General features: G+C 50.8%; 3 protein-coding genes and 2 non-coding genes across 24 annotated transcripts; 2 read left to right on the forward strand and 3 right to left on the reverse strand.

The window, feature by feature from the left end:
- Positions 1 to 858: 858 nt before the first annotated feature.
- On the reverse strand, positions 859 to 39931 carry Nipal3 (NIPA-like domain containing 3). Of its 6 annotated transcripts, XM_039111291.2 has the most exons (13): positions 38668 to 38819; positions 34908 to 35270; positions 27373 to 27441; positions 24213 to 24384; positions 22177 to 22236; positions 18995 to 19140; positions 15773 to 15869; positions 14766 to 14901; positions 13200 to 13288; positions 11848 to 11911; positions 10047 to 10141; positions 8452 to 8483; positions 4629 to 4766 (listed from the first exon to the last, which is right to left on the reverse strand). In XM_039111291.2, the coding sequence occupies exons 2-12, from the start codon at positions 35010 to 35012 to the stop codon at positions 8467 to 8469; spliced, it is 1050 nt and encodes a 349-aa protein (XP_038967219.1). In that variant the 5' UTR covers positions 35013 to 35270; positions 38668 to 38819; the 3' UTR covers positions 4629 to 4766; positions 8452 to 8466. The 6 variants fall into 6 exon arrangements, with proteins under 6 accessions (XP_038967217.1, XP_006239339.1, XP_038967218.1 ...); XM_039111289.2 differs by lacking the exons at positions 8452 to 8483; positions 38668 to 38819 and adding an exon at positions 39036 to 39931 and having other exon boundaries at positions 859 to 4766; XM_006239277.5 differs by lacking the exons at positions 8452 to 8483; positions 38668 to 38819 and adding an exon at positions 38964 to 39931 and having other exon boundaries at positions 859 to 4766.
- Stpg1 (sperm-tail PG-rich repeat containing 1) lies at positions 30588 to 83316 on the forward strand. Of its 14 annotated transcripts, XM_017593586.3 has the most exons (10): positions 30588 to 30819; positions 30909 to 31029; positions 50782 to 50916; positions 52537 to 52655; positions 59065 to 59166; positions 63345 to 63515; positions 68113 to 68224; positions 72419 to 72584; positions 79148 to 79338; positions 82157 to 83311. In XM_017593586.3, exons 3-10 carry the CDS (start codon positions 50829 to 50831, stop codon positions 82231 to 82233), a joined length of 1026 nt encoding a protein of 341 aa, XP_017449075.1. In that variant the 5' UTR covers positions 30588 to 30819; positions 30909 to 31029; positions 50782 to 50828; the 3' UTR covers positions 82234 to 83311. The 14 variants fall into 14 exon arrangements, with proteins under 14 accessions (XP_017449075.1, XP_063144345.1, XP_017449076.1 ...); XM_017593587.3 differs by lacking the exons at positions 30588 to 30819; positions 30909 to 31029 and adding an exon at positions 38926 to 39052; NM_001025772.1 differs by lacking the exons at positions 30588 to 30819; positions 30909 to 31029 and adding an exon at positions 40184 to 40296 and having other exon boundaries at positions 82157 to 83316.
- Mir6333 (microRNA 6333) lies at positions 38991 to 39101 on the forward strand. The gene has a single exon (NR_106707.1). It is a non-coding gene; the product is annotated as a microRNA 6333 (primary transcript).
- Positions 83317 to 87684: 4368 nt separating the features above from the next.
- On the reverse strand, positions 87685 to 119815 carry Grhl3 (grainyhead-like transcription factor 3). Of its 2 annotated transcripts, none has more exons than NM_001415834.1 (16): positions 119592 to 119815; positions 107200 to 107386; positions 105202 to 105263; positions 103199 to 103544; positions 102866 to 102939; positions 101995 to 102148; positions 101714 to 101825; positions 100555 to 100649; positions 98590 to 98748; positions 98031 to 98109; positions 97780 to 97913; positions 96153 to 96187; positions 95101 to 95189; positions 94261 to 94346; positions 92110 to 92174; positions 87685 to 88552 (listed from the first exon to the last, which is right to left on the reverse strand). In NM_001415834.1, the coding sequence occupies exons 1-16, from the start codon at positions 119606 to 119608 to the stop codon at positions 88438 to 88440; spliced, it is 1809 nt and encodes a 602-aa protein (NP_001402763.1). In that variant the 5' UTR covers positions 119609 to 119815; the 3' UTR covers positions 87685 to 88437. The 2 variants fall into 2 exon arrangements, with proteins under 2 accessions (NP_001402763.1, NP_001402762.1); NM_001415833.1 differs by having other exon boundaries at positions 97780 to 97916.
- LOC120103267 (small nucleolar RNA SNORD104) lies at positions 103803 to 103872 on the reverse strand. The gene has a single exon (XR_005505347.1). It is a non-coding gene; the product is annotated as a small nucleolar RNA SNORD104 (small nucleolar RNA).
- Positions 119816 to 141108: the final 21293 nt, after the last annotated feature.

Raw genomic sequence — 141108 nt, forward strand, 5'->3', positions numbered from 1 at the left:
GGAGGAGGAAGAGGAGAAGGAAGAGGAGGAGAAAGAGGAGAAGGAAGAGGAGAGGAGGAAGAGGAGGAGGAGGAAGAGGAGGAAGAGAAGGAGGAAGAGGAAGAGGAGGAGGAAGAGGAGGAGGAAGAGGAGGAAGAAGAGGAGGAGGAGGAAGAGGAGAAGGAAGAGGAGGAAGAGGAGGAGGAAGAGGAGAGGAGGAAGAGGAGAGGAGGAAGAGGAGAGGAGGAAGAGGAGGAGGAGGTGGAGACTTAGGAGTTGTAGTAATTTGACAGAAATATTTGATATTTGAACTCCTGGTCCCCAGTTGGGTGCTCTTTGGAGAGGTTCTGGAACCTTGCTAGAAGAAAGGCTTTATATCTTTGCCCCACCTCCTGTTTGCTCTCTCTGCTTCCTGTGTACAGACTCAGCTTCCTGTTCCTACTGCCATTGCCTCCCCACCATGATGGACTCTCACCCCTCTAGAGCCATAAGCCAAAATAAACAGACTTGCATACGTTGCTTTGCCCCTGGTGCTTTAGTGCAGTAACAGAGAGGAACCAGACGGGGGTATGGCTCAGTGGCAGAACATTTTGGAGCCAGTGAGATGGCTCAGCAGGTAAGGATACTCACTGCCAAGCCCAATGACCCGAGCTTGATGCCAGATGGGGGAAAGACAACTGAATTCCACTCGTGGGCATGCATGTGGGCATGCATGTGTTCACGTGTGCGCACACGCACACACACAGTACACAATTAGTTTCTCAGGCACACTAGCCATGTTTAGAATGGGCAACCACGTGTAGATGACTAGGTAGAAATGACATCGACCATTCTACCAGACAGCTGCTGAAGTATTTGCAGAACACAGGACTCGAACTCTACAAGTACCACTTGGATTTTTAATTAAATACCGCTTCGCAATGTTATCTGCACACAGTATACACACTTTTGCAAAATAACACATGCTCTATTAGTTGTGACGTTAACAAAATATAAGCGTCTACATAGACTATGCTCTAGAGTGACTTCATTTACATGGTGGTTTCAGTGTCAGTTAGAGTTGGGTCACATTTGAAATCAGTGAGACTGCAGGGTGTGCAGGGCCCAGTCCTTCTTCGATGGCCACCTCAAGCTGGCTAGGCCCACTGGAAAGGCAAAGGGGAGGGGTCCCAAGTTCCCCTCCCCACTGGTACTCAGGTCCACGCTGAACTCCAAACCCTAGTGCTGAAAGTGAAGGTGCCATCTGGCCACCGTGTGGGGTCAGGCCTCCCCCTCTGAAAGCAGCAGTTCACAAGAACATCTGTTCTAATGTCTGATCTGGAACCTGGAACCCAACCCACGGAACAGAGATTCGGAGTGTGGGGGTCGGGAGGAAGACAAGCGAATAAATGAAGTTTAACTCATGGTTGATGACCCTGTTGGAGGTGCCTTGTGGCTGGGAGAGAGGCCGTGTGGCATTTAGTGTGGCCAGGGGAGTTCAGATGGGAGCCGGACACAGTAGTCCACACCCATAATCCCAGCATTCCAGAGGCTGAGGCAGGAGGATTGAGATTTCAAGACCAGCCTGGGCTACAGACTGAATGCCTGTCTTCAGGGTGTGGGTGGGAAGGATGGGGGTGGGTGGGTGATGTCAGAGCCACGAGGGGAAACGGGGTTGTGGGTAGACAGTTGGTCTCTCCCTTCCTCATTCTAACAACAGGGCAGCCCTGCTGTGAGCGGACAATCCAGTGACACCCGGGGCAAAGCAGGGCGTCTAGGACAGACTGGGAACTCTGGTCTCCCACTGCCCCATCTCCACTCAGGAGCTCAAAGGCCTTTCTGCTCACCCCTCATGGCTCTGCTTGTATGATGGTGGCTACTCCCCAGCCTGAAAGCCATCGAGCTTCCCAGGCCCCAGGAAGCTGTTCCTGGGTGGCGCTCCCATGCCTTCTGCATCACATGCAGTTACAGTGCACCTGTCTCTCAGGCTGGCCAGGGCTAAACAGCCCATGGGAGGAAGAGGGAAAGGGGGAATGAGGCTGGGCATACATACCATGCTAAAACGATGGCTGCCCACCCGGGTTGCCACACGGAAACAACCTCCCTGCTCACTTCTTTGCATACACGGCCCGCTTCCCAATTCCTTCCAGCTACCAGAACAGAAGCTTTAAGTCTTTGTTTTCAGGGGCCTGGAGCCTGACCCTGAAAGGTGACGCGTTGCTCCATTTTCTCTCCTGCCACAGATGGGGTCTCCTTTCCAATAGGCGCTGACCTGGTTTCGCTCTTCCTCATGTCTCTTCAGTAGCTCCCACGCCCTCCCATGCCTCTGCCAGCTAATCTTGCCTCTTTCATGATTATCTTCGCTGCTAATCTTGTTTTGAGATGGGGTCTCGCTTGGTGGTCTGGGTTAGCCTAGAATTTGTCGCAATCCTCCTGAAGAAAAGAATGTCACCTGGGAAGGGGTGGGTGGGTGGGTGAACACCCTCATAGAAGGGGGAAGGAGATGGGATAGGGGGCTTATGGACAGGAGACGGGGAAAGGGGATAACATTTGAAATGTAAAGAAAAAAATAAAAGAAAAAACATGTCACCCAAGAGCAGGGGTCACGGTGCGAGCCACTGTGCTTGACGTCCATTGCTTGTCTTTCAATGCTCATTTCTTATCACTCTCCTGGGCTCTTTGGCAATCCTGGCTCCAAGCTCTGACTTTTCCAGAGCTGCCCATTTCCTTGCGGTGGCAGCGGGGGGAGGGGGGAGTTGGTGGTGGTGGTGGTGCGATCACCCCCTCTTTAATCTTAGCTCTATTTCCAGCATGAAGCACAGAAATTGTCTCTAACCTGAACACCTATGGCCTTATCTGGCAAGCCTCTGTGACTCTGCCTCTCGGCCACACAGCCTGCCCTGCCCACCGTTCCTGGCATGGGTGTGTCCCCTTGCAGTCCTGGAGGGCAGAACTATGTGTAATGCTTATAGCTTTCTGGGGCGAGATATAGGATAAAATGGCTCCCAGAACCTAAGAAAATTACCAGGGCCTACTGCTGTTGGAGGGAGTTGAAGAGCCCTTCCTCTGTCCATTTCAACCTCAGGCATGAGAGCTACAATACAGACATGGTCAAGACGAAATACAGAAGTGGTGGTAGGCTCTGTAGCAGATGGCAGAGTTCTGAAGTCAGAGCACTGTTTGGGCGTGAAGAACCGTGCCGAGGACGGCATATCAACACTGACCTATTAACACTGCCACTTTTGAGTGGTGTTCACTGTGGAAGGACTGCCACAGTCCGACGGGGCCATCAAGCTTGTCTACAGGGCCCTGAGAGGGCCAGGAACTGGAGGTTTAAACCTTCTGGCAGGGCTGTGTGGTCCTTTGGGAGTTAGTGGCCCATAAGAGAAGGCTTCTGAGGGGGTAAGCTCTCTGGGGCTCAGATCTCCTGTGAGGATGCAGGCTGTTGGGTCCCCTTCCAGGCCCACGGATCCAGGTCACTACAGTTGGAGCTAGGAACTTACATTTTAAACAAACTCCTCTGGAATTCTAATGCCTGTCAAAGCCTGCAAGCCTTTGTACATTGGCTGGGAAGTCGGGGAGGAAGAGGGGGAGGCTACCCAGGAAGGAAGCTGCAGACCTGTGTGTGAAAATGCCTGCTCTGCTCTGCCTGAACTGGGCTGTGAACCGGCAGTTGAGGCTTAGCTAGTGGAAGGTTAGGAGAGGAGGAGGAGGAGGGGGGAAGGGGAGGGGGAGGGAGAAGAGGAGGAGGGAGAGGGGGAGGGGGAGGCTGAAGTGGACCTGCAGGAGGCTCTGGACTCTTCTCAGGAGCCGGATGTGCAGGAGCCAGAGTAGCTTGTCCTACAGAGAGTTTCCACACATCCTCTAGGGCTGGACAAGAGAGTCACAGGAACTTTTCTTACCAGTTGGAAACAGAGAGGGCTGAAGTTAGCTCTCCCCCACGTCCCCCGCCCTTGTGCCTGTCCTCCTCCACCTCTGTCCTCTTGATTTCTTTAGAGGGAGGAAGCAATGGAAAAAAAAATCTCCAAGGATTGGAATGGAGCCAGCAGACGCTGCCGGGTCTTCACAGAAGGGCTCAGGTGATGGAAGGCCCATGTACCCCAGCCAGGTGCAAACGACAGTTTGTTCCACGCAGGGTTGGCCCTGCTGAGCCTGGCAGAGGGACAGCAATATTCTCAGAGCTATAGAATTGTGAGTGAACGGGTCGAGCTGAGACATGCGTGCCGGGTAGGGGAAGACCGACTGTGGAAGTCCTCCAGCCTTTTGCTCGGTTTGCAAAGAGGGAGCAGTGTCTTGCTTTCACTTCAAGGAGTGTGTGGAAGCTTGTGACCATTACCTGATAACCCACTGACTGCCCAAGCAGGTAAAATGGCTCCAAATCCCACTGCCTTAGCCGGCCACACAGCCCACCTGGGATACTTCCGCCACTATTTGAAATTTCCAAGGCCAAGATCATTGAATGGCTTCTCTGCCAGAAACGGGGGTCTCCCAAGGTCATCTTGCACAGAGTTCTCCGTTTCAAACCAGGATACTTGAAAGGCAGTTTGAACAACGAAGAGTGGAAGGATGGGTGGTCTATGGGCAGTTACACCCCCCGAGGGAGGCAGATCATTCCTTCTTGGTGTGCTCCAGGACGCGGTAGGGAACCCCAGGGGTGCTTCTGGAGCTGTGCTCCTCCTGCATGACGGGCAGTGTGGCCGGGGTGTAGATCTCGGAAATGCTGTCATTGTTTTCCAAGGCTCCGTAGGAAAAAGAAGCTTTGAGGTCAGGCTGGACGGTCATCCCTTTCGCGTGCATGTCCTGCATACCTGAAATGACACCCGTGTCCCCGGTCATCGTGTAGGAAGGGACGCTGCACTTCCCTCTCTCCCACAGACCAACCAGAACTCAGGGGCTGAACAAGCGCATCCCTGATCCCCAGATGCTTCAGATGGAGAAGAAGTACTCAGGTTTACACCGGAAGGAGGAGTGTGTGTGTCCAGGGTGGCAGGTGGACAGGACAGAACAGTGCCCTGGGTGTGATAGATGCCACTACTTTGCTGTTGAATTAACCCGGGAGCCATCTTCTTTACCATTGAGGAAATAAATAGGGGGACTTCTGCATCCTGGACCCAACATTGTGATGGACGGAGGGAGTGTTTGATCTTTGACCTTAACATTCCAGATCTTTCTGCAGGGGGAGGTGGGATTCCCACGATCTAGGACACACTGATGTTGGTTTTAAATCCACGTTTAGGGGAAGCAAAGCGCCTACTTTAGTTTTTGTTGCTGCTGTTACTGCTGTGTTACTGTTTAGAGACAGGGTCTCGCTATGTCACCCTGGCTGCCCTGGAACTTTCTATGGCTGTCAGGCTGGCCTCCTTTGGCCTCCCACATCTGTGGTATAGGCATGCATCTCCATGCCTGGCGTAAAGAATTCAATCTTCCGGTTCCGTAACTGTCTTCTACAGTCCTCCCAGGCAGGGGCACCTGATCACTTGGGGCCAACACCCTTCCTAACTAAATGCCAAGTGTCTCCGGTGAAGGATGATGACAGTTGTCCTCTCACTTCCTGACACGCCTCTGCCCTCCCTGGGCTAACACACCAACGGAGACCAACACTGGCAGTCATGGCGGAGGTGTGTGGGGGATTTGGACGGCAACATATCCTGTTTTAGACATTCACCCGGTTTTGTTTCATCTGATCCTTAGGGCCATGGAGAAGGACTAGATACAGCTGGAGGTAACTTCTCAGAGCCCTGAGAGCTGCTGAGAGGCAGGGACAGTGTTTAGCACAAGGGAGTTTTAAACTCTAAAGCCCACGATCTTAACTGCAGTGGTATACTGTCTCCCTGCAGATTGGACTTAATCATTAAACAATGCCAGGGCAGAGAAAAACTACTACTCTCATTTCCTGGGTAATAAAGCAGGCTTCAAGAGGCAGAGTAGCCCGCCTACTACACAGGGTTAAAGAGCGGCCCGGACTTAGTACCAGAGCCTGCAGCCTGAAGCAGGAGGTTCAGATGTTCAAGGCCATCCTCAGTCATATAGAGAGTCCAGCCTGGGCTACAGAAGACCCCATCTCAAAAATAGAAGAAGTCTATGTTTTTGGGCTCAGGGGTGTGGTGGGGCAGGTAAAGATGTCTGCAGCTCAGGGGAGAGTTAGCCTCCAGGTCTACAGAGTTCTGCGTAGCTTTGAACTGTGTGAGTACCTCCAGCCTTATCCCGCCAGTCCACAAGAGTCTGAGGAGTGCGGATTCACCCTGTAGGACGTTGGATGTTAGGAGGACTTATCGGGGGTCTCAGGTTTGCGTTGGAGGACCTGAGGAGGGTTCAGGAAGGCCAGCCTTTGCTTTGTATTTGACGGTTAGGAAGCAGGTGAACCTCTGTGCCTGAGAGCCTTGCTGAATCTGTGCTAGAAGACTGGACACACTCGGGTGTGGCAAGTTAGCACTGACCGGTGCTCAAGCTAGGCTGGGCTCGGCCCCTCTGCTCTGCCGTGGTCAAGACCGTGTTCATTCTGGGCCTGTGTTCAGACATGGTATGTGGTCTATGTAGCATGAGTGTGGCCCTACTGTGATGCTCTGAGAAATGGTTTCTGTTGAGCCAGGGACACCAGAGTCAGTGGAGGCTCTATTGATCCTGATGCCTGGGGCTGCTTTCTGTTTTTTATCCATTTAGGAAGGTTCTGGGGCCTTGGCATATCGAGTCCCTCCAACTGTGACGTATCCTGAAGACCCCTTGAACAGAAGCCAGTGGTCTGTCATGACACCAAACTAGACAGTCAAAAGTCAGACCACAAGACCAGAGAAAGCAAGGGACCGGAGCAGTGGGTCTATTGGTGACTAAGGCAGCCAACTGCTGAAATACTGAGTGTGTGTGTGTGTGTGTGTGTGTGTGTGTGTGTGTGTGTGTGTGTATACTGACCCTGCCAGTGCAAGTGTTACAGATGCTAGGCTGGGCTTTGTGTGTGTGTGTGTGTGTGTGTGTGTGTGTGTGTGTATACTGACCCTGCCAGTGCAAGTGTTACAGATGCTAGGCTGGGCTTTGTGTGTGTGTGTGTGTGTGTGTGTGTATGTGTGTATGGGTGTGAGTGTATGTATGTGTGTATGTTTGTGTGTGTGTGTGTGTGTATACTGACCCTGCCAGTGCAAGTGTTACAGATGCTAGGCTGGGCTGTGTGTGTGTGTGTGTGTGTGTGTGTGTGTATGTGTGTATATGTGTGAGTGTATATATGTGTGTATGTTTGTGTGTGTGTGTGTGTGTATACTGACCCTGCCAGTGCAAGTGTTACAGATGCTAGGCTGGGCTTTGTGTGTGTGTGTGTGTGTGTGTGTGTGTATGTGTGTATGGGTGTGAGTGTATGTATGTGTGTATGTTTGTGTGTGTGTGTGTGTGTATACTGACCCTGCCAGTGCAAGTGTTACAGATGCTAGGCTGGGCTGTGTGTGTGTGTGTGTGTGTGTGTGTATGTGTGTATATGTGTGAGTGTATGTATGTGTGTATGTTTGTGTGTGTGTGTGTGTGTATACTGACCCTGCCAGTGCAAGTGTTACAGATGCTAGGCTGGGCTGTGTGTGTGTGTATGTGTGTGTGTGTGTATACTGACCCTGCCAGTGCAAGTGTTACAGATGCTAGGCTGGGCTTTGTGTGTGTGTGTGTGTGTGCGTATACTGACCCTGCCAGTGCAAGTGTTACAAATGCTAGGCTGGGCTGTGTGTGTGTGTGTGTGTGTGTGTGTATGTGTATATGTGTGTATATGTGTGAGTGTATGTATGTGTGTATGTTTGTGTGCGTGTATGTGTGTGTGTGTATACTGACCCTGCCAGTGCAAGTGTTACAGATGCTAGGCTGGATTTTGTGTGTGTATGTTTGTGTGTGTGTCTATGTGATTGTGTACTGCTCCTGCAAGTGCTACAGATGCTGCTACATTCTGTGTGTGTGTGTGTGTGTGTGTGTATGTGTGTGTGTGTTTGTCCTCATAGTACATAGCAAGTATTTTACGTACCTTGCCATCTACCTAGCCCCAAAACTTTAACATTTTTTAACGCAAAAATGGAAACAAAGGCAAAGTTAATCAGGCATCTACCATATTCCAGGCACTGTGCTAGAATCCTTGACACATGCGGCCCATGACCCACCAATAAGGAGTTCCCCATTTATGCTTGAGGATGAGTGGCCTCAACACACTGAACAGTGGGAAGGTGGCAGAGTTTGAATCTGAGCCAGGCTATGTGAACTCTGTGTCCAGTAGGACTGTCTCAACAGCCAACAGGACAGGGTCTCCATTCTTCAACGCCTCATTTCCTAATGGTCATGAGGTACCAGAGCCATACCTCCAAACTGGCCACAATCCTGGTGTCTAGATCAGCTGATATCGCCCCCTACTTCCCATAGAAAAATACATCTACACGTATGTACACAGGAACATGTGTATGGACAGATGCACGGTTTGTAAACACACGGACACACGGGGACATACACATACTCGCACACACGGAGTTGACACCTCACCTATCTGGGATTCAGCTATCCAGCGCCCTCATCTATCCGGAACACAGCAGAGAAACAAGGAAATAAGCAGAAAAGGCGTCTGAGCAGCCAGGTTCGACGTTAACACAGTCCACGCACTCACAGCCCGAGCCCTCAACTGCCAGGAGAAACCTCAGGGTCCCACTCAGCCACTCTGCGCTTATCCACGCGTGGCTGAGTTGGGTCAAATGCAAATGCTGACTTGGGGTTCTCTAGTCCTGCTCAGGCAGGCTGGCCACAGCAAGCAGGACAGATGGCAGCAGCTTTAGTGGAGCAAGATAAAACAAACAAACAAACCAGTAAGCGAATGCGGCTGGGGCCACTCGGCATGGGAGCACGTCAATCAGTCCTGAGAACACACTTGGGTCGTGGCATCAAAGCCTCAAACCTGGGTCCTGCTGCTACGGTGCCCAGGCTGGTCTCGAACTCATGATCCTCCTGCCTCGGCCTCCCAAAAGCCGGGATGACAGGTGCGTGGCACTGGGAACGTTTAAACACTGCTCTTGGCTAGGCAGTACTTTATGTGTCTGATGTTTGTGTTCATGCTTTCCCCACAGATTACGTGACTGAGGAATGCGTGATTGTGTTGTAGAGCAACGTAGGAGAAAATGCACGCATGGCCTGGCGGGCAGCCTACGTGGCACACTGTGCGCCTGAAGTCAGAACACTGAGTTCTGAAGTAGCCTGAGTAGCTGGGAGCTGGTCCACAGAGGAGCCTGAATTCTCCATGTGATTTTTTTTTTTAAATGTGATTCTTCCGCATACAGACCCTGGTGGTATGAGCTCCCACTATCCAATCGGAGGTAGGGTGCTAACCAACCGCAGCCAATAGGCTTCCACGATATATGTTGCTCAATGCACTAAGGCAGACCGTGTTCCCTGAAACCCTCTGTGGGGTGGTTCAGCTCCTCACCCTTTACCAAGCACCACTGTCTTGTCTGGGGTTGCCCTGGAAATAATTGCAGAGAGGCCCATCTTAATACATTGATAATAAAGACTATTTTGGGTTCGAGGAGTAATGTTAGTGGGCAGAAGTTACATCCGCCAACCTAATCCAGGCTGGTCCAGTCTTAACTGTCCGACTCTGATTTTTCTATCTCACTACAAGCCCTGCTCCTCCCTATCGCCTTGCATTTGGGTGACTGGTATTTTTTCTCGCTAGTGTTGAACTTCTTTGAGGCTGCGTTCTCAGTGTGAGCCCTCAGTTCCCTGGGAAAGTGGTCCGGGAGCGAGGTCATGGTGTTGGAATTCATTCATGTGTCTTCCCCTCTATGAGCACTCTGTCTCCGTAGGCTCAAAGCTGGTTAGAAACGCACCCAGTGTGAATCGGGGCTTTCTTTAGAAGAGCCTGGGTCAGACTGGGGAACTGGCAAGGGGTTCTCAAGGCCGACTGAGATGCCTCGGCCATCACCTCCTCTTGATTAGAAGAGATACAAACCGACAAAGGACAGGGCTAGAACTCACACCACAGCACACCCTTTCTGCGCCTTGCCCAGCGCTGACTGTCTAGTTTCCAACACTAAGCAGTAGTCATTGTACAGGGGCGGCCGGCGGGACACAGGGGAGTTTGTTGTTACCTGGCATGGCGTCCATGGAAATATAAGGCTCAAAGGGAATGGCCTTCTTCCTGTTCCGAGTGATTAGGAACACGCCCAGGAAGGCGATGAGGCACCTGAAGACAGGACACAGGAGAGGAAGAGAAGTGAGGCCAGGGGCAACCACGAGGAGGGGACTCAAGGGAGAGTGGCAAAGGACAGGCCGAGAAGAGGGCTGAGATGGCGGGGCCTGCCACTAGCAAGGGACAGACGCCCTGAGTAATAACAGATGACTTGGAGGTGAGTGTGTGTGTGTGGGTTACACATCTAGTCCCCACGAGCTGGATTCAGGGTAGACTAGAGTCACCAGGAGAAACGATTCGAAGCGTGTGGCTCATGCACTGCCCCCCAGCCAGCATTCTCAGAAGCTTGCCTTTTAGAAAGTTGTATTTCTTTTCTTTTTTTTAAAAAAAGATTTATTTATTTATTCCATGTATGTGAGTACACTGTCCCTGTCTTCAGACACACCAGAAGAGGGCATCAGATCCCATTACAGATGGTTGTGAGCCACCATGTGGTTGCTGGGAATTGAACTCAGGACCTCTGGAAGAACTGTCAGTGCTCATAACCACTGAGCCATCTCTCCAGCCTGAAAGTTGGGTTTTTTTTTTTAAACTAAAACAATTCTTTATGACTTGAATGCAGACAGTATACAAGTCCAGCGAAATCAATGAACACTGTGAAATCCTGTATCTCTTAGTCCAACTCCCCCAGGAGCTGGATTGTCTTCAAGTGTTCTCCCCGCCCCCCACTCCACCCCAACCTCTGTGACTGTGTGTGTGTGTGTGTGTGTGTGAGAGAGAGAGAGAGAGAGAGAGAGAGAAAGAGAGAGAGAGAGAGAGAGAGAGAGAGAGAGAGAGAGAGAGAGAGAGAACGTGTGTGTCAGTCTCACCGTGTTGCTCTGGCCGGCCTGGACTCTGCTGTCTCATAGCCCAGGCTGACTGGAATGCACAGTTACCTGCTTTGCTCCACCTGCCACCCCCAGTGCTGGGATTGAAGGTGTGCACTACCCCACTTGGTTTTTCCCTTCTTTCTGTGTCTGTAGACAAGCCATTTCTCAAAACCAAGGTGAGATGTACATGCAGGAATGTATGAATCCAAGAAGAAAGATCAATGTTTATATTAACTGTGTATGATCCCCTCCCAGGTCAAGATCAAAAGATTTCTATCTAAGACAGTGGTTCGCAAGCTTCCTGACACTGTGACCCTTTAGTAACCCCCAACCATAAAATTATTTCATTGCTGCTTCGTAGCTGTGATTTTGCTGCTGCTGTGAAGCATGATGTAATATCTGATATGGGGGATGACTGATATGTGACGCCCTTTGAACTCCAAAGGGGTTGTGATCCACAGGTAGAGAATCACTGATCTACGAGGTTCTATGCAGCTGAGGGTGACCTTGAATTTCTCATCCTCCTGCCTCCACCTTCTGAGTGTTGGCAAATGTGTGCCACAAGGCTGGGGATGGCACGCAGGGTTTGAGCATGCCAGGCAAACCTCTATCAAATGAGCCCCAGCCCCGTCTTCCCTCTTCCCTTATGCTCCGCCATCCCAAGTCTCTACCATCTGGCTTCTCGCCCTGTGAGTTAGATTTACCTGATTTTAGAAATGACAAGGGGAGAGAAGGATGCAAGGCTTTGAGGGAGCAAGCTGCTCACTGTGGGGGTCAGCATCCTCCAGCTTGATGCTCCCCCAACTCCAGGACCAGGGCTGAGGCAATGTGCCAGGGGCAAGGCCTGGAGGGAGGCTCCCACGAGTCCTGGCTAGACGGGGTGTGACTCACCCCAGTGCAAACATGCAGATGTGCAGAGCCTCCTCCCCGAGGAAGTCCAGGTAGAAGATCGAACCTGCACAGCAGCAAATGAGAGAAAAGACGGTAACCATTTCCAGATCTGTCCTGTGCCCAGCTGGCTACACTCTGGCTATATGCTCTCCCCTACAGGGCACTGAAGCGACCAGAAACATTAGGCTTAAAACATTTGGAGGCAGACAGTCTTCTCTGCCAGCTCTCTCAGGCTTATCTATCTCCATATTAAAACAAACAAACCAACAAGCAGTCTTTTGGGATGATATTAAAACTGTTTCAGCTGTGCAGTGATGGCGCAAGCCTTTAATTCCAGCATTCGGGAGGCAGAGACAGGCGGATCAGAGTTCGAGACTAGCCTGGTCTACAGAGCGAGTTCCAGGACAGCCAAGGATACACAGAGAAACCCTCTGTCAAAAAAAACCTTACGGGGCTGGGGATTTAGCTCAGTGGTAGAGCGCTTACCTAGGAAGCGCAAGGCCCTGGGTTCGGTTCCCAGCTCCGGGGAAAAAAAAAAAAAAAGAACAAAAAAGAAAAACCACACACACACACACACACACACACACACACACAAAACCCAAAACTGTTCCAAATAGCAAAGTTCTCATATGTGCTTCCAATCACATCTCCCACCATTAGCCACAGTTCATAATGATTTTCCTGCCTTAGCTTCCCAACTGCTGGGATTGCAGGCTCCAGCCGCCATCCCTGTGGTTGGCTTCTTCCTTTGTCTTCCCTGCACTGCTTTCTTGACAGTCTCATGTGGCCTAGGCTGGCCTCAGACTCCTTATTAGATGACCCTGGACCTCTCTTTTTTTTTTTTTTTTTTTTTTTTTTTTTTTGGAGCTGGGGACCGAACCCAGGGCCTTGAGCTAAATCCCCAACCCCAACCCTGGACTTCTCATTCTCCTGCTTCTGCTTCCCAAGTGCTGGATGACAGACACGCACAGCCAGAAGCTGGTTAATACGGCACGGAGACTGGATCCCAGAGTTTCGTGTGTGCTAAGCCAGCACTCTACCAACGGAATCCAGCCCCAGCCAAAACTGTTGAGGGAGGAGGAAGCCCAGCCACGGACCCACAGGCAGGTGGACCAGGGGCTGATTGGACATGTTGCAACTCTAGAAGGGAAGGGTTGTTTGAGTGTAAGACTGAGCCTCGGAGAAATTCCCTGAGCCCTACAGTTGGCATAAGTCTACTGGATGGCAAGCCTCCATGTCTAAATTCCACACCCTCCACAGAAGCTCAGGGCGGAACCAGACAGAATCACCTGAGCGGTAGGCCCCCAACCCCTCAGGCAGGAGACAGAAACCCAATAAAGGGCTACTCTTACCTGCTGTGATGGCCACCGTGGTGGATAGGATGTAGCCTACACTGGCGATCAAGGAGGAGTCGTAGATCTGAGAGGCTTGACTCAGAAACCTGCAACACACAGGCATTGGGGTCAGTGGGCTGAGGGGGAGAAGAGCGGAACTTGGGGTTGTAAGGTAAGGCACAGGGGAGGGTTTCTAGGTCTGTAAGAATGGCCTCTCCCTCTTACAGGGTACCCTGTATCTCAAGGTCTGGGGCCTGTACCTGGCCCACAGACAGGTAGTGTGCCTCTCTCTGCCTGTGTGCCTCTGGCCACTGCCATCCTTGATCCCCACCTCACAGAACAGAGCTGCACCTGGGTCCACACATCCCAGGGCTCTCTCCCAACGCCTGTCATACCCAGCCCAACATTGTAATGTTGTTAATATTAGAACACATACTTTAGTGGTTACTGCAATGAACAGGAGAAGGGAGAGGTCAGCATTGTTCCTAGTCTCTAAGTCCGTGACAGACACCACCTTCGTGTGGGAACCTCTCTCTGTTGACATTCTAGTTGGCGCCACTGCATAGCTGCCCACGTGAACACTAACCACTCAGCTAACCACCTGTGCATGGGCTAAGTCCCCGAGAGCTGTGAGAAGGACAGTGGCTCTGGGTGCTGGGGGGCTGTCCTGACTGGGAGACCAGAGGTGGCAGGAGCCCCTGGTTGCCTACGTGATCCTGACCTCACAGCACGGAGCTGTGGACTGAGCAGGGATTCCCTGTGGGAGGGCAATAATGGTACTGAAGGGCTAAAAGTCATAATCAGGACGACAGTAGTGACCAAGCTGACGCTGTGTGTGGACACCACGTGTGGGCCACTTCAGGCAGACCTGTGGGTCTCAGAGAATGAAGCTGAGCCCCAGAAAAGCTGGGTAGGACCGGAGGAGCAGAGGGGCCCAGCCTGGGACAGACAATACCATTTCTGTGTCCCCCCAAGAAGGTGCTGTGAGCATAGGTGACGGGAAGGTAGGTGTCACCACCAGCAGCAGCAGGAGCGGCTGCTATGGCCTCTAGGTCAAGTGGCTGGTGGATGCTGAACCCAGGAATAGAGCCAGGAACCTGACTTTCAGGCCGGCTCAGCCTTATTCGCCACCTGGAGACCGTCAGGGTGACTCAGGTTGTCACCTACCATCATGGAGTGCCGCTGGCAGGACTCAGAGGGGACAGGACAGAAGCCTCAGGATTACAGAGCTTCACATCACCTGGGCTCAGAGGGAGAAAAGAGTGTGCACACTTCTCCCTGTGAGGATCAGGGAGAGGTCTCAAGGACAAATGACAAGAACGTGCCTCTTAGGTGACTACAAGGATTCTCCTCAAGTCCCCATAGGGCATATGACAGGGAGTGTGAGGCTGTTCCTCATACTGTGAGGCTGTTCCTCATACTGTGAGGCAGAAGCGCATTCAGGGCAAGGAGGTGGGGGAGGGGCAGCTCCCCCCCTCAGCTCATCTCCCCCCAGATGCTAAACTGGCTGTCTGTGTGTTCTGGCCCCCCTATAACTTCGGAACCCATCGGAATTAGGCCGAGAGTGGAGGAAACATGACGCACGTGGCCTGATAGATGGCGGTGGCCACCATGCACACGAACATCACGTAGAAGATGGGGTAGTCCAGCTGCAGGTTGCCTTGGATAGACAGCACCAGCATCCCCGCCACAGCCTTGACTGTCACCACCGTCATGGAACCTGTGAAGAGTAAGCAAGGGGTGGGGGAGGCCTCAAGAGAACGTGAGGAGTCAGATCCTGAACGGATGGGGACAGAGGTGGAGGGAAGAAGTGGTAAGAAGACACCACTGAATAGGTCTTCCTTGCCCAGGACTCCCGTGTCTGGGCAGACAAGTCAAAGGAAGGAAAGTGAGCTATTTCCCAACGTCACCTGCCTGTATCTTAATGGGCAGCAAGTTCAGGGCTCTGTCCCCAGACTGTGTGGCAGGGAGTGGGGACACACGAATTTCCCCTGAGCATCAACTTGATGATACTCTCAGGAAAATAGGTCGGGAAAGAACTCAGGAATTGGGGCTTCGTAATCCTCAGTCACAAGTACTTTTTTGTTTGTTCGTTTTTTTGAGACACGGTTTCTTTGAGTAGCCCTGGCTGTCCCAGAACTCACTTTGTAGACCAGGTTGTCCCTGAACTCAGGTCGAGATCATCCTGTTTCTGCCTCCTGAGTGCTGGGATTAAAAGCATACACTGCTGTCATCCTCTCACCCCCTTTTAAAAAATATTCTTTAAATGGGTTTAGGGGCTAGAGGGATGCCTCAGAGGTGAAGAGCGCTTGCTGCTCTTCTAGAGGTCTTGAGCAGCTGCTGGATGGCTCGGGGGGTGCTCTGAGGTGACCTCTGACCTCACCTATCTCACTCACCCTGTGTCCTTTCTGTGCCTGTTGGGTCACTGCCCACATTCATGTGGCTCTTGACCCTGTGTCTGCTCAGCTTTATGTTGCCGCAGACAGCACTCTTTGAGGTCCCCCCACCCCCACGTTTGGACTTCAATTCTGGACGCTTGCTGTAGCCAGAGCCTACAGCCACATGAGCACCATGATCCAGACACCGCTTACCAAGCAGGGCCACCAGGAGGAGAATCACCACGATGCTGTTGGCATTCTTCTCCTTGTAGAAGTACAGCAGCAGGCAGAACAGGACGATGGCCACCAGCTGCGGAGGACACCAGTGATCACAAAGCGTTTAGTCGGGAACTCAGTGTGTGTCCCCTGGCCCAACCGAGCCCTGAGTGTGTGTGGCTGAGTAGAGAAAGAGGAAGGCGGGGTTGGGGATTTAGCTCAGTGGTAGAGCGCTTGCCTAGGAAGCACAAGGCCCTGGGTTCGGTCCTCAGCTCCGAAAAAAAGAAAAAAAGAAAAAAGAAAGAGGAAGGCACCTGTTGGGCCCACTGGCACACTTAAAACGGAGGCTGTGGTAGGGAGGTTGAGAGCTCAAGACCGGCCTGGGCTGCATGGTGACTTCAAGGCCAGCCTGGGTAACTTAGATCTCAGGAGAAGAAAGTAAAAAGTGTTTTTTTTTTTTTTTAAGGGACTTTTTAGGACAAGCCCTGGGCTCTATATCTAGCACTCTCCCCAAAATCAAACCAAACCAACAAAAAAGCAAGAGGCCACCCCAGAATGAGACACTCACTCCAGGAGCCATTTGGCCTCAGCTGGGCACAGCTCCCAGAGCAGAAAGAGGAAGGCAATGGCTGGGTGTGGCGGTCCATGCCTGAAATCCTGGGGCTGGGGAGAATTTGGAGTTGTAGGCTAGCCTGGGCTATGTGGGGAGACTGAGTGAGCTTGGGAGATTCAGGCTGTCATTGCATCTGTCTCTAAATTGCTTATGTGACATGGAGAGGTCCAACCATTCCCAAACCTCTGCTGTGACCTCTGCACGATAGAGATGACTCCATTTACAGAGCAACAGCTAGTGCTCAGCATGGCCACCATGTACACAACACACACACACACACACACACACACACACACTCACACATGCTCACACTCACATTCACACACTCACACACTCTCACACACTCTCATACATACTCTCACACACACACCCCATACATACACACACCATACACACACACACACACCATACACACTCTCACACACACTCACATACACTCACACTCACACTAACACACACCACACACACTCACCACACATACACACACTCAAACACACACACACCACACATACACTCACATACACACACATACACTCACATACACACATACATTCACATACACACACTCACACACTCATACACACACTCACACACATACACACACTCACACTCACACACACCACACATACACTCACATACACACATACATTCACATACACACACTCACACACTCATACACACACTCACACACATACACACTCACACTCACACACACACCACACACACACACACACACACACACAGCCTCAGGAGTGTTACTGTGTTAATCTGAGTATACCTGATTGGGTAACCATGTGGAATCCTGTAGGACTCCTCCCTAACACAAGGCTGGCTCACTTACAGACTGACCACAGCCTGTGACAGCTAGGTAAGACACACCCACTGAGACCGAGAGCAGAACCATGCAGTCCTCACACCAACATAGCATTGTGAGCTGGGGACCATTACAACCCACCCAGCCACATGAGCGACCTGACTCCGGGCCCATATTCTTTCCCAGTAGAGCACGCTGTCTGGGCTGGAAGCCTAAAGCCCTGCACAGCAAAGCTGCTTCAGTAACAGCAACCCCCCAGCAGCGAGTTCTAAGCTTGCACTTTGAGAAGGCTGACCTGCCTACCAGCAACCAGTGCCCCTTCTCCCCTCAAAGGCCTAGACGCCTGGCAGCATGTCCGCTAAGGGGGTCAGACCCAGCACCCAGCAACACTGACGCAGGAAATCATAATAATGGCGAGGCTCCCTTTCCAGCCCCAAACCCACACTAAAGTCCACTCATTCCCAAAACCAACAGGAGAGCAATAATGAGTATTCCAGGGTGAGAAAGATTTTAACCGGAGACCATTAACTCCAGGTCTTCCTTGTCTGCTGAGTCCTGCTCTCCGTCCCAGTGGGTGTCTTACCTACCTGTCACAGGCTGTGATCAGTCTGAAGGTGAGCCTTGTGTTAGGGAGGAGTCCTACAGGATTCCACATGGTTACCCAATCAGGTATACTCAGATTAACACAGTAACACTCCTGAGGCTGTGTGTGTGTGTGGTGTGGTGTGTTGGTGTGTGTCTATGTGTGTGGTGTATGGTATGTGTATGTGTGTGTGGTGTGTATGTGTGGTGTGTGTGTGTGGTGTTGTATATGTGTTGTGTGTATGTGGTGTGTTGGTGTGTGTATGTGATGTGTGTCTGTGTGTGTGGTGTTGGTGTGTGTGTGTGTGCTGTGTGTGTGGTATGTGTGTGTTGTATGTGTGTGGTGTGTGTGTGGTATGTGATGTGTTGGTGTGTGGTGTGTGTGGTGTATGTGTGTGAGATGTGTGATGTGTGGTGTGTGAGTGTGTGTGTGGTGTGTGTGTGAGATGTGGAGTGTGTGTGTGTGTGTGAGATGTGGTGTGTGTGTGTGGTGTGTGTGTATGTGAGATGTGGTGTGTGTGGTGTGTGTGTGGTGTGTGTGTGTGTGGTGTGTGTGGTGTGTGTGTGTGGTGTGTGGTGTGTGTGTGTGAGATGTGGTGTGTGTGTGTGTGGTGTGTGTGTGTGGTGTGTGTGTGTGGTGTGTGGTGTGTGTGTGTGTGTGTGTGTGTGTGTGTGTGTGAGATGTGGTGTGTGTGTGGTGTGTGTGTGTGTGTAACTCCTCAGTTTTCAGCTGTTACCTGAAATAATGACTCTTCGTGTCTCACCAGTGAGGCAGGTGGAGCAAGACCTTAAGGCCAGCCTGGGTTACACAACAAGTTTAAGAGTAGCCTGGGCAACTTAGTAAGTTCAATTTTAAGAGTGGACCAGGGGTGTAGCTCATCAGGAAAACCTGCCTAGCATATGTGGATTCCTAGGTTTCATCTCTAGGAAATGAAACCAAAAAAATGAAGATAAAATTAGGTGCATGTTGGCGAAATTTTGGCTATAGAAAGACAGAGCAGAAATAAAACGCATATCCTGATCTTACCTCCCAGAGATAGCTAACCAGAATTTCTGTTTTGCTCCCCGCCCTTCATAGACACAGGTTGTACACACACCTTCACAGCCCTCTCAAGACCCAAGGCTGGCAGATGGGGCACCAGCATGTCATGTGACCCAAGCATGTCCCTGTAAGCTCATGTCCAAGCAGAAGGATGGTACCTTCACTCACCATGTACAGGAGAAAAGGCCAGCTCACAAGGTGCCTGGCGATGTTCTCGCCCGTCATCTTCTCATGACTATTGGGTGCAAACGTCACTAGCAGGTAGGTGCCCACGATCGCCAGACCACAGCCAACAAAGGATAAGACGTAGCGCCCTGTGGAGAAGCATGGGGGACAGTCAGAGGCTCAGGCATGGGCTAGGTGCATAGGAGAGGTCTTAGCAAGTCAGGCCTGTGTGCCTGTGTGCTGGCTACTTTTAGGTCAACTTGACACAAGCTAGAGTCATCTGAAGTGGGGGAACCTCGATTGAGAAAATGCAGCAGTTTGATCAGTCTGTAGGCAAGCTTGTAGGCAATCTCTTCATTGGAGATTGATGGGGAGGGCCCAGCCCATTGTGGGTGGGGCTCGAGGTTCTATAAGAAAGCAGGCTGAACAAGCCACACACGGAGCAGGGCAGTAAGCAGCAGTGAGAGTCCTGGTACCTTTGGAGGTCAGAGGGCATCAGATCCCCTGGAACTAGAGTTATAGACAGTTGTGAGCCACATGTCAGTGCTGGGGATTGAACCCAGGTCCTCTACAAGAACACTAAATACTCTTAACCACTGAGCCATCTGTCCAGGTCCCCTTTAGGTATGTGTGTTTAATATACTGTTAGCTTACTTGATTTGATTAATTTTATAAGAATTTTTTAAAATCTATTTTATGTGGGTGTTACACGGAGTTTCAGATGGTTGTGAGCTCAGGTCCTCTGCAAGAGCAGCCAGTGCTCTTGACCACTGAGTCGTCTCTCCAGCCCATTGTTTTAAGATTTATTTTTATTTCTGTGTATGAGTGTGTATTTGCACGTCACCTGTATGAAGTCGCAGGTGTGTGACATCATGCCCGGAGTATTTTTATCATGTTATTGTAGGTGGTGCATGAGGGCCTCTTCACACATGTGTATCATGAACTTTGCACACATCCATTCCCTTAAATGCTGTTCTAAAAATCTTAACAAAACCGGCTGTGGTGGCACACGCCTTTAACCCCTGCACTTGGGAGGCAGAGGAAGGAGGGCTTCTGAGTTTGAGGCCAGCCTTATCTACGGAGTGAGTTCCAAGATAGTCAGGGCTACATAGAGAAACCCTGTCTTGGAAAACCAACCAACCAAACAAACCCAAAACAAAAAACAAAAACAAAACTTAACAAAACTGCTAACTCAGGAAGTGCTAGCAGGATTCTCAAAGTGAGCAGAGGCACCACCTCCATGTACCTAGCACCCAACTCAGAAAAGGAGGCCTCAGGAGCACTCCAATTCCCACAGCCCACAACAGGGTAGCATGGCCCCGCTTTGAGCAGCGCTGAGGGTGTCCACTGCTTTGGCTTTTTGTAGACTTGGACCTGTGGGCTCTCACTGGGTCACTCAGCAGGTGTTTGTGAGGTCCGGCTGTGTCCTGTGCCATCTGGGCCCATTCACTCTTACCCACGTAGCAGTGGCCCATGTGACAGTGACCCAAGTGTCCACTGTATTACTGCTGGACACTGTCTGCAGCCTTGGGTTGTGGCCTTGGTTGGCTATGCTACTGTGGATGCTCGTGTCTGTGTGCGGTTCTACTGAGTATAAGATTTGCACTGGAACCTGGACTGCCAGGTAGGTGATGTTTGGTTTGGTGGTTACTGTGGCATGGCTTTCCAAAGGGCCTTTGGTAACCTCACATCAGTGTCCTGTGAGGCAGTGGTTCCCAAACTTCCTAATGCTGCCACCCTTTAATACAGTTCCTCGTGGTGAGGGTGGCCTCTGGCCATAGAATTATTTCATCGCTACTTCATAATTGTAAGTTTGCTACTGTGCTGAGAACCCTGGTGTAAGGCTCTGTTTGTGTTCTTGGTTACTCTTAATGTTTTGTAGCCATGCTGGGGGTGGGTGTGTGTGTGTGTGTGTGTGTGTGTGTGTGTGTGTGTGTGTGTGTGAAACTATGTTCACTTTTTGGGGTTTCAGTACTGGGAGTGGAACCCAGAACCTTGAGTACAGGGTAAGCTCTCCCGCTCAGCCATACCCGCAGCCCCTGCATGGCGGCTCTTGCGTGTGTTTTACCGGGAAGCGCCAACCTAGAATCCCTTTATGGGCAAGCTAAGAAGGAAATGAAACTCCCAAAGCAAACTTCAAAGTCCAAAGGGTAAATTTAAGAATGACTTTGTCCCTTTCCAACCCGCTACTTAACCTACTTGTAAGGAACAGCCTTGGGGCCGTTGTTAGTCTGTCCCGAGGCCGGCTGGGAGCCATCAATGGGACCCAGGACAGAGCGGAGGGGTCGAGTCCTGTGCCTCTTCCCTGGTGTCCTGTCATACTCCAATGGGAAGGTCCAGGTTAGACCTGACCAGCTGTGGGCTAGCACACTGTACTCACATTAGACTACAGTCTCCTGAGAGCAAGACTCCATGGCCCTATTGTCACACCTAGGACACAGTGTGACTGGTGTCCCATGGGGGGCCTCGATTAACAACACTAAGCCCCCCTTGATCTATGGGGTCCATGGTTCTCAATTGGTCAGAATTATCTATAAAGAAATGAAACATGGGGGTTGGGGATTTAGCTCAGTGGTAGAGCGCTTGCCTAGCAAGCACAAGGCCCTGGGTTCGGTCCCCAGCTCCGAAAAAAAAAAAAAAAAAAAAAGAAATGAAACATGGTGACTTCCATCTTCTTTCTCCATTCTGTGCTTCTAAATAGTGTGAGACAATACTTCTGGGCCAATACCTTAACTCTGTAAGCCCAGATGTTACCATGGGGCTTGGGGACCAGGCCCAGGTCTATCTGTGCTGGAGGGTATTTGGGGAGGACTGTGAGCAGGTTCCCTGGGCTGCGAGTTCAAGTTCAACTTTATTCATAATGAACTACGAGTTTCTGGCTTCTAGGTTTGACGCCCGTGGATTTGAAACTCCATCAGGGAGGGGGGCGTGTGTGCCTGTCACTGGGTTTTTCTAAGTCTCCAACAACAAAGGCCCTAGCAGTATTGACTGCAGGGAATGAAGGAAGGATAATTTTCTACTGGGCCACTGACAATTCTGATGTGTGGGTGAGCGTGGGTTCTTTAACATAGCATCCCGGGAGCAAGGAACCCAGAGGCAAGTGGGTGCAGAGCATTGCTCCATGAGCTGAGGTGGGGATGGAGGGGTGGAACGGGTGGAGGGTAGGGGCTCCATCAGAGACTTACTCACAAAGTCCTTAGGTTTCCATTTTTCCTTGATGAATATGATTCCGATGATGGCGCTTGCTGGAAAAAGCCAAGCACAGAGAAAAGGAGTGAGGCTGTTGCCAGGCAGAGGGCGCCTCTCACCCACACTCTCCCACTTGCACATGTTCTGAGATCTTTGAAGCTTGCTCCCCTTCAGCCTCAGCCACCCTATCTGGAAGAGGGGACCTTCCAGAACCTTCTGTGGGAGTGCTCATAAACCAGGGCCCTGGGCGGAGAGCGTCCACTGTGCAAGGCGTAACTTACAGGTGTGACTTTTGGCATGTTCACCCTGAGAGGCGAGTACTACTGTTAGTCTTATTTGATAAATGGGGATACTGAGGCAAAAGGGGTGAAGCTGATGTGAGAGGGCAAGATTTGAACTCAGGACTGTGAAAGCTGGAGTTTTCTTCTTCCACCGCATCCTCTCTCTCCCATGATGCTTGTCCCTCCCTGACTACTGCAGGGTCACAGCCTTAAGCTCCTGCATCATCCTACTGGGCAGGCCTGGCAGCCACTGTGAATGTCTATTACTGGCCCAGCTCTGCCTCTCCTGGCTGGGTGACCCTGGGTAAGTCACCTCCTGAGTGGCAGTCTTCTATGAGGAGGTGGTCTGGGACCGGCTGCATCAGATTCTGTCATATACGTTCAGGTGGCCACGGGTGAGGCCATGGCTAGGCAGATATACCTACACCGTTCAGCTCAGCAAACTCTGAGAGAGGGGCCCTTCTCTCGGGTCTCAGTGACCACGCCCATTGACACCTTCCTCTCCGATTCACTTCCCACCCAGAGTCGGTCCTCAAACCCCACTGAAAACTACTACTACTCTGAGTTACAGTTCAATAAGATTCTATATGTAAATCATTTATCACACAGTAAATGCTCACAATGAAATGACTCGTTACTGAACAGTGACAGAAAACTCACAGGTAGCCAGTGGGTGAGATGTTACTGTGTTAATTTATTTCTCACTGGGTGGCCTCTGTGGCCCAAAGAACCCCTTGATATCCAATGGCTGACCGCTGCCCCCAATCTTGGCACAATTCATCCTACTTAATTAATTTATCATGGTAACGGGGTTCAGAACCAGGGCCTGGTACCAACCAGGCCATCATCCCTGGCATCTAAGTTTGAAAAATTTGGTAACTTATTTGAAAGCAAAGACTCCTATACACAGTGTTGGCCACTCGGTCACTTATGCCTCACTGTGAGTGTAGGTCCCAGGGGTCTTTGGAGACCCCAGCAGTGGGCAGAACACAGACAAGGACGTAACTATATCAATGGGGCTGCGTGGAGGCTTGAATGCTGGAAATAATCCAGAGGACCACAGAGGAGGGTGGGGATGGCCAAAGGACTTGCCTTAACTAGAGACATTCAAACCACCTTAGAGAAAGAGAAAATACTGGTCCAGCCTAGTAGCTAAGGGCAAAGCAATTACCCAGCATGCACAAGGGCCTGGGATTCATCCTCAGCACTTAAAAGAAGATACTAGGTGGGAAGAACTCAGCTCTGCTTGTGTAGACTGTCGGGTTACCAGCCCTGTTCAACAAAGGGAGGCTCTTCTTACTCCAATCGAGTTCCCCACTTTCCATTCTTATAATTGGTAGTGATTTCCTGTGGAGCAGAGAGTTCTGAGGGCCCACCTAGGCTGGCTGGAGGGAGAATTGTGACTGATTAACGATGTCTTCCCTGAGCCCAGGAGGGGCAGTTGATACCATGTGTCGTACACATGTGTCTTCAGTGAAGAGGACCTTTGAGTTCAAGGAGAACTAAGACATCAAGAATGAGTCTCTGCTTTCCTGTGAGCAGGAGAGAGCCAGGCTGGTCTCGAACTCACAGAGACCCACCTGTCTCTGCCTCCCAAGTGTTGGGATTAAAGGCAGGTGCAGCAATGGTTGGCCCCAAGTGATTTATTTTTTATTTTTATTTTTTTTATGTGAGTGCTCTAAGCCTCATTTGAGGTAACACTTGGGCCACCCGGATCGTGGGTTCTGGGTGACAAGAAGGTTGGGGCTTACCTATCACGGAGACGGCACTGAGGGGCACGATGAGTGACAGTGGAGCGAAGGCGTAGGAGGCGAACACGCCCAGTTCCCCCAGCAGCAGCAGGAGCAGCCCCAGCCACCATGTCTTGGTCTTGAAGTAGGCCCGGGGGTCCTTGGAGCCTGCCAGGCGGATGTGGCAGTATTTCTGCAAGTCCAAGAAGGAATGCAGTTTACCAGAGGTTTCTAGGAAATGAAAGGCTCGGGTGAAGGGACCCAAGCTGACACTCTGCCTTTAAAAACCATGTGTGTGGGTCTGAGTGGGGTTTGGGGATGTGTGGGTAGGACCTTGAAATGGAGAGCGATTTCTTTGTGTGTGTGTGAGTGCATAGTCACATGTATGTGGATGCAGATGCCTATGTGTGTACGGGGTGCATGTTCATAGGTATGTGGGTGTATGTACACATGTGCGTGTGCGTGTGCGTGCGCGTGTGCGTGTGTGTGTGTGTGTGTGTGTGTGTGTGTGTCTGAGTGTAGGGGCAGAGAACACAATCTTTCATGGTGGTTTTGGAGACAGAGTGACTCAGTGGTCTGGTTGTAACAAGTAGGCTCCACTGGCTTGCCAGTGAGTTCCAGCCATCCACTTGTCTGTGGATTACAAATGTGTGCTACACAAGGGGTTGTTTTTACATCCGTTCTAGGGATTGGATTTAGGTCCTCATGCCTGCAAGGCAAGGACTCTACCCAGTAAACTATCTCTCCAGCCCCTTCCCCTCTCAATCCTGTCTCGTGGAGCCCACGAAGACCTTGAAATTTCAACCCTCAGCTCCAGATCGCACATGTTGCTTTTACGGAGAACCTGTGTTTAGCTCCCAGCACCTGTGACTCTAGTTCCAGAAGTTATCGTTCCCTCTCCTGACTTCTACAGGCACCAGGCATACATGAGGTACACAGACATTAAGACAGACAAACACTTACAGGCACAAAAATAACATAAAGAAATATAAAAATGAGAAGAAATTGCAGTCTACACGTCCATGCCTCTTGAGTGGCTGGGATTACAGGTATGGGTCACCGTGCCTGGTTTAGAAACAAGAATCACTAAGGCACTCCACAGGTGAATTGCAGTCTAGGCCTAGGGTCCCTGCTTTGGCTGGGCCCTTGGGTTGACCTCCTCCTGGCTGCCGTCCCCAGGAATCCCTGCTTGTGGATGCTCGGAGAGCCACGCCCTCTTGCAGAGGGATGGCAGCTCTCGATTGGTGGGTTTGTGGATAACCGAGGTGTGGAGAAGAGGCTCCAGCATGAACTAATGTTCTTCTCTTCTGGGGATATGAACTTGGGACACAGAAACTGAGACTGTAATTGAAGACAGAAAGAAGGACTTGGGGGTTACCGGCTACAGGAGAACACAGGGATGTTCAGGGGGAGACTGGTCCTGGGGAGAAGAAATAAACCAGCAGCTTAGACACCACGTGGCTGAAACACAGGCTGTTTTCACAGCGTGCTGCTGAGGAACGCGACAGCCCTATGCCTGACCCGGAAGTCTGCAGCTCATGGCTCTTAGAAGCAGGGGAGCCTTGGTGCATTGTGGGATTTCTCAGGGTGAGCAGTGCCAGGTCTATGACTCAGCTTCCCAGAAGCAGCCCCTGAGGCCTGGGAAGTATGGGTGGGAGATGATTCCAGAAGCTATAAGTGATGGAGGGGGAGGGGAGACAGGCAGACAGGCTAACAAATGAGGGCTGTGTTGATTTTAGTCTTTAAGATTCCTAGGGCTTAGGGCCCCGGAGAACCTCTGAGAAATCTAATGGAGGACATTTACCCATTGACTCCTGTTGCCACCTACCAAAGTGTCCATCAGCATGGGGGACACTCCTGTCTCCTGGGATACAGGTATGTCGGTTCCCCGGATCTCAGGGGAAGCACTTTAAGCTGTCAGCTTGCTTCACAGCATAGCTGCGGTCACTCTCAGGCTGGGTGCTGTGGGGGCTCTACAGTGACTGCTGCAGCCTCCCTCCCCGAGACTGGAAGCATGGACAACCATGACGGTCCCCGAAGCAGGAAGCTTAGGGCAGTGTGAGACAAGACCAGGGTCTGTCATCAGGATACCACTTCACAGCTTATAGAGAGAATCTCTTATGTACTGTGTGGATGCATTACCTGTCAATAAAAAGCTGATGGCCTATTAGCTGAGGCAGGAAATAGAAGGTGGGACATCCGGCAGAGAGGGGGAGAGGATTCTGGGAAGGAGTCAAGAGCGGGAGGATTCGCCACGTGGACCCTGAGGAAGTTGGACGTATGAAACTAGGGGAGGTAACCAGCCACATGTCAGACATAGAATAGAATAAACGGTTGCATAAGTTTTAAGCTAGTTGGGGAACGAGCCAAAGCGTATAGGCCAGGCATCTATTCATAAATAATTAAGTCTCAGAGCTGTTATTTTGGGAACTGGACGTAGGTAGAAAATCCCAAGCCTACAACAGCTTGAGAGATGGGGCCAGGCAGGGGAGAGGACATTATTAGTGGAGTGTCTGCTGTGCAAGCACGTGACCTGAGCTTGGATCCCCACCATCCATGTGGAAAGACAGGCATGGCAGTTGGTGCTTGTAATCAACGCCACACTAGGGAGACAGAGACAGAAAGGGCTTCTTGCTATCACTGAGCTCCAGGTTCAGGGAGAGACCTTGTCTCAGAAAAATTAGGTGGGGCCAGAGAGACGACTGAGCGGCTAAGGGTTAGTGCCACTCTGCCAGAGGACCCAAGTTCGGGTCTCACCATCCACATCAGGTACTGCACATAACTCCAGCTCCAGGGTGACTGGATGCTTCTGTGTTCGCCTGTGCTTGTGAGCACACACCCGCACTCTGACACATATAACTCAAGGTAACATCAACCTTACAAAAGAGATAAGGGGGCGAGCAATTGAGAAAGGTGCCCACCATTGATCTCTGGCTTCCATGTGCAGGTGTACACATCTGTACACATATGTGCACACACATACATATACCACACATGTGCCCACATAAGGAATACGGGAGGTTCTGACCTATGGGAGCCTGGCGGGTAAGGGGACAGGAGGTAGACAGAGACTGTGGAGAGATTTGGGGAGTAGACAGGGCCCCCCAGCGAGCAGACAGCAGGCCTGGCTCACCTGCTGCTCCTCTGCCTGGGCCAGCCCTGGTTGGCATCTGACACTTACCTGCAGGTTAAGGGCGATGCTGACCACAAGGTGCCCGAAAATGGCCAAGAGCGCGCCGATCAAGTTTTCCTGGAAGGAGAGGTCACAGAACAGACGTGAGTGGCACTTAAGCCAAGGGATCCCAGGACATATGTGATACCCAACAGTCTATCCCCAAACACAACTGGGCAAGGCCCACACCCCCATCTCCTCCTCTCCCTGAATGTTGCCACCCAGACGTCATCCAGCTGCCTTACAGATTCGCAGGGCACTGGCCTGAGTTGGCTCTCATCTTTAGTTGTTCTTGCCATGGCGACCGGAGCAGGCCTAAACCTACTCTGCTGGCCCCTGAGATCCATTGATCAGCCACCATCTTGTACAGAAAGGCGATATGTGAGGATGAGGGAAACTCGGGGCTGGGGCTTCTGCCATCACCGTCTTGCCAGGGGAGCCTTATCCTCTGATGGTTCAGCAAGAGCCTCTCAACTAGCCAGCTTCCTGGGGAGTCTTCAGTCATTTCATTAACAAAAAACTCACTCACATCACTCTATCGATAAGATACAGGTTCCTCTGCATGGTATTTTTTTTAATTAAAAAAATCAGCCAACATATATTTATTATGGAATGATTAGGAGACACAGGGGACAAGGGTGACAATGAGAGCAGGTATGATGGCCACAGCTGTGACCCCAGCACTTAGGAAGCAGAGGATCAGGAGTTCAAGGTCATCCTATGAGCTTACCTCAGAAAACAAAGCCATGGGTCTGCAGAAAAGGGTTTCGCAGTTAAGCGTGCATATCGTTCTCCCGGGGGACCTGAGTTCACTTTCCAGCACCCATGTGAGGCAGCTCACTACTGCCTTTTGCTCTAGCTCCAGGAGACGTGAGACTTCTGCCCTCCCCCCAACAGCACTTAAGTGCCCAGTGTATGTGAACGTATTTCTGTCTCAAGCACGGTAAGAAAAGGTCACATCATTTTGAAAAGGTCAGCGGGTACTCTGGCAACTCAAGCTACAGTCTTAGCCCCAGACAACCATTTTAAATTTTTATCTATGTTTATGTACATGAATGTTTTACGTGAATGCATGTATGCACACCGCGTGCATGTCTAGTGCTTGCGTAGGCTGGGGTGGGGGTGGGGCAGGCACCAGATCCCCAAGAACTAGAGTTATAGACAGTCCTCTGCAAGACTAACAACCGTTCTTAACTGCTGAGCCATCTTCCCAGTCCTCCTATCTGACTATTTTGACCCAGCAAACATGGTAGCTCCATATGGTTCAACTTGTAACTGAACCACTATTACTTGCGCAGTGAGATGATGTCATCCTTTGATGCCTCGCTGACTGAAACAACAAGGCTGCTGAGAAGGCCCTGTTTTACACCAAGTGGAGGTTAAGAGCTAAGCAGGGGATGTCCTGCCACACAGACAAGCCGACACCACTTCAGGGAGGGCTGAAGAGAAGGTTCTGATCGGGGAAAACCAGAGAACTCACAGGGACGAACCAGAACCAGCGTATGCACCAGAACACCTCACAGTTAGGGGTTCCATGAGGCAAGGCTCATTCCCAGAGTGCTCATGCATGACAAAGGGGTTTCTGCATTCACGCCCTTTGCGTTGTGGACAACCCAAGGAGAGCTGGGGCCGGTGGGGGACACACCTGTGATCTCAGCACTGGGGAAGTGAGCCATGCACTCCTTGGTTACACAGGGAGTTTAAGACTGGCTTCGGCTACATGGCAAGATCTTATCCTAAAAAGAAAAATCAAAACCTTTGGGGCTAGAGAGGTGGCTCACTGGTTCTTAGGGCTCTTGTAGAAGATTAGGTTCCAGGGATCCAACACCTCTCTGAGGACTCTTGAGCACACATGATGCACATATATATAGAGATAGACAGACATATCCCCTCCACATGCCCACTCCCATGCATATGCACATGCATGTGCACATACACACCAAAAAAAAAAAAAAAAAAAAAAACCAAACCCAAAGCCACCAAACCAAACCAAAACCCCTAAACTAACCAAACAGGAAACGTCCCCAAACAGCTCTAAGGGGTGGTATTCCACTGAATTTGTCAGTACCAGAGCTGGAAGCTCACGGAAGACTAAGTCCAGACAGAGGGTCTGAATGGAAGTGTGACTTCTGGCCTCCTGATGACAACGCTAGCCCCACATGGTCCAGGTGTTCTCTGAGGAGTTTGTTCAGAAGGTAAGAAGTGACCTGGGGCAGGGGTGGGGCACTGTGTAAGCACTCCTCTGTGCTGACGTGCTGACACAGGCCACTGGGTTTGCTCTGCAAAGCCATTTACGCAGCACATTAATCTTAACTTTTAATAGCCGGTTCCAGACGGACACAGTGAAAAACAGCAGGCACCACTCACGCCCTCAGATCTGAGTGTCTCCAAGGGCCTCATCAGGGCTAATTATGCCCCTGAACCTTTGTGAAGTGGTGTGTGGTCTAATTTTATGAACGTTTAAAATCATGGACAGCTGCCACCACCCAGGGGTTATACAGTTTGAACACATATCCACCAGCTGCCCTCAGGGCTTGGCAGGAGACATTAAGAGCCAAGAAGGATCCAGCCTGAAGTTCCTCTTCCAGCCTCAGATCCTGAAGTAAGCCAGGAGTCCCGGTCATTTATTCAGGGACGCCTCTAGGCCAGAGTGTCCTCAGAGTGAAACTTGGAAGGGCACCACTGGGCAGATGCGGCAGGATTTTATACTGCTTCTTGTCATAGCTTCGAGCTCCCGGAAACCTCAGTGTTGGGGAGACAGTGGAGAGATGCATTGCTATAATTTGTCTTCACGTCTTTTTATTTAAAAAAAAAATGTTTCAAAGACATCTCCTGTAGCCCAGCCTAGCCTCAAACTCATTATGTAGCCGGGGATGTCCTTGAATTCTGGGTCCTTCTGCCTGCACTCTTGAGTAGGCCACCAAGCCGGTGAGTCTCTGCCTTACCGTCACCATCGTCCTTACTAGCACTGGCTCCCGGCGTCCTTCTGAAGTTGATATTTTCTAAGCCAAAACAGATTAATTTTTTTAGCCCCTACGACTCTGAAGAAAAATGAAGTGTTTCCGGGAAGGAGCAGGCTAGAGGCCATCCCAGTATGTGACATCCAAGTGAGTCAGTGTCACATGCCATTGCCAAGGTTCCCCCTCAGGTCTGGTCCCACCAGCACCTGCTTAAATACCACCATCATCACAGTCGATGGTTAAACTGACCTCCCACAATGCCTTTGGGCTGTGTTCCAGGCTGAGACGGAGCTCCCAGATATGTCTGGTAGTCAACCAGGACTGGGCACCATCATGAACTCGACCCCTTCAAGGGACAGAGACAGAAACTGAGGCACTGAAAGAGAGGGCCTGACTCGTCTAAGATCAACCATGGCGATGAAGCTGAGTTGGTCTGAGGATGTTCATGTAGATGCTCTGCCCATCCCCCACCCTCCCTCCAACGAGCTGTAAACAGGTAAGCCTGGCTGGCCCTGGGTGGCCGACCATGTTCTGCAGTGCCTGCATCGAGGCTTCAGGCCACCTCCCGGACACTGTCTTTCACAGGTGAGGCATTCCCTACCTTGTGACGGCCCTGCCCACACCCATCACCCATGGCAGGAACAGGAGCCTAGCAGACTGCCTGGCACAATACAAGCAGCACAAAATGGGACCCTGGACCCTGGCAGTGAGTATAGATGATTCCAGTTCTGGTTTTGTGACTATATTGACTGTGTGGCCTCAGGCAAGTTCATGGGCTTCTCTGTGCTAGCTTCCTTATAAGCGAAATGATGTTATAAACACACCCTGGCCCTTTGAGAGAGTTAGTACAGTCTCTGCTCCACAGTCAACACTCAGCACGCACTAGGAGGCGTGAGGCGTTGACTGTTAATTGAGTATGGGTAAAGGATCTATATTTCCCCGATGGGAAGTGTTGGACCAGGCGATAAGGGAGCTGGGTAGATGCGGGGGTTTCCCAGGCAAAACGATGACTCATGTGGCTTGGGGTTCCTCATTCTGGGCATCCCCACCATCCTAATTACCCTACAGGGTGGATGCTGGCCTCACCTGCAGGGAGAGTCTGTGAATTTCCCAAGTTTGAATTCAAGATATACCAGAGTTAGGACTTGAAGCCAGCTGTCTGAGTTCAAAGTCTGAGGTCTCGGAACTCTGCTCTGCCATCTCTCTCTCCCCCGCTCCTCTCTTCCCCCACTCATACCCTCCCTCCCCCCTTTTCTACTCAGACACACACACACACACACACACACACACACACACACACACACACACACATATATATCCATAGACATATGTACATATATCTATGGATATGGGTTGAGTCTCACTATGTAGACCAGGCTGGCCTGGAACTTGCAGAAATCCATCTGCCTCGGCCTCCCAAGTCCTGGGGTTGAAGATGTGTGCTACACTTTTTCTCTTAATGACAGGTCAATATGGAGACCTATCTTCTACATTTATCTCCTGGATCCCAGGGAAGATGCCTCTCTTTCATCTGCAGAGCTGCCCTGGTTGACAATCTGACCCAGCAGATGCTGTTTCGTAAACCATACCCTCCAGGATCCTAGCCTAGGTCTGCTGGACCAGGATTTGCAAAAGGAGAGCAAGGGAGGGGAGGCTGCAGGCAGAGAGCTGTGCTCCAGGCTGAGACAGAGCTCCCAGATATGTCTGGTTGTCAGCCAGGGCTGGGGACCATCACGAACTCAACCCCTTCAAGGGACAGAGACAGAAACTGAGGCACTGAAAGAGAGGGCCTGACTCGTCTAAGATCAACCGTGACGATGAAACTCAGCAGATCTGCTGATCTTCATGTTCTGCCCATCACTCACCCTCCCTCCAAGAAGGCCACAATAGCCATGAGGGGAGGTGGACATGACAGGCTTCTGTGGAAAGAAGATTAAAGAGCAGGCAAAGCCTCCTTAGCTTTGAGATAGACCCAGCTCTGCATAGGAATGGAACCAGCAAGGAAAATGACAGCCAGTCCTCACTGTCCCCAGTGAGCCCAGCTCCAGGCGGACATCCGAGATGCTCATACATGTGTATCAGCGTCCCTCATGGGATGGGATTAACACGAATACAGTCCTTTCACTCTTCTTGTGTCTCTCTGCCTCGCTTGGCCTATAGGGTGACAGGGCCCTCGGGAGTCTGTTGAAGCAGAGAGGACACTGGCTGGGAGCCCATGATGCCATGAGGTGGTACCATTTAACCTCATGCCTCGGTTTCCTTGTCCCCAAAGCGGGGATGGAGAGGCTGTTAGCAGGCACCCGCTGATCCTAACTGCCAGGAGGCAGGCATTACTGTACCCCACTTTATAGATGAGGAAAAAGCTGTATGCTTTTAGTGCTGCTGAGAAGATGGTCTGGAAGAAAACACGTGAAGGACCCAGCACGGCAGGGGGCAGAACGGAAGCTCAACACGTGTTACGTCGTTATTACCATCATTTGAGCTAATGATAGTCACAGTTTTTCCTGTCAGTGTGCCACGTGATCTCAAGTTTGTGACTTCCGGGCCCATTTCCCCAACCCATAAAGCCTGGGTGTTAGACCAGATGATCTCTAAATCTCTTTCAGCCCACGGTGCCATCAGTCTCGACTGTGAGGGCTAACCTTAGAATTTTTATCATTTAACTTTATGTGTATATGTGCGCACGAGTCTATGTCTGTGCACCACATGTATGCAGTGCCTGAGGACGGTCAGGGGAGGATTTGGATCCCCTGGATCTGCCCTGTGGGTCCTAAGAACGGAATTTGAGTCCTCTGTAAGAGCAGGAAGCACTCTTAACCACTGAGCTATCTTTCCAGTCCCTGGGATAGTTCTTATTAACTGTCAGCTCAGCACGACCAGGGAAGAAGCCTCAATGAAGGATTGTCTAGATCAGGTTGGCCGGCAGGCTTGTCTGTGGAGACTGTCTTTATGTTACTTGATGCAAGAAGAGCTGCCCACTGTGGGTGGCACCATTCCCTAGGCAGGGGACTCTGGATCATATGAATGGAGAGAGCAAGCTGAGCACTAACCCTTGAACACTCTTTGTTTTCTGATCTTGATTCAGATGCCATATAACCAGTTCCCCCAAGTTCTTGCCACCGTTACTTCCCTGCTGTAATGGGTTGCAACCTGGAATTATGAACTTCGCCTTTAACACAGGGGAAAGGAACTGAAACTGAGAAATTAACTAGTTCAGAAAAAACAAACAAACAAACGAAAAAACAAAAAAACCAAGCTTTAAAACGGGTTCCAGGCTCTATATCCTTCATTAGGAACACCAACATTTGACAGTAAAACCTTTTACCTATTCACAGGGAACAATCTAAAACACACCCAAGGAAATAATCAGAGATGAGTACCAGGTCTAGCACTCGGCCACGTTCACAGTTCATGTCATTCCATATTCGAAACAACCCAAGTGCCTAACAACAGGGAATCCACTATGCAAATTCCTGCAGAGCAACTCAACAGGTGCCCGGGCAGTCAGCCATTCTGGAAGCGTCTGGAAGTGCACTTTGGGGGAAGTAATCCACTGTTAGTGCCGTGGGGGCGTAGTCCACCAGGAAGGGGAACCGAAACAACCAACCAAGTTCCAAAACCTTCCCAACAATGTGGCACCGAATCTTAAAAGATTACCAAAAAAAAAAAAAAAAAAAAAAAAAAAGACACGACAGATGGAGACAGGAACAGAGAAGCTCTTCAACTAAAACTCAAACCTAGACCGGAGAGACGGCTCAGTGGTTAAGAGTACACACCGTCCTTACAGAGGACCTGGGTTCAGCTCCCAGCATCCACACTGCTGGCTCCCAACCGTCTGTAACTCCAGATCCGGAAGAAACACCTTCTGACCCCCTTCAGAATGGTGCACAGACAGACAAACACATAAAATAAAACAAATCTTTAAAAAACAAAACAAAACAAAACAAACCCACGTCTCCTAATTAGAAAAGTCCTTCTTCCTCCTTTATAGCCCCACATTTAAGATGTGTCTACTTCTCTGCTTTGTAAACAGTTGTATTTTATTTATTAATGTTATTTCAGTGTGTGTGTGTGTGTGTGTGTGTGTGTGTGTGTGTGTGTATACTCGAGTGTGTGTGTGTACTAGTGTGTATGTGGAGGTCAGAGGTCAACCTCTGGAGTTCTCCGTCTTATTTATGGAAACAGGATTATTATTTTTTTCTTTTGCTTGAATTCAGAGCTGACCGATCTGGCCAGTCTAGCTAGCCAGCTTGCTACAGGGATTGCCCTGTGTCTGCCTCTCGTTTGCTGGAACTATAGGCAGCCTGTCAGAACTGCTTGGCCTTTATGTAGGTGCTGTGGATCCAAACCTGGGTCCTCACCCTTGTCCTGTAGAGCACATCACTGACTGAGCTGTCTCCCCAGCCCTACTTTTATCTTTTGGAAAGAGCAAGTCTTTTCTCGTGTTTCCGGTTTGCAACGTGTCCGCGGAGGACCTTCTAGCGATGGGCTTACAGACCCTGGGCACACCAGGGAGGCCATTCAGCTCTTGGGTCCCTTTTGTTAGAAAACCATAAAATTCCCAAAGGAAAGTGAGGTGCTTGCCTTGTAGGAGAAGGAGCCCTCACCGCTGCTCAGGCTCGGGGAGGTGGCTCCGCTGGTGGGTGAGAGAGGCTGCAGCTGCAGGCCTGCGCTGTGGGCTCCGTCCATGGCTGTCTAGCGGGACATCCTGTCGGGCCAGGCTGGGAGGAGGAGCTGCTGCTAGGCAGGGTGTGAACTGGAGGCCATGTCTCCTGGTGTTCACCTCCTTCCAACAGCCACCTCGTTCCCTTCCTCAGCCAGATGAGTTCTCTGGTCTCTTTTGGTTGATTTATAGCCGTCTCCTCTCCTCTCCTCTCCTCAGGAAGCAGCTCGTGTGTCTCTCCCGAGCAGACAGGGGAGGGTGTGTCTTCTGACTCCCGCCAAGCTCTGGGTGGTGGAGACATACATAAAAAATGCATGTGCATGAGACATGGCACCCAACTTTGCTGCCTGAGAACACTCTTCCCACGAAGGATGACTGGCCACGCAAAAGGAGACCATGACAGAATGATTATCAGGCTTCTGACCCCCTTAATAAAGAGATCTTCCTAAAGCTCTATTCTTGGCCCTTCGACATCCCGTTCCCACACCTCTCCTTCCTCCCTCCTATTACATCCTGATTTAAACTCCCATTTCTTCATACGCCTGAGGGCAAGATAGCAGTCCACCCACATCCGATTCTCCAGGTCTCCAAAAAAAATCAATGAATCAATAGATCCCACAGGAACCGTCATCAGGTTGGCAGTATGGGCTTACAATCCCAGCACTCAGGATAGCCTGGGCTACATAACCAGCTCTTGTCTTAGAGCAAACCAAACCAACAGTAACAGCAATGAACACCCAAACCAAACCAAACACCTAATCACGGGAGTTTCAACTTGGGAAGGAAAGAATATGAGGAAGACCTGCCGTGGGGGAAGGGCACCGTACTGGGAGGTGAGGCCTGATGCCCCGGCCAGCTTGGCTCTGGGTGATTCATCCATAAAGTGTGGCTTTGAACAGCAACAGGGATGACGCTCACCCTGTTCGCTCAACCGGACTGGTGTTTTCAGTGTTTTCTCACACTTTTCCTCACCAACAGAGAAGAGTAAATCTGCACCAAGAGCTCTTGGCGGAAACCCTAGCACCATATTAAAAGGTTCCGTGCAGTCTCCTTACGCTTTCAAAACAACAACAACAACAACAACAAAATTCAACATACAAAACAAAATAACCCCACCCAAAGCACCAAACAAAAATCATATGACTTTATATTCTACGGTACAAACTGCTTACTATATTTTACTTTAAATTATTATTGAGTCATGGTCATGTATGTGTGTGTCTGAGGGCCGTCTGAGGGTGTGTTGGTGGACGTGGTGGGAGTCAGTCCTCTCCTCCCACAGTGGGTTTCAGGGATTGAACTGAGGCCTGCTTGCAGGTGTCTCCACCTTGCTGAGATGTCCCGCCGGCCTCCTGAACACGTTTTAGATTGCTTTTAAGCTGCCTTGTGCTACTGTGCGTGCCTTGGCCAGCTTTTGAGCCAGTTTCCTGAGCTGTAAAATGTGACTCATGTTTCTATTCCATGGGCCGCAGTAAAAATCTGATGGGATGGGGTATGCAGAGGTGCACACAGTAGACGGCTGGCAAGGGCCGCACGCGATAGTATTACTTTATTTAGTTCTTAACTTCTAACACTCAGCTTTTAAATTGTGTGTGTGTGTGCACGTATATATGTATGCATGACATAGCTCCCGTGTAGGAATCCGAAGACAGCTTTGGGGGGCCAGTTCTTTCCATCCTACATATTGGTCCTGGAAATTGAACTCAACTCATCAAGCTTCACGGCAGACCCACTCCCCAATTTAACCCTGTAGTTCATACATACATCTGTTCTTATCTCCCAGGCATCTACCCAAGAAAGAGTTGAGGGCCCAGGTTTCAAAAAGCTTCATATCCCAGAGTTTCTAGTTCTCTCTGCCTCATGTTCCACACCTAGGAATAGCAACAGTATGCATTGATGTCACAGGACTGACTGGCCCAGATGCCAAATGCCAGCTTAGTACAGGGCAGGCACAGAGATCTCTCGGCCCAGGTTGCACCTTGTCGAAGGGCCTAAAGTTAAGTTGCTGCTGCTGTCGTTTGAGACAGTATTCCTTTTTTTTTTTCTTTTTTTCTTTTTTTCGGAGCTGGGGACGGAACCCAGGGCCTTGCATTTGCTAGGCAAGCGCTCTACCACTGAGCTAAATCCCCAACCCTGAAACAGTATTCCTATAGGAAGCCCTTGCTGGGTAACTCTTCGAATAACCTCCTACATAGTTTTTCACCTGTCCTGTGAGACCCAATGCGCATAGGATTGACTGGGAACCGTAATTTCCTGGGAAGACTGGGGAGGCATAATTCCTCTTAGACTAGATTGCATGGGAGTGAAAGCAATTCTGTGTTAAATGTCTGTATCTCTGTCTTGACATCGTTAATATGAGGGTGCTCCAGGGCTCCTTCTACCTGGGAGAGACTTGGGCTGCTTCCAGTCTGGAGGTGAGGGGGCCCTGGGTTGAAGGCATCTGTCAGGTCCCCTGCTGTCCCTGGAAACCTAGCTCAAGCCTGGCAAGGCAGCTTGCATAGATACCCACTCCTGACCATATGCAGAGCCCCGGGTACACTGTGGTTTAAAAAAAGAATGCCTTACTCAGGACCCATGGCCACCAACAGATATACCCAGCCCCACCCACAGGATGTCAGAAAATGCAAACCGGCCTTCTTGACCAGCAGGGACAGCAGGTCCCTCTACTGCCCCGTGTGTGTGTGTGTGTGTGTGTGTGTGTGTGTGTGTGTGTGTTGAGTTCATTGACTTTTAAACAGCAGCTTCAGCTTCCCCGTCTACCCAGAGAAGCCCCGGATACCCAGAAAAGCCCCAGAGCTCTGAATACCCAAAGACAGAGTGAGGAAGAGCCTCCCTGAGTCGGCATGTATTATCACTCAAAAGCCTCCGTGGACTCTGCAAGTTGCATTCCCTTATAAAGCTCACACTTTGGCCCGGTGATGGTTTACTGTTGGTTCCAAAGCACTTTTCCAGGGCTGACATATGTCCAAGAGGCACACAGCCAACTCAGTGTTGACAATCACAGTCACAGCTCATGGTTACTGACCCGAGAGAATTCACAAAGTGCCTGCTTCCACTCCAATCCCCGGGCCTCTTCTAAATGAATTACTCCATTAATCCCACCGAGCAAGTTTTCCAGCGAGAATAACAGCCTTGCGGCCATGAAATTGGCTGTAACTGAAAACAAGGGTGTGTGTGTGTGTGTGTGTGTGTGTGTGTGTGTGTGTGTACACGCGCGCGCGTGCGTGTATGGAGGTCTGGTCACCACCTGACGATTCAGTTTGACCGGAGAACGTCGGTTTCATGCCAAGCTTTCCTTTCCCGGGGCTTTTGAGCACTGAAGGGTGACATTCTCGGAGAGACACACCTCTGTTTCAGTACCAAGCACAGAATTCCCTCCATCCACCTGCCAGCTGCACCGGCTATTTCCAGCACGCTGGAGCCGGCAGTACTGGCCTTCCACTTCCTCATCTGGTAACGCCCAGCATCACCTTCATTAAGGGAAACCCGTGCCCACCCTCCTTGAAAATATGGAAGAGAGGAAAAAAAAATCGGAGGCAACGGGACCCAAACTGACAAGGCTGGCAACAACAGCGAGATCATATTTATAATAGGGGGCGGTTAGTTAAAAATGCGTTGCTTTTCCTAAAACAGCGAGCCTGAATTCAAGTCCCCCTTCCCTCAGTCTTGACCGTGACTCACCCGCGACGTTCCTTCTAGATCCACCTATCCCAGGTTCCGGAGAAGCGACCCGGACACTCCGTGCCACCCCTGGGTACAGCCTCCTGGATCCCTTCCCAGCTCTGAGTTGCCAAGGGGCTGCAGTGTTTTGCTTTCAAAGCTCGCTACTTGATTTGTTACACTGCCTGCCAGTCTCAAGCTGGCGAAGCTTCTGAGCAGGCGAGTGGCTGTCGGGAGGAGATGGGCGGGACATCCTGAAAAATTGGCTGCGTCGCCAAGCTCGCTTGAAGCGTAGGGGAGAGAGACCTGACACTCACCTGGAGGAGTCCCCTCTAGCGGCCAAAGGAAGGAGTCCAGGCTGCTTTGGTCCCCAGGTTATGGCTGCTCACCTCCACCTGCCAGACAGGTAGGCTGGACTTGAACAGCCCGCCTGGTGTCCCCCGCAGGCTGCGTTAACTGTCACCGACTGTCCCGGGCGGTGCCCCTGATGCTTCTATCAGGTAGCTTCAATATCGAAACCCAGCAGAGCCCTGACGTGTCTCGGGGACCGTGCGTACCCCTTCTTTCCTGCGCCTGCGTCCCACCTGTTGGCTGTATTGCGTCCTTAATCTCCCAGCACGCCCGCGGCTCAGCAGCCCCGCGAGGCTGTCAATCACCCTAGTCCCCCGCTGCTGTTTCCCAGGGGTTCCGCTGTGACCATGAACCTGCGCGTGGAGCTTCCAGGGCGCTCATTTTCCTGCACGCGCCATTCAGCTCCGAGCCTCACAGCAACTTCTCGGGGAGATGTTGAGATCACATAGGTTTTAAGAGGAAATGACATTGGGGAGACCTCAGCATCGAGACCCAGTAGAGCTGGGAGGGAGCATTGAAGAGAGGATGGAGCTGCCATATTGTATTATGGGTGATACCCAAAGACCAGCTGGACCCGTGTGATTTTTTTTTTTCTTGAGGCGTAGGTGGCAGGAGCTGTGATCTTAGGAACAAGCGGTAGACAGTTTATGATAGGGGGGACTATCCCATAAATTTAAAGGAGACACTGGTGGGTTTAAGCCTGGCTGCGAATAGGCACCGTGGCTGCGGTGAAACGAGTAAGGGGCTCTTGGAATACTGCACGGCTGTCCTTGCGGAATTATGTCATCAACCCTTTCTGCTCTCACACTCAGGGTGTGGATGGATAGAAATGCTCGGGTTTATTCCTTCGGTGAGTCACTAAAACAACAAACCAAACAAAACCAACCAACCAACAAAAACAAAACAAACAAACCAAAAAAAAAAAAAAAAAAAAAAAAGGAAACAAACCCCCAGAGACAAAAACCCTCATAGTTCCCTGCCACAGGTTTTGCCTAGCATTGTTAACCCGAACCCCAAAATAATGGTAGCTTTTTTTTTTTGGATTGGCATTTGAAACGGCTCTAACGATTGGTCAACAGCCTTTCGCGTTAAAGAAACAGAGGAAACCATTGGCTAGAGTTAGCCAGTTGCCTGCCGCCGGACTCTGGAATGTTAGGCCAGTGGTTGCCATAGTGACTGGGCGGCTGAAAGGATAGGCTGACTAGTTAGGAACCAGCTCCTGTTAAGGGATCGATCGGTCCTTGAGGTCTTGAAGAGGACCCACTCCATGGGAAACCCACTGAGGCCTCCGTACTCCAGGTGCGTGCGGAATCTCTGTGCCCAGTTGGGTGTTGCCTTGGGGGCCAGAAGGTGCCACATGGGGGTGGGAGTGGGACAGCGCAAACCTCAGAGTACCAACCTGAAAAGAGCTTTCCCTTGCACCCTGTGAGTGGTTGGACATCTGATGCCCCCACTTCAGTCTTTGAGGAGTATCAGAACTGGGCGGTGGGGGGACCACCAAGAGCCGGCTCTAACAGAACCCTTCTGGGACTCCCGGTCTTCCTCAGCAAGTTTTCTTTATTCTGGGCCCCGTTTTGGCCATCTATAAAATGAAAGGATGAGACTGGCTTCTCGAAGCCACTAACCAGATGGTATAGTTCCACGTAGGCGTCCAACACACTCTCTCATCAAGCAAAATACCTAATGGGTCATTCTCTTGAGGCTTTGAAAAGTCTCAGGTCCCTCCCATTACCCTCTAGGAGGGATGTTTCAAGTTGGAGGAAATCAGTGAAGAGTCTAGACCATGACCACTGTCATGACCCATCGAGTGCAGGAGGCTCACCTGGCCAGCAGCGTCGTTCATGTCCAGAGTTAGGTTATATCTGTTTTGTACCAACTGTATTGACGTTTGTTACCTTTTGGGGGTAGGATAATGTACTATTTGACATTTTTTATAATTTCTTTAAAATTTCCAAAAATTTAATAATTTGCACGAGAAGCCGATTTAAAAAAAACTCTTGCAATTTAAAAAAAATAATTTATTTTTATTTTATGTACATTAGTGTTTTGACTGCATGCATGTCTGTGTGAAAATGTCAGATCCCCCCTGGAACAGGATTTACAGACAGTCGTGAGCTGCCATGTTCATGGAATTGAACTCTTAACCCCTGAGCCATTTCTCCAGCCTAGATTTTTTTGTAAAAGACAAGGTCTTACTATGTAGTCCTGGCTAGCCTGGAATGCTCTATTTAGACCAGGCTGGCCTCAGACTCAGAGATCCATCCACCTCTGCGTGCTGGCATTAAAGGAGAAAACATCACTTCAAAAATTTTTGTTGCCATTTTAAAAATTAACTTTAATTAATTTTATGTTTATGGATATCCTATCTGCATGTATGCCTCTGCACCATGTACACGCCTAGTGCCTCTGGAGGCCAGGAGAGGGAGGGCGTCGGATCTCCTAGGACTGGAGCTACATAGCGTTTCTGAGCCTCCACAGGAATGCTTAGAATCGAACCCAGGCCCTCTGGGAAAACAGCCAGTACTCTTAACCACTAGGCCATCTCTCCAGCCCTGTTGTTTTGGTTTTTGAGATAGGGTCTTGACATATGGTCCAGGCTGGCCCAGAACTCAGTGTGTATGGAGATCAGGCTATCCTTGAACTTGTGATCCTCTTGCCTCTACTTCTAGAGTGCTTGGATTGCAACACCTACTGCTGTTGCTGTCTGTCGAACCAGGGCTTTCTGCTCCTTAGATGACAAATGACCCACATGAGCCACATTTCCAGCATCCTTAGTCATCAGCTTCCCTAAAGGTAGGGCCACAAACAGTCCTTACTAAAACAGCAAGGTCACACTGCGGTGCGGTAAGCGAATACGGGCTGCTTTCAGAGTCAGTAAAAGACACTGTTCTATGGTCATTATTGATCGCTGTTTGGAAATATCTGAATGTTTTAAAGCGGTCGTTTCCCTGATCTTATTAAATGTTAAAATCTTAGATTATATTTTTAAAGAGGCTACAAATTGCCCTTGTGAAGATGAATCCAGCAAGGAACCCACATTGAGGAAGAAAGGGCTACACGGACATCGAATTGTTTAGCCGATACCCCATTCACCAGGATTTAGAGACAGTGTGAGTTCCTTAGGGCCAACGGGTAAAATGAATCCAGTCAGCTCATAAAACATTAACTGCCTTGGAGACGGAACTGTGCCCATGCTGTTGACAACTAAAAGAAAAAGAAAAAACAAAAGCAGAATAACCCCCGCCCCGCTACATGGGTTAGAAAACTCTTTAGATAAGAGACAGCAGGTGGCATAATAATACAGTCCCCGAGGGATGTTAGGCTTGCTTAGTGAGGGAGCAGTTTCCAGGCTGCACCACAGGCAGGAGGGCAGTGAAAGCAAAGTCTATAGCCTTCTGAATTGAAGTGCATTAGAGATTGCATCTTGGATGGCCTCCAAAGCCTGTTTGCTGAAAGCTTGGTCCCTGGCCTTTGGTGGTATTGGGGGCTGTGGAACCTTTAGAAGATAGAGCTCAGTGGCAGGAAGTTAGGTCACTGGGCGTGCGCTGTAGGAGGAGCTGTTAGGACCCAGCCCCTTCCTGTTATCTTTGCTTCTTTGGATGCTGTGGAGAGACCCCTGCCCTGCTCCACTCTGTTGTGTGCCTGTTGTCAGTGCTGACGTAGACCCTGAGCAGTGGGACCAGTGACGAGGGACAGAAACCCTTGTAGCCGTGACCAGTACAAGTCTTTAAGTATTTTGTTTAAGCGATGGAATTGCTATCTGACATAAGGACCTGGAAGTCAGAGTTCAGGGAAGCCAAAGAATCCAGACGATGGTCTAAAATCCCAGAGGATACAGTGGCATAGGGAAAAGCTGGCAATCTGAAGAGATGGCTTCGGGCGTTGGCTGCAGAATGACCTGCCCAAGCCAGAGAAGAATCCAACAAGGAAGGAGGAGACAGAGCACCACCCGGGATCGTAGAGCCGATGAAATTTCGTGTTCCCATAGCCAGGATGGAGGGACACTGTGTTAGACGGGGGACAGGATGATTCCACAGAAGAAGCCTGCCAGGCGATGGGGGGTGTGGCCAGGCGATGGGGGGTGTGGCCAGGCGATGGGGTGTGTGGCTCCATTGGCAGAGTACTTGCCCAGCTTACATGCGTATGCCCCTGAAGTCGATTCCCTGTGTCACATTCACAGGGCATGGATGGCGATGTCCGCAGGCAATCTATCAGTCAGGAGGATTGGCAGTTCAGGGTCATCCTTAGCTCCATAATGAGTTTGCCAACCCAGGCTACAAGAGATACTGTGAAAAGTATTGTGTAAAATAAAGTATTGTGCGTGCCTTAGTAGTGAAGATAAATTACTTCCGGCATAAAAACCGGCCCTGAATCTTTCCAAGTTTGAGAGCTTAAAGGAGTCAAATCTGCAAGTTACCAAAAACAAGCCAGGGAAAAGTAATGCAAACCCACAAGAATGGAGATTCAGCACAAAGATCCAAGAAAATGGACCCCAATCAAGAGAGCCATCTCAGTGATGGCAGATTTTACAGAACCAGCAGAAAAGCACTGCAGAACAGCCATTACAGACTGGAGAAAACTGCTCCAGAAAGGTCAAGGGCAGTATGGTCACCAGGAGGCTGGACAGGGAAGGTCTTTTGAAAAACAGAAAGATAAGAGATCTGCTTAAGGGTGAGATGGGCTAGTTTCTCTGCTGATTAAAGGAGTAAAAGGTAGTAGAGAAGTGTTACCAGGCATCTTGGGGAGCCCCAGAAGAGCCTCATATGATACAGGGAAGTCGGGGTCCCCTCTTGGGGTTCTCGGTTTCATTAATAAAAGAATTTAAGAAGGTACATTAACAGAAGCCCAAGGACAAAGAACCAACTGAAACCAAAGTTGAGGACGATCATATTAGTTTGAAAGGAGAAGCCCAGGGCAGGTGAGCTGTACACCTCATGACAGCCTGGAAGGAAAGAGGAGGGTAAAAGGGAGAAGCTGGCATGGAGATCAGCTACATGGTGAGGACAGAATCTTTAGAAAAGATTAAATGCAAAGCATTGGGGAGTTTGTAAGCATGCTTGAGCTCTGGACAACATCTGAAAGAAAAAAAGAATTAGTTATGCCTAGGTGGTCAGACCTAGCAGATCTCCAACACCACTGCTGGGGACTGCACTGGGAGAGAGGGGGGTGGATATTACCTGCTAATCCCCCTTCCTAGACAGATCCCAGACCTGTACCAGTACCTCGATTAACCCTCAAGGAAGAAGATGAGGGCCTGTCTCCACCAAGAGGTAGAGACCTCCTTTACAAAGCAGAGACCCAGATCCCTCATTCCTGCTCTGAGGAGTTGGAGACACCAGGCTCCCTGGGACTCCCTGATCAGCAGGTCAAATCAGTCAGCTCCAGGTTCATTGTGAGACCCTGTGGAAGGGAGGAACTGAGGAAGACATCTGGTGTGGTGCTTCACACTCACACATACATATATATACACACAAACACACATGGGTCACGATGTAGCATCTAGAAATGAAAAATATAACTGTAGGCATATATTTTTCACAGCCTACTTTAATAAGGGCTCATCCTCCCCTCCCAGCCCACCACCCAGCTGAGAGAGTGGGAAGAAAGGTTATTACGATGCAGAGGAAGCAAACATATTTAGAAATAGGGTTTTTTTGAGTGGGGGGGGGGCAGGGAGTGATTCCAATCTTTATTGTCTCAGTCCAGAACACTCAGCAGACACCACACATGAACCAGCAGAGGTAGTCTAGAACACTCAGCAGACACCACACATGAACCAGCAGAGGTAGTCCAGCCCACTCAGCAGACACCACACACGAACCAGCAGAGGTAGTATAGAACACTCAGCAGACACCACACATGAACCAGCAGAGGTAGTCCAGCCCACTCAGCAGACACCACACACGAACCAGCAGAGGTAGTCTAAAACACTCAGCAGACACCACACATGAACCAGCAGAGGTAGTCTAAAACACTCAGCAGACACCACACATGAACCAGCAGAGGTAGTCCAGAACACTCAGCAGACACCACACATGAACCAGCAGAGGTAGTCTAGAACACTCAGCAGACACCACACATGAACCAGCAGGGGTAGTCTAGAACACTCAGCAGACACCACACATGAACCAGCAGAGGTAGTCCAGAACACTCAGCAGACACCACACATGAACCAGCAGAGGTAGTCTAGAACACTCAGCAGACACCACACATGAGTCAGCAGGAGCAGCTGGATCCAAAAGGAATGGTGAGGCTCAATAGTAGGCTGGCATACAGGGAAGCAGGAAGAAGCCACAGGAGTCTCATGAGAAGTACTTCGATGAGTTTCTCTCTATGACGTCACCACAAGTGAAGCTCAGCAACACAATGTAAGGCAAACAAATGCATTCGGGTCATCCGGGAAGACTAGTAAGGCGAAGCAAGGCGAACCAATCAATGCTTGAGCTCTCACTGTCCGTGGCGTCACATTTAGATTCCTTCTGAACGCCATGCGTCCTTTCCTGTGTCTGCCCCACCCAGCAAAACCTAACTGCGTTATCATTGTGACCTGAGTCTCCAAAGAGATCAGGAATTTCCACTTTATGTAGCAATTACAATGAAAACAGTTGATGAGATCCTCAGGTGAGACTGGCTCAGTGAGGCTGAAGCTGGAACAATCCAGATCGTCCGATGGAGCAGAGATTAAACCAGGCTGAGCTTCAGAGACAGATGTCTCTCAGCAGCAGCCTTTAGGAAAACACAAATGCCTTAACACACAACTGTTGTCCCGGAAAAGGAGACAACAACAACAACAACAACCCCAATTGTTTTTAAAAGAATGCAAAATGTTCTCAGAATCCAATGGAAACCATAAACCTTCAGGAAATGCAGTGAATCCAAAATATTGAAAGTCCTGAAGAAAACCATGCCAAGGCACCATCAAAATTAGATCAATGAGGGGCACAGGGGCACAGGGGCAGGGGGCACAGGGGCAGGGGGCAGGAGGCAGAGCAATGGTGGTAGGGAGGGGACCTATAGAGGAAATGCCTTTGTTCTGGTTTGCTTTCTACCACTGCGGGAAAGATCATGCCCAAGAGCTGCTTGGGGAGGAAAGGGTTTGCATTCTGGACACAGTCCATCATGAAAGGAAATCAAAGCAGGAACCTATGTGGCAGTAGTGGTGGACACCTTTAATCTCAACACTCAGGAGGCAGAGGTAGGCAGAGACGAGTTTGAGGCTAACCTGGAATACATAATGAGTTCGAGGACAGCCAGGGCTACGTAGTGAGACCCTGCCTTAAACAAAACAAGACAAAAAAAAAAGTAAGGGGAAGCTATTGTGATGCACTCTATAAAACCCTTACTGGAGAAAGTGAGCCTTCCTAAAGGCTAGCCTGGGCTACATAGTGAGCTATTGTCTCTAAATAAAATAAAACAAGGAAACAAAAATTAGGTGTGTTTAAAACACACACACACACACACACACACACACACAAACAAACAAAAACAACAAAAGCACCTCTGTGAGTTCAAGGCCAACCTGGTCTGCATAAAGAAAGTTCCAGGACTCCACAGTGATGCCCCTGTCTCAAATAGCAAAACAGCTCCTCAAACAAGATGAGGAAAAGCACAGAGCATGCTGAGGAAGGAAGCTAGGAATTACAGTGAACCTCTCTGTAACCATGGGGCTCTGGAGGTGGGGATGTAGCATGGGGGCAGAGAGAACTCCAAGAGCATGCGAGAAGCACTTGAGTGCTCCAAGTTCCGAGGTCAGACTTCAGCATGATAACAACAGAAACCCACATTGAAGGCTGGAGCTATAACTCCCTGAATGGTCCTGGGTTCAACCTCCAGTTTAAAAAAGAAAGAAAGAAAGAGAGAGAAAGAGAGAGAGAGAGAGAGAGAGAGAGAGAGAGAGAGAGAGAGAGAGAGAGAAAGGAAGAAAGGGAAGAAGAAAGAAAAAAAGGAAGGAAGGAAGGGAGGGAGGGAAGGAAGGAAGGGAAAAAGGTAGGAAGGGAGGAAGGAGGGAAAGAAGAAAAGAAAAAAACTAACTTTAAATATGAAGGAACAGTTCAAAAAAAGGCTGAGAAAGGGTATAGATATTAATAGTAGTCAAAAGACAGCTGGAGGGGATATATTAATGAGATATTAATAATAATTATTAATAAGACAGAACAGGACTATTACCAGGGCTACAGAGAGGCGTTACCTATAGATCACATGTGTGCAGGTATCCCTAAGGCGTCAGCGTTCGTGGAGCACAGGGAGAATGCTAGAAATAAAGATGAGCCAGCAACAACATAGCCAGACGCCATCCCCACATCCCTCAGCACTGCCAGACTTGGCGGGAAATCCCGGCACAAAAGGCTTGAACACCAGCGCTGAGCAGTTCTGGTTGGTGCTCCTGCAAGACACTGGCCAACAACATAGGAAAACTGGAAATGAACAACAGGAAGAAATCTGGGAAATTCCCAACGGCGTGGACATCCATGTTTCAAAAAGAAGTGACTGGGCTTAATGGTATAAAGTAAGAGGAAAAGAAAAACGTAATGCATCAAAATATAAGAGACGCCATTAAGACGGTGCCTATGGACACATTTAAGATTTAACTGGTTTTTCTTTTTCTTTTTTTTTTTTTGGTTCTTTTTTTTCGGAGCTGGGGACTGAACCCAGGGCCTTGCGCTTCCTAGGCAAGCGCTCTACCACTGAGCTAAATCCCCAACCCCGATTTAACTGGTTTTATACTAAGGGGTAAGAGAGGACTGAGTTTAGTGACCCAGGCTTTCTTTCTTTTTATTTATTTATTTTTGTTTGTTTGTTTTTCTTTTTTTTTCGGAGCTGGGGATCGAACTCAGGGCCTTGTGCTTGCTAGGCAAGCGCTCTACCACTGAGCTAAATCCCCAACCCCCAGGCTTTCTTCTAAGAGTTAAAAATAAAAATAGAAATAAAAAAGCACAGGAAGAAAGGGCATGGAGAAGCTGGTTGGTAAAGCTCTAGCAGGTTTTCCAGCAAAACCTATCAAGTGTAAATTGTTAGGGTAAGAAATACAGGAGGGGCAGGTCCACAGATATTAAAAGGACAGTTCAGCCAGCTGCGGTAATGCACACATTTAAACCCAGCACTCGATGCACAGGCAGGCTGGTCTGCATAGCAAAGCCGCCAATCGAGAAACCCTGTTCCCCAAACAAGCAAGGACAGTCAAAGACCATCACGAACAACGTTATGCTAGCGAATCTCATGGAGATGAAAGGGAGACATTTCTTTGAAATGTACTTATTTCCAAAGCGTTCTCAAGGAGAAGCAGACAGCCTTAAGTTACTCAGAGGGACTTTGTCTTTTAGAAGCTTCCCTCAACACCAGGCCTTGGCGTCATCTGCGAATGGGAAGAGGAAACAATTTGAGTCCTAAGCAAATACTTGGGGATAATGCCAATAGCAAGAGGTCAAAAGAGAAGGAGGGTAGACAAGATGGCTCAGCAGGGAAAGGTGCTTGCCGCCAAGCCTGGTGACCTGAGTTCAATCCCTGGGACCCATCAGGTGAAAGGAGACAGTGGGCTCCCACAAATTGTCTTTTGACCTCTCTGCATGTACGTGCACAGACACACAAATGAATACATAATGGGAAAAATACATGTTTTTAAGCTCATTTTATGAGACAAAATCAATGACATTAAAAAAAAATAGGAGCGGGGTTGGGGATTTAGCTCAGTGGTAGAGCCCTTGCCTAGCAAGTGCAAGGCCCTGGGTTCAGTCCTCAGCTCCAAAAAAAAAAAAAAAAAGAAAAAAAAAATAGGAGCTACCATTTAGTAGCCACAAACGTAGGTCTGGAAGTCTGCACTGCAACCAAGGAGCACTAATTACAGAAATCCTAGATTTAAAAACCAGTTTAATTAGTTAGTGTAAGTCAGTTAATATTCCTGTAAAGAATAACGACAGGGTCGAGTGTACAGACCAAGATGAAGTATTCCATAAAATTCAGCATCTGGTACTATACAGGAAAAAGAGTTGTAGGAAATTAGGATTAAAAAATGACAAATATCTTCTATTAAAAAAAGAAAAACTTCCTAAAGCCAAATGAGGTGGTACACACCTTCATCCCCAGCACTCAGGAAGTGGAGGCAGGAGGATCACAGGTTAGGTCAGCCTGGGCTATTAATATATAAGGAGACCTTGTTTCCAAAATCAACCAAGCAAACAAAAGACCTTATAACTAACCTCCTTAATGCAGAAGGACTGTGTGCGTCCCCACGCAAGGTGGTGTTAGGTTAAGTACCTGCTCTCATCAGCTGCATTCAGGGTGGCTTTGGGTGCCTCCGGCACTGCAATGCTACAAGGGAACGTATGGCCATACGTTAGAAAGGGCGGGAAGAACCCCGGTCTTTTATGTATGGATGGATATCTCTACTAGAATTCCTAATCTGGAGCGAAGCTTTTAGAACCGGGAAAACGAGGCTAAGTTGGAAGAACATGGAATCAAAATATACAAATCACCAGAAATGGAGAACTGGAAACAGAGGCTGGGGCTGTATTTAGGGGGTAGACTGCTCGCCTGGTACTCACGGCCCAGGCTCCAACCTCCAGCATCAATTCTCATGTCAAAACTTTTAAGAGAGTCCATTTTCGTGACATATCACTATGAAACCCCTAGGTTCCATTTAAGGAAGTCTGTGTTGGGGTGGGGAGATGGCTCAGAAGGCAGTCTCCAGTGGGGACCCGAGTTAGCATCCCCAGAACCCATGAAAAGCTGGACACAGTAAGCAAAGCAGAAGGCAGGGTCTCTGACCTTCGAGTGTGCACTGTGGCACACGCACACCCCTCTCTCACAGGGGCTCACGACGCTGTGCAATAGCTGTGCGTTCATAAGGACAAACTGTTGCTGAGAAATGTAAATATATCAAAACAAACAGGAGAGCCGCCATATTAGTGGATCGAAATACTCAGCGAAGCTAAGAGAGTCTCCCACAATGAAGCTAAGAGATTCTTACACAGCGAAACTAAGAGATTCTCACACAGCGAAGCTAAGAGATTCTCACACAAGTCTTGATTAAAGCCCAATCAAAATCTAGGAAGATTAAAAAAAAAAAAAAAAGAACACGTAACCTTTTCTTTCTAGAGGTGTGTGTGTGTGTGTGTGTGTGTGTGTTTACACATAAGTGTTCAGGTGCCCGTGGAGGCCAGAGAAGGGGTCCAATTCTCTGAAGGTGGGGTTCCAAGCAGTTTGAACTTCTCTATGTATGGGTCACTGGGAAGTGAACCAAGGTCCTTTGCAAGAGCAGTGGATGCCCTTAACCACGTCGCTGTCTCCCCAGCCCCAGGAGATTTGGGTCAGTAGCACTTAATCAGCTGCTGGTCACATCTGTGCAGCATTGCAGAAGGGTGGCCATTGTGACAGGAAGCACAGAAGCAGGCAGAAAACAGTTCCAGAGGGAACCGACGACCAAAGCACACAACTCCATGGCGTCCGGATAACCTTAGTATCTAGCCATGGCGGTTTAAAACCCAACCGTGCCCACTGTCAAGACTCATGGCTTTGCCGCTGGTGAAGTGTACTGTGTGTGAATTATATCTCAGCCAAGCTAAGTAAGTTAGTGATGAAAATAAAATCTGAAGCACCATAGGCTGCATCCAGCAGTGATGGTCTCCTTGGGTGGCCTCCTTAATTCTGGCACTACTGTGTGCTTGAAACCTGGGGCACCCCAGCAGTTGGTGGACTTCTGCCCCACAAGATCTCTCAACCTCACCTACCCCTAGCACAGAGCTGCCCGCAGGGTAAAATGGCCCCTGCAAATGCCACATCTTATTTCAGGTATTTAGAAGGACGTGAGGCTGTGATTCTCCTCAGACAGACGGAACATGTCCCAGAAATTTGCTAACACGGGCAGCTTTATCGAGAGAGAAGACCTTGGCAAACCTAACAAGGGTGTCGACAGAGTACAGAAAGGTGACTTTTGATTACAGCATGTCCCCGCGCCAGTGCCTGAGAGCGCAGGCACAGCGGTTAGTAAATCCCGGCGCCAGCCACAAGTCCATCCTTCGGGAGTGTATCCCATGGAGTGCTAACCCTAGCGTGTAGGTGGGAAGAAACCATTGGAAAGGATGAATGGGATGGAGGGCTGTCCCTTCAACAACAACAAAAACCAGCATGCAATTTTCATATGTCCAGCCAGAGCCATGTTCTTCACTTGAAATGTGTGACAGATCTTTCTTGTTTTATTTCTGACAACTAAGTTCTTATTGCAAGTCTCTGTTCTTTTTATTTTTTTTTTTCTGGCTCTGTAGTTGAAAAGTTTTTTTTGTTGTTGTTGTTGTTTATTGTTTTTGGTTTTTTTGCAGTATGCAGTTGGGTCTTTCTTTCTTACCCAGTCTGACAATCCCTGTCTTCTAACTGGAATGTGTGGACCATTAACATTTAATGTGGATATTACTGTGTTAAGTGTAAGTCTGTCGGTTTGTGATTTACTGTCTGCCCTATCTGCCTAGTCTTGATTTGTTCACATTCTATATTGGATATTTTCATTTTAAAACATTTATTTTTATATGTTTGGGTCTGCACACCATGTGCATGCAGTGGTTGAAGAGGCCAGAAGGGGGGTTTTGAATCCCCCGGAACTTTAGTTACAGATGGTTGTGAGCTGCCAAGTGGATGCTGGGAATTGAACCAGGGTCCTTTGGAAGGTCAGCCTCTGCTCTTAACCTAGGAGCCATCTCTTCAGTCTCTATTTTAAATTTCCAAAATTAGACTTGTTTATTTTGTACCTACATGCTTTGGAGTACATGTGGAAGACAGAACAACTTCCGGGGATTGGTTCTCTCCTTCCACCCTGGGGATCTTGGGGATCGAACTCAGCGGGTCAGGCTTGGCAATGAGAGCCTGCCCCTGCTGAGCCATCCTTTGACCCTGTACTGAATCTTTTTAATTCAAAGAGAACAGTTTTATTAGAGTTTAAAAGAAAAGAGAATTAAATAAAAGAAAACAGAGCAGACAAGCTGTAAATCTAAACAGTTGCCGGGAGGGAGAAAAGGAGGGGAAAGCGACACACTGACTGTGGAGTTCAGCTACGTGTCATCAGACAGGCACATAGCGGGGAGAGGAGGTGAAGAAAGAGTAAGGAAGTCTCAACTCCCCATACAAGCCTCCTCTGGTCCTAGCCAGCTTCAAAACAAAAGGAAAGGTTGTATCTTCTTGAGTCACAAAGGCGGGCGGACCCCCCTGCATCTCACAACCCCTGGGAGGGGCTGCGTATCTTGAGTTCTCTTTTGTTAGCTCACAAAGGTAACTCTTCATTTGGTTATTTGTTTATGTTTGAAAGAGTGCCTTATGTATTCCAACCTGGTCTTGTACTTAATATGTAGCCAAAGGCGACCCTGGCTTTCTAATCCCCCTGCCTCCACTACCTGAGTGCAGCAAGTACAGCTGTGGGCACCACACGTGGGTCTCTGTGGGCCTGAGAATGGAACCCTGGCGTGAGCATGGTACCTACTAACTGAGCTACATTCCCAGCTGACTCCACAGAGTTTCCCTAGAGAGGTACTGATGGATGTCTTTTTTGTTGTTGTCTAGGTTTCACCGCTGCATACCCAACTCAATCCTCCATTCCTTATAGACACAGGAGGTCAGTAATCCCAGAATCAGAAAAAAGGGGATTTAACAGCCAAGCCAGGAGATTTTATAGCAAAAAGGTAAAAAACCTGTTGTTGCCTTCAAAATTCTTTGCTTGGATTTCAGCTGTTGTGTTTCTCTTTGAACAGCAGAGGGCAGTATCACCCCAGGGGCTGTGCCATCCTTTCAGTATGGTAAGAACCGTACTGAAATTGATCGATTGACTGACTGATTGGTCATTAGATCAATTGATCGGCTTATTTGTTGTGTTGGTAATTACACCTGGATTTTATACATAATGTGTGCTTCAGAAACGTAACTTGGGGTCTTACTGGGTAGCCTGGCTGGCTTTGTATTTAGGGTCTCATTCCTTGGCTACCTGTGCACCTGAAATCAGTCACCACGTCCGGTGGCCAAAATAATCATTATTTTGAAAAGAATAAAAATACAAAATCTTCCAAACCTAGGTATAAATAGTAGAAGATAAAAACTACCCCACTCTGATCCATCAGAGGGAATTACATCTCCCAGATAACGTGGAAAAACAAGTTCTCTAATAAATTTATAGCTGTGTTAATAATAAGCTCCCCCACTTAAAAGATCCCTGAAACAATGTCTGATTTATATTCCGGGGGCTGGTAAGATGGCTTAGCAGATAAAAGTACCTGCCGCCAAGTGCTGTCCCCCGGAAAGTTCTGGGTGTTTGCTGGCAAACCTTTATTTAACATATTCCTTGGCTTCAACTTTCTCCTTTCTCACCAGCAGGGGGCAGTAGCAACTCACAGGCATCCCTAGAGTCTTCTCCACATCCCTCATTCTTTTAAGTAGGACCCTGACAGTAGCATCCCTTCGAAGAAGTAGTCATCCTGGTTACCTCCTGCTGCACTCTGCAGGTGGCTGTCATCCTTCAATCTCCCCCCAGAAGGCAGCAGGGGAGGGGGCAGGAGAACCGGGGCTCTGAGGTATGCCAGTGTGGGGGTGGGGCTGGGGGGTTGGGAGGCTGGCAAGGCCGGAAGCCCCAGGCCTGGTTCTTCCATTGTGAGCTGGATCTCGGAACTATAGAGCAGATTTAGACCTTTTAACCTGATCACCTCAGGATTCTATGAAGCTGTCACTAAGTAACACACACACACACACACACACACACACACACACACACACACACACAATCACAGGTATTTTTCTCAGGATGATAACAACTTGCTCTGGTATCATCTTCCTTCCTTTCTCTCTTTCTTTCTTTCTTTCTCTCTCTCTTTCTTTCTTTCTTTCTTTCTTTCCTTTCTTCTTTCTTTCTCTAGTTTGTATTTTAGCTGTCAGGCTCTTTCCCCACTTGCTGTGTGAGTTCCCTCCGATCTGCTTTAATGACAGTGTGTGAGTCGTCCACGTCCAGGGTGTTCGCAGCTCAGTTTCCAATAAAAAGAATAGTAGCCATCACCACCAGCCCTAATATGTGTTAAAGCATTTTTAGATCGTATCACCAATCCTCCAGAACAATGCTAAAAGACAGGGTTTAGTGTCTTCATTTAACATAAGAGGAAACCAGGGCTTAGGAGGGCTAAGTGACCCACCCTGGGCCACACAGCCCAGGGTTTACCACATAAGAGGCTCTAAATAAATATTTGCTGAATCAACGTCGAAAGAATTAGGCCTCAACCCAGGCACAGCTCACTCCAAAACCTCTCACTGTTTCCACACCGAGCCACGCCTGCCTTTGTGGCCTTCCAGGCTGTAAATTTGGTTGATGAAAGTCAGCGTGCTTCTAGAACGACCTTGGCAAAACAGACAGGATCTCCAGAACAGACTGATCTCCAGCGAAGGCAATAAGTGCTCCTTGCCGGGGGCCCCAACCCGCCTGGCAGGCTCTGAAGACTCAGATCCAGGAGCTGAAAGTACCCTGTGGAATCCTATTTTGTTTCCTGCCCAGGGGTTTCAGCATGGCCACCAGCCAGAACTGCAGGGTGGCATCAGATACAGGCAGAAAGCGCTCAGAAGTGTGGTTCCCAGTTTTCTGGTGTGGTGGTACCCATTTGACGGCAAGCCTTTCATCTATGCCTTTGAAAGCATTTTATTTATTTATTTAGCAGAAGCATGGCATCTCTACAGAGATCCCCTGTGTTCCCTGTCTCTACCCAGGAGCCTTGAGAGCGGCCCCTTGTCCTTTGTGGGCATTGGTTTCCTCGTCTGCAACATGGAAGTTGGTTGTGTAATTACCAAGGAGTTCTATAATCCCCACGTCCTAAGCTAAAAGCACAAAGAGCCCACTCCTTCCATGCTCCCGGCCCGTCCTTCTCATTGCTCCCGGGGGAGAAATGAGCACGGAGAAGCAACGCGCTTGCGCGGCATCACCCAGTAATTTAGTGAGGCAACCCAAGTTAACAACAGATTTGGAACCTCCCCTGCTTAAGACAGGAGCCACACACGCCCTGTGCTGAGCCCACACCCGGTCGGCTGCTCACCTTGGAGCTGTGACCCACTTAGCCCTGCTTTAACATGGCACCCTCCGAGGCAGGCACTCACCTGTGCCATAGCTGAACCTCAGCCCAGTTCACATTCCCTGTAAGAATCCCACTCCCGGGGTGCCAGTGTCCTAGCTGGGAGGCGGGGTGTGTTAAAGGTACCCACTTCCAGAACGGACTCCCTCCGGTCATCTTCTGAACTCTGCTCTCAGGCTATGGCTCGTGGGTCCCCCTCACACTTTCGTTTTGAGACAGGGTTTCTCTGTGTAGCCCTGGCCCTCCTGGAACTTGCTCTGTAGACCAGGCTGGTCTGGATCTTACACATCTACCTGCCTCTCTACCTTCGAGTGCTGTGATCAAAGGCTTGCGTCACCACCAGCAAGACTTTTTTTTTTTTTTTAATCTCACCACAGTGAGGATGAGGCTCCAGCACAGACTTGTGTCTAAATTGGCCATTTGGATTGCTAGGAATGAACTTCATGATTGCTTACAAACGTGTAGCTAACAACATTCTCGAGGAGGTACACCTCTAGGTGACACAGCCCACTGGACATTTCCTTCCCCGTCACCCAACTTCTGCTCCGTCACACTCAGTTTCCCAAGCTAAGGAACTGGAAGGGCACCACCTGTATCCGGTTCTTCCCCTTAAATATTAGGATGTCACACTAGATAAGCTCTTCCTGGGGGCGACGATTGCATGATGCCAAACCTGACGCCTTCCACTTGATGAACAGGTGCTGGTAGGACAGGGTCACCATATCTTATAGGTGAGGGCCACTTAAGTCCCATGGTGAAAGGGAGAAAGGGATCAGTGGTTTAGAGCATGTGTGCCCCTCTTAGAAGACCTGGGTTCCATTCCTAGCATCCATGTGGTAGGTCATAAATGCACAATGAAATTGACCGTGCTGCCCCACGCCTGCAGTTGTAGCACTTGGGAAGCTAAGGCAGGACAATCAGCAGCTCATGGCAATCTTTGTTATATGATGAGTTATGTCCAGCCTGGGATATAGACAAGCACTTGAGAGACAAGCCAGTTAGCCTGGGAGCTCTACACAGGGTCTGACGGGGGAGTTCCCTTCTAGTCAGAAGCCAGAGTCTAAACCGAGATGAAACCATGCAAGGTTGCAGAGGAACTCAGACAGAATTTATGATATTAGATGGACTCCAGGCCATGGCTCTGGGCTCTGCAGTCGGACCTCCCCCACAAGCCTGGGAATATTCCTACGGCGGCCAATTTCAACGACCACTGTCAGGGTTTTAATGACCCCCCCATCCCCTTCACAGGCCAGCTCCAGTATGCTTCAGCCCAAAAGACTCTCTCTTGGACCTTCCTTCATCAAGAATAAATCTCGTCCCCACAGGCTAAACAGTGACAGCCCCATTCCCATTTGCTCTGGACCGTAGCTGTTTTGTACTCTGACCCAGTCAATGGATGTCCGGTAAAGTTGTCAGATTTAGCAAAGACAAGTACAGGTGCTTGGATAAATTAGAATTGCAAATAGGTAATTATTTTTAGCACAAATATGTCCCAAATACTTCCTGGGCTATACTTAAGCAAAAACAGCTAGTCGTCGTTTGTGAGCCTAATTTGACTGGGTAGGTTGAGACAGCACAGTGGGTGTGTGTGCCGATAGACCAGGATAGAGAGCTGTCTTCCCCGCCCAGTGTCTGTACTTATGAGGTCACATATCAGGGGCTGGAGAGATGGTTTAGCAGGTAGAGCACGGGCTCTTGCAGAGGACCTGGGTTCAATTCCCAGCATCTACCCTGGCAGCTCACAACTGTTTACAACTCCATTTCCAGGGGATCCAATACCTTCTTCTGGTCTCCGTGGACACCCAGGCACACACGTGTTTTGCATACATACAAGCAGGCAAAACACTTCTATACACCATCATTATCATTAGTTACATGGAACACAAGCATATAGAGACCCTGAGACCTCACTAGGATCCCAGCACCTTAGATTTATGGATAAGGAAACTGAGGGCCAGTGAGGTGAGTTACTCAAGATCACAGAGCTGACCAGCACTGAGAACAGACTTTCCAACTCACAACCCTGGGGAAGGATTTCTCTTTTACCCTTATAATTTTATCTGAGAGGCAGTTGGTGTCTGTGGTTAGAAGACTCTAGCCTGAGACTGTCTAGGTCTTTACCCATTGTGCAACATTAGGACATCTCAGTGCTGCTGGGTACAGTGTGCAAACCACAATCTGTGAAACTGACCTGCCTGCAGTACCGTGCTTTGACTCTTGGCCTGGGAGGCTGAGTCCTCTGCTCTCCTCCTCACTGCCTGCCTCACGTGTGTGTGCATGTGTGCGTGTGTGTGTGTGTGTAAGTTATGTGTGCATGTGCGTGTGGTAAGTATGTGTGTGGTGTTTATATATGTGCTATGTGTGTATGTGTATATGTGTGTAGTGTGTATGTGTGTGGTATGTGTATGTATGAGTGTGTATATAAGTGTGGGAAGGGTATGTATGTATGTACGTATGTATGTATGTATGTATGTATGTGGTGCCTGTGTATATGTGTGTGTGTATGTGGTGTGTGTGGTATGTATGTATGTATGTAAGTATGTATGTAGTGCCTGTGTGTATGTGTGTGTGTATGTGGTGTGTGTGGTATGTGTGTATATATGTGTGGATGTATAAGTGTATGTGTGTGAGAGTGTGTGTATGTGTATATAAGTGTGGGAGGGGTATGTATGTGTGTGGTGCCTGTGTATATGTGTGTGTGTGTGTATGTGGTGTGTGTGGTATATGTGTGTATGTGTGTGTGGTATGTGTGTATATATGTGTGGATGTGTAAGTCTATGTGTGTGTATGAGTGTGTTTGTTTGTATATGTGTGTGTATGTGTGCCACACATCTGTTCCAAGATCCTGCTAACAACACCTTTGCCTCTTTTCTTTATAATAAACTCCAGTCACTCTGCCTCCACTTTCCAGAGTGGAAAGTTCTGGAAGGCCCCAGCGGTGCATCGAGCTCCCTGTCTGGATGAGGCAGCCAGGACAGGAGTTAGGGTGCATCTGGGGTTACAGAGTGGCACTAGCAAACTCTGCAAGCAGGGTCTACTGGCTCAAATCTGGGGTTCACTACTTACTGCCTGGGGCCCCACAAGCCTGGCTTCTGGTTTTTTAGGTGGCTTTGGTGACAGGCCCACTTTTGAGAGCACACGCCGTGTAGTCAGCATTTGGACTTTGGACAAATTCATCTGCATGTGCCTCCTTTTCGAAGCGGGGACTGTAATCCCTTCCTGGTTGGGTGATGGTGAAAATAAGATTAGCTTTGAGCAGCTCCCAGCAGCGGGCAGGACCAGGAAGCAGTGTGACGACGAAACATCTCCTCATTTCATGTCACTTGCTCCTCCGGCTTTTGTCCACACTGGCATCCCCTTAGTAACTAGCACCAGAAAGGAGCTGGAAGCTTCTGACTGTGCACAGCTTCTGTTGACTGCTCCCCAGCGCCCCAGCCTCAAGGTGCCCTTGGGCCCCATGTGTGCCTGGTTTTTTGTCTCCAAGTTCAAGACAACCTCGTCTGGGATAAAGATTGTTTTTGTTTCCTTCTGCTTCGTAAACAGAAACACTCCCCAATTTCCCTTCTTAGAGGCCTCAGGAGGAAGCTGAGTCAGGTGGGGTGTGGTTACCATAAAATCGGTCACCCTCCCCTTACCTCAGGCTTGGCTGACCCAGTCCACGAAGGCAGACACACACACCAGTACATTTCCCTAATGACACGAAAAACACAATCTCCTCAAAGCAGTATTGCCTTAGAATTCAGGATGGCAGCAAAGCAGAAAGAGCAAGGGCCTTGGGAGACCCCCACCTGGATTAGAATTCTGGCCCCTCCCATTGGTCACCGAGGTAGAGATTGGGCAAGTCAGAGAAACCTGAAGCCAGGCTGTCACCTCTGTTATGGTGGAGCCTGCCCTGTAGGATTAGAGGGAGGCTTAGTGCTAATGGATGGAGGGCTGGTGGAAAAGTGTGTTGAAGGTGCCGTGCCCAGTGACAGTGCATTCTTGTCCTTCTCAGGATGACATCCCGGGCCCTGGGTTCTACAATGTCATCCACCAGTCTCTGGTGTTCAACAGTGTCTCTCTCTCCAAGAGAGGAACCTGCACTTTTCCCTCCACGGTGAGAGCCCTGGGGTGGTGACCGGTCAGTAATTTCCCCTGTTCACTGCATAATAACATGTTGGACAGCTCCTTTCTCTCCAACCATCCCTGTTCTGATTAAGACAGCAACCACTTCCTGCAATTTCACAAAGGTAAATCTGACCCCGTGACCTTACGCCGTTCTTCTCCACAGAAGTGTATGGACGAGGTAGGAAGAGAAACTAGGCTTTGGTTGTCCCGTGAAAGAAGCAGGTGTCGTTTTGAGGCTTTGAGGCATGCCAGGGAAACTGCTGTGTCTTGCCCTATCATTGGAAATTTGGATGGAACAAAAGAGAAACTAGGGGGGACAGTTTGATGGCTTGGAGGATAAGAGGTACCTCTGCCGAAGCCAATGGCCTGAGTTGTATTACTGAGGCCCACCTAGTAGGAGAGAGCTGACCTCTGACCACCACATTCTTTATTCTAGACTCAGGGCATAGATATGGCTACCTCGTAGTAAAGAAAGACACAGAGCGGGGAGAGAGAGAGAGAGAGAGAGAGAGAGAGAGAGAGAGAGAGAGAGAGAGGAGAGACAGAGACAGAGCGAGAGTGAGAGAGAGAATGTGTATGTGTGTGTGTGAGAGAGAGACAGAGACAGAGACAGAGAGAGACAGAGAGAGCAGAGAGACACACAGAAAGGCAGAGACAGAAAGACAGACACATGCATACACACACGTGTACACAGAGTTAGAGACAGACAGTAACAGAGAAATGGATAGATAAAGCGAGACACAGAAAAACAAAGACAGACAGATACACAGAGCAAGTGAGAGACACGCAGGCACAGAGAAAGACACAGAGAGAACACGCATGTTCATGTGCAGTCAAACATATAAACGAAACAGCCCCGACTCTGGACAGATGTGGGTGAAGAGTGCGTTCTGCTGTCGTCTGTTTTGGTGTGTGTGCCGAGGATGGCACCAAGGCTCTTACCACTAAGCTACAGCCTCAGCCTTAAGGGAAGCAAGCGAGGGAAAGAGCCAAGCCAGCGACATTGCCTGAGGTGGAGCAGCGTCGGAGAAAGCAGGGCCAGACTGACATCAATAGGATACGTGTGCCTGCCTGTCCCTGTAAAGGTTATGACAGTCTCTTACACAGATGTACATGATACTTGACAGCAGGGACAATTCTCTTATCAATCTCACACAAATGAACCATTTAGGGCCCACCAAATGAAGCCACCACTTGCTGGGGGTTGGATTGGCAATGGGGAATGTTCTGGAGGAGACTGACTTTGGAGTGAAGGCTCACAGTCCTGGAGCCCTCAGCAAAGTCATGGGATAGCCAGGCCTTTAACTCTGGTTCAGGAGAAAGACTCCAAAGCAGTCATCAAGGTGCCAGGTCACAATGCCCCAGCATTGGCCACAGAGCTGAAGACCTGATCCTGACTCAGCTGTGGAGCCTGAATGTGACCTCAAGCACGTCACCCTTCGTGTACCTGTTGCCTCAGAGACTCCCTGCAGGCTCTGGGCAAATTGCAGTGAGAAAGACTTTGAAATTGCAGAACAGTGTAAACAAGCAGGCAGCGGGCTCTGTCAGTACCCAGTCACCCTTCGGATTGCCCAAAGCGATTGGCTTCTCTCTGAGAACTCCTTTGCCAGACCATGCACTGCCACACTACCATGAAGGGGCTGCACTAGTGACACAGCCAGGACTCTGCCAGGCTTCAATGGCCACAACTTTTGGACGGCTCAATTATCCATCCAAGAGAGAAGGCACAGGAAGGTCTGAGTGTTACAGAATCCAAAGAGGCCTTTCACCTCTTTAAAAAAAATGACCCAGAAGAAAGGAGATGGCGGGTGGGGGGGGACTTCTCTCCCTTCGATGGTCCTTACATTCAGTTTTATAGTTCTTGTTTTAATGATGTGTGTTGAGTGGGGGAGGGGCTGAGAGGATAATGCACACAGGAGTTGCAGGTACCCGCAGAGGCCAGCAGAGGATACTAGCTCCCTAGAAACCGGAGTAACAGGTCCAGGTAGATCGATGTGGGTGCTGGGAAGAGAGTGCAGGTCCTGAAGTGCTAGAATGTCCGAGCCATCCCTCCAGCCCAGCTTTGTGCTTGCAAACAATTGCGTTTCTTTATTCTTGGGAAGGGGGGTCCTAAGGGTTTGTAATACCTCACTGTAGCCCCACACCGTCCCACCTAGATGAGAGAGCCTTCTCCCCACTTCCGGATCCCGAGGCTCAGGGAGTTCAAGTCTCCCGCCTCAGATGGGGTTCATAAGAGTCCAGGCGGAGTGCGATTAGGGTGAGGCTGCCCCAAAATGTCCACGAGCTTGTAAATTCCACACACTTCCTGATGACTGTCAGGGTGACAACACCCAACCTTTCGAGAAGCCTTGTCAGCCCTCAAAGTTCAAATGACACAAAGCACCCCATTAAGGTACTCCAAGTTTTTATTCTAGAATCTCCTACAACTCTGACCAGGAAGCTAAATGAGGCAGATGGGTGGGGACTTCGGTGTCCTTTCTGGGTTACCACTACGAAGTGGAATTAGTATGAGTTGGGAGAAGTTCTCGAGTGCAGCACGGAGCTGATTGGAGACCACAGGCCTGGCGAACAGGGGGCAGAGCTGGGGACAAGGGGTGCTGCCAACACTAATCCTGTTATGGTGCCTCAGGGAACCCAGCATCACTGGGAAGTTTCTAGAACACCCCATCCCAAGCCCCAAACATAAAAGCAGCAAGTCTCTGAAGGCAAGACAGATACCAAGGTGGGAAAGAAATCCTCCCCGTTTCTCTAGGGCTGAGCCTCCTGATCCGGTTCTCTTTTGAGCGTCATGTCTAATCTTGGTCACCAGGTGGAGCCAGAATGCCTAGCTGACATGTTGGTCCCACAGCACTTCATTAGCAGAGCTGAATTTCTTGGTAAACGATTGGCCGCTTGCTGGCGGTTTAGTGCTTGCTGGCGGTTTAGTCTTTGCGGCTGAGGACTCGGAGAAGCGGCTCAACTAGAGCTTGGGTTTGAACCCGGGGTTAGAATCCAGACTAGCACAGCCCTGCTTCTGCTGAAACCCCTACCCACAAACCACTGTTGAGAGCCATCCCCACCGGCCCTGTCAGAGGGGGCGGAGGGGGAATGGCTCAGCTGCCCGCTGGGCCTGTGTGGTTATTTACCCCCATTGATTGGAGAAACGACAGTGTCTGCAAGCTTTTCACCATAAAATTATGGGAACTTTCTGGTTTTTATCAGACTCTAATAGCAGCCATGCCGTCATAGGGTAAAGAGATGTTATCATCGAGTTTCTATGGCTTTTGCCCCTATTCACTTGGCAAACACTGATTGTGTTTGTTTTTGAACTGAAAATACTTTATTGTGCTTTCCGGGAAGGGCTGGGATCGGGTCTGTTGAACCTAAGTGTCTTGGGGTTTTATTGATGCAGTAATTTGCTGCTGTTTTGGGTGTTTTTGTTTTTGTTTTTTGTTTTTGAGACAGTATCTCACTGTGTAGCTCAGGCTGGCCTCAAATGTAGCGTCCTCCTGTCTCTGCCTCCCGAATCCATGTGTGTGCCACCACCCCTGGCAAGAACACAGTGAGTTGGTAGGGCGAGGAGGCATGAGTGTGCAGCCTTCTCTGAGCCCCCCTTGTCCCTCCCTGGAGCACCTCCCCGAAAACACCACGGGGAGCCATCTAACCTTTCCTGTCACAGGAGTTGCCCCACAGCTGATGAGGCAGGCGTACTGGTGGGACACAGGACACTGTGAAAATGCATTGCTGGGAAAATCACTCTCTCCAGGTCCCAAACAGGTGACGAATACTTTGAGTTAGTTTACAGAAGTCAGAACGGGTCTGAACTTGTGTCTCCCAAGAGCGAGCCCTCAAAGCTTGAGGTCCGATTACCACTGGCACTCGCTACAGTCTCGCCCCTTAAGGAAAAACATGCTTGTAAGCTGGGCACGGTGACCAGTGCCCAGCATCCTGGCACTGCCAAAGCAAGGCAAGAGGAAGGCTGCAAGCCGGAGGCTAGCCTGAGCTATACAGTGGACTATAGGCCAGCTTGGGCTACAAACGGAGGCCTTGTCTCAACCGATAATCAGACAAACAAGCAAACCAACAATCAAACAGCGACGGGCTGGGGACAGGGACCTTTGCTTCTGACCTGTGCTTCCCAGCCCCTGGGTCTCTATTGGCAATGCTAATTCTCTGCTTCTTCCTCAGTGCGCCCGCCTGGGCCCCATCATTTCTAAATATCCTGCTGCAAACGCGTACACCATCCGGTCAGAGTTGGCTTCCAAGAAGGACTTCAGCAATTCCTGTTCCAGCATGTTCCAGCTGCCAACCTTCATTAAAGTGGTCAAATCTGAGACCCCCGCCCCAAACCATTACAATGTAAGGCCGTCGGCTGCCCCTGTCCAGTGCCGTGTTGAAAGGGTGGGCTGCCAACGGGTAGGGAGGGGCGTGAGGCATGGGGAAAGAGCATTTTAACACTGAAGATCAGCCAGTGAGTGTTTGTGAACAAGCCGGGGTGGGGGTGGGGTGACCGTGGTTGCATGAAGCTGGAGAGTGGGCAACAGTGGAGGGCATCAGGGAGCTGCAAGAAACCCACTTCTCCCACTCACCTCTGTATAGACTGGCCTGTCAGGGACCTGACTGTCCCCTGTCCATCATAGCAGGTGTGTACTGACCACTTCAGCAGCTGACATATCCGTTCCCTTTTTAGAATTTGATAAGGAAAAAAAAACCAACTTTTTTCTATATCTTAAAGTTGCCAATGTCTTTGCTGTTGTTGGCTTTGTTTTTGAGACAGGAACTCACTATGTAACTCTTACTGTTCTGGAACTTGCTATGTAGTCAAGGCTGGCCTCAAATTAGCAGAGATCTCTACCTGTCTCTGTTCCCTCAGTGTTAAGATTAAAGGTGTCTGGAATCCTCTGTGTGTGTGTGTGTGTGTGTGTACACTCAAATTTGAATGTGTGTGTGAGAGAGCAAGTACAGGTGTGTGCGCATGCACACAAATGAGAGAGAGAGAGAGAGAGTGTGTGTGTGTGTGTGTGTTAACAGTAGTGCTCTAGGCAGAATAGGATTCATGGGAAGGGGTACCTGCAGGAAGTTTGGGCTCAGGTCTGGTCTCTACCACTCTCTGTGCCTTGCCTAGGCTCCACTAGCTTTTTCAGAACTTGGTTTGTTGATCTGTGGAATGGGGATATACGTCTTTGCCTTCCAGACTTGATGAAGATACTCAGTGGGAGAACCTGGGTTAAGGAATGAGAACAGCACTTGGCACACGGGCCTGCGCAGTAGCCCTGGGGAAGCAGGGGTTGGGGGGGTTGTCCTTGGTTAGTCATGGACTCTGTGGAGCCACAGCTCTAAAATAAAATCAATGACACCTGCCTTGGGAGGCTATGAAGACCACAGACCCATGTGAGAGCTCTGAAGTCAAGGTGTGGCCCACACAGAAGGTGAACATGGGGAAGGGCTACATTTCAAAAGGCTGGTCTCGGACACCTCACTCTCAAGTGCCTCTTTTGAAACACGATTTGTAGGTCATCTGTATTTGTCTGTATGGCTTCTGCCCATCCTGTAAGAGTAGGCCAGTCAACTGTAATGTGCTCAGAGCAGAGGACAGGGTGGGGAAGGGCAGTAGCAGGGAGGAGGGGGGCTGCTGGGTTAGGAATCGGCCATAGAAAATTGAAGGGGGCAAAGCTGTGTCATTTAGAAATTTCTAGTAGCAGCATACAGGGCTAAGAAGGAATGGGCGAAATTAACTTTTGTAAGCCGTTACTCAACCCAGCAGATCTCAGATGGCCTTGTTTTGGCACCAATCACACATAGATAGATATGATTGTTATTGCGATATCTCATTGGAGTCCGATGCGTATCTGCTCTATACAGCCTGCCTTAAATTTGGATCAGTCGAGTTTCCAGGGCTGATTGTGGCTACTGTCTTAAACATGCTGTTCTGGAGTGTTCCCCTGGAATAGCTGGCTGCTAATAATGACAACGTGATGATGGCAGCAGGGGTTTGCGTGGCCGAGTCAGCTGGACCTCGAATCTCTTAGTCCTTGCATTAATTTCTAGCAGAATTAATTATATTTAATGGATCACCTGGTTCTGGTTCACAATAGAGGATGCTAAGATATGTGTGGGTGTGTGTGAGGGGGTGGTGGACGTATCTTTGCCTTCGGTTTCCAAGCTCAGTGCTTCCACACGCGTGTACAGGAACACTACACACACACACACACACACACACACACACATGCAGAGAGAGAGAGAAAGACAGAGACAGAGAGAAGGAGACAGAGACAGACGAGAGGAGAGAGAGACAGACATAGAGAGGGGAGAGAGATACAGAGAGAGAGGAGAGAGATAGAGGAGAGACAGAGAGAAGAGAGACTCTGTGTGTGTGTGTGTGTGTGTGTGTGTGTGTGTGTACACTTGTGTGTGCACATGAAGGTGTTTTCCTCAATTGCTGTCTACCTTAGATGATGATGACGATAACGATGATGATGATGGTGATGGTGGTGGTGGTGATGATGGTGGTGGTGGTAGTGATGATGATGGTGGTGATGATGATGATGTTTTTGAGAAAGGGTCCTCGGTGCCTGGCCGGCCAATGAGTCTCAGGGATCCTCCTGACTCTACCTTCCCAAGATGTGTGCCACCTTTTAAAAAAAAAGATGTATGTGAGTACACTGTTGCTGCCATCAGACACACCAGAAGCAGACATCGGATCCCATTACAGATGGTTGTGAGCCACCATGTGGTTGCTGGGATTTGAACTCAGGACCTCTGGATGAGCAGTCAGTGCTCTTAACCTCTGAGCCATCTCTCCAGCCCCATGGCTGACTTTTTACGATGAGTGCCGTGGATGTGAATCTGGACTCCTATGCTTATGCAGTGATCCTTTGAGTGACTAAGCCATTTCTCCAGCTCCACAGAGCGCACCCATCTTGTTCACGATTCTTTTAAGGTGACTGGAAGCAGCACATTTATTTATATTTTGAACAATATACAACTAAGCCCTGTGGAAATCCAGCATACAGAGCTATAGAGTAGAATTTTCTTATAATTATAATTTCTTCTCTTTCTTTATAAAGTGTGTGTGTGTGTGTGTGTGTGTGTGTGTGTGTGTGTGTGTGTGTGTGTGTGTGGTGCATGCATACCTTAGTGCATCCTTAGTGTATACCTTGGAGACCACATCCATCCCTTGGAGCTGGAGTTAAAGGCAGTGAGTAATGAGCCACTTGGTGCGGTTGCTGGGAACCGAACTCTGGTCTTCACCAAGAGCAGTGTGTGCTCTTAACTGCACCTCCCCCACCCCCCATGCTAATTCCCTTATAATGTGGGTTCCCAAGGCAAATGTCGCCAAGAGCCAGGTGCAATATCTTCAGGGGCTTCAGACACACACACACACACACACCCCTCCCTTCCGTTTTGAAGTCACCCTGTACAGGGTCCAGGTGTATTTTCTGCTCGGCTACATCTGGACTTCCTCTCGACAGCCCGGCTCTGTTCAGTGTTTACCTGCTGAGTATTTTCTTAGTCTAATGGAGAGATCTTCCTGTGGACTCACAGGTAGACAAAAATGTTCCATTTTCCACAGGTTTCTGTCTGAGGAAAGAACAAAGGTGGGGAACTGTTTTGTCTGCAGGAGGTTTTTCCCCAGCCCAGAGAACAATGGTGGCGACATCAGGCAAGAAGCCCAACAGCCGTAATCGTAATCCCGTTAGCCATGCTGCGCACCGAGCAACTTGCCTGGCCTCAGTCTTGGGTTCTCTTTTGGAGTCTTTTGGTGTGGGAGCTGTCATTATCTTCTCTCTAGGCCTGGCCCTCTCCTGTCCAGTAATTAGCCTGCCCATCTGGTCTTTGTGTAGGAGCTCCCTGCGCGCAACCTGCCATCAGGACCCTGGGAAAAGCTACATTCCTCCACCGCCGTGAGCACAAAACCAAAATGCCACCTGCATTTCTCAAGAAACTTTTTTTTAAACAAAGAAGTATCAGGGAGAATCAAGCCATCCCAGCCTCCAGCAAATAGTTTCACTCATTCAGCAAATATTCCCAGCACTCTTGGACACAATTTTTATTGCTTCTGTTATCTAACGAATACAGGAGACTGACTACAAATTGGCACTCCAAATATTTGTCATTCGTGCATAACAGAAGCATGATCTCAGCCTCCCCTGTCCCCGAGACCCACCCACCAACCCCCATCGTTTCTAGAGTTCTGAACCCATGGGACGTCCTCATATGTATATTGCGTGGATCAGCCAAAATTCTTAATTTCTGGTCCGTCCAGAAAAGCAGAGAGAAGAGAGTGACTGCAGTTTTGATTAGAATCTTGAGCGATAGGACTCCGGGTAACCCTGGATGGCGTGTTTAGCGCACTGTTTGTACAGAGAAGAATGCAGCCAGGGACCAGATAGGGGACATGTCCTGGAAAGGCAAAAAAATGACGGCAAAAGAAATGAGAACACGTGTAGCAGCAACCCACACTCAGCGAAAACCCTTCCTCCCAAGGGCAGTGGGTGCAGCTGGCCGGTGGCGCCCAAGACCCCAGCACCGAGAAGAAACAAACCCCTTTTTCTGGATGGTTTGTGGTATCCTCCCCTGCCCCCAATAATGCTCCAGAGCAGAGTGGGGATCATCAGATGCATTTTACAGAGAGAGAGAAAACTTAGGCTCAGAGAGATGAGACTATCTGAGCGGGGCCCCACAGTCTTGGCCAGGCAGGAGAGGGGCTAAGCCATTCTCCTCTGGTTTCACCGTGCCGTGCGCGCGTGCATGCGCGCATGCTCATGTTTGTCACAGAGCACTTGAACTAGGTAAGGGCACAGCGGAGCCATCTTTTTCAGCTCATGATGTCGATTCTCCATCCAAGAAGGCCAGGCTTAAATTTGGCTCATATTTGCCACCTGTCCCAGGCAGTGTGACAAAGACAGAGCACAGGCGGGCACTGAACATGCGGGGTGGATTTTCTCCCGCACAGGCCTCCATCTCCATCTGCAAACAGAGAAACAATGTCTGCGCTCGAGCCGGGTTTCTATCGAAAACGCCGAGAGGATTCGTTCCCTCCTCTGAACCAGGAGGGCCAGCACCGGGTAAGCAGCTGCTTGTCTCTGCCCTTGACTTTGAGTCCCTGCTATGGCTTTGGTGTTCTGGTGCCCACCTCTCTACAGGGAGCCTGTTCAGAAGATGCTTGGTTGTGGAGTTGGGGTCGTGGAGGCAGAGAAAGTGCCGAACAGAGAGGATAAGGAACCCAGTGGTTCTGTGCTTGTCCGCTAAGCGGCCATCTTGGCCTTAGTCGTCTTGGCCTTCTAGGACCAGGCACAGCAGCGCTTGGACAGCAGGTGGAAAAGTGACGTCAGCAGGCCACTAACAGGGAGGGAGAGAGAAGGTGACACTGCCTCAGAGGTCACTTCACCATCTCCTAAATGGCCAGGTGCTGACTGCATTTATCTCAAAGGGAGTGTTTTGCCTGCCTGTGCCCGTAGTCCTGTACTCATTTATGGAAGAAGATACTCAGGGAGTTACAAAAACCTGTCCAGTGTCACAAGGCACTAAATAGCACACCTGAGCTCAAAGGTGCCTGATCAAACCCCCGCTTCCCTTCTGGTCCTTGGTGCCTTCTGGAACCAGGATCCAGTAACACATCTGAGCTTGCCTGTATTCCAAAAGGTGGTGGTACCCCTGGGTGCCCACACTTCCATCCCGGAGCGCTAGTCCCAGTAGATTAACTCAGAGGGCTCCAGAAGAGTCCTCATGCCCGACCTCGCCAGCCTTACCCAGCCAAGCCTGGAACTTGGGGCCCAGAACCCAGAGGAGGGGCAGGAAGGCATAGGGTGTGGAGAAAATTGCAGGGCATGTCAGATTTCAGCAAATCCAGATTAAAGCCAGAAGATCAGGCTGAAGCTGAGTAACAAAACCAGCGCTAATTAGGAGGCTCAGTGCGGCCCCTCCCCCCATCCTTGCACCATCTGCACAAAGCCCCTCCTTGTTTGTTTATACAGCAGAACAAAGCTGGAACCCTTGGGGTTTAGCCAGAGGCCCCACCACAGAGCCCTGAGACAGAGCATCCCAGTCACTAAGCCCTCTCAGAGGCTTCCAGGGTCCCCTCTAACAAAGAACGGGACCCAGCGGCTCTTCAATACAGCCGGACAGCCAGACCATTTCTTTTGTTCCGCAGAGGGCATCCACCCTCTTCTCTGTGCCCTGGAGATGATGGTGCTGACATCTTATAGCGTCAGCTGTGTTCTCCAAACCACTTTGTCAATAGAAAAGTGAAATCTGTTTAGAGCAGTCAACATCTGGGAAGACAGAAGCTGGAAGAGGGCCTTAAGTGTGAGGCCAGCGAGGGCTGTGGAGCTCTAGAGCAAAAGGCCAGACAGAACACAGCCAGATCTGCAGGGCTTTAGAAACTTGAACTATCGTCCCTCCAAGGCCACCACCACTAAACTCTGTTCCCCCTTTCCTGGATCCCACCAACTCTACTCAGTTTCTTTCCTGCCATGACCCCTCTTGGGCCCCACCTCGTCCTACCTTGATTTAGTCCTGGTCACTTAGACATGGATGTCATTATGTCACGTGTACATAGACTTTCAAGTTTCGTGTGTATGTATTCATGCATGTCTTTAAAAATATATTAGTATGTGGCACCTGTAACCCCAATGTTTGGGAGACGGAGGCAGGAGGATTGTTAGGAGTTTCTGTTTTTGAAAGTGGGTGGGGCTAGGAGATGACTCGCTTGGCAGAGTGGTTGCTCTTGTCAAGAACAGGCCCAAGGGCTTGGATTCCATCACCAAGTGAAAAAGCCCGGTGGGGAGGCAGGTTCCTCTGATGTCAGAGTTGGGGAGGCAGAAACAGGAAGATCCTTGGGGCTTTCCAGACAGCCAGTCTAGCCAAACCTAGGACTCTAGGTTCAGTAAGAGATCATGCTATGATGATGGTGATGGTGATGGTGATGGTGATGATGGTGATGATGGTGATGATGATGATGGTGATGGTGGTGGTGGTGATGATGATGATGATGGTGATGGTGGTGATGGTGGTGGTGATGGTGGTGATGATGGTGGTGGTGGTGCTGCTGCTGCTGCTGCTGCTGCTGCTGCTGCTTTGATGGTGGTGGTGATGATGATGGTGGTGGTGGTGGTGGTGCTGCTGCTGCTGCTGCTGCTGATGGTGACAGTGATGTGAAGGCTGATGAGATGGCCCAGCAGGCCAAGGTATTTGCTGTCTGGCCTGGTGACCTGAGTTCAGCTCTCAGGACTAAATGGTGGAGACCCAACTCCCTCAAGTTGTCCTCTGACCTCCACGAATGTGCTGTGGTAATCTGTAAATACACAACACACACAATAAGTAAACAAGTGAAAAGAATTGTAAAAAGCAGAGGGGGATTGAGAAGTGGAAGTCTGGCCTGCACGTGCACCAGCACACACAGGTGAGCACACACTAACACACGTGCGAGCACACACACAGATAACTGAAAGCACACCCAAACAAACAAAACTCCCAAGCCATCCACAAGTGGCTTTCCGTGTCACTGTGGAGCTTGCCTTCCCCTGCTGACCTAGTCCCTGCCGTGCTGCCTGCTCCCAGCATGCCTCGCTCCCACCTCTTCTGTTGAGTGAGTCCCCTAGTTCCCGAGTGCTGGGAAGTGTGGAGCACTGTGACAGGTGTCGGTGGCAGCCTTAGGGGGTGAGACTGCTCCCTGCTCTCCCCTCCAGCTCAGGCCAGTCTCCCCTCCTGGGAACTCTGTGGACAAACAAGTAGATTTGATTGTGGTTTCTTAAGACAAGAGCATTAGGGACTGGAGAGATGGCTCAGTGGTTAAGAGCACTGACTGCTCTTCCAGAGGTCCTGAGTTCAAATCCCAGCAACCACATGGTGGCTCACAACCATCTGTAATGAGATCTGACGCCCTCTTCTGGTGTGTCTGAAGAGAGCTACAGTGTACTCATATACATTAAATAAATAAATAAATAAATAAATAAATAAATAAATAAATGTATGTTAAAAAAAAGACAAGAACATAGGGCACCTCTAGGGTAGGGGTTCTCAGCCTTCCTGACGCTGCGACCCTTTAATACAGTTCTGCATGTCCTGGTGGCCCCAACCATTGCTACTTCATAACTGTAATTTTGCCACTTATGGGCTGTAATGTAAATACCTGTGTTTTCAGACGATCTTAGGTGACCCCTGTGAAAAGGTCATTTGACTCTCGAAGGGGCCTCGACCCACAGGTTGAGAAACACTGCTTTAGCAGGAGCTAGACTTTTTTTTCCACACAGCAGATTCTCAGTAATATCACGTAGGGGCTGAAGAGATGACACAGCGGTTAAGAGCACTTGCTGCTCTTCCAGAGGACCCAAGGTCGGCTCCTAGATTCCATCTCAGGTGGGTCACAGATCGGACCGCTCCAGGGACCCTGTGTGCCCACGTGCAAACAGAGACACCTAAAAATAACAAAGTTAAATTTTTCTTTAAAGAACCTATTGCTGGGGGGCCGAGAAGGTGGCTCCTCAGGTAGGGGTACCTGCTGTATAGACCCAAGGAGCTGAGATTAAATCCCTATTACCCGTATAAAAAGCCGAGCGTGGACACACATGCACCCAAAACTCCAGTGTTGTGACAGAGAAGTTTTGTTGGCCACCAGCCTAGTCAATGAGAGGTCTCTGTTTCAGGAAATAACGCAGAAGGTGGTAGAACAAGGGAAGGGCAGCTCTGGTCTTGTGTGCACACAGATGTGCATATGTGCACATATATACATACATACATACATGTATGCATAACAGACAAATGCAGAGGCATATAAATACATAGACACACACAGAGATACATAGACACACAGACACACATTTACACACCCTTTTCTTATTGCACGAATACAAACTGTGAAGATCGTGTTCAGCTATTAGAACCTCCCAGGAGACAGTGCAGGAGGGGGAAGTTGTGTCAGTATGGGCTGCACCAGTGTTGGGACGTCCCTAAGGTATCTGGCTGGCTGGAAGTCCTCTGGCTCGTTAATTCCTATCTCTGGGCTGCAGGGCCCCAGGTATGGTTTGAAACAGTGAGATCCAGCCAGCCAGGCTGCTCTGAGGCCCACAGGTTGAAGTGTGTTCTCCAAGTGGCAATCTGACTGTCAGCCCACACAGGCAACCTTCCCAGTTGACCCGCTGAGGTGACACTGTCACCATGTTGCTGTGAAATGCCTGTGGCACTGAGGAACTGGTGGCAGGTGCTGCTTTCCCCTGATCCAGGAAGTGTCTCATCCCATGTCCATGTTCCTCTCTGTTCAGGGCATTACGATGTCAATGAGTCCCTGGTGAGGGAGTCGCCAAAGGTCTTAGTGTCCTGCTTCAAGTCCAAAACTGGCCGTGGATTAAAACCGACTTCAACAGGCCCGGGGCCTGGTTACTACAACCCGAACGATCAAACCAAGATTCTGAGAAAATCTCATCTCCCGTGAGTCCTGCGTTTTCTTTCTCTGGTAGCTCCAGGGGACCCTTGGAGGGGCAGGGTGAGATGGCACCACTTAGCAGGACTCAGTCCCAGATGGGACGGGGTGGGGGTGGGGCACCATGGTACAGTGCCCAATTAGCCATCAGAGAGTATACGACTTTAACTGAGTAACGCCTGTGTTAGGAACATGCCTTCCCAAGCCAGTGGCAGAGTCACTAGAGGAAGGATCTTCAGCAAGGTGGAGGGATTTGCCTGAGTCTTCACAGCTCACCTCCTGCCAGAGAGACCCGTGTTTGAGGTGCCAGGCTTTTCCTGAGTCCCCCTCGAAGCTGGCTTCTCCTGGGGTCATGGTGGTTCTGCTTTTATAATGTGGAGTCTTCCCTGTGCTGGGGGGAAAGACAGGAGTGGGGACACACTCAGGAGGGGTGCTCTGAACAGGAACTGCTGGATCTGACCTTTGGCCCTTGAGCAGTATGCACCATACACTCTGAGCTCCTGTACCTTTATCTGCAGAGATGAATGGGTCTAATTCGTGTCTTCCAGGGTTGCTTTCAGAATTAAAAATTTGTCAGGCACACAAAAGGTGCACATGGTGACTTAATAATCACACAAAGTTAAAGAGAAACAGAGCTGGGTTCGTTGGTGCACACTTGTAATCCTAGCCCTTTGGAGGCTGAGGCAGGAGGATTGAGAATTCAAAATCTGTCAGGGTTATATAGCCAGCTCCTGCTTCACCAAAGCAGGGATGGGAGGCCAAGAGAGACAACCATTTGAATTTTTTTATTGTTAATTTATGTGTAGAGGGGTTTTGCCTACATGTATGCCTGTGTACCATGTCTCTGCAATACCCACGGAGGTCAGAAGAGGGCGATGGGTCCTCTGGAACTGTAGCCATAGCTGGCTGTTAGCTGCCTTGTGGGTGCTGGGATCCTAAGCCCAGTCCTCCGCAAGAACAAGTGCTCTTTGTCACTGAACCCTCTCTCCAACCTCTCTATAAGCCATTTCTTTTTTTTTTTTTCTTTTTTTTTTCTTTTGGAGCTGGGGACCGAACCCAGGGCCTTGCGCTTGTTAGGCAAGCGCTCTACCACTGAGCTAAATCCCCAACCCCTCTATAAGCCATTTCTAATGCTGCTTTCATCTAAGAGACTCAAGGGTATTCGGGGTTTAAGGCTTCCTCATGTGGCCGTAGAGCTTTTAGAACCAACCACACGGGTTGATCTTTTCACTGTCGGCGGCTTCACCTCCCATTCGATCCTGTCTTGCAGGTCCAGCCATTGGAAGGGTGACTTCAGGGTCAGGGCTGAGCGTGTGGACACCTGAGCCCCTCCACAGAGGCAAGGCAGGGGTCAGGTCCATGGCTGCTGTGGGCTAGGCTAACCCAGGCAACTGGGAGGAGGCTGGAAACATTGGGCCATAAGCCTGGGGCACGGGGCGGGAAGGCAGGGCTCTGTCAAGTCAAATCGGAGCTGGAGAAGGAACTCAGGCTCAGACAAAAGTTCCCTCTGTGATTCTGCATGCTCCTTCCCAGAGGACTAGGATGGCTAGTCCCTCTCTAAAGGTCAGAGACTCATGCTCTCAGGCTGGCTTGAGCTGCCTCTGCACACAAACTGTTCCTTGGTCTGTCAGGGGTGGGGGTGGGGCAGCCTGTTGCAGTAAGGGGCAGGCTTGTGGGCAGAGGACTGTCCCCTATGGAGGCTCCCTGCCTGCCTTGCCTCATTGCTGAGGACTTCTCTGCTGTGGCTCCCGGGAAGCTGAGTGAAGCAGAACTTGGAAACAGTTCTTACTTTCTTCCCAGTTGGCCCATAAAAGCCATGCAAATTTATGGGGACCATGTGGTGTTTTGATGCATTACCTAATGTTCAAACTGGGAGAGGCGTCTGCTGCCTCAGACATCTGGATCTTACTCACTACAGCTGAGATTATGCTGGACCCTGCGGAAGTAGGGTGCAGCCGCCATTTGGCACAGTGGCTCAAACCCGCAGCCCGGGTCTGGAAGCTTTAATGAGGAGGACCTACCCCTGAGCTCTCTGAATGGCAGCCGTAGGGCAGTGCCACACGTGAGGCGGCCACTTGTGCCTCATGAGATGTGGCCAAGGAACGTGTGGGTGTTCTCGTCCTTGACTCAAAGCTAAGAGGATTTGTTACACAGTTTGTCTCAGCTTGTGAAGCGAGAGCTGGACAGTGGTGGCGCACGCCTTTCTTTCTTTCTTTCTTTTTTTTTTTTTTTTTTGCTTCTTTTTTTCCGGAGCTGGGGACCGAACCTAGGGCCTTGCGCTTCCTAAGTGCACGCCTTTCATCCCAGCACTCTGGAGGCTGAGGCATTTGGATCTCTGAGTTCGAGGCCAGCCTGATCTACAGAGTGAGTTCTAGGACAGCCAGGGCTACACAGAGAAACCCTGTCTCTAAAAGCAGGTGTCAGCCAGGGTTTCACTTCTCGAATTCCTCAGTACCTGGGGATGTGACTCAGTGAGGCAGGGCAAGAGCCTTTGAATGGGGTCCTTCTAGGCCCTCCCCCCCAACCCCCCCCCCCCCCCCCCGATGCCAAGCAGAGGAACACCTGGAGACTCCTCTCTGACCACTTCCTGGATTCTCTAAGTCACCAGCTTTGCACAGTATGCTGTCCCGTCAAGGGTAGCTCCAGAGAATCAAGCCCCTTGGCCAGGCTCCAGTTCAGTAATTATGCTCAGGCCCACCTCAGGTTCCCTGGGGAACGGGGATTGTCATTCACTGTGGGATGCCTCTTCCCAGGCAGCTATCTGTCACTGCTACCCTACCCTGCCGAACAGATACCGCATTCCACCCAGAGGCAATCACTCTCCCTTTAATGTGGAGAAGAATTGTGAGAAATTGCCCCTTTATCCTTCCCAAACCTGGGAATCCCTGAGGCAGAGAACCTGTGTCTGGGAGTGTCCCAGGGGTCCTAGGTGCCTTCTACAAGTGACCTGCTGTGACCTTGAAGACATCCATTATCTCTGAGCCATTGACAAAGGGGTCCCTGGGAAACCAGAGTGTGCTTAGTCCTGCTGTGGCTCCTGGGAGAGTTTAATAGATGTTTTCATTCATTACTAAGTCAAAACCCATCAAAGGCTGGTCACACAGCATTGCTGGCCATCCTGGGCGTGGCCACTGAATCTCAGCGATTTCACAACTGCTCCTCACCACCAGGAGCGAGCTGTGGGGGGGAGCCAGGAGGGGGAATCTGGTGTCTGGACTCCATCACCTTCGTCCCACCCCCCTACCACCACCACCAGGGTTTCAGACATAGGAGAAGACGACAGTACCTGCCTTCATCTCTCTATCCCACCATCATTTCTAGGTTGTTCTCTCGTTTCTTACCATTCTCCCTGCAACTACCCCTCACAGGCCCAATGCGAAGTTAAAGGGAGCTCTCTTATTAATGGCTTTTCAGTCACGTTTGCCTCCTAGAAAGATCTAGAATAACACTGCTTCCATCCTGGCCTTTGCTCATGCTTCTCCTTCCTGTAGGAACAGCCAGCTCTATCCAATCTGCACGCGTGCACGCACGCACGCGCACATACACACACACACACACACACACACGCACACACGCACACATGCACTCATACACACACAGAAACACAGACACATAGACACATACAGACACAGATACATAGACACACACACGCACACACACACTCATACCCACACACATACACACATATACACACACATACATGCGCATACATATATACATATACACACATACATACACAATACTCATATGTACACACGTACACACATATAAACACCTGTACACAGAGACACATACACACAGACACATAGACACATACACCCAACCCACACACATACATATATATGCCCACCCATGCACACGCATATACACATATACATACATAACCCCACACACATAGACACATACACATTTATACACACAGAGACAAAATCGCAGACATACACACACACACCTACACAAGCACACTCACACCCATCTGTGCGTGCACACACACATATATACACACACACGTGTGCGCGCGCACACACACACACACACACACACTCCCACTGTGCTTGCTTGCTTCTTGCCTCATGCTGTAGAGATGACTTTGCCCTTATTCAACTTCGAGGCGCCCAGCCCCATGCTGAACTACAGAGAAAAGTCGGGTGTGGGGATAAGAAGGTAATGGAGCCCAGACATCAGGGAAGGGCTGAGGCTGGCTGCTCCCTCTACCACGTCCACCCCTGTGTGGCTGTTGCTGGAGTGCCCTTCCTCCCCTCCCTACCTGAAGGGTTCCTGCTGACCTCTTCCTGAGCGCAGGTTTGGATCCCCTCATAGGAATCACCTCTGCCCTCCTGTTTCCATAAGAGCTTCACAATATAGCCCAGGCTGCCCCTCCCCTGCCTCAGGTTTGTGGTAATCCTCCTGTTTCAGCTACCCAAGTGCTGGGATTGTGGGCATGTGTGTGGTCAGGACTTTTACGTTTCCCTTTCTAGCAGTTTCTGTTCAGCACAGGAGTGAAAGTTGTTGCTCCTAGTGCGTGGCCTGAGGTGGTCACTTCCTCAAGAACATGAGCAGGAAAGTGGACGTTCAAGCCACAACTGTAGACTACCCAGCCCTCAAGATCAGTGTCTAGTCAGAGAAGCCTAGACTCCTAAGTGTGCCTGACCAGAGCACCCTGCTGGTGCTCGCCAGAGAGCCTGGCATTCTGCTGAGGAAACGGGGCGTCCCTAGTACTCTGAGGGGGCAGGGCGTCCCTAGTACTCTGAGAGGGGGAAGGGTATCTATCCCTAGTACTCCAAGAGGTGCAGGAAGGGGCCAGTCCAACCAAATGTGCAGGTATGTGATGTGGGCTCAGCCTGCATCAGTCTCTGGCAAGCAAACACCTCCTAGTCTTCCCTGGATGGGGACTCTTGGGCTTGGGGTGCTCCAGACTGATGAACAACTTCATCTGGTAGTTGGCTTGTTCCAGATCTGACTTCCAGGAGTCAGGTCTGTCTCAAAATACAGCCACTTAAACACACATCCATGAAATTTCTCAGGGTGCCTTGGGGAAGGGGTCACAGCCAGAACAGGGGTGAAGTAACATTTACTGATACAGAGAAAGGTTCTTGACCAGACCCTAAAGCCAGGTCTTCCTTGTGAAGCTGATAGGTACCTATTACCTCCTTCCCGTGGATATCTCTTGTTCTAATATAAACATTCAAGCCAGCGGTTACAGAGGTCAAACCTCAGGTAGAGTGAGGTGGCCTACCATGGCCTCCCTAACAGTGGGCAATTCCCCACACGGCAGAGCGGCCCTAGTGTGAGTGCTGACTACACACTGGCTCATTGGGAGATGCTTCACACACCTACCTTCTCTGTTGTTTTTATGGCTCCCCTACAAAGAGCAGGGGTTCTCCCTTCCTGATTCAGATATAGGTCTTTGTATGACCCCACAGCCAGTCAGTAGCACGACTAGAATTCGTACTCCTTGTGGGTGACCCTGAAACCTAGACACCTCTGTCATGGCGCGTCTCCAAATCCTGGGACTAAAGGACCAGTTCTACAAAACCACGTCCCAGTAACGGGCTCTGACTGTACATACTGTACTGTGTCTGTCTCTCTGCACATCAGCTCCCTTAGCAAGCCGTCAGTGTCCTGGCTCACTGGAGTTGAGAAGGTAGATGCCGGAAGTCAGCAGGGTCTTGGGAGCCAGATCTTCCGCACTGCTTTCTGGCATGGTGTCCCTTTCAGGAGAAACGTCAGGTGTGAGGTGTTCCCTTTGTACAGTGGCTTGACTCCCCAGAGGATCCCAGGACACCTGGTAACCTTTATACTGTAGGTTGCGGTGCGAGAACAGTTGTCAAAGGCTCTCTAGTCCAACTCCACCAGCTTATAAATGCTTCCAGGATTGTCACGTGGGCTTGGACTCCAGCAGGGGCCGTTTAGCTTTATTTAATGACTTCCCTTTCCCAAAGGAAAGATGACAGTCTGAAACAGTTACAATACAAGCAGCGAGTGTCTTGTTCTAGATTCCCAGCCCCGTGCCTTTCCACTCCAGTCTACAGTCTGCAGCCTTAAGGGACAACGAGCTAGCAGGGTTCTGGAATGTCGAGAAATCTGCCAGTTGTGGACCAATGACTCCCTGGAAGGAAAGATGGGGGTTCCTGGTACCTGGCTATGCAGACATCACTAGTGGCTCATCAAAGCCTCTTTTCACCCAGGAATCAGTTCTCAGAGCTCCTGCCAGACTAGCAGTTAAGCCCAGACAGCACATACAATCAGTGCTACCTGGGTTTCCCGATGTGCTCAGCAACAGATGTCTGGGACAGAGATGTGTCTGTGCTCTCACCACCCCAGGACCATGGTTTAGATACTACACCTCATTGAACCCAGGCAAGCCTGTGTGGTTTGGTTACCATTATACAGATGAGGAAACTGAGGCCCAGAGGTCCTAGGCTCATAAGCAACTGAGCTAGGATATTGCCCAAGGTGAGCCCCTCACAGACCCTTGGGGGAGCCCTGGCGTTGCCTGTGCTTTATAGACATTAACTTTCCCCCCGCGAGGCTGCTGTGGTGACATCTTCCCATTTTGTCTTTTCCAAAGGAAAACCACACTCCTGAACTTTTCTGCCCAACCACTGCCTCTACCCGAAAAGCCACCTCTGCCTGGTCCTGGTCAGTACGAGATCGTGAACTACCAGGGGCCTCCCAAGCACTTTATCTCCACGGCATCGTTTGTGTCCAACACCAGCCGGTGGCCAGTGAAGTCATCCAAGCCAACCCTTCCCGGCCCAGGTCAGAGAACTGAGAACCCAACTCTTTCCACAACAGTGTGCTGTTCTGAGGCCATCAGATGCCACCCGTTTATGGGCTATTTGCTAAACAGTTCCAAGGGAGAGGTGGGCTTAGCAGGCCATTGGCTCACAGTTCAGAATACTAGAATGTTTTGTTTCTGAACAGAAAGGGGGCTTTGGATTTAAAACCATGGCTGGGGATGTGAAAGAGTTCAGAGCTCCTGGTTGGTGGTGACTGTGCTGCTAAGGTGTGCACCTCCCAGCCCTCCCCTGCCCTCTCCCCTCTCCTCCCCTCTCCTCCTCTCTTCTCTTCTCTCCGCTCCTTTTAGTGTGTGTGTGTGTGTGTGTGTGTGTGTGTGTGTGTGTGTGTGTGTGTGTGACAAACACGCATACGTGCACTCTTGTGCCATGACCTGTATGGATGTCAGAGGACAACCTGTGGACTCCGGGGATTGGACTCAGGCTGTCAGGCTTGGCAATAAGTGAATGAGTCATCTCAAAAGCTATTTTATTTTTTGGACACAAGGTCTCTCCCTGAAGCCAAAGCACATTGATTCTACTAGGCAGCTGACCAGTGAGCTTCAGGGATCTGCCTGTCTTTGGGCCACCAGTGTTAGGTGACACGCGCACGCCCGTGACCCTGGCTTTCCCCATGGGCTCCAGGGAGCTAAGGTCCATGCTTGTACAGCAGTTACTTGACTGAGCCATCGCTCGAGCCCCAGACATTGTTTTAAAAGGAAGTGGTCACAGCATTTATAAAGTTCTCAGAAAACGTCTTATTCTTAAAGATATTTAAGCCTCTAGTCTAGACTGGCCAAGGAATTTTAAAGACAGGTAAGGCCTGAAAGGTAAGCTGCCTCCTGCTTGGGACATTTGTGGTGGGCTTAAGTCTCCAGGTGGGGTCTCGTCTTAGGGTTTCATTGCTGGGAAGGGGCACCATGACCAAGGCAACTCTTATAAAGGAAAACATTTAAACAGGACTGGCTTACGGTTTCAGAGGTTCAGCCCATTATCATCATGGTGGGAAGTAGGCAGCACGCAGGCAGAGAGGGTGCTGGAGGAGCTGAGAGTTCTACATCTTGATCTGAAAGCAGCCAGGAAGAGCCTCCGATTCCACCCTGGCTGGAGCTTGAGCATAGGAGACCTTTAAGCCCGCCTACACAGTGACACACGTCCTCCAAGGAGGCCACACCCACTCCAGTAAGGCCACACCTCCTAATAGTGCCCATCCCTATGGCCAAGTTTTGAAACAGATGAATCTATGGAGGCCAAACATACTCAAACCACCACAGGTCTCCTGCTGCTGTATCTTGTTTGCGACAGACACCAGAGCCGGTCTGATGGAGTGGCTCTCTGATGCCACGTAGCTCCTTCCTTCCCTACCCATGAGCTGAGGGTAGATCTCCCTGACAGTTAGCATCCTGAGGGGTCCATTCCACCAAGATGGGCAGGTTCCTATCCCCAGAGATTCCACCCTGCAATCCACAGTGATGGGTGGTCTCTGGGCTCCTCCACCTGTCTGCCGCTCTCTAAAGCACCCCTTACCTCTCTCTGACAATGGCAAGAGCTGTTGGCATGTGCAATGTGCGTGTGCACAGGGACAGGAAGGCAGAATGATCATGGCAGCCACCTTGTCTTTCACACTCGCCTTTTGGTAAGCACTGATGGGCATTACCCTGGAGGGTATGTGGTCAGGCCAGGAGAACAGCGTCTAACACAGGAGCTCTGGAGGCCCAGGGATGGTTGGGACTCCGTGTCAAGCTGTTTTTCCGGGTCCTCTTGGAATAGTGTCTGAGAAGGCTGCATGGACTCCTGAAGCATGGACCCAACAGGCCACTCCTCCTGCTGTAGTCACCTCCGCGTTACAATATCCCAAGAGTATGCTGGGGGGACGAACATACGTGCCTCTAGCAGGCATGGGTCTGCCTGGACCCACGACCTCCCCTCTGTAGCTTCCTGAGAAGACATGGGAGAGATTCTGGTCCTGTGCCTCAGAAGACTTGTTTACTAGAGACATATGTCCATGGTGGCCATAGCTTTCAGTTTCCTGGAAATGTTTGAACTAACACAAAACTCTACCGACTTAAGCCCTCTGTTCTTTGAGAGTACCGTTTTACCTCAAGTGTCCATTTTACATTTTCTAGAAAGTGATCTTGTAGATAAAGTTGATTCTGTTAAGGAAGTATAGGGCTGGAGAGATGGCTCAGTGGTTAAGAGCACTGACTGCTCTTCCAGAGGTCCTGAGTTCAATTCCCAACAACCACATGGTGGCTCACAACCATCTGTAATGGGATCTGATGCCCTCTTCTGCTGTGTCTGAGGACAGTTACAGTGTACTTATATATAATAAATGGATAAATCTTTTTTAAAAAAAGATGAAAAAGAAAATATAAAGAGTTGAAGAATGCCAGAAGCCACAGTCCAGAGGCCAGTCTCGGCTAGCTGAGAGCCATGTCCCAGGGCTGGGGAGATGGCTCGGCAGGTCAGGTGCTTACTGTATGAGAACGAGGACTGGGCTCGAATCCCCAGCACCCACGCAAGAGCCAAAGTCAATGGTGTGCGCCTATGACCAAGGATGGAGACAGATGGAGCTGAAGTTTTGATGAGAGACCTTCTCTCAAAATAAACAAAAGAAGGAAGACATCCGAAGGTGACCTCTGCCCCTACCCTTTACAAATAAGAGCCAGGCAACACAAGGCCAGTTGCTTCCCCTCTCTGTCCCTCGACACCTAGGCGCAGGGTGAGGGAGCCCTTCGCAGCTCGGATCCGCCCTTCCAGTCACCTCTCTCTTTTGATGCTGTTTCTTTCTCTCCCTTCAGCCTCATACAAGCCAGAGATTCCGGGGAAGCAGTCCTTCCTCTACAATGAAGACAATAAATGGATTCCTGCAGTGTAGTGATGACACAGGGGCAGAGCGGGAGAAAGAGGCTCAGCCCACCAGGCCTCCTGACCCCGCTCCCCAGGACACCTATCAAGAGAACATGCCTTCCCTCTACGTCACCCAGCCCAGGGTCACATCCTGTCTGGAGCTGCCTTCTGGAGACTGGCCACCCCTGTGACCCCCCATGGTCCCCCTGACTCACCCCAAGCAGAGCTCTCTGGCTACCTCCGTGTCAACCTTCAAGCTGGTTCTGATGACCCTCCTTCCCAGAGATAAGGACTCTTGGGGCATTGACTCTAATGTGGAGTCCCAGTGCCCTGCTAAGGCGGCCTGCGGTAAATTAGAAGCAAGTCATCCAGCTTGTCCTTGTCTTCTGGGTGGCAAGAAGGCTCAGAGGTGCCTGCAGCAGAGGCACGGGGATATTCCCTGGACACCCCCGCCCTCAGCCGTGCCTTGCCATTACCCAGCAAGAACATGGAAACTAGTCATGAGCCACTCATCACACCGCGGACTCACAGACTCTGGAGTCATCAGCAGGCAAGGCAGAACGTCTACCTGGAGCTAGAGGCCTGGAACCACAGTCCCCAGGGCTGGGAGGACCTCTGGGTCTCCTGTCTTCGTGTTCTCACCTCCTCAACATTGCCTCTGCCTGGTCTCTGCCGCCTTCCTGCCTTCCTACTCTGTTTCTGAGTAGGCATCAGTTACCAAGTTGGACGGTGTCCCTGACAGACCGTAGCTTGCCTCAAGTGGCTAAAGGGAGAGCTGACCAAGAACGGAGATGAAATTTGCCCCTTACCTCTCCCGTTCTCTTCACCTCTTACACCCTTTCCTATTCCGGACATTGATAACTTCTGCCACTTTCCTAAATGGGATCCTCACAGGTTCCACCTCCCTCCTCCAGCCCCCTGATTCCCTTCCACAACACCTGCCTGGGCGTCTCTCTTCCCAAGGCCCCTTCCTTGACATTTTCTGGGAACTCTGCCTCCTGGGCTTCCCATCTGGACTGGCGGGGGTGGGGTGGGGGGAGGACATGAGAAAGAGGGAGGGAAGGGGTAGAGAAACATATTCAATTAAATGAAATTCTTGCTTCTCACAGAAGCTGTGCTCTTTGTGATCTTCAGATTCCCGAAAGCCAGGGGATTGGAATGGCAAGGTAGCCTGGTCTACTCTGGGAAGCTTAAGGGATTCTGACCTTGGGCTCCTGCTCTGATCCTTGGCTCTCCTCTGTGGGCAGAACTCAGTTGGAACCAGGACTTCAAAGTCTACACCTTCAGGTCTTCTGGTGTGTGGGTGGAATTGGTCAGGCATGAGCTGAGTCACCTAACGTGCTAGCATCCAGCACATTAATGGGTGTCGGAGTCACGGGAGTTTTGTTTTTGGTTCTTTTTTTTTTTTTTTTTTTTTTTTCCGGAGCTGGGGACCGAACCCAGGGCCTTGCGCTCCCTAGGCAAGCGCTCTACCACTGAGCCAAATCCCCAACCCCGTCACGGGAGTTTTAAGACTGTTTTGTTTCGTTTCCGTTTTTTGGACATGATATCTCTAAGGATGGCTGCAGTTGACTGTAAAATTTATTAAAGAGGAGACTCTTGGGTGGGCCCTCTATTTCCATTTTAGATGTTCTAGACCGTTCAGAGCTGACATTCAGAACTTGAAGATGCCTGTGTGCCTGGCCACAGATTCTCAACCACAGGGCCAGATCCAAAGTGATCCAGGTCAGGGGATCCCATCCAGGCCCCTCTGACCCAGGCTTAGCACATGGAGTGTCCTGGTCCTGGGAATGTTGAGTGGAGGGTCCTACAGGAAATCGTGTCAGGCCTCTTCAGACATCATGAAGCTCCACCGAGCGATTATTGTCTCTCCAAGTAGACAAGGAAACAGGCCACTCTGAGGGGGTGAGAGGGCCAGCTGACCAGACCTGCCAGAATTCACCATTGCTGCCGAGGCTGGGCTGAGGCCCTAAGCTCAGATGGTCCATGTAATGGTCTTTAGACACTCAAATGTCCTAGGCTCCTCAGGATTCTGACTCAACCCTCAGACGGATGATAGGTTCATCTAGGAGCAGAAAGAGGTTCCACACCAAGATCACGCTAAGCTTGAATCTCAAACTTCTGATTTAATTGATTTGGGGCATGGGATCAGTTACTTTTCTCGTCACTTGACAAGACTGTCTGACAGAGGTAACTTGTAGGAGGAAGGGTGAATCTTGGCTCAGAGTGTGAGGGTACAGCGCCCCCACCCCTGTGGTGGGGACCGTGGTGGGGGTCGGGACAGCTCAGGATGTGTTAGCAGGAGTGAATTAAGCTAAGAACGCTAAGGATGGCACAGGAAGCAGAGAGGTGGGAATGCTGGCACCAGCTGGCTTTCTCCTTCCTCCTCATTCCATCTGGTCCCCCGTCCATGAGATGGTGCCATCCACACTGAGGCTGAGTCTTCTGTCCAAGCCTCACAGACACTCCCAGCCTCAAATCCAGACGCTGTTATTAAAGTTCTTTTTTCTTTTTTGTATTTGGTTTTTTGTTTTTTGTTTTTTGTTTTTTTTTAATACAACGCCTCCCTCTGTTGTCCAACTGTCCTTGAACTCCAGAGCCTCTTGGCTTTAGCATCCCGAGTGCTGGGATCACAGCCATGCAGCAGCAGGCTGACCTATAAAGTCCTGTGTGGGACCGGGCTGGGGCTAGCCAGACTGGGATGCACAGCTCTCTTATCAAAGTGCTTCCCAAATGATAATGCACAGGCAAGCCCCTCAGTTATCGGGTTAGAATACAGACGTCACAGGCCTGGGGCGGGGCACTTATGCATGCCCCAGGTGACATCAATCCTGCAGAGCTCAGAGTAGCTGCATCTGATACACACTCCGTTCTTCATCTTGCTTCTTTCACGTGTTCATCAGACTTTTCGTTAATTTCCCTCCTTCCCTCTCCCCATTCCTTTCTCCCCTCTCTCCTCCTGTGCTAGCTAGTTTTCTGTCAACTTGACACAAGCTAGAGTCATTTGAAAGTCCAGAACCTGGGGTTGGGGATTTAGCTCAGTGGTAGAGCGCTTGCCTAGGAAGCGCAAGGCCCTGGGTTCGGTCCCCAGCTCCGAAAAAAAAGAACCAAAAAAAAAAAAAGAAAGTCTGAGAAAATGCTTCCATAAAAATCAGGCTGCAGGCAAGCCTGCAGGGGATTTTCTTAATTAGTGATGTGGGAAGGTCCAGCCCAGTGTGGGTGGGGCCGTCCCTGAGCTGGTCATCCTGAGTTCTATAAGGAAACAAAGTGAGCAAGCCGCGGCGAGCAAGCCAGTAAGCAGCACGCCTCCATGGCCTCTGCATCAGCTCCTGCCTCCAGGTTCCTACCCTGTGTGAGTTCCAGTCCTGACTTCCTTCGGTGATGAGCAGAGGTGTGGAAGTCTAAGCTGAATAAACCCTTTCCCCTCCAAGTTGTTTCAGTCACAATGGTTTTTCACACTGTGAGGAGAGCACCTCCCTCCCTCATTCTTCCCCTCACTCCTTGCTGTAAATCTGCTGGCAGCAGTTACCTGCAGACAGGTAGTGTTCTCCCCACTGGTAACAGCTGCCCTCTCCCTTCTTCCTAGCTTCTCATTTCAGTCTTGTAATTGGCAGCCTGGCCCCCAACCCTGACTCTCTCAAAGGGCAGGGCCAATCTTTTCAAAGCCGGTAGAGCGCTGTCCTTGGTGACCAAGTGTCTTTTGTAGCTTGAGAACCCCTAGCTCCATCCCGGTGTCTTGCTGGAGGCTAGCAATGCAGAGTGCAGAGGCTTCCAGCACCCGTGCTATGCTCGACAGCTGCGTGTTCCAAGGCTGCCGATTCCGGTTCTGCTGTGCACATGTGGAAGCTACAGAGACCCAAAGGCACCAGCGCCTTTTTGGAGCAGTGGACCTCAGCTTCGATTGCACCCTGTGATCACCTAGGGAACTTCACAAAGGGCCATTGTCTGGGCCTTCATCCAGAACACTGATTTAGAGAAGAAGGCAGCGTAGAGGCTGCCCAGATGATTTCAATACGCCAGTGAGGTTAACATCTCCCTCTTGCCCTGCCCGGGCTTCCTCCTCACTCTGGGCAGAAACGGTTACAGGAAGTTAGGAGTCTTGGATGTGCTTGCACTGTCAGCCGCTTTGTTCTCCTGTCGTGTCACCTTCACACGTGACTCCGCTTGGATGACTCCGCTCGGTTGCAGAGTGGTGTCTCAGCAGCAGGGAGATCTGACTGTGAGGATGCAACCCCGGCGCTTCGGTGTCCCTTCAGCAGGGCACACCAGCCACGGTGCAGCATGGGTAAGCGTGGGCAATGCAGAGCCCAGCGTTAGAATACAGATTTGTGTTCATCTTGGATCTTCTTCGGCCTTAATGTTCAAAAGACCTTAGATCGGGATTGGTTGTGTCCGGATGGACGAATGAATTTTGGTTTTTAAACTTTAAAAACTAACCAACCAAGAAAGCAAACAAATATAAGTATACAAACAAAGACACACGTGCCAGCAAAACACCCGTACACATAAACAGTTTTAAAAAGTCGTGTGCAGGGCTGGAGAGACGGCTCAGCGGTTAAGAGCACTGACTGCTCTTCCAGAGGTCCTGAGTTCAATTCCCAGCAACCACATGGTGGCTCACAACCATCTGTAATGAGATCTGATGCCCTCTTCTGGTGTGTCTGAGACAGTGACAGTGTACTCACATACATAAAATAAATAAATCTTAAAAAAAAAGTCGTGTGCAGTCATAAGAAAATCTAATTCATAGGAAGCAGAGCTTTCTGGGACCAAAGGCAGGGGTGTTGACCCTTCCTGACGGCCTGGATCTTTGAGATTCACTGGAGAGCCCAAGGCTCTGAGGGACAGCTAAAGCCAGTGAGGGCCACACCACTTTTATTGCTAAGGAAAAGGTGTAGATACAACTGTGAAAAGGAAGAAAGGAAGGAGGCAGGAGGGAGTGCGGGAGGGAAGGTTGTCCTGATCTAGTCCTAGGAGGATACGGGGCTCGGTTTGAAGTTGCCCCTTGCCCCAGAGACCTAGATGCTGGCACACATGATTCTCTTCAAGGTACCAAATGTGATGTCACTGCTGCCCAGGAGGGAAGTGATGTGTAGTTGCCTTTGGGGCAGTTTGAGTTGAATCCAGACAAAGTGTTAACCTGAGCAGTGGTGGCAGAGTTGGCCCAGGTCTTGGTTGCATGGGTCCCAGCTTTGAGCACTGTCCACTGGCCTAGCAGTGAGGGACTCATCACTGCCATTGTGAACTTTTCACCATCAAGGATCCTCCTCATGACTCTTGTGAGACCACAAGGATTCTAAGGCCTGTCGGGGTGAATGTGTCATGCCCATTGCCAGCCTTCACACATAGGACAAGAAGCCCTGGGACAAGGGCACAGTGAAGAGAGAAAGAGGAAGGGCCTCCTCCCCACTCCCCACCCCCAGCCTCTCTTCTGGGTCACTGGAGTCTCACAGAGGGAAGGAGCACGTGAAAGCCGGGGAAGTGTGCACAGGTAGGCTTTTATTACTAAACCCTATGATATACAAAATGCATACTCGAATAACAGCTAAAAAAATAGTTCAGCGAATATGAAATACATATTTTTGAAATGATAAAAATGTAACACGAACATACAAAATGTTGCATATATATACACAATATATACTTATATATATATATATCACATGATGAAAACTGTAAATAAGAAATGTGTACAACAGTAGATGGCAAGGGTGTTGGTTCCTTTCTGCTCAACGACGGCGACTTACATCTTGTACAAGGAAGCCACTAAGAAAGTTTCCTCTCCAATGACCTCATAAAGGCATTTTCGAGTTAATTGCGAGAACTCTTTGGTCTGAAGTTGGCGGGAGGATGCAGAGTGAGGGTCAGAACCAGTCGAGACAACTGATATAGCCCTGCAGAGAGGGCGGTGTGACCACCGTCCCCTGTGAGGGCCTCTGCGGTGAGACTTAGAAGAGAAAGCAGGCAGTCTGTGCTGATCAGAGCCCCTGTCTCTGGGGGGTGGGGGTTTGGGTATTTGCAGGAAGCTCTCTGAAGTGAGTTCAAGTCTGGGTAGGGCATTTAGATCCTGGAACCTTCTTGGTCTCTCCCTGGTTCGGACGTCACTGAGTTTGTTGCTTACGAGAGCGCTTCCCCCTGAGAGAGGCATTTCAAGTAACAGCTGACACACAGAAGAGGTTGAAAGCCGAGGCTCGAGCTGGGCCCTGAGTGTGGGGTGCTTGAGGCTGGGCCCTCATAGCTCCTTCAGGATAATCTGAATCTTGCCATCCAGCTCACCCATGTCCAGCAGGAAGGCCACGTGGTTGCTGTAATGCTGGATGATGTTGTTGTCCATGTTGACCAGGATTCTGGAAGAGAGAGAGGAGGGAGACTTGGTTGCTACGTGCCGTGGCCCTCGGAGCGACAAGTTTGAAAGCAGTGCTGCAGGCGCCTCAGTAGCTTTCTGTGACCCCCAAGACCAGGCTGTAAGACGGAGACTCCCAGCGGCCAAGTCTCGGCTCAGAGCCTAGCCGGCCAGCCACACCACGCTGGTGCCTGCTGGTGGCTTGCGTCCCTTCTGCTGAGCTGAACGTGGATGCTTTTGAGCGGCTAGCATGGAGCTCTGGGAGAGATACGACGTGCTCAGTCATTTGACTGGGGGCTCAGACTAAATTCAAGCTCAGGAGGTGGATTAGTCTGGGTTTAACGAAAGGCTACACCGAGCTGCTCAGGTGTGCTGGCCTGAGCCAGAGGCCGGAGCCATACAACACGCCTCTCAGTTGATTCCTGTCAGGCTGAGATCTTAGGGGGTTGAATAATACACTGGAAGGCAGCAGCCCCCACCCTCAGGTCAGGGACTTGAAGCTCAAGAAGCATACCCTCCACGGCCATGGACCCTGACAGGGCCAGAGTCATAGTGCATGTCAAGAGAACCCTGCCTCCCTGATGAAAAGCCACCCAGAGGTGACCTGAGCCTCACTTTGTCCCTTCCCTGATGAGCTTCTGAGCAGGAATGGAATTGGGCATATGCAATCAACCATTTACCCATCTCTCTGTCCATCCATCCATCTATCCATCCATCTGCCCATGCATTCATCTGTTCACCTATGTGTCCATCCATCCATCCATCCATCCATCCATCCATTCATCTGTCCATACATTAATCCATTCATCCATCCATCTGTCCATCTGCCCACCTATCCATCCATCCATCCATCCATCCATCCATCCATCCATCCATCCATCCTTTCTACCCAACCATTCATCCATCTGTCCATCCATCCACCCACCCATCCATCTATCCATCCATTCTCCCCACATCTCCTTCCTCCATCCTCCCTCCTCATATCCATTCATCTCTCATCCCTCAGGCTTTGCTGGACACTTTCCTGTGCAGGACGTTGCTCTTACACAGGAATTAATTGGACCTGAAGACTGGGTTCTTAACGGCTACGCCTCACCGGTTCATAGAATGGAGAAGCTAAGTTCAAAGACATAAAGCTATTCTTTTGAAGCCACAGTTAGGAGATGGCAGAGCTCAGGCTTTAATCTAGACCTTTGTATTTCTATGATATCACTTTTCAGGATAGGGGAAAAAAGCCACAAAATCCTATAAATACACGTTAGTGGGAGAGGGAAGGGAGCCAAAATCTATGTTTGGGCAAGAACTCAGTAGATGTGAGGACTCTGGGAAGGGCGGTGGGGACAGTCGTGAGCCTGAGAAGCCCACGGGCTACCTCTGTCATCTGTATCAGCACCAGCAGCACCTTCTTTTGGGGAAAAGGTTGGAGCTGGGGCTCCCTGAGGCTGGGGCCTGGCTGGCAGGACACTGCATTCCCAGGTAACCTTTATCCTGGGGGCAGGAGACTGGAGATCAGCCAGAGAGCAGGGCTGGATGGGGAGGAGAGAGGTGTGCTCTGGCAACTGCAGGGTAGGGTTGTCTGTTTCCCAGAGTGGCATCAATTAGCCTCAGGGTACTGGGCTGTGTAAGTCTGCCTCCAGGGCAGTGGTGTGAAAGTGGACCCTCTGGTAGGAGGTCAGTGACAAATAGTCCCCAGCCAGTGGCAGGCACTTGTCAACAGTTGTAACTACTTAACTTCTAACCCCTCCGCCTGTATTGAGTTAAACCCCTGGCCTGCTGCCAGCAAAACCCGTGTATTGGTTAATCTTTCAAGCACTCCATGATGCTTGTAAACTTGATTTTATCTACCTTGGTCTGGAGGACTTAAGGGAGGGTTTGTGAGAATACACTAGATTTTGGGTTAGAATATCCACCTTTCTCTGATGTGGACATATATTTGAACGAATTCATATTTGGAAATATGTTCTTTCAGACCTTACTTAAAGACCATCTTTGAGCTGAAGTTTTCAGAGCTATGGAGTGATGTGGTCTATAGGACTGAGCAGAGAATATTTGCGTATTTCTTAAGAGATCAGAGAAACGAGGCGGGGCGGGGATGAGATCAAACTGTGGGAGTGCCACTGAGAATGTCTTTTGCTAGTCCCTAACTCAGGACCACTACCGTGCACCTCAGCTTCAAATGGGAGGATCCCACCAAGCTCAAGCTCACTGGGGACAGTATCTGGCCTGAGGGAAGAACTTTCGTGATGGAAGCCATTACAATTACAGCCTGAGCAGCTGCCTGGATTGATGGGAAGGCCTCCAGCAAACCAGGAGCTAGAACTATGAGCCTCACAGATCTTCAGCTTCCTGTCCTACACAACACAAACTATCCCCGGCCCCCTCAGCCTGGCCTGGGGTAGGATTTGCAGGGGAGCCCTGCACAGGAGAGGCAGGAAGCAGGGCACGTGGGTGTGGCGCTAAAGGAGAAGTGGGTCGGGCTTGTCTGGGCAAAGCAGACATGAAGCAGTCTACTCCAGACAGTGTGAGCCCCTGTATGAAACCGAAACTTGGTGGGATGGGGGGTGGGGTGGGAGAGGGGAGAGGGGGAGACCCCACACACAGACAAAGCCCTCTAGAGTCTCATGCAATGCAAACCAAATGGGTCCCTTTCTATACTCCAGCCTTTTGCATGGGAGGCTAGCTGGGAGTCACAGAGTAAGGAAAGGGGGTGGGGCTGGAGGAAGCCAGGCTTGGGGTGCAAGGCCTTCTCAGTGGGAGAATATGCTGCCCACAGTGTGGGTCATGCTTAGGTGCAGCTGGGGTTAGATTGTCTAGTGGGGTGTAGCTGTGCTCTGGGCAAAGGTCCTCTTCTGCCTGCTCCACCGGGAGGAAGGAGAGGACTTTGGAGTTTCTTTAACTGGACTCTTCAACTTAACCCCCAGTCAAATTCCCACTTAGGCTCCTGGCAGCCACGCCTTCCCATCACCCTCTGCCTGGGAGGCTCCTCTGAGCCTCTGGTGTCTCGCTCGCTGCTCCTGCACCCACCCCTGCTTATCACCTCTCAGCCTCAGTTTCCCTGCATGTGAAATGGGGCTGTGTGTGTGCCAATGAGACTCAGGAGGGCTAAATAAATGAGATAAACTCAGTCTGATGTCTGTTGAGAGTCAGATGAATGTCGGTGGCTACAACTAACCTAAGAATAAGAAAAGAACTCCGGTCTTCAGTGGTCTGGGGACTTGAACTTGGGTCTTCTGCAATGCTTTTTTTTTTTTTTCTTTTTCTTTTTTTGGAGCTGGGGACCGAACCCAGGGCCTTGTGCTTGCTAGGCAAGCACTCAACCACTGAGCTAAATCCCCAAACCCGAACTTGGGTCTTCTGATGAGCGACCCGCACTCCCCCTCTATGCCAGGAGGATCACTTGTGAGGAAATCCTTGCACCTCCCTCTTACTCTCACCCTTGGCCTGACTTGGGGACTCTCCACCCACACTGAGAGTAACTCCATGCTCTCTGTAACTCCGCCAAGGCCAGGCACAGCGCTGGCAGTTCTGAGCAGCTCACTGGAGGGCTGAAGGGGCACTTACCCTCGCTTGCATTTCTTGTAGACTTTGCAGATATTCTCCTCAGGGAAGCCATACTTCTCAGAGATCTGGAAGGAAATGGTAGGGTTTCACTGTCTGTGGACCAAACTGGATTTATATACACTTTATGCTACTGCCTTTAACTGGTGGCTATAAAAGTAATAAGTATCGGGAAAACAAAGAGAATTACAATGATGCTATTTCCCTGGGGCAGACACCGTTGGCCTCTGGGTATCTTCCCCTCTAATGTGCATACGCATTAAGTGTACACCTCGCGTAGGGGGTTTGATATTATTTTGTATTGTCTTAGGATAAGTCAAAACACACGAAACACGTAGCAAACTGCACCTTAGTGTCTATAAAGTATCTGGGAGAGCATCTACTGTTGCCTCTGGTTCTCACCTAGGGTCTGACATTCGGATCTGTGCTTAAGGATCAATTTTCACTGGCTGGTGATCTTATGCAGGCTCTCTGTGGGGACAGCGAGAATGCCCACCCCAGAGGACTGCTGGAAGAACTAATGGTTGACTGATGATGTCATTCATACCTTCACGACAGCTCCTGCCGTGTACCAGAGCCGCCATGAGTGGCCTCTGTTACTGTCTTGCGAGCAGTGAGCATGCTCCGGGACTGCTTTGAGGTAGGGTAACCCGCGTGTGCCTCTCCCGGGCAGGAGTTAATAATTGTAGCTGCTGGGGTTGGCTCACTGAGCGCCAAGCGCCCAAGCCTGCCTCAGAGCCTTAAAGCCCATTCTGTCCACATGAGAGCTTCCTCAGATGAGGAAGCTATGGCTCCAGGGTTGGCCGAGCAGCCTGACTGGAGCCATGGCGAGTGGTCCCTGCCCCACACTAGAGTTGCATAACCTTTCATTGTTGTTGTTTGAGACAGGGTCTCTCTCTATCACCCTGGTGGCTGCCCTGGAACTTACTATGTAGAGCAGGCTGGCCTCGAACTTACAGAGATCTGCCTGTTTCTGCTTCAGGGACGCTGGGGTTAAAAAATGTGTGGGGGAGTTGTAGAACACTGTTCCTGTGTCTCTCTTGGTTTTACTGTTGGGCAATGGAAAGAACTCAGAAAGGACCAGGTCTGGCCCACTGTCAGCGCTCAGTCAAATACTGGGCCCTAGTGGAACAGACAGCTTTTGGCTGTAAAGCTGCAGTTAAGTCCAGGCTGGGGACGCCAGTGGCAGATGGTCCTCTCTGGGCAGTTGAGAAAGAGGACGAGCTCAGAGTCCTGGGTATTTTTCACAGAGATCCCTCTAAACTAGAAATGTCCCTCGGTTTTATTCTAATGACAGTGTAGCCAGGGCTGTCTGGAAAATTGGCAAGCTCTACTCCCCTGGAAACAGAGAAGTCAAGAGTGGGTGCAGATGAGGCTAATCCACTGTGAACGGCTGTTTAGCCCAAAGAGTCTATCTGTTTTCAAGTGACAGTAATGACTTTTTGTGAGTCCAACTTCCTGGGGCAGATGCCAAGCAATATGTTAGAAGAGCAGGAAAGCCCACAGGGCAGGAAACTTAGGCTACACTGGCACTTATGCCACCTTTGCCAGACCCTGATGCTGACTGGGCCTCTCAGAGTGAGGCAATGCTGAACAATGCCCTGTGGAGAAAGGAGGAAGCAGTCACTCATGGCAGACAGAGTCAAACGCCTGGCCTGTGGGTCTCTGTAAAGGCCACCAAGGACCCTCCAGCTACAGGTGCTTAGCTGTCACAAGAGGTGTCACCTTCAAGTCCAAAGCCTCAGTGACCCTCAACTTGCCCAGGCTGGGCTGTACTCAGGTGGCTGGGGGTTGGGGAAAATCTCCTTGTCCAGATACCGTCCTGCCCTGGCCCTCAGCCACCCCGGGAGTCTTGCAGGCAGAAGGAATGAGGCCACCCTGAGAGGGAAAAAATGAGCGTCTCTGGGGCCTGGCCTTTTTGTGGAGGGGTTTTCACTCCCATTAAAACAGAAACAGGTTTGCAAAGCCAACAAAAGCCCTGGGCTGTCAGACAGCAGCCATCAGATTAAGGAGGATTTATGGTGTGAGTGACTCTCAGGGTGGAGCAGGGTTCTGACAGGGTGATAAGATCAGGGGGCACACCCGCTAGCAGGGCCCTGTGGGGTGGGAAGAGCAGACCACCAGAGCCCTCCTGTGGGAAATGAGGCACCTTACCGCATTCCTCAGCCCCTTCAAGTCCGGGGTCTTCAACATGAGTGCGTCAAACACCTCCTCTGTCTCCCTCCTCACATACAGCAGAACTAAAAACCAAGAACAGAGGGCTTGAGCACAGGAGGAAATGGAGGGGTTGGGGGTGGTGGAGAAGGCTCTTAAAAGGAATGGCCTTAATACAAGGGTGAGCTTGCGTCCGGCACTTTCTACACTGCCCTGATTTGCCAGAGTTTGAATCTTGGGTCTGGCTCTATTACCTGGCAACCAGTGACCTTGGAAAGGTAATTTCAACACTGTTGACCTTACTGCATATGTAAATTGGGGTCCTTGCCCCCTACTTCAGAGCTGCTTCCGAAATCAGGAACAGTGTCTGGGAACCCCAAGTGCATGGCTGGGCTTGGTTCCTGACGTCTGGACGCCTTGGACTTGGCTGCTGGTGGACTCTCCCCTAAGGTCATTTAAGCCCCCAGGGGCTTCTGTCCCCACCCCCACTCTCCTTCCAGTCACTGACTTAAGAATGTCAAAGCCAGACAACCAGACATAGAAGTCCATCCAACTCTTATCTACTTAGAGAACCAAGGGCCTCTTCCAGCCCAACAAGCTGGTCACTGTGCTAGCTGCCCCGAGAGAGACATATCCAAACGGTCAAAGCCACAGATGTCCTCTCATCCTGGTGACATCTGTCTCAGCCACCCCCCAAATCTTGGCCTAAATACTCTCCAAGGAGTGAATCAGGCCTTGGGTGGGGGACTTCAGGAAAGACCTCGTGGAGTGAGTGGGGGCTTCTGGGAAGGCTGAGGGGAGCTTCTGGAGGCCTCTGAGGGGCTCTGAGACTCCATGTACCTCTCTGAAGGTCATCTTCCTTGGCCTGTTTGGAGGGGAGAGGCTCAAACTCCTCAGCAAAGGGCGAGCAGGTTCGCTTCAGAGGCAACCTGTAGGAGAGCAGAGAGGGGCTGGTGAGGACAGCTGCTCCCCACCACCACCCCCGGGCCCTTGGGTCAGGGAAGAATCAGAAGGAGTAAGAAAGTGTTAGGACAGAGGTGAAGCCCGACGAGTGGGAGCAGGTCTAGCTGGGTCAGACCCCAGCCCTGCCACACGCTGGCAGCATGCCAGGCTGGGGTCCTTAACTCAAATGATACGTTTGAGGGCCATGGAGAGCTGTCATCCTATAGGAGGTGGCACAAGACGTGTGTGGCCTTAATCAGAGTGAACTATTAGCACCACCCACATTATATCTTCTAGAAGAAGCAAGCCAGGGAGGGGTAGAGCCTGGGGAGGAGTGGGGACTTCGGGGTCTGTAGCAAGCCGGCTTTGGATCAAGTCCTGTCCCTGTGACTTAGTGTCTGGAGAATATGAGTGAGCTCTATCACTCATGGGGAGGGACTTTGGAGCAAAAGCTGCATAGGAAACACACACGCTGTTTATAGGGGAGAAATGGGTTCCAGCCGACAGCTTGTGTGCAAAGCCAAGCCAGTTATGGCCATACATTCACGCTGCCCCACCCTTCTGCCGCACCCTCTAAACATTGGTTGGGGGCGTCCCCCAGGGTTGCTGAGACAGAGGCTCTGGCCGACAGAGGAAGGGCATGGGTGACTGAGGCCTCTGGAGGTGATGTGTTGGGGAGAGGGGTGTCCAGCATACCTCTGTTTTGTGCTCCCCCGAATGTGTGTCCCCCATCTCGGAGGCTTTTCTTTGCCTTTATTTTTTTTTTACAAGCAGGTGTCTCCCCAGAGATTTGCCAACTTTCCATGTAAAGGAAGCCCATAAAAACCCAGGTGGTTTCAGTGTGAGGGGAGGACCCAGGCCTGGTTCCAGGCAGCAGGGGAAAGACAGGAGGTGATGTGAGGGGTCCAGGGATTAGAAGAGGACAGGACCCCTGGCTGCTTTTCCTGTACCTGTCAGAGCTGCTGTGTCCTGCTGAGGGGACAACCTGCAACAAAGAGAATAGACATTCCTGGTCAGGGACAAGAAGAAAACGTAGAGCAGCCTGGGAAGGAAAGGCGATGGGTACCTTGTCAGAGCCACCACTGTCGGTTCTGCACAGAGTGAGTGTGTGTGTGTGTGTGTGTGTGTGTGTGTGTGTGTGTGTGTGTGGTGTGTGTGTGTGTCTATGTGTGTGCGCGCGTGCACACGTGTGGTGGTGGTGTAGGGTGTCTCACTTCAGGATCGGTCCAGATCAGGCTGCTGAACTGGGGACGCGGGGACCCAGTGGAACTGCTGCAGTACTGGCTGCTGGTTGGTAAGCTGGCCCTGACTCCCCCAAGCCCAGAGGCAGGGAGCTGCAGCTACTGGGCCTGCAGCCGGGGACCAGTGATCATGGGAAGATGGAGCTGAAGCAAAGCCCCTGAGCACTGCACATCTGATGCTACTGCGCTGTCTGGTGGGTATCACCTGTGTGGTGAGCACCCAGGGCCAGAGAGGGCAGGAGATGGCTCAGGGCCACCCTCCCTGCACTCTGTCTCTTTCCCCAGGGCCAACTCTGCCCCACTGTGTGCAGACACTGGTTTCTCACTGCCTACCCTGGGGCCACTAAGTAAACATCTTCCTTCCTAGGGCCTCAGGCTATAGATGGAACCAGTATAGAAAGTCCACCACCAGGCTGCTTCCAGAACAGCAAGGATGGGATGTGCTTATGGTGTGTCTGAGCTACTTCATACTGGCGGCCATATCCAGCTCTGTGATATAACTCCTAAGTCAGACACCAAGGACTTAATCAGGCACCATGGCCTGGCCTTCAAATGCTCCCGAGGAACCATGGGAGCAGAGCTTTCAAGGGAAGAACGTAGCCAACTGATACTGTCAGAAGCAGACCGGAAGCAGACCGGAGTGAAAGCCGGTTCTTGACCTTGTCTGGCAAAGGGACAGATTGGTTTCCCTCAAAATGGACGGGCACTCGAGAGGGAGAGAACATAGCTCAGTTAAGGCCTAGTGACTCCCGTCTGCAGATGCTCTGTGATGGCGTCCCTGGCTAGGGAGGCAGAGTAGCTACATAGGAAACACATACACTGTTTATAGGGGAGATCCTGATCCAGGAGTGGCCAAGGGCACCTAGATCCTGATCGGGGCTGCAGAGTGGGTCCAAATTCTGGCTGTGTGATTTTAGGAGCCTGTGTTGGTGACTCATAGAGGCGCAGAAAGGGTCAAGATGCCCTAGAGTTGCTGAGCTCTCAAAATGTCTGCACCTGGGACCAGCCACCCAGCCTGGGTGCGGCTCCATTGACACCCTCCATGTGAGCCCAAGCTCAGAGAGTTTAATGGATAGAGAATCCATTTTACTTTTGCTCATGACTGGTCCCTATAGACATATCCACATAGTCAGTCCTTTGTAAACCCTTTGCTGCTCGACAGGAGCCCCTCCCCCACCCCTAGTCCTCCTACCCTTCCACCCCCCACTCCCCACCCCGATTTTAAATAGCAGGACCAGGAAACACCCTAACGTCATCGTGGTGGTATCAAGTAAAACGCCCAGTAGGGTGGTTAGACAGGCCCACCTAGTCCCTCTCCCACCTGCCCTCTCCTCACCCCTCCTGGGCGTTGTAGGCTGGAGAAATGCAGGTTGGGGATGAACAACACAGGCTGGGTCTCCAGGTCCGCTTCTGGCCGCAAGTATGTGGTCTCATTGCCCCTGAAGCCGGACAGCAGGCAGCCCTTGATGCCTGCTGGGGGAAAAGAAGCCACTGAGCTCTGCCATCCCTTCACACAACACTCTGACCACCTTCTCTGTCCTTCTTCCCTTGACCTACCCCACCTGGCCCTGTCCACTGTTTACTGACCATTGTTACTGGAGTCTGGGCACTTGACCTTCCTTCGAAACTGCTTCCGTTCATCATCGCGCATCTTCCTCTCGGCACCCTGCAAAGAGAGGAGGGGCTCACCAGGGGCGGGGCCAGGGGCAGGGCCAGGGGCGGGGCCACCACGTCCACAGCTGCTGCTTTGCTTCCTGAATATGGGCCAGGCCAGGGAAAGTGGGAAATGGGCCACTACCAGGCTAAGGCCCAGGCTCCCTGAAGTTGGTTCAGGTCTTGAGAGAGATGAAGAAGGAAGCTTATAGAGATGGGAGGGGGCTGGGCGGGAAGGAAGTGAGGGGAGAGGGAAGATGAGCAGGAGTGAGGACTAGGGGAGAAAATGGAGTCACGGAGCCAGATTTACAGACCCTGCAGAGGGGTGCAGAAATACAGAAACAGAGATAGATACTGAGAGGAACGCACGGAGTGAGCGCAAGGAGAGGAAGCGACAGAGGGACTGGCTTCTTAGAGAAGCAGGTAGTGTTTCTGGCGCCTCCAAGTATGCGCGCTCGCACGCACACAAACACGCTCACGTGCGCACACACACCTTGTCACAGAAGATCTTGATTTGGCAGACAGCACGGTGCACCAGGCGCTCAGTGCCTGCTCCACAGTCATAAGTGTCAATTTGCAAGTTGAGGGGGACACCCTTCACCCCCTTCTGCGAGGAGAAGTCTGTGCTCAGACAGTTGACACCGATGAACACCTGGGGACAGAGCAGGGAGCCGGGTAAGTGGTCTACTCAGATCTGAGAGTTCGATGACTACCCTTCAGCCATCTTGGGCCCTACTGGCAGGCACCCCTCCCTGTCCGCTTCCCTTTCACAGATGGGAAGAGGTGCGGCTGGAGCCAGGCTGGTGTCCCCCTTCTAGCTCACTGAGGGCACCCCACCCTGGGAGAGCACTAAGGATCCTTTAGGGTCTGAAGGTTTATTTCTCCACAGCTTGAAGCAAGTCAGGGACACTTGCTGACCCAGGCACACAGGAGGTGACATTTCATGCTAGGGACCAATTTGAGCCACCATGGGATCCCAGTTCTTGCCATTCTATAGTCCTGTGCCAGTAGCAGCCAGCGGCCACCCAGGTTATCTCTCTTCTACAGCTATGGAGGCTGAACTGAGATGGAATTGCTATGGCCGGTTCCCTGGGCAGTCAGGGCTAATGAGCTTTTGGACCTGGACCCCTAATCTGCCATGGGAAGTATACCAGCTTGTGGCTTGGACTGATGCTATGAGCTTCCTCAGACTGTTTTATCTGCATACAGGGATGGGTAAACATGTCTGTCCTGTGGTCTGGGAGAGTTCACATTTATTCTTGTCAATCAGGGGATCAGGGACGCTGGAGACTGGTGAGGATTTGGTTCAAAGTCTACAGACAACCTGGGCTTTCTCAAAGGTCAGCCTGGGGCCTTTCTCAGCCCTGGCTGGCTCAGGGTCAGACTTTGCTGCCTCAGTCTGGGCTTGGTCTCCAGGACATTTCCTCTTAGAAACTATCTTGACCTGAGCAGTGGTAGTGGGGGACAGGGGAGCATCTCCACAGACCCTCTGGTCTCCCCTCACCTGACGCAGCTCTGATGCAGCCTCCACAGGCTCCCAGCTAGTACTGAGACCCAGGACTTGAGGGTAGGAAGGCCGTGAGAAAAATCCTCACCGAAACCCACCTCTCCCTTCCCACGAAACTCTCCCACTTCCCTGGCCCACCCCCTCCCTTTTGGAGAAGCTCTCCCACCTCCGGACTGGCAGGCTCCTCCTGTAGCCCACAGCTCTGTTTAAATAACAGCCATGCCAGCCGGGCCTGCCCCTCCCCCATATCTTCTCTATGTCCCTCCAGGGGAGGAAGGGTCCACAGATGCCTTTGGGATGAGTGGTCCCAGGCTCAGTGGGTGTGGTGAACCTGTTCAGGGTGTAGAAGGACTGACTGGAGAGAGGTCACCCGGCCCCTGAGGGTCTGGCTGGTTCTCTTTCCACAACACAGAAAAGCCCTAAGTGCCCACCTGGGGACCGGCTCAGGCACCAGGGTAGAGAGAATGCTTGGGGCTCAAGCTGCCATGAAGGAAGCCAGTGGGGCTCCCTCTCCTTGGTTTCTCCCTCGACCAACCTCATGGCCTCGTTCTAGCCTCTTAGACAGGGCAATGGGAGCTCACCACAGCCCCCGGCATCTAAGAAGCCAGTGCTGGGGATCAAGCCCTGCCCGGTTACTTCTGAGCCTGTGTCAGCATGCAACCAGAAACTTTGAGCCCCTTCCTGTGAGGCTCAGTTAATCTGAAGAACAGGGATGTGGTGCTGCCAAGGTGACATCACCCAGAGTCACCCCATCCCCATGACAACCAGTCAGTTGAGGCCAGAGTTTAACCCAGTGACATGGCTTCTGAGGGGAAGGGTCGGGTACAGTCCAGCTTGCAGGCCCAGAGCCTGTGCCTCCGACGCCTGTGAATACCAAACTTGGGTACCACCCCCCCCGGGGCCCCTTGCATCTTTCCGAGGCACAGTCACCCCACCCAAGCCCACACTGACCTTAGCCTCCTCGTTAACATTCCACACAAAGGACAGTGCGTTATAGGCCACCTCCTCGATGTGCTGGACTGTGTTGAAGTTTTCCTTACAGTCGGCTGGAAGTGTAGGAGATGAGAGGGTCAGTGGGAAAGAGACTGGGGTGCAGTGGGGAGGGGCGCCATGAGCCACACCTCACTCCAGGCAAGGACATGCATGCTGACCCCTCAAGCTGTGGTTCAGAGGTCATCCTGGGAGTGTGACTAACAGACGGTCTCTGAGGTCCGCGCTCTGAGAGAGGACCACACAGCAAGGGGTGAGCAGTGGGCAGCAGGGGTAGGAGCAGGGACCCTGGCAGCTGCCGTTAATGCAATATTGATACAGGGCAGCCTCGCGGAATGCTCCCAACCCTCTGAACAGTCAGTTTACGTAGGAGGAAAGTGGAGCTCAGAGAGGACGGGTTTCTCGCCCAAGGTCACACAGCAAATGAAAGCAGGTCAAAGAGCACACATTTGGTTCTTAAACCCAGTCTCCTAACTGCTCCACTGTGCAGCCTCTCAGTCAAGTTCTTGACCAGTCCCAGCCTGTACACAGCCAAGCAGCTGGCCGCCTGACATTTGACGATTGGGTAAACTTAGGTACGGGGTGACAGGGGAAGGATAAAGCATAAGGCAGACAGAAAAGGATGGAGCTAGAACTTGGGCTGGATCTCTAGCTGGTTGCGGTGGTCCAGGGACAAAGTGGCCCAGGACCATGCCCCCTCCCCCTGCTTCTTTTTTAAGACAGGGTTTTGTGTAGCTCCAGGCCGGCTTGGAATTCCGTATACTCAAGATAACCTTAAACTGATGCCCCTGCCTCCACTCCCAAGTGTAGGAATTACAACTGTGTACCACCATCCCAGTTTTACCAACTGCGGGGGACCCAACCCAGGGCTTCCTGCATCTGACTCTATTATCTGACCTCTCAGATCAGTTCTGTGACGAACTCCATGGTGGCCTCCATCACAGGACCCAGTCACTGACACTGCCAGGGTCCTCTGCCCTGTCTGTCCCAGAGCACAGCAGGGAAGAGTACCTGCTGTTTCCATGAGCAGATGTGATCTCCTGCCCTGAGCCCTACTGGGTTTGATCTGGGGAAGGAGAGGGAAGGGGAACAGGAGGAGAGGCAAGGGGTTCACTCTTACCTACGTCGATGACACGCTGCTTGGCGGTAGGCTGCCGGGAATGCCAGTGCCTCCAGAAGCGCAGCTGCTCCACTGGAACCTTGTCATTATCGAACACAATCATCACCACGCTCTGTAAGTACAGTGGTCATGTCACCCTGGTCTGGAGGCCCGGGCACCAGGCTCCCTCCCACAGCATGGCCTGCTGTCCCGCCTTATCCCCCCTGCAGCCCCCCTTCTCAATTATTGAGCATTCCCCAGCAATGCTCACCAGTGACGCCCTCCCCAAGTTCCCCACACACCTTGACTTTGCTGGAGGACAGAGAGAGGCCTTTTCCTCCCGCTGGGGTGCGTAGGGTGACCGGGTAGAACTGACCCTTGTTGAGGTAGGCCATGGGTGACTCCCCCGCTTTGATGTGAATGGCTTTGGGGGAGCCCAGGGTGTACTCAAAGTCGCTGTGGGGAGCGAGAGGATGGTGAGACAGGCTGCAGGTGGAGCTGTCCTGGGAGCATGTGGAGGGGTCTGGGGCTGTGGTGGGCTTGCTGTGTGACCTAAGTCATTTTCCTGTCCTGGTCTGGCCTCTGTTGAATCATGTTCTAACTAAACAAAGGGGTCTAAAGTTCTCCAGGGAGATCCAGAGTAGGGACAAAGCCACGGGGGTCTCAAGACCATTGAACCTCAGTTTTCTTTCTTTGGAGAGACTAGGAGGGTTGAAAAAGGATCTTACCACGTAGCCCCGACTGGCTAGGAACTCAGGATATAGTCCAGGACAGCCCCAAACCTACTACAAAGCCCATGCTGATCTCAAACTCGCAGCAATCCTCCTGCTTCTGCCTCTGAAGGACCGAGCTTACAGGTATGTGTGTGTGTGTATGTGTGTGTACGTGTGCCCGCGCGTGTGTTTCTTTTTTTTTTTTTTTTTTTTTTTTTTTGGTTCTTTTTTTTCGGAGCTGGGGACCGAACCCAGGGCCTTGCGCTTCCTAGGTAAGCGCTCTACCACTGAGCTAAACCCCAGCCCGCGCGTGTGTTTCTAACAGGGTGCTGGGCCCACAGCCGCTGTCACTGCCCAGGCCCAGGCTGTGGATTCTGTTGTTTCTAAGGGTTCTGTGGAGTGTTAACTTCAGCCTCCTGCCCAGGAGTCCTAGACCAGGGGTCCTAGGAAACCAAGTTACCTCTTGAGGCTTGGATAATCCTCTGGACATGGGGCTTCCGGGGATGTCTTCAGGATATCAGGGAAGAGCAGCGACTGTAGAGAGACGCAAGCACACAAGAATAAGTGGCCACGTTCAGGCTACAGGGGGTCCTCCCAGGGCCGTGCACACAGCCGCATGGGCTGTGCAGTGTACAACTTGGACAGCAGCACGTGGCCCGTGGCAGCCCTGCTTTAGGTCTAGAACTTTCTCCCATCGGTGGCAAAGCTCTGACCTTCATACAGCCTTTTCTCCTTCTGCGCATGCACACACATTTCCAGGGGTGTTGTGAGGGGTTCAGGGGCAGGCCCTCACCTCCTGTGGGTCGTCTTTGAAGGTGCTGTCTGGCTGCCAGCGCTGTGTGGGTGGAACGCCATGAATGCTCTCAAATAGTGAGTTGAGGGAGCTGTTGTCATACATGTCACTGGTGGGCAAGAGGTAGCTGTCCATGGAGCCGGCTTCCAGCTTACTTGGACCTGGGGGCAGGGTACTGGTCTTGCCGGGGGTGGGTAGAGCCCCCTCCAAGCCTAGCAGGTTGTTCTTCTTGAGCTGGTCTGTGTAGTCTGGGCTTCCAGACACGTTCTCTGTCAGAAATTTCATGAGGTGCGTGGGGCTCTCAAGCGGGGCAAGATCCGGCTCATAGTCCATGCTGTGGTAGTACCTGGGGGAGAGACCGCAAAAGTGAGCAGGTTCCACCTCTCTGGGCTGGACTGATGATCCGGTGTAGTAGGATTTAGGCCCTTCCAGCATGCTAGACTCCAAACAAGACAGCGGCAGGCCAGTTAGCCACAGGGACAAGACGGGGAGAGGGTAAGAAACGGTAATTCTCACAGGACCTGGGTTGAGGGGACAACCTCATTTAGCTGCGACAGGACTACCTAATTTAGAACACTGATTTTTTTTTTCCCCACCACAGTCGGCTCAGACTCCGATTTGCATCGCCCAACTCGGCAGTCTAACGCGTGCTCTGCATAGGAAGTCAACATCACCAGAACCCTGAAAGTTTCACCTTTTATTTTCTGAGCCAAAAGTCCCTGTGCCAAAAAATGTCCCTACTTCAAAACAGCTGGACTGAGACATTCAGTGGGGTGTGTCTGGGAGGCAGCTTTGTACCTGGGAGACAGTGGATGTGTGTTCAGATAAAAGGCCAAGCAAATGGATATACTCCAAACTGCTCAGGGGCGGGTAGAGTATTGCACGGAAGTTCTTACTTCTTACTTTATATACAACTGTAGAGTTGGACTATATTGCAGGAAACAGGCATTGCCCTTGTGACTAGAAGTTACTAAACTGTGGAATTCATTACAGAGAGGCCCATGCACCCTGAACCTAACTCCAGCAGCACAGGGGAGGACCCGGACCAGCTTCTGGCTCACATCGAGTCCATGCAGAGTTGCAATGGCACCCTAGACATTTGAATCTTTCTCAGAGCCACTGGTGGGCCCTATGCAGTGACTTCTGTGAGGTCTCAATCCCTAGGAGAGAGGAGGTACAGAAAGAGTCACCAGGCCATGCTCAGCCTAGGATTCTTTCTGCAAGGACATTGTGGCTTAAGGTGTAGAAGCCAGGCAGAAACCAAAAGGCTGCAGTAGAATGCCAGGAGTCAGGTGACCCCTGGGAGGAGGGTTTGGAGACTGGACAGAAAAGCCACCTCTTAGGCTTTCCTACTCTCATGGCTTTGAAGTGTGTTTGCAGTAAATGTCAAGCCATATGGTAGGAGCAACTGGGATCTGGTGTGTGTGTGCGTTTGTGTGTGTGTGTGTGTGTGTGTGTGTGTGTGTGTGTGTGTGTGTTTTCAAAGCAAAACTCTTCTTTTGATATCATTAGGGTTTCTTTTTCTTCATTGTTGATTTTGGAGATGGATCTCTTTTAGCCCAGGCTAGCCTCAAATTCACTATGTAGCTGAGGATAACCTTGAACTCCTGATTCCCCTGCCTCTACCCCTCAAATACTAAGAGGACAGGCGTGAAGGTGTGCACTAGCATGTCAGGGTTTAATGTGGTGCAGGGGATCAAACCCAGGGCCTCTTGCTTGGTCGGCAAGCACTCTGGCAAATGAGTGACACCTCCAGCCGGGTATTGGTTGCTCTGAAACCTTCCTATTTCACCAGTGTAGCTAGGCAGAATCTAGGCCGGGTCATACATACTGTTCGCATCCGATCTTAAAGGAAGTTAAAATGCAGGCGGGCTAAGAAGTACTGTGGATCCCGGCGCCACACCCCTTATGCTTAACAGGTAGGCCTGACAGCATTCAGGGGTCCCCAACGGAGCAGAGAAGGTAACCGTCTAAAGAGATAGAGGTGGCCTTGAGTAGCTTACTTCTTTCCTTGGTCATTCCGGCCACCAGTGCTGGAGGACAGTATCCGCTTCTCCTTGGGACCCTGGGAGGAGAAGAGGGACAGATCGATGGGTGGCTCTTGGCTGGGGCCTGACTATCGGGACCCTCTGATCCTCCAGGGCTTGAGGCCAGGCCTTGGCTCGCTTGGGAGAAGAGTGAGTGTTTCAAGCTGACACGGGTTTTAGCCACCACGGAGATGGAACCCCAGGTTACAGGCTGGACAGCAGCACTTCACTGTGCTTTCTAGTTGAGAGCGCGTTAGTGGGCACCAGACTAGCTTAAAAGTGCTGTGTGACTCTGGATAAATGACTACCCCTCTCTGAGACTCAATTCCTGCAAATGTTAAATAGGGGATTTTAGCTCCTGCTTCAAGGAAAGTCTAAAGCTATAGATTAAAAACAAAACCAGCAGCTTTTCCATAAGAGCACTTCCTATAAGCGAGACCTTGTACAAAATGCTTTCTAATTTAACATCTCTCATTACCCTGAACTTCTATTGTCACTACTATGACCTAGGTAGGGAGACCAAGAGTCAGAGACTCTGCTTCAAGGAGCATAGACTCCAAATTTCATTTCTACATAGACTGTAAGTCCATTTCTTGATTCCCTTCCTAGATCTACCACATATTGGCTGTGTGTCCTTGGGCAAGGCACTGAACACCTCTGGACCTCAACCTCAAAGAGAACTGTTGGTACACACAACAGGATCGAGGGGGCGGAGGCACAGCCTTGAAAATGACCTCTAGGCATGGATTTTATTTTACAGCCTGGCCTCACCCTGTGAACTCTAAGCTGGGGTCTGAAGATGGATGGAATATTCTGGCTTCTATCATAAGTCTGAGCTGGAGTAGCCGATCAAATTCCATTCTGCTGGCCTGAGCGAGACAGGATCCAGAGACTGCCAGTCTGCAGGGGCCAAACTATGCTGGGATGAGGACCAGAGACAGCCCGGGGCCTCCTCTGTCAGGAACCGTACACCTTGTTCTCTCTGGACCTCTGAAGTCATGTGGGGAATTCACCTTCTTTCCCCCATTAGGGTGGACAGACACCCCCATCTCCGACCCCTACACAAGGCTTTGAATGTTCACATTCAGGGCCCATTGTCTCGACAAATCCAGGCAGGTTTATCGGAGCAATTCCCCAGTGTAGGACAGCACTGCTCCCTGTGGCAATTCAGATACTCAAATGGGCAGGGCTGTCCGGGGCTCTGGGTGAGCAAAGCCTCTGAGGCCTCATTGATGCTCTGCGAGGAAGCGGGCTGCAATCTATTAGCAATGTCTGGCACAGGCACAGGCACTGCAGTCTGGTGGGTATGTTGTGAGTTCAAATCTGTGGCTGATAAACTGGTTCAGAGGTGAAAGGGCCCAGTGACTATATACAGTCACTCAGTCCTAAGAGTCAAAGCCAAGACCCGGAAAGAGGACAAGAAAGGAAGTCTGGTGGCAGAGGCTGGAAGGAGACGAAGACACCAGGCAGGGAAAGGGAAAGGGCTGTCACAGGTGGTGGGGTTAGAACAGCGGGTGGGATGGCAGGAGGCTAGGATGACCCAAGGGACAGGGCAGAAAGGATGGCTGCCGGGGACGCTGAGATGCAGTGTGCTTGGCCAAGGCAGGAATCCATTCAAGCAATGTGTGCTGTACACCAGGTGGCGGGTCGTATGGGCTGCTGGGACTTCAGCCATGGTCATGATGTGTGGCTACTCTCCAGGAGCCGTCTTGAAGGGGGGCGGAAATGTGTGGCACGGAGTGAGGGGTGGCGGGGAAGCTGGAAGGATCTGTAGTATAGAAATGAGACCCAGAAGACCCTCTGGACTCCCTGTGTCATGAGAAAATGAGGGTACATTTGGGCTGAGGCTCAGGCTGAGAGTAGGGTTTAGTCAGGAGAAGAGGAGCAGCCCAGGGAGGAGGGGCTGCTGAGCCCCGAGGCCTGACAGCGAGACCCATGTAGCAACTGTGTACTCGGTCTGAGGGGCAAGCCTACCATATAGTAGTCATAGAGAAAGCTCAGAGCAGCGACACTCTCATCGTCCCCATTGACTCTCATTATGGCCTTGGTGGCGGCTGTCAAAGGGTTCTCCAGGTATGTCTTCCAGGCCTCATCCTCATTATTGTAGGGAAACTTCTGGAAGCTCACGGGGTCATTTTTCAGCAGCCGCACAGACCTGAAACTGCAGGCAGAAAAGGAGGGTCACTCGGGGACAGAGAACTGGTAAAGTGCTGGCCAGGCAAGTACGAAGAGTTGACTTTAGAATACAGGTAGAGTACACCCATCCAGTGATGTGGTCTTGCTTTCCCAGTGTCAGGGAGGCAGAGCCAGGGAGGTCCCTGGGCCTCCGTGGTTGGTATGGTCTAGCCTAGATGGTGAGTGCCAGGTATGTACCTCCAAAAATGCAAGATGGAGAACATCTGAGGGACAAAGGTAAAGTTGTCATCTGGCCTCTACATACATGTACACACACATGCACATGTATCCACATATCCACATGCACCTGCATACACACATACATGTCTCCATATGCATGCATGTGGGAAAACACACACACACACACACACACACACACACACACACACACACACACACACACACGTGAGAAGTGTCTCTTTTAGGCTCAGAGGAAGGTCCCCAAGACACAGCTCCTGCCACTGACAGGAATTCAGAGGTGGCAGCCCTAGGATCAGGAGATTTCTTCCTCTGCCTCTTGAGACAAAGGAAGGAATCAGATACAGATCAATGCCAAAAGGGCAGACCTGGGTCTGATCTCCTTATAACCCACACAAGGACCATAAGGTTGGCCAACCTCAGAAGGGCTCAGAGGAAATTCCACAGACTGCTGCTGTGACACTTACTGTCCATGGGGAGCCATGGCAACAGTGCCCAGAAAAAATGAAACTTCCAGACAGTGCAGCATACCCTCCAGGGGTTTCCTGAGACCATGAGAGACAAAGAGGCCTGCACATTTTCACGTCAAGGAAAAATGCAGCAAAGGACAGGATATCAGAGCCTGAGAGCCGGGTGGGCAGAGGCTGGTCCTAGGAAGTGGCGTTTTGGACTGATATGTACTGTAGGTCCCTGCGTGGCCAGGCAGAGGAGGGGAAGTCCTGCACTGGGTTGAGATGCGCAGATAAAGTGCAAGGCCTTGTAGGCCTGGGACAAGCTGTATGCCTAGCATGGGCTCAAAGAAAGGGGCAGAGGCATTCAGAGGAGAGTGATGATTGCAAAATTAGCCTCCAGCAGGAGATGGTGGGAGGAGCAAGCCTACAGTCTCAGTACTCAGGAGGCTGAGGCAGGAGGATTGCAATTCCAGGACAGCCTGGGCTACTGAGCCCCTGTTTCCAAAACAAAAGACAATGACATATTGTCTTTGCTCTGCCCTGGACATGTTTTGGGCACTGAGCCTAAGCATGGCCCATGCAGCGTCCTCTCAAGGCACAGCTGGTATTTTCATTCATGGAGGAAGCAAAAGCTCAGAGGTGAAGAAAGAACCTCCCAGGGTCCCCATACTGAGTGGTCTCACACTTACATACCCCAGGGAGAACTATGTGGCTTTTTGGTTAAAATATAACCGCTGGGCCCACCCCAAGAGTCTTTTTTTTTTTTTTTTGAGAGTCTCACATAGCCTAAGCTGGCCGCAAACTTATGTATCTAAGGATGACCTTCAATGTCTGATCTTCCTGCCTGCGCCTCCCAAGTGTTGGGATTATAGCTGTGTGTCACCATGTTGTTGTGTTGGTAAGCATTCCACTAACCGGGCTACCTCCCCAGACCAAGACTTTCTGATTCCCTCTGTCAGAGCAGCTGAGAAGTAAAAACACCCTTGCTGCTGCTGCTGCTGCTGCTGCTGCTGCTGCTGCTGCTGCTGCTGCTGCCAGCAAACCGGGGAACCCCATTTGCAGCTGCCAGCCAGGGGACCCCACTTGCAGCTGCCAGTCAGCCGGGGCACCCCACTTGCAGAATGGCTGGGAGTGTACACATGCAGTCACCTGCAAAGCTCTCGTGATTATTTTAGGGCCCAGGGTGCGTGGAAGAGGTGACGAGTGAGAAAATGGCTGCCCAGCTCAAAGATAAAGTGGGGAGTTCTCCGGTCTGCTGGCATCCCAGAGCGAGGAGGTCTATAAGGGTCACATGGGTATGACCCATGCACCATGCTAGGGTCACAGGAAGAGCACCAGACACCATGAAACACAGCACCTGGACTGTCCCCGCTCAGCTCTGCCCCTGACGAGGCACTATCCGGGTGTGACCTTGCCTCCCCCAGACAGCTGTAGAGACTCGAGGCTCAGAGCAGAGAAGAAAATGCCTACGATCAAGCAGCCAGTCAACTACCCAACCAAGAATATTATTATTTAGAGAGGACTTTGAGTAACCCAGGTTGGCCTTAAACTTTCTAGGTAGCTGGGAATGACCTTCAATTTCTAATCCCTCGTTGTTTACCTCCTAAGTTCTGGGATTGCAGTCCTGCAGCGCCATACCTGGCTTCTGTGACCTGGGGGACTGAACCCAGGGCCTTGTGCATGGAGGGCAAGCACCCTACTAACTGAGCCACATGCCCAGCCACAACCAGGATTTACCTCAGGCTTATCTAGCTCCCAAGCCATGTGCTTTCCACTGCTCACACTGTTCTGTCCTAACTCGGGTCTTTTCCAGAGTGGGAGGCTACCCTGGTGAGGAAGTTGCCGGCACTGGGCCAGACCTGTGGGTGGGTGAGTGAGGACCTCTGGAAGCCACTTGCAGGAAGTGTGCACCTTGCTGCCTGAGGCTCCCTTACAGCTTCCACTGGGAATGGAATCGTCAGCCAAGCTTCACCCAGGCAGTGGGGACTACGGGGACAGTTCTGCAGTTTTGTCTGGGAAACTGTCTACCGTCCCACTGTCTGCCTTCTCACTGGCACAAGGAACTGTCACACAGGAAAGAGAAAGGAGAGAAGAAACATTCCCGTGGTAAGGAGCATGAAGAGCGAACCACACCCCAGTTTCTGTTGTTATAAATCAAGAGGCCTCAAGACAGAGGGGTGTGAAGAGGCCCCTCCTCACTGGCCCTGAGCACTGGGGTTAGAGGAACTAAGTGAGCAGCCCCTCCCTTGCCAGGCTCCGGCCATAGGCAACTCCCTAACTGTGGTGGCATGGGAAAAACGGGGGGGGGGTGTGTGTGCTGAGGGACCCCCACCTCTTCCGTTCCCCTCGCTGGTCAGCCAGTGTTCACAATGTTTCTAATCTCTGAAGGAGCACCGTAAGGGAGGGTTATGCAGCCTGGCTACCTTGATTCACGCTGGAGAAAATGCTTAGAACCCTGGCTGGCACGTCAACAGATGCTACATGCATACACACCCCGTCGGCACACAACAAGCACCTAATGTATGCATGCCATACCAATGCTCAAGGCTGGCTTGGAGGTAGGCGCCGAGAGTCAGCTGTGTCACCAGCCCGGTCACACACACACATGTCTGGACTTCTGCCTTTGATCTGCCCACTAGGAAATGGCCAGCCTCAGTCTGGTTGGACTATCTATCTTCTGACCCCTTTTGTAAAATAGAATTTAAAAGGCAATAGTCATACCCCAAACAAAACAGTTTCTCTGTGGGAGTCTTTTGGGGCTACACATGTCTCTGATGCTTCCCTCTGGATCCCCAAGTCTGATTCCCTGGTAAACAGTCCGCTCACTACAGCCTTAGCACCCACCACTGGCAGACACTGTGCCGACAGCTTTTGGGTGGCACCTCACCTGTCACACACTGCAGCCCCAAGACACAGATGTCACCGTCCCCTTTTACAGAAGGGGAAACTGAGACTCAAACCATCATTATCTACCGAGGGCCACTAGGCCAGGAAGTGCTGGGGGCTCGGCTTGAACTCAGACTTCTGGGACTCCAACTATCAGGTCTGAATCGCCTGATCACCTTTCTAGATGCCTTTCCTAGTCTGGAAATTTCCCTCCTCTGGAATACACTGAACCTGCTCTCCACGAGAGGCAGAGGAATTTCCAACCCACACAGGCTGGGGGCATGGGAAGCTGAGGCAGTGACAGGAGGGGTTTCTGGGCAGGAGCCGAGAGAGCCGGGAGTCCCAGCCCTCACACCTGCTTTTATCACTGGTTCTCCTCACACTTTAAGCATTAGCTTCTTGGAAGTCTTGACTGTGCACAAGGTCAGCAGAGTTCTGGGTCAAATCCTGAAATCAGGAGCTGGGGGCTGTGCTCTTTGAAAGACACAGGCAGGGCTCAGTGGGTGGGTAAGGCTGAACATCCCAGGAGCTGCTAAGGGCTCAATGGAAAGGGATTCCAAGAAGGAATTAGGCCTATTCACAACGAATGACAGCTCAGAACAAAGGGGATGATGCCTATCCTCTTAGGTCACCTTCCCTAGGTTCTGCCCAGCTTCCCAGTTGGTGTCCCTGTCTAAGACAGAACCCCTGAACGTGGGAGGAGAGCCAGAGAGCTAGTTGGGAAAGGACTGGGCCTCGGGCCACATGTACGATGACCTCAGATCCCAGTCAAGGCACAGCACAGAGAGCCCAGTGAACCATGGGAAGAAGTAACACGAGCTCATGGGTTGGAGAGCTATGTTCTGGAGGATGGAAGGCCCTTAGCTTTCTCAGCCGGTTTCCCCATGTGTTAAATGGATCTACTGAAGGTTTCTCACGTGCCAAGGGTTCTTCTAGGCCCTGGGAAATCGGCCAAGTCCAAGGGAGATAAGGCTCGGCTCCCAGGGAACTTTCTGTCTAATTGGAGCAGACAGACCATAAACATGACGATGAGTTAATTTTAGTTTGTGATAAGTGCTGGGAAGAATATTAATGAGAACGCAGTACTATCACGGAGTCACCAGGGGTGACTACTTTAAGGCAGAGTTAGTTAATCTCTCCTGGGTTGTTAGGGGAATTACATGCATTAACATAAGAAATGTGTTCATGAGCCTGCCAGCAATAATGTCACTGTAAATAGGCCATCATCATCATCAACATCACCACCACCACCACCACCATCATCACCACCATCATCCTCCCAGCACTCCAGAATGAGAGTAAAAGGAAGACTCTGCCTAAGGTCCCTGAATGATCACACCCCTCCACGCCTTGGGCTGTGAACAGGCCAAGTCAAAAGACAAGGGAGACGGTGTAATAACCCCTTGCCTTGACTTTCACAGTCCTTATCTGGCGGAGGCTCCCAACACACACGGTGGTTATTATTCCTACTTTAAAGACCCTGGAATAGACAGTGGAGACAGGAGGTGATCTGGGAGTCTGGCCTGAGAACCCCACAATATGTCTCCTTTACACCAAGGGGTGGAGGGGAAAAGCCAGGGCCCAGGGAGCCCTTATGGTATTCCATACCATTGAAGCAAATACTTCTCAAGTGACCGCCATGGTCTAGCCCCAGTCCTGGGGACAGCAAGACAGGGTTGTCCTTGTCATCAAGGAGGACAAAGACAGACATGACCCTCTCCTCAGACAGACAGCTAATACCAAATAGGTCAAGAGAGTGAAGGAGCTGAGGTCCTGTGAGCGGCCTTAACCCTGGAGAGCGACCGGTGAGAAAGAGGTGGAGGAAGATGGGTGGGAAGGCCCGAGACCTTCCAACTGAGAGCCAAGGTCAAAGGTGTCAGCTTGGGCCTGGCCTACTGTGTGCTGGGTGTGAGGCAGGTGCTTTGCATGTATCTTCTTGATTCAAGGAAGGCCAGCTGACTGAGGAGGAACCTCAAGTCCAGGATTTGACAATCCCTCTCATTTGCATAGTGTGTGTGTGTTTTTCCGGCACGTATCTGTCATCTGTCATATCTGAAGTCCTGCGATGTGCCTGTAAGGTAGGGAGGGAGGAGATGACTGTTCCCGTTTGACAGCAAGAGGAACACCCACGGACGAGGCTACCGATTTACCTAAGGCCACCAGTTGGTACTGACACGTCGGGCCTGAAACTGGGGTCACCAGCTCACGGCATCAGAAGCCTTCTCAAAGCTGCCATTCCACAGTGTCCCGGTGTCTCGACTTCACCGAAGAGAGAGCTGGGAAGCAGATCAAGAGAACGGAGCTCTCTAGACCTCTGTCACTGTGGAGCAGGGGTGTGCAAACTTCACAGGCACGTGTGTGAGTGCGCCCTCCCAGGTGAATGGAGCCTTTCCCTGGCATGGGAGGGGTGCAGTATCAGCTGTCTCATACCCAGTCAGCCTCATGTCTTGACTCTAGCACATTCCAACGCAGAGGAAGCTGACAGTGGAGAAGCGAGGCCTCATCCCAGCTGTACTCTGACTCACAGTGGCCGCTGTACTGGGGCCGAGCCACTTCAGATTCCCAACAAGACTAAGTAGACACCACCCCGGCTGCTAGTTCACGCTCTCTCATTTTATTTCCTCCTGTTAGAATCCTGGCAATTGCGAATAGTGACGGACCTCAGACATGATGTCCCAAAGAAGTGGTGGTAAGACCTAAAACACAGACCACAGAGCAGGAGTCTTGAAGCATCACACCCAGCTCTGAGGTCAGTAACTGCACGTTATAAGCATCTCTGTAATACAGTGTTTCGTTTAGCAGAGCAGGAGGCAGGCCATTGCCAAAGCAAGCAGCCTCCCCTATGGAGATACCTAGTTCAGGCTAGACCAGGCAAGCTGGGTTCTAGTTCCCTGAAGCCCAAGGAGGAAAAAGAGTTCCAGGGGCCACCTGACCTGGGTGTCGACACCCAGATACACCCAGTCAGTGACTTGCCAAACCCAAACCCAGCTGTGAGCCACCCAGCTTCATCAGCAGTGATCAATCACACTCACAGTCACCCACAGGACGGCTGCTCTCAGAGGAAATATTTTTTTCAGCCAGCCCCACACAGGGTCTTTCTGAGCCTGACAGGGGCACCCCAGGGTTCTTGTGCTGGCCAGTGGACCATCCGGGTTTCTGGCTACATATGTTGTGAACTGTGCCCTACCACGTTGAACCAGAGGGCTCTCTGGGGATGCTCTCAACTGGGGGAAAAGGACGGGGGATGGGGGAGGGCCCTGACTGTGTGGTGGCCCCAGTGCTACACAGAGCGTTCCAGCCTTGGAAACCTGCTCCTTCCTAGCTGTGTGACCTTCAGCATGTCACCTGTCACCCCCTCTGTGCCTTTGTGGGAAGATGAAAGTGAGAATCTGGGGGCTGGAGAGATGGCTCAGCGGTTAAGAGCACTGGCGGTTCTTCCAGAGGTCCAGAGTTCAATTCCCAGCAACCACATGGTGGCTCACAACTATCTGTAATGGGATCTGATGCCCTCTTCTGGTGTGTCCGAAGACAGCAACAGTGCACTCATATAAATATAATAAATACATCTTTGAAAAAAGAGAGAAAGAAAGTGAGAATCTGAGAAGGAATGAGTGTTCATTCAGGGATCACTAAGCACTCACGGTCTTTCAGTTTTACCTCGACTCTGTGAAGTGTCCCTAGCAACAGGATAGTGTAGGGCAAGTGCTAGTTGTAAGGACACAAGCGACTGTTCCACCGTTATCACTCCGATTGAACGCTGGCTTGGCTTTGAGCGGCCAGCCCAGCCCATGGCATGGTTAACAGCCTCACTTTCTCCCTGTCTGTCAAACGGGGCCATCCCTTCCCGGCCTTAGCTAGAAGTAGCTGGAGCCCAGGCAGCCTCCTCCTCTGGATCCAGGTGGGGAGGCTGTGATGGTGGGCAGGCTCCAGATAACACTGCTGGCTGCATCTGAGGTAATTACATGCCGTCTCCTAATTATACCAGAAACTCACTTTCTGCCCTTTGGAAAACTGCTCCCCCTGCTCCCCCTCCGGTGTGGGAATTCTTTTCTTACGTCCCAGTCCCTTGGCTGCTTGTCTGACTTTTTTCCCTTTCTCTACAGGGATGGGGGAAAAAACTGAGCTCCACCTCTCAATCAGAGAACTGTCTCTTTTCAGTTAGGCATTGATGCATTAGCAGTCGGTCACTGAGGGTCACTCTGTGATGGACGGAGTGTGTGGAACTCTGGGGACACAAAGGTGACTCTGTCCTCTGAGTCTATCCTCCAGTGTCCCCAGTTCTTGATGGCTCCCTGAGAAGACACCAGAGTAACTCTTGACTTGTATGTATATGTGTGTTTACACGTGTGCATAGGAGTGTGCACACGCCTGCTGTGCATGGTCATGTGTGGTCAGAGCATTCTCTCCTTCCACCATCTGTGCCCGGGAATCGAACTCAGGCCCCTCAGGTGATCTGTGCCTTAGCCTTGTGAATTTTTGGAGGAGGCAGAGGGCATAGAGGGGGAGGGGAGTTAAAAAAAAGGAAAAGACTGATGCAGCCAGCACCCCCCCCACCGCCTCCTCACCCACACCCTGCACCCACAGCCCAATGGGTATTCTTCTCGATGCTTCATACGTGCAGACACTGAATGAAGAGCTGGGGGGGGGGGGGAGTCACCCATCTGTGAGCCCTCTGGGCTTCAATACAGGCGCGACCCTGCTGAGAGGTTCTGGGTCGGCAGACTCAGCAATGACACAGCAGGTCAGAGGCTGACCTGGGAGCCTTCTCGCCGCGTCCTTAGTCTCCCAGGTCAGCGGTTTTAAAACTTGAACACACATCAGAATCCCCTGGAAGGCCTGTTAAAACAGAGAGCGGCCCGCCCCGCCCCCAAAGTGTCTGATTCAGTACATTTAGGGCAGGGCTAGGAATTTGCATATCCAAGTTCCCACGTGAGGACAAGCCAGGGGCTGGGGATTGAGCTGTGCGTGCCAGGCAAATGCTCTAACTGAGCTCCCCAACCCCCGCCCCCCATCACAGCAACCACGTTTTGGGAATGGTGCTCTGGATGAGCCAATAATAATTACGTCTTATGAATAATAACTCTCTTCTCTTGCCTCGTTTCAAAAGTTACGCAGGCTTGTAAAACTCAAGTATATAAAATTTGAGTCGGGTGTGGTGGTGCACACCTGTAATCCCAACCCTGAAGAAGCTGAGGCAGGAGGATCATGAGTTGAAAGTCAGTCTGAGCTACTTGAGTTCTAGACACGACACTCAGTGGCAAGGTCTCACATACGTACATACATACATTCAAACACACATACAAGCATAGAAAGGAACTTAGAGGCACAACAAAATGCAGGGAACCGATCTACATCTTGTACCTAATGCCTGGGTTTAGAAACTTTAGTCTGGTTGGGATCCAGATGAGAGCGTGGCTCTTTCATGAAATCTTGACTAATCAGTGTCACTTGATACACACCCATTCCTCTTTCCCTTTTGGGATTACCAAGAAGGATGAAGTTGATGCGCTGATCGACGCTTGCCAGAATGTCTAACCATGCAGTCAGTGTCTCCGGAATCCGGGCCACTGTCGCTCTTTTCGTCTGAACCCGGCATAGGGCTCGGAAGTTGGTTCGGACCACATGGGGCTAGCCTGCTTCCTAGACCTTGCAAACGTGCAGAACGGCCTCCGTTACCAACTACCCCCCGCCCCCGCCCCTCTTGCTCCCGCCCCCGCTCCGCCCAGTTTTACAGCCCGAGCTTAATGAGGGCTTTTAACTTTTCATTCACCAGCAGCGTAACTCCGACTTTTAATAACACACCTCCTGCACGACAAAAATTTGCTCCTGGCAATCATGGTTTCGACCACAAAACCGCAGCGGGGCGGCGCTCTGAGTTAACTCTTTCAGTGCTGCGGGGCCTAGGGGGAGGGGGAGGGAGGCGTTGTGAGCCCTCTAGCCTTGGGCTACCCTCAGTGGTCACTCTCCAGTCTCTGTTACCAATGGCAGAGGGTCTGGGCTGTGGGACGCAGAGGTCAGAGCGCTGAGGCATGGTGTCCACAGAATGGACCAAGAGTGTATGAAAGGTAGTGAAACCCTCCGCCGTCCTTCAACAGACTTCATGGACTGCCTTCATGGACTGCCTTCTACACAGTAGGACACTTCGGAGAGTCTGAAGAGGCCAATGGTCACCAAGAATCTGGCTCTGGCCTGTGCCAGACAGCCCACTTAGCCAGGCCTATGGTGGGCAGTGTGGAGGTTGGGGTTGTTTTTCCTGAGAAGTCAGAAGCTTCTCAGCCAGCTTCCGCCACGGGGTACTGCAAGGCTGTGGGCTGGAAGCACCCAGGGTGGCTGGCAGAAGTGCCAGGCGCTGGGTCTGACCACATGAAAGGCCAGGTGTTCACCACCCACCAGCTGCCTGGAGCTGGTTTCTGACTTACATTGGCTAGTTTTTTTCAGCATCACCCCCCACTGAAGGCCTAGGAATGGGGTTGGGGGGCCTGGTGGTCAGAGCTTAGTTTTTCCCTGTCAGGTAGGTGTGTTCATAGTGGACACTCCTAGGAAGCCGAGAGTCAGGAAGGGCAGCCTCATGACTTGATTTGAAGCAGATGCGGACCTGACTTTTCCCCACTGCCCCAGGGCTGACAAGTTGTTTATTCTCTGAGGGCTGGAGATGTCTGCTTAGCCTAGGATGATGTTCCAGGCAAGGCCACCGCAAGACCAAGGCCACAATAGCAGCAGCAGCATCTCAGAACACACACACACACACACACACACACACACACACACCACAAAGACACACCCATACACACATACGTGTATGCACCCACACTCACACATGCCCACAACCTGTCTCTCTTTCTCCCCCCTCCTATCCCCCCACTAATACACACTCACAGGTACCCACGAACTCCCCAGTTCTAGGAGCAGCTGAGCTCTCAGGGTCAATCACTGTAATCGAAAATGGGAGCTTCAAAGATGGGCTGAAATTACTCGGCAGGTACAGGTTTTCCTGAATGGAGAAGCCCTCTACGGCCAGCTTATCTGACTTCAAACCCAAACCATCCAGGGCACAAGCTGAAAACCTGTTCAAGTAAGCCAACTTCCACCGACCTGCCCGCTAAGGAGTGACCTGAACAGAGTCTCTGCAGCCTCAGTTGCGGTAACTGGCATGTCAAAGTGTGTTGGAGCCGTGTCTCAAATATGTGTGTATGTTCAAAGTCTAGGAAAGTAAAAAGCAGGAAGCTTCTTCACAAACGCCCAGTTATTGATTTCTCCACGAATCGAGAAAGTCACTATGAGCACGGTCCAGGTTTTAAATCAATCGCTTTTCCCCTGAAGTACTGCCACTGGTCACGGCCCCCGGGGCCAGAAGATGAAGGGCTGGGTAAGTGACTGACCTGAAGTCACTCAGTTAATAAGTGCAGGGGTTGGGACTTGAAGCCAGGCTCTAGCACCGTGTCCTGTTTTTACTTTAGTTGGGGTCCAACTGTGTCAAAACACTGTCCCTAGAATCTACTAAAAAAGAAATCTGATGCTTGCAACTACAGCGGTTGGACCGTGGATGTAGCTGGCGAGTCAGACACGCCTAAGAGCTGGCGGGTACACCGGAGCCCGTCTGCAGTTAGGACTCAATTCTTCTGCCTGTGTTTGAGTTCTTAACCCCCGAGGAAAAGCTCCAAAGAGAGGAAGAGAGGAAACAGAGGAGGAGAGGAAACAACGAAGGGGGTCACTGCTAATGGAAGAAAGGAGGAGTTGGTGCCTTTCCTGCTAGCTCCTTGCCCACAGGTTAAAGCAGCTCACACCCTCGACGTCTGTCTTCTCCTACATCTGGACCTGAAGCAGAGGCTGGCAGTGAGAATAGCGTCAGCCAGTCAGGGATTCTGAACCCCAGATGTGGGCAGGAACGCACCTGCATCCTGCCAGGCAATACAGATGACCTCACCGAAATCTAGTCCCCGGCTTCCCCGGGGTTAGAACTGCCTCTGGATAAAACTGACCACATGTTATTGAACAGAACTTCAGACCTGTCTCTCTTTGGTAAGCATTTTATAGCATTCGGTATACTGAAGAACCCTATACAGCTCTCTTGTTCCAATTTTCCGGACCAGGGAAATGATAAGTCCAACGACTTTTTAAGAATGAACAGCGGAGGAGAGACAGAGCCTGGGTTTGAACCTAGGGAAAGTCATTACAGAGCCTGTGTATTCCAGCACTACACTGTAGTAGCCAGATCGCTTGGGACTGTTCCAACTCAACATAAAGGACCTTTAGAGAAACTCAACGCTTTGCCTAAGACAGCTCTGAGAACCACCTCCAGGACGCTCCCTTTGGGAAGAGGAGAGAAAGTTTCCCCAGGGCGGGAGTGTCTCTGATTTCCAAGGCCCCTCCAGAGTATCAAAAAGCGATGCCAAGATTCACGGTTTCAGGCAGCCCGGTGTTTGCCTTCCTCGAAACTGCTCAGCACAGAGAGAAAGAAAAACTATTTTCCCAGGGAAACAGTCAGCTCTAGGTAGAGAGAGCTGAACGTGCCCCAACACGCCAAGGCAGGATCGTCAACCCATTCATTCACCCTTACAAATTGCCGTGTGAATCCGGGCGCCGGCCTCCCTTGCTCTTCCCTCTGCAGGAAACCCCAGCCAGCCCGGGAGGCCAGGCATCCGCGGCTTTACTCACTCAAGTTCATTCGACATCTTCCTTCTCCGAGGTTCCGGCGATCCGGCTCCTGTTGGCTCGCAGGCGCTGCTGATCGCTTGTCTCTAATTCTCCTGTGACACAGACATTCCCTCCCTGCCCGGGGAAGCGTTTGCTCGACGGTGCGCTCTGGATGTTGAGATTTTGCTGACAGCGGTCCCCTGCGGCGGTGGCGCTGATTGGCTGGAAGCACAGGTGCCGACTGCGGCTAGACCACAGCAGGTGCAGATGTTAACTTTTGGCCCACCAGCAGGGGCGGAGCTCTGGGGGGCTGTCTGGGTGGAGCCGGCCAATTCCTTCTTTGCTGAGGGGGTGAGAGGGGTGGAGACGAGGGAGAAGGGAGGAGACAAACGTTGTGAAGGAACCAGGGAACTAGAGGAAAAATACAGACAGGTACTTGGCTCTAAGGGAAATCGCTGTCTCTCTCATCACTCATATCGTGAATTCCAGAAACATCTCCCCACAGACACCGTATCTCTTTACATTCACCTTCTCTACCCGGAAAATTTCACGGAAGAGGGCAGGTAGCTCTCTCTGAGTCCCCTCTCTTTTCTCCAGAACTTTCCCCTTCAGGTAACAAACAATACAGGTTCTAGTTTGGTTAGCCAAGTGATTTCTCCCGATTCTCCCAGTAACCGGCTAGGATGGACTCTCTGTCAACTCTTCCTTCCACCCCGACCCCATGGCCTTTACAGGAGAGGGAGCAAAAAATGTCAGTTGGAGAGGTAGGGTGACTCGCCTAAGGGTGAGAGTGAGTGTCAGAGACCTGCTCAGTCATCTGGGAGACTAGCTGCTCCTTGAGTTGAAGTTGGTGACCTTAGTTGACAGGGGGGCATTTACTGAGCATTGAGTGTGCAAGGTCTCGCTCTGGATTCTGGGGCAACGGAGAAAGAAAAATGCTGGATTCTACTCAGGAGGGGTCCCCACACACATACACACAAATGCATGAGTCCGTGTGTGTGTGTGTGTGTGTGTGTGTGTGTGTGTGTGTGTGTGTGTGAGAGAGAGAGAGAGGGGGGGGGTGGGGAATTAGGGCAGGGCAACCTTCCATCTTGGGTGATGCCAATCTGAACGGGACGTGGGCAGACCACATGCCTCTGGCCAGCCCAGAAAGGATGGAAAAGTTAAAGATGGCTGCTCCAGGAGTCTTAGCTGGGCAGTCATCATTAAGTGTCTGACTCCGTGCTGGGCACTCCAGAGATGCCTCTTAGGTGAGGGGATGGTAGGGGATCGGCTGGGAACAGTCTAGGGTGGTAAACCCAGAATGCCCACAAGTACCAGCAGGGACAGAGGGCTTCCATGGGGTTAATAGGAAAGGAAATCTAAGCTATGAATCTTGGAATCTTATGCTTACCCTTTTACTGCTACCTTTACCCCTCCATGCCCACGCCTACCATCCCCATCTCCCACTCTCCCAACCCCCCATCCTCACCCCAATTCTTTGCTTGTTCTTCTTGGGAACCTCACCTTGAGCATTCTCTAGAGGAAAAGCAACTTTACCCTAAAAAGCCCTGTCTAATAATTCAGGAGAGCCCTCTTAGGATGGGCTTGAAGAACTTTCTCATTGGAAAGTGTTTCAAGGTGACCCCCAGGGAGCCCCGATAATAGCAAAGGACCACGGTTGATGGCTAACACAGCTAGCTCTGTGGGGCAGCTCTTTTCCAGTAATGCTTGTGAGAGCAGACATCCAGTCCTCAGATTTCACATGGCTTTATTCTGTTCCCTGCAAAGCCCTTCCGGAGGATTTCCTCACATCATCGGGTGTCTATCTCCCCTTCCTCTGGAACGTGAGTTCCATAGGAGCAGAAGCCTGTCTGTCTTGGTCAGTCTCCAGCACTGGCTTAGGTGTCTGACTCCCAGTAGGTGAGGTACTTTGTAAATCGGGTTTCATGCTGGGCCATCTTCGTGTATCATGTCAATACCAAAAGTGAGTCAGGCACCTTGTTATCATCCCATGAGATGAGGGGACAGGGAGGCCCATCACTCAATGCAGCTGAAGCCAGAGGCAATGCGTGCGAGCGAGCGGTGACTGGATCTGAGTGAGCGAGCGGTGACTGGATCGCTCACCGAAGTCACGGTGCTGAGAGGAGCTGCAGGCCCGTGGCCTTCCGAAGGATGGCACACTTCTCTTTGTAGGCTTCTCCCTGTCTAACTCACCTCGTGAAAGGGCTGGAGAGTTTCTGTCAGCTGTGTCGCAATGGATGTGGTGTGACTCATGCTCGATGAGCTGGGGGAAGGGGGGTGCGCTGGGATTTCAGGTGGCGTGTCTGTGCCTGCTGGGCTCCATAAACGGGTCCTCTCCCTCTCTGTGTCCTGGCTCTGTGCTTACAGCTGTTGTTAGGGATCAGCAGAGGGTCCTCGTGCCTCCTTACACAGGAAGCCCCCAGAAGGTGCCCCATAGGTACCACGGATGTGGGGAGGAGCAAGTGTGCAGGGTCACAGGAGTCCTTCTGGCCATGTGCTAAGGCCAACACAGACCTTCATGGCCACAGCTTCAAGAGGCCAAGATTCTGAAGTGATATTGCGCAAGTCTGGATGCCTGCTTTTCCTAGTCCTGGGGATGTGATGTAGCCGAGAGCCAGGGGAGGCTGGCATGACTGCCCTTGCATGGACAGCCCAGTTCTGGGTTGTTCTGTCTAAGAAATTATAAGCATATTCTGCCAATCAAATGAAACATGACTAGATTCACTAACAGTGACACTAAGTAATGACAGCTGCTATTCCGTGTCAGAATTACCTCTGTGAGGGGATATAGTGATAGAAGACACGGTGCTGGGGTCTAGTCCCAGCCTGGGCACCTTACCAGCACCGTGAGGTTGGGCCAGTGACTAACCTCTGTTTTCCTCATCTATATTTGGGTACAAAACCATGCTCCCACCTCACAAGGCAAATCGCTCCGTGTGGCATGTGACCACTTACGATTCATTTGCTGCAGAAGAGTGTGGTACCCCCTCCCCCTCCCCGCTTAGGACCACAATGCTAAACAAGCAAACCAGCCCCCAAGGGCACACACCACACATCTACATTCAATGTGACAGCTTTGCTAACTGTTCTTCCTCCTAACATGCTAGGTCTCCATGACTACTCAAATCTCAGGAACACCTGTTAGCCTATAAAGAAATATGGAAGTGTTGAATGCCCAACAGAGATGCTCTGTGGGAACCAAAATGACAAGATTGGATTCCCCCCTCCTCCGCCAGTCAGTCTGCGTTGAGCTTGCTAACGCAATCTAAGAGGTTCTACACAATTCTCCATCACCTTTGAACGAGGCCAGGCACGCAGCTGGGCGGTAAAGACTTTGTAGGCCCCGGGTTTGATCCTTGGCAAACCCCCCACCCCAGAGAGTGATTAAGCCAAAATTAGTGCCTACAGACCACACCGCCATTGTGCTCCTGTCCTTCCTAGGGCAGAGGTGGAGATGAAGAGACAAGACTAAGGGTCAAGGAGATGATTCAGTCAGTAAAATGCTTGCTGTGCAAACATAGCCCGAGTTTATCCCCAGAACCCACATTAAAAAAAAAAAAGTCAGGTGTGGTGGTGCACAGCTCGTAAACCCCTGGGGTTAGGGGGTTAGAAACAGATCCCTGGCGGAGCTCTGGGGCTCACTGTCTCCTCAGCTTAGCTGCTCTGTGAGTTCCAGTCCCTTGAGGACCCTGTCTCAAAGAAATCCAAGATGGATGGAGCCTGAAAAATGACATTTGAGAATATACCCTGGCACATGCAAATGTGTACACATGTGCTCACACGAAGAGGAGACTCAAGTCGTCTGACATCGGCTCTAAGCAGTGAGCATAGATTTTAGCTCTGCACTTCACTCAGCAACGGCAGTTACTGACACTTATTAGCACTGTGGCTCTTGCTTAGAATCTCCACCTAACGGTGGGGTCCATGGTTCCTTTCCCAGATGGGCCTGGCTCCTGCAGGACCATTTCTGCCTGCCTGAAGCTGAGACTTCTGGAGCCAGCTGCCAGAAACCTTGGGCAAAAACTTTCACTGACTGGAACTCCGTCTCCCCTCAATAGCGATACAAAGAGAAACAACAGTGCAGTGGGCTCTGGTGGGCCAGGCAGAACTCTCATGCTTGATGTCTGTAGCTCGTGACACTCGAGCCCTTTGAATTGATTTCTATGACCGAGGTGATCTTACAGAGGCCAAGAGAGGTGATGTCACATCTATGACTCTCCTGTCTCGACAGAACCAAACTGCAGTCTGCCTGCCTCCAGAGCCTTGGAAACGGTCCTTTGAATTTGTCCAGGCCTAGCGTGGATGGACAGATAAGGAAGCAGAGGCGGAATGAAAGTTGGCAAGTTGGCTGACGTTTTGTGTAAAGGATTGTGGGAGCTGTACGCTTCCAGAGGGTGGGAATAACACAAAGGAAAACCTTACACAGACCTTGCCGAGGGCTCCAGCTCACCAGATGGTCAACGACTTGAACAAAAGGAAATATGTGTACAATTTACCAAAGGTTTTAACACCTCGGACAAGCCTCCTGTTGCCGCCTCCCCTCCCCCACAAGAGAAGACCTCTGAGCGTAGAGCCCATGCTCTCTCTTTATTAGCGTATCTCAGGGATTTCACATCTGTAAGTTTCCCTCTAAACTCTCATCCCCAAGTTAGATGAGCCCTTGATGGAAGATCAATGGCAAACAAACAAACAAACAAACAAAAAAACCTCCAAAAAAACTTAGTACCTAATGAAGGCCTTGTAGGTGGGTGGGTGCCATGTAGCAAGGGGTCCAATCAACCATCTTCCGGTCCAATGCATAGCCAAGTTCCCAGCATCCACACCCAGCTGTCCTTACGGCACCCCAAGCTATTCATCCAGCTCTTTCCCAGGGGTCAGGGTGAGAATTTGGCCCCATTTGATACGTAGGTTGAAATTCAGAGAGAACCCCTAGCTAAGTGAAGAACCAGGGCTCTTAGATGAAGCATCGCCTGACGCACCAGCATAGACCCATGGGGGGTCCTGGAGGTCCAGAGTGAACTTCCCAGTTTGCTGCGATTTCCCCTATCATCACTGGATCTAAACTGAGATAGAGGACGAGCCCCTCCGGTCTTTTGAAGGCTTTACCAGAGGCTCAGGACAGGATGTGGGAGGGGACAGCCTCCAGCCCCTTTTACAACAGATCCTTAACAGTTCCGCCAACAGCAGCACTGCCTACATTCCTGCCCAGCGGTTCCTGGACTGTACAGGGTCCAAAGTCTCCCTGAAGAGTCTCCCCCTGAAATGAGTGACCTCAAAAATAAGTGTTTGTTTTCCTGATCATCCTTGATAAGAACGAAGGAAGCACACCATCGGAATTGGCAAGGGTTAGAGGTCCCATGCAGACCTCTTCAGCCTGTGCTTTGGAGAAGTAATTTTATTCATGGGCGTTTGGTGTGAGCCGATCTGGGTGCAGGGGGCCCTAAGAGATGCCCAGCAGGGCTCCATTTGCCATCCCCACAAATCAGTCTGGACCAGTGCTCTTTAGCAAGGTTAAAGAAAGGGGAAGAAGGTACCAACGCACTGTCAGGCACCAGGGCACTGTGAACGCATCCCTGTACCTCAGATGCCACTAGTTGGGTATACAATACAGTTGTCAGAGCTCACAGCTATGAATGAAGAGAAGCCCCAGAGGGACACCTCCCCCAAAGAGACCTGAGCAAAGCTGTGGTGGTCTGATTCCTCGTTCTTACACGATGCTTCCTCATAAGTCTGTCTGTTCCCATCCATAAAACCCACTCAGAAGGAGCAAGGAAGGCCTCAGGGAACCCGGAGGAAAAGGGAAAAGGAACAGTTTAGAGTCGATTATTTCTATCCATCTGTCAACATGACTTCTTTTGTTAGGAGGAAAAGGAAAACGTATAGTTATTAAAGAGGAGCCAGTCAGACAGGCATATACTGAGCTGAGCAGGGAAGGGAGAAGTGCTAAAGTACTCCTTAGGGGTATTTGCCTTGTGGCCAGGAACTGGCTAGGAAAAGTGGAAGCCAGAGGGAGGGGAGCACGGGGGCCCTGATCCTGGAAGGAGCAGGCTTGTTGGAAAAGACATAGGTGTGTGTGTGTGGGGAGCCCTGAATCTCACACTTCCCAGGGACTTGAACCTTGGGCCCTAGCTATCACTGTTGATCCAACATCGCCAGCCACTGCAAGCAGTATGGGGCACATCCACACCCCCTGCGGTCAAGGAAAGTGGCCAAGGTCTGGTTCCAGCGGGTGGGGGGGTGGGGAGGTGGGGGGGCGCTCCCCAGGCTGTGTCCTCTGCCACATGCTGGGGGAAGAAATAAAACCCCTGCCGGAAACCTGTTTTCTTTTATGAACTTCTACAAAATCAATCTTGTTATCAAATTTCACAGAATTCCATGCATGTTGGGAACCTGTAAGAGTTCTCAGTCTTGGGGTTGGGCATTTAGCTCAGTGGTAGAGCGCTTGCCTAGCAAGTACAAGGCCCTGAGTTTGGTCCCCAGGTCCGAAAAAAAGAAAAAAAAAAGAGTTCTCAGTCTTTACCCTAGTGGGTCCAGAAGTCTCTATTATAGACCACTGAACCCAAACACACACACACACAGAGAGAGAGACAGAGACAGAGACAGAGACAGAGGCAGACAGACAGAGACAGGGACACCAGAGAGACACAGAGAGACACACACACAGAGGGACACATACACAGGGACACACACACACAGAGAGACACACACAGACACATATACACAAAGAGAGACAGAGAGACACACACACAGACACACACACACACAAAGAGAGAGAGAAACTTGAGAGCTTGGGTTCTGAGTTCAAATCCTGGATCTACCACATATTACTATGTGACCTTGGGCAAACATTTTGGCCACTCCAAACCCTAGTTTCAGTCTGTGGAGTAGGCATGACTCCGATCAGTAAGGCCTTGATTGATGAGGCAACACATGCAAAGTCCTTAGCTCCGTCCTGGTGAGTGGTGACTGTTATCCTACCTTATCACCAGGGGCGGGTGCCACTTACCACCCCGTAGTACAGGGAGTGTTTGTCTCTTTTGTATCTGTCACCTAAGGAGCTCGACCCAGGACAGACATGCCTGACGATGAGGCTTAGTCACCACATTCCCCTGCCTCTGAGGGTGTAAGCAGGACCTGTTCTGTGCCCAAGGTTCCTGAGAAATCAGGATGGAGCCTAAGAAGCAAGCAGTCGAATTGCTTTAAAGATGAGCCTTTGGCCCGGGTCCCCTCCCCCTGCACAAGGGACACCATCACCAGGTTTCCCAGGTCACCTGCACTCTTACCCACTAAAGGGCTCTGAGTGCATGGGCCTCTGGGGAGATAAGAGTCCTGATAGGCAGGTGACAGTGACCTGACTCTCTAGCCTGTGGCTTTGGTGGTTCCTCTGAATGACCTGGTGAGCCACTTAGGGTCACAGTGTTTAATCTGGCCGTCCCCCCACTCCCCCCACCCCCACCCACCCCCCCACCCCCACCCTCCCACCCCCCCACCCCCCAACCCCCAACCCCTGGAGCTGGGGACCGAACCCAGGGCCTTGAGTTTGCTAGGCAAGCGCTCTACCACTGAGCTAAATCCCCAACCCTCAGCCTCTATTTTTTTTTTGAGACAGGGTTTCTCTGTGTAGCCCTGGCTGTCTGCCTGCCTCTGCTTTGTGACTGCTGGGATTAAAAGTATGCACCGAGACCACATATGTACAACAACAATGCCAAGCAACCAGAGCTTCCAGGGACTAAGCCACTACCTAAAGACTATACATGGACTGACCCTGGACTCTGACCTCATAGGTAGCAATGAATATCCTAGTAAGAGCACCAGTGGAAGGGGAAGCTCTGGGTCCTGCTAAGACTGAACCCCCAGTGAACTAGACTGTTGGGGGGAGGGCGGCAATGGGGGGAGGGTTGGGAGGGGAATACCCATAAGGAAGGGGAGGGGGGGAGGGGGGAGAGGGATTTTTGCCCGGAAACCGGGAAAGGGAATAACACTCGAAATGTATATAAGAAATACTCAAGTTAATAAAAAAAAAAAAAAAAAGTGTGCACCACCACCACCTGGCTAGTTTCACCCTCTTCTGATTTTCACTTTTTGGGGGGGTTCCCTGAAGCTTGCAAGTTAGGCCGGAGGTATTGCAAAGTAAGACTCTAAGTCAACATCTTCTAATGCCTTCCGTCCTTGGCAACACAGACAAGTGCTGGACTCAGACTCACGGAGGTTTGAAACCGGGCTGGGCGTTTGGTCAGCTGTGACAAATATCATCCTCAAAGGCCACTCTATCTAACTAGCCGTCTATCAGAAGTCACTTCTCTGCCAGGGTAACTGTTTGCAAGACCCCAAGATTGCTTTCTGGAGTTGCAGTGAGGGCCCCAGGGGAGGTAGAGGATAGCAAGCAAGAAGGCACTGAGGGGCCGTCTAAGGAACTAACCAGCCCCAAGCCTTAGCTTATGGTAAGGAGGGGGTGCCCTGCAAACCTCACCATAAAAGAGGCTTCACCTGGGAAGAAGACATCATCTTTTGGGAGTCCTGGTGACCTCTGACACCGTTCTTACCTCCCACCCCCAGCCAAGTCACACCCAGTAAATGACAAGTGAGAGGAATGGAGAGGAAGCCAGCTCCTAAGAGTGGGAGCCCCCCTGCTGAGTTTTCCTGATACTCTGCTTGAACCCTGAGGGAATGACATGGGTGGGATTTGCAGAAAATAAAATACAGGCCCTTTTAACTTGCTCTACCAGTTTTTTACCCTTCTTCTGTTTAGGAAAAAAAAAAAAAAGTCCTTTAGCTGTTTTAATGCTCCAGGTTTCTCTCCATTTAAAGAGACAATGGCTTTAGGAGAAATGCTCTCACTATGGGACCCAGAGTCCTTTAGAAGTGATCCCTCCCCACGCCCAACACTGTAGCAGACAGTTTTCCTGTCAGGAGGGCCAGCTGAGGCCCAGGGCAGCACAGAGACTGGCTTTAGGTAAAGCTGGGATTTGGATGAGTCCCTCAACTCAGAAGAGCGTTGGCTGTGGTCAGCTATAATTTTGTATACAAACCTGACCAGAATCCCTTCTAGAAACGGACACAGTTAAGGGGCACAGACCTTCCCACCAGAGTTTGTTTCCCAGAAGAACCTTGGAGTTCTACCACATGCTTCTGTGGCATGGAGAGTGGGGTGAGCGTCCTTCTCAGTTGCTGTCCCATCCAGTGGCTGCTGGCTTTCCTCTCCCTTTGCCTCAGAGCTTTTCGAGCCACACTTTCTGTGACAGCTGAGGAACAGTTTGTCCCTGCGATTCTAGACTCTTCTCTCCTGTTCCAACCCAAACCTCTTGTGAGGTTGGACTTCTTTCTCTTGGGTTCTCTGAGCTCCTGCTGGGGAACCCCATAACGCATCTTGAGGAACATGAGGATTCCCAAGATGCTGCAGGCCAAAAGGGTTCTGAAACCATGATCCTCCTGGAAATGGACAAGACAGTCAAGCCTTTGAGGAGTCCTTAAGTGGCAAACCTATTTTCTTGATTTCTTTAAGGCTGACCTTTGGCTTTCTGTCCCACAGACATGTCTATAATAACAGGGTGACTTGGCGATCCCATTCAGGACATTAGGGAAGTGCTGTTCCCAATTCTCCACCGGGGTGGGAAGTTGACCCTGTGTTTATCAATGGAAGTCCTTCTCCTTTCTCAGGGTTGAATGGCCAAACTCCCCACCCCCACCCTCAAATGTGCACAAATCCCTCCCCTGCCAGCACTTTAGTCAGAGACCAAAGCTGGGTATGAAGTGTAACGGACAGTAACTGGAGTCCCAGACACAGTGAGCGAATGAGTGAGAAGCCACCGGGCCAAGCATCATTCGGATGGATGAATGAACTCACTGGACAACGGAATGACTGGCCTCTAAGCTTGTCCTCAACTCTGTGCTACGCCATCTTCTGTGGCTACATACATGTCTTCTCCAAACGCAGACCTCATCAAGCTACCTTTCCGGGCAGCTCCAGGATGAAGCCCACGCCTGGACCAGTGCTGACATTCTGCCATCGAACCTGCAGCACCTCCCCCTCTGTCCTCACTCTGAGAGCCCTTTATTTTCTCCTGTACCTCAGAACTCCCTCAGGTTACTTCAGGGGAGCCACAAATGGATTCCGAGGATTGCCCAGGGTAGTCTTGGTCATGGGTACACTTTTGCCTCCCTTCCCTCTCTCCTTCTAAGGCTGTTTATTCTAGCGCTGCGTGCGCTTTCAGGCTCCGTCCTGTCAGGCTGTGAAAGGAAAGAGGCCAGGCATTAAAAGAGGGAATTCAGACTGATTCCAGGCAGGCGAAGGCTAAGAAAAGACAACCCGGATAGGTATGAGTAGCACACACCCAAAATCTCAGCAGTCAGTAAGCGGAGGTGGGAGGACTTCGAGTTCAAGGCCGCTGTGAGCAGCAATGCTCTCTTTGGCAGCTTGTCTACAGGAACTGGATGATACCGAGGTGAGCGCAGCCTCTGTGCCAGGATGACATGCAAGTCCTGAAATCTGACACTTCTGACTGGGCAGCAGCAGTGCATGCCTTTAACCCCAGCACTCAGGAGGCAGAGGCAGGAGTTCGAGGCCAACCTGGTCTACAAAGTGAGTTCCAAGACAGCCAGGGCTAAATAGTAAGATCCTGTCCAAAATTTACAAAAATGAAAAGACTTCGCGAAACCAATCCATTAGATAAAGATCAGAGTTATGATTACTTTTGGGGTGCAACAGTAAACTCAAAGGGGCATCAAGGATTTGGGGGCAGTGTGGGTGGAATCTAGATCTTGGTTCTGGAGGTAACTGCATGGGAAGGTTCATTGGGCAAAACTGATTGGTCTGTACTCCAAAGATCTGGTCATTTCTCCTGGTATGAATTTAAAAATAAAAATCTTACTGCCATGTCTTCCCTAGCAAGAATTGCCTCCTGTGTCTGTTGATTCAGTCTACATGGAGGTTTCCTTGCAGGGGAGGGCAGAGAGACTACGACTCTGTTATAGGGCGTGAAATATTGGGTAGAGCGACCCAGCAGAGGCCTGCTATCACTACGGTAACTTGTTGCTTGCCGAGGTGCTGCCATGCTCTGGCCAGCTTTTGTGACCTGTGGTTTCCCCACGGGGCAGTGGGAAGGCTTGTGCCTCAGTTTACCGGCTCTCCGTGTGGGTACCATCATATCCAGAATTCCGTTATTGTTAAGTAATGTTTTGATCACACCCACCTGCCCTTTTCTGCCTCTTCCCTGGTCTTCCTCCTCTTCCCTAAGGATGGCTGCTCTCCCTCCATGATATCCAAGTGCCTGCGGAAGGAGGGGACCTAGTTCCTTTTCCTCTGTCCCTGTGCCATCACTGCCACCGTGCTTTGTCGTTACCGTTCATGTCTAAGCAATTATTCTCAACAAAGGAGTTTCTTTCAGGGAAACTGTAAGCTCCCAGGGGCCGGGACAGCTGGTGGAGCTTCCCTCGTCTGTCCCTAAGTATTTCTTTTGTCTCAGACATTCTGCCCACAGCAGATGCCAAGAGAGGGTTGGGGCTCCATCTCAGAAGCCACACATGCCTTTTTCAGTGTCTATACAGCTAATTCTCAGTAAACCTGAAACCTCCCCGGGTCTGTTGTCCCTGGATAAAACTCAGAGTCTGCAAGGAGAGAGCTAAGGCTTGGCGGAAGTGCCACCTTGGCAGGCAAAAGGTGAAGCATGGGGTAGCCGAGCCCCCAGACTGGGTTGGGTGGTTTCTCTACCCACGGAAAACCCAAAAATCTCCGAGGCAGGATGCCTGGGTTTACACCTTCACCACTTGGGCTTCGTATAGGACGTGTTGCTTCAGTCTTTGGACATGGTTTTCTCCAATCCACCAGATGTCATGATGGTCATGGAGGCTGTGTCTCTGTCCCCCACTCCCGGCATTTCTGGATGACATATAAAGCCCCCTGCCCGTCCAGGAGACAGGTTTGCATGGTGGACAAGGAGATGGACTATCTCAGTTTGCAGTCACTGGAGCATTGACAAGGAACTGCTAGCCATACCGCCTGGGTTCAGGACCCTGACAAGCATTCGGTGAGCCCTGGACCTCGATGACGGTTGTCTTTTCCACTTCTTGGGAGGGTGGGAGGGAGCAAGCAGGGATGGTAAACAACTAGGAAAGAGAAAGCCTGAAGTTGGTCCCAGGACTTCCTGACTCAGCAATGTTCTTCAAACTCTGAAATATTAAAACTGGAGAATGGATTGTCTGGTCTAGCTCCTTCACCTGACCCAGAGACACAGAAGAGACGGTTGGTGACCACCGACCCTGGACCTCTCAGAGCGGTCAGGGACTGGCTCTAGGATCAGGAGGCAACAAAACCTCTCACGTAGCTGCTCTTGGGAGGGGAACCCAGGAGCCTCTGGGTGCTTCAGCCAAAAGAGCCAGCCACGCAGCTCGGCCCAGGACAGGTGCCAGCTGACGGTATTGTCATCGGCCGCTCCAATTATTCCTTTTGTCTGATAATTCCAGCTGTGGGTTCCCTCCCAGGGGGAAGTCATCTACCCACTCCTGCCCGAACTTGCCCTCTCTGTGGCTCCCCTGGGTGCCAGCGTGACTCTCGGAATGACTGCTCCTCCTATAGCAGTCACCTCACTTCAGGGCCACTTTTGGGTGGGGTGAGACGAACTGGGGCTCTAGGAGAAGGGGGTCCCCGAAAAGACATAATTTTATTTAGCCTAACTAATAAAGAGGAATTTCAAAGTGTATGAGTGAATATAATTAATTGGGTGCTTTATCATCTCTCCCGTATTACATCCAAAATCTGCAATGGACATTACAACACACCTCATTAGAACACTGTATTTTCAAGAGACAGAAACCAAAACACAGAAACAGTCATCTGAACAAAAGGCGATGTGCCCATTCTTTGGGAAATAATGCAGCCAAAACAGGAGCAGAGTTCAACAGAACCTTGGAAATGTACTGATCAGGCCTGGAGGTGTGGCTCAGCTGGTAGAGGGCTTGCCTAGCATGCATCAAGCCCTGGGTTCAATTCCCCAGCCCTGCATACAAACCCAGAGTAATGGTACTTGCTTGTAAGCCCAGCACACAGGAGGTAGAGTAAAAAAGATCAGAAGTTCACAGCCATCCCCAGCTACATAGAGAGTCAGAGGACAGCCTGCGCTACATAAGCACCTGTCTCAAAAGAAGAAAGGGGGGCGTTGGGGATTTAGCTCAGTGGTAGAGCGCTTGCCTAGCAAGCGCAAGGTCCTGGGTTTGGTCCCCAACTCTGAAAAAAAAAAGAAGAAAGGGAAGCTAGGAGAAAAAAAAAAGCAAACACAGCATCACTGATTGAATGAAATGTTTTGTTCGTTTGTTTTTTGTTTTGTTTTTTGTTTTTTATTTTTTGTTTTTTGTTTTTTTGTTTTTTTGTTTTTTTGTTTTTTTTTTTTTTGAGACAGGGTTTCTCTGTGTAGTCCTGGCTGTCCTGGAACTCACTATGTAGGTCAGGCTGGCCTGGAATCCAGAGATCTGCCTGCCTCTGCCTCCCAAGTGCTGGGATTAAAGGTATGCACCACCACTGTCTGGCTATGAACCTTTATTTTTTATTTTATTTTATTTTTTATGAGATGTGCAGACTAGGGGCATCTGTAGAGATTGGGAACGAGCCTGGTGGCTTCCAGGAGCCTGGGGCAGGAGGGCATGTGTAGTGACCGTTGGTAGTGTGAGGTTTCCTTTAGGCTTCGAATTAGACAGCAATGGTGACTTCACAACCTTGTGGCTGTACCGGGACCACCCACCTATGCTTTAAAACAGTGAATTTTAGGATGCGAATTAGGTCTCAAGGGGAAAAATGCAGTTAGTATCACGAAGTTGTGATATGCCAAGCTGACTTCCAAATTTAAATGTAAATTCTTCAAGAAAAAAGTGAGATTCAGGTCCTCAAATACAACAAGCATAACTCAAGTGATAGCCACATGTGGCCAGAGGCTTCTGCACTGCACAGCAGAGCTCTGAGTGGCCATCCCCAGGCAAATCCCAAGCGGGCAGGAGACAGACTGGCACAAGGACCAAGGCAGGGAGTGAAGCTGCTTCTCAAAGACCCTTTTCATTCCAGTGGGGTGCAGTGACGTCGACCTTCTCATTTCTTTCCGTCTTGCAGAAGCAGTGGATGGGGGTCTTTGTGATAAGTGCTTCCTTAGTACGCAGAGTAAAGCTTCCTCCATGTGTTGGGTTTTAATCCGTAACCAAGCCTCGGAGCAATTGCCGAACATCACCCGCAAACCCAGATGCTGCCCCACGTTTGTTTCAAGGCGTGCTTGCCTCTGCTCGATCCTCAGCTTTGGATAACTTGCTCCTCTTTACCCAAAGCCACACATCTCGGTGATGCTGACCCTGAGCCACTAAAAAGACATTCTCTCTTGCTGGAAGAACCCCAGCACAGGCCTGGAGTTGACACAAAGACTGACAGAATGCCTCCAGAGAGCAGCCAGTCCATCCCTGTTTTGCAGGTAATTTTTATCTTCCCTGGTGTTGGGTACTGGGTGTTGGACCCCCAGCTCCATGGGGTGACAGTACAGAACGTTTACCACAGCTTCCCTGATTGCCCTCTCAGGGAGCCAAGTGCAATCACTTTGGGGAGTTGGCAAATTTCCCCAAAGGCCCGTGTTAGCAGGCTCTGAGGGCAGCAGGTCCCCAATGTTACCCAACCCTCTTCCTTATACAGTCTTCTTTGGGGTGGAAGTGCCCTGCCTGGTCAATTCTTTCTGTAGCTCTAAGGCCTCTCCATCCGTATGCAGCACATAAAAAGGAGTCTGGGCCCTGTGGATAGGAGAGGGGCTCAGGAGACTAGCAGAAGGCTCAGTCCAGGGTCTTGTTGGCTCCTGGCTCCTAATGAGGGGCAGATGTGGACCCAGGAGGCCAGAAGAGAAGATGCTGACAGCATCTTGCACATCTGCAGTGATGGGCAGGCATAGTTTCCAATGGAACATTGTGTCAACAACCCCCCTTCGGGAGCTGCACAGTGCCTCTAATACACACATACAGGCCTCCCAGGATACAGAGGAGGCAAGGGGAGGGCAAATATTTTGTGGCTGTGGAAACACAGCCACTCCTTCCCTGTGTATTTCTGTGACAGCTCTCGTGATGGCAAAGAGCCGGACCTAAATAACCAGCCACACAGAGTGCCACGCAGGAGCTTCTCTCTTCTTAGCTTCCCTCCCTGGGCTTGAGGGGACATGGCCCAGACAGACTTTGGGGTCTTAATCTAATAGACTGTGGGAATGAAGCTGGCATTGGATTTACCAGGGACAGCCTAGGTTTCACCATTACTAATTGATTTATTATTACTTCAAACATTTCTCCAAATGACAAAAGGCAATATAGAAACCAAAGACTAAAAAGCCACACCCCTTCACCAGTCAATGGGACTGCTTTACCGTCTTCCAAGTTGTCTTTCTATCCACAGATTCCCCTTCCCAGCATGCACCACATAGACACAGACACACACAGACACACACAGGCACACACAGACATACACAGAAACAACACACACACACAGGCACACACAGAAACAATACATAAACACAGACACACACACACAGGCACAAACAGAGACAACACACACACACAGACACATAGGCATATACACAGACACATACACACAGACATACACACAGACACAATACAGACACACACACAGACATACACACACAGACACACACACACAGGCACACACAGAGACAACACACACAGAGACACACACACAGACATACACACAGACACACACACACACAGACACACACACAGAGACACATACACAGACACACACACAGGCACCCACAGAGACAACACAGACACACACATACACACACACACACACACACACACACACACACACACACACACACACTCACAGTCAGGCTTTAGTCCTGTTAATTTTCATGACCATAGCAACATTTCGTCCAAGGTGGCCGCCCAGGGAGACTAATTCCTCCATCTTTCCTCATTAAATGCTGCTGTTCAGTCAGGGCTTGAGATGAAAGGAGAGAGGCTGAGCTGACTCAGCTTCAGGTCCCCGAGCAGGGCCTGCCACCGGTTTTATTGAGCGTTCCCTCATGTCATTACTGTCACTGAGAGAAAAGAAAGGAGTCTTCGTGGACTAGAACCGTGTGCCCTCCCCTCGAGCCCTTCCTTCTCCCTCCTCAGCTTGAGGCTGAAGAAAAATGGCTTCCAAGAAAGCAACTCATAGGACAGGAGGACATGGTAGTGTTTTGAGGGTTGATGAAAGACTTGCCAGCTGTGAGTGAGTGCCTCTCCAACACACACACACACACACACACACACACACACACACACACACACACAACATTACAATCTTTGAAGACAATCCCCCAGTTTCTGAATGTGAAAGTCCTCTCTGGAGACAAGAAATGGCCACTCAGGTCCAGAGCAATCAAGACCATGTTGGTTTCAGGAGTGGAGCAGTGGGCATCTCTGAGTCCTCAAACCTAGCTATGCCATCCACTCTCACACTCTGCAAGACTAGAGGCTACCTATCAAAGTCCCTCTTATCAAAGAACCCCATGTCTCCAGCCCGCTGGTTTAGTAAGAGGCACACAGCACGTGAGCCCTCCTGGAGGGGAGTGGAGTTCACACCCAGGCTGATGGAGCCCTGACTGGGCCCAACAACTGCCTTGTTGGCATGGATGAGTAAGGTGAGGGAGGGGACCGCCATGTTTCACCCACAAAGCGGAGTCATACTTGCTCTGGGCCACCGAGGGAAGTGGGTCATAGGGTAATGTGGACTTCAACACTTTGCCTATGGAAGGAAGCTTTCTCCATAACAACACTCCACTCACTTCCCTTCCTAGGAGAAGGGAAAAGAAACTGAGGAAGGACAATCGAGAACTATTTTTTTTATTAGCCTTTTAGTGAGAGTGCGCGGATGTGTGTGTGTGTGTGTGTGTGAATGTGTGTGTGCCTATGTGTATGTGAGCGAATGTGTGTGTATGTGTGTGTGAATGTGTATGTGTGTGTGAATGTGTATGTGTGTGTGCCTGTGTGTATGTGAGCGAATGTGTGTGTGTGTGTGAATGTGTATGTGTGTGTGCCTGTATGTGCCTGTGTGTGAGTATGTGTGTGTCTCTGTGTGTGTGTGTATGAGCACATGCACCTGTGTGCACATGTGTGTGTGCCCACACATGTGTGTATATGTGTGTATGTATGTGCGTGGGTGCATGCACACACAAAACTCTGTGTGTGTGTGTGTATGTGTATGTGTGTGTGTGTGTGATGTAGATTGACATATTTAATTACAGATACAGTAAGGGGCACAGAGGGCTGCGGCCTAGTTCCACTCACAACGAGTTGGAGCCACTCTGCCCTGCTTGCTTTTCGTGGTCCATCCTGTGGCTTACTCTAGCCTTTGCAGTACGGAGGCTTAGCATAAGCAAAACAGAGTTTTCAGTTTCGTGATCCGGACGTGGATGAACTTGGAAAATGTGCTTTCAGATATCACGCCCCGCATACCTACTGCCTTCTTCAACACCCTGCCTCACACACACACACACACACACACACACACACACACACACACACAAGCTTCCTAAAGCCCTGATGTTGCGTGCGTCCATGCAGACAGTGACCTCCGGCCCCTTCATCAATAAAGGTTAACAACACCAATAGAAAAGGATGTCGTTTGACCTCTGCTGACCTTTCCGCCCCAGGCACCTTTAGACACTCACGCCTAGGTATCTAGCACTCACAATAGGACCAGGAAGAAGCAAGCTCAGAGAGGGGATACAACTGACCCAGGGTAACACAGGGCTAACTCAGCCGGGTTAGATCTCTGAGCTCAGATTCCTAACTGTGGTTGTAACCTGACTTTTGTACTTTTGGGATACAAACTCTTCCAGAGGTTCGAATCTCTGGTCACGGAGCCAAAAAGACCTTGCTTGGGTCTGGTGTTAAAGTCACCACGAGGCGTTTTACTCTGGCGTTTTAGTCTCATCTTGTTGATCTGGAAACTGGGGGAAATCAGGAGGATTAGATGAGATACATTACACAATGTTCTATCTATTAGCATGTACGAAGCCATCAGTCAATGTGGGTTGACGTGGGCTTCAGGTCGCACCTAGGTGGGAGGGGCAGGGGAGGAACCCAGCAGGAACTTCCTTGATGAAAGCTGTAATTATGGACCCTCCTTCCACACCGGGCCCCGGGGCACTGGGGCACCTCGCTGTTGGGGGTGGGTGGGTGGGGGTCAGGTCATGGATGGCCAATCACAGGGTTTGGAGGTGGACTGGATGGAGACAACCTGGAAGGTTACTTATAGCAGGTATGTACCTCAGAACCCCCACCCACAGGAAGAGGTGGCTACAGCCCCTTTCCTGGGAGACAGCAGAGTGAGACTTATCCCTAAGGTTTCTACCCAGGTATTTGTTGGTTCCTTCCCAAGAGCACATATGTCATGTATTGAATTTGAGCCAAATTCATATTGAATAACAGCTCCTCTCGGCGATGCACTTTCTTGCCAGGCTCTGGCCTCAATCCCATCCCAGTGGCCCAGCAGGATAGATAGAATCTGTCACTCATGCATGCCCACGAGTGCCTACTGTGTGCACAAACCTGCATATTATTAGTCCTACCAAGTGCTTTTATTAACCCTCTTCTCCCGATGGGAAAACTGAGGCTCAAAGAGGAGAGACAGGCTGCTCGAGTGTGAACATACTTGATCCGTGGGCTTCTTTACCCTACGAGCCATTGTTAACCCATTTGACAGATTCCGAGGCACCAGAGACCAGCAAGTTTGTGTCCCAATCCCTACTGCTAACACAGTCCCTGCAGAGAGGCTCCTGTCCCTGTACTCTCCACACGAGGACTCAAGGCCCTTTCATTCTGTATCCATCTAGAACATTCCTCAGTGGCTCCAAGCATCCGTGCCTTTACAAAGCAGCACAGTGTTCCTGCCCCAGCCAGAGAGCCCTACTACAGTGGGCCTGTATGTCTCTCCTCTGGTGATCCCTGATGGCAAGGACAAGTCGGATCATTTGTTCCCCGGGATCAATCGTGATGATTTTAAAGCATTTGTAGAGGTGGGCATCTTCCTTTGAAAGTGTGCTGATTGTCGCGGTCTGGGCTGGAGATGTTGGGTTGGGATGAAAGTAGTAGGGAACGGAGAGCTGGTTTTTGGAGCCTAGAGGCGGTCAAGGTGGACAGCATCATCACAGGCCTAGGCAGGAGGGGTGGCTTGGGCAGGGCGTCCTCTGGGATAGACTTGAGTAGGAAGAAGGAATTGCCCAGAGGCCTGAGAACAGGAACACACTCAGGGGGCAGGGAGTTGCTGGGCTGGGCTGGGCGCTGACTGCAGGAAGGAAATGTGAGGGGATGGGCTGAGAGGATTGCTGGAAGCAGGCCGTAGAGCTCGGGGAGGAGGCTGGCTGACAGCCTGGGCCTTGAGAACCTAGACCCAGGCTGAGTAGCTCTGAGGTACCACCCGGTCACCATCTTTGGGGCGGTACCAAAGAGACAGGCCAGAGAGTGACATTACATTACCTAGGAGGGCAGGCTCTGGAGACAGCTATGTGGGTACAAGCCTAGCTGCCCCTACCAATGAATCATGTGACGTTGCACGTGTGACTTTGCCTTTTAGAACCTCAGTTTGCATCTCTATACAATGGGAACAATAATGTTCACTCCAAGACAGCTGTGAGAGCCACCCAGCCATGCAGGGAAACCCATTTGCTGCTCTTGGTCTCTTCTCTACGGCTTAGCCATTTCCAGGGTGCTGATCCGTGCCAGGCTCTGTGCTGAGCTGGTAGGAAGCTACAACCCTGGGCGAGCTGCTATCCGGTCTTCACCCTTGTCTGTTAGTCAAGATCCTGCAAGATCCTGTGGAAGAGTCTGCTGTGAGTCCCAGAGGGAGAGTGGAGGCCCAAAACAGGAGCAGCAATGACAGAGACCAGAGGACATCCTTTCAAAAAGAAAGCAATCCAATTGGCTCGAGGTCATGAAATTGTTTTATTGACTAGTTTTTGATATTAGGATAGTTGCCTGAAAAGCCACAGAGGGACTAGGTGGGCACCATGAGGGTGTGAACATGAGACATTTCTTCCCCAAACCTTGGCCAAACACCCTGACATCCAGAACCACGCCTCTGCTAGAGCACGAGGCAGATCATTGTCACCCACTGTGAAGCAGCCCCAGATCCCCACACCTGGGATTAAAACAGAAACATATTCCCATAATATCTCTGTGTTAAAGAACCCAAAAGTCTCACTGCAAAGCACCATGCCAGCTATTGTACAGGCACCCCACAGCCATGCCAAGGGGAGGAAGCCACATGCAGATGCTGACATCCTCAAGGCCACCAGCCAGCTGGTGGCAGCCATGCATACCGAGGGGTTTATGGCAGCTAAACAGCCTTCCAAGGAGCGGAAGGTTATCACATAACACAGTTGATGTTATCTCTGCTTTCACGGTTTCCAAACCCACTCCACAGACTGCCGCGCTTCCCCCTGACAATTTGATGGCTTCTCTTCAGAACGCTTTATAGAAATGTGGACGACGAGGCTGGTGTTTATGAACAAGACGCAATAGTTCTGGTGTCTTGATCAGACTCTCTGCCAAGCTGGTGTGTTTGTAGCCCTCCAATCAACCTTCACTCACACAGAGTAGCAAAGGCTTTAGTGTCCTGTCGCAAGCCCTGCTGAGATCAAGCAAAGCAATATTCTTCCTTCTTCTGACTCCCGCCCCTCGAACAAGAGTCCTTCAGAAGATCTGTATAATGTTACACTTCCCACATTTTGGGTTTTTTTTTTCGTTGTTGATTGACTTTGTGGTTTAAAGTGACTGTCAAGTGTGGACGGGAGATAGCTTGATCAGTAAAGTGGTTTTGGATTCTGAGTTCCATCTCCAGGCCCCCAAGTCTGCACCAGGCCAGTGAGAGATCCCATCTCAAAAACACAGTGTTGAAGTTGCCTAAAGGAGTCTGAGGCCACCCTCTGGTTCCCACATAAGCATGCACTCTCATGCACGCACACATGCAATCATGAAAACATCATATATGCATACATAAATGGCTCTCAAGTATGTATTCTTCAGCATAGGAAAACTGTGGCCCAAGAACATGTATGTCAGGCAAACTTCATGTACACATGAGGTAGAGTGCATGATTTCTATTAAGTAAGATGTATTTAGGGCCAGAGAGATGGCTCAGCAGTTAAGAGCACTGGCTGGTCTCCCAGAGGACTGGGGTTTAAATCCCAGCACCCAATGGCTGCTCCCGCCTGTCTGTAACTCCGGTTCCAGGGCTTCTGACACCATCACACGGTCATACCTGCCGTCAAAACACCAATGCACATAAAATAAGAATAAATTATGAAGGCAGATGTATTTAAACAGAAGCAAATGCAAGTTGACAGATTGCTTGACTGGGGAAGATGCTGTTTTTCTCTGGAAGGAGCCATGCTTTGGTCTTTACCAATCCAGCCTACTGCCAGCAAGGACTGCCTGCATAGAACTGAAAGAAACTCTTAGAAGCGCTTCCCCCAGGGCCAGCACTGTGGGTCTGTGGGAGAGTGCTTGCCTAGCATGCTTGGGGTAC

This window comes from Rattus norvegicus, chromosome 5, assembly GCF_036323735.1.
Source record: "Rattus norvegicus strain BN/NHsdMcwi chromosome 5, GRCr8, whole genome shotgun sequence".
Taxonomy (NCBI): Eukaryota; Metazoa; Chordata; class Mammalia; order Rodentia; family Muridae; genus Rattus; species Rattus norvegicus.

What these genes read in the sequence shown, in the direction of transcription:
- Nipal3 (XM_039111289.2), bottom strand. Translation starts at nt 35,012, where the DNA reads ATGGACGGAGCCCACAGCGCAGGCCTGCAGCTGCAGCCTCTCTCACCC. An exon ending in AGGGCTCCTTCTCCTACAAG is followed by an intron (nt 27,442 to 34,907) that starts GCAAGCACCTCA and finishes CTCTCCTTCCAG; the next exon opens with GAAAACTTGATCGGCGCGCT. An exon ending in TTCCATGGACGCCATGCCAG is followed by an intron (nt 4,767 to 10,046) that starts GTAACAACAAAC and finishes GTGTCATTTCAG; the next exon opens with GTATGCAGGACATGCACGCG.
- Stpg1 (XM_017593586.3), top strand. Translation starts at nt 50,829, where the DNA reads ATGTCCCAGAAATTTGCTAACACGGGCAGCTTTATCGAGAGAGAAGAC. An exon ending in TGTCGACAGAGTACAGAAAG is followed by an intron (nt 50,917 to 52,536) that starts GTGACTTTTGAT and finishes GTTGTTGTCTAG; the next exon opens with GTTTCACCGCTGCATACCCA. An exon ending in GCCAACCCTTCCCGGCCCAG is followed by an intron (nt 79,339 to 82,156) that starts GTCAGAGAACTG and finishes CTCTCCCTTCAG; the next exon opens with CCTCATACAAGCCAGAGATT.
- Grhl3 (NM_001415833.1), bottom strand. An exon ending in TCAAGATCTTCTGTGACAAG is followed by an intron (nt 98,110 to 98,589) that starts GTGTGTGTGCGC and finishes CTCTCTTTGCAG; the next exon opens with GGTGCCGAGAGGAAGATGCG. An exon ending in CCCAGACTCCAGTAACAATG is followed by an intron (nt 97,917 to 98,030) that starts GTCAGTAAACAG and finishes CTTTTCCCCCAG; the next exon opens with CAGGCATCAAGGGCTGCCTG.